Raw genomic sequence first — 130,249 nt, forward strand, 5'->3', positions numbered from 1 at the left:
CCCACTTGGATGATATTATTTCCCTTTTAGTAATGTTTCTAGTTTTATTTACCACATCGGTTTTTGGTAATTTACTAGAATTGTACTTTGCTTCTTAATCTTGTGCGTCTCCACCTCCCCCAAACTAGGTTTCAACGTTTTTTTTTGGTCGGGTTCGTACTCACCTTGCATATACCATGCATTGTCCATAATAACTAAGCTAAGCTCACGAGTACCAACGTTTCTTTTTTATCAACCAGTTTACTTTGCTCACTTTTTTCCATCTTTTTCTCGACAATACTAACTTGTTTATTATGTCCTTTGTTATATGTAGGCAACTTATTATTCTGGCCTTTTTAGTAGTCTTATTTTACCATCACTACCGTTGGTTTTCGAAACTTTCCTACCATTTCTGTTTTTGCGTTGCACCAAAAACATACATGGACCGTAGCAATCATCATTATTCTATTCTTTTAACTAATGGTTATTGCCAATATTTGCCCCGCACGCCACGAAACTAATACATGCAAATTATATGGCTGTCAGTTGTTTGGACAATATGGAAAGAACAGAATAATAGAATTTTCTAAAAAAAGAAGGACAACTTGCTTGCGCTAGGCGAAAGGGTGAAGCTTCAGTCATTTTTTGTGGTTGAAATCAAAATACGCTATTTTTATTTCGATTGTCAAATGTTGCGGCGGCGTCCTTTAGCTTGCTTAAACTCGGTATTCTAGCTTGTTTGTTCTTCTTCCTTTTTCTGTTTTGCGCCTTGTCTTCCTTTTTTTGTTTTGCGCCTTGTTGGCGTTGTACAAGATTGTTCGAACTTTGATTGTGCCTAGGCATTTTGGCACTCCTTATGCGAAGGCGTTTAGCGGTGATTTTTATATGAGAATTGCTATATCCTACGACAACTAAAACCACGAAACCCACGATACAGTGGAAAACATGGGTGGGGTCTGTTTTTTTTTTAATTAAAAAATAAATATAAATTGTTGATGGATGGAAATCATGGGGTGTGATTGTATTACTCGTGGTTTTCGTGGTTAATACTTCTTCGTGGCAACAAGTATTTCCCTTTTTATATATATACCATTTTGGCTTTTTCAAAAAAAAAAAAAGAAAAAAAAATTGCCAGTATTTGCAATTAATGTTCTATATCTTCTTTTTAAGACTCATAATTTAGCATTAACTAGAACTAGAATTTCATCTATTGAACTAGATTTTTTTTTTTGAACCTGGAACCCTTGTGCTAATAATTAAAAAAAAAGGACTGCTATATGTCCCGACAGATTTATTCGCGAAGGGATCAAGAAAATCATTTTGTCCAATTAAGGGCCCGTTTGTTACGGATTAAAATAAAAGTGATTTTGACATAAAATAATTTAGAGATTCTATTTTAGAGATTTTATGAAAAATCAGAATCTATTTTGCGTTTGTTTACCATAATAAAAATCATTTTTTTAAACAAATAATCTAGTTTGTTTGGATACAACTATATAAAAGGGATTTTTGGTTACAAAATTAGCTCAATCTTCTAAACAATATTTTCTCTCTCCTCTAAAAAAAATCTATTTTTTGAGAAACTGCTCTTAACAGCTTCTCATTTGAAGCTGTTTTTAGATTATTTTTTTTTTTAGATTCTGATTTTTTTAAAAAAGTTGTAACAAACGGATGCAAATCTCTTAAAAGTGATTATTTTTTTAAAATAAGTGATTTTTTTCTTAAAAAAGCTATAACAAACGGGCTCTAAAGCTTCTGTTGGCCGGAATAAAAGGCATTCTCGGTGTGATTTAGTTTTCAATAAAATCTGATTGTTATTTTTTATTTTATTTTTTGTCAAGTAGTCTATCTGCTAGAGAAATTCACCTTAAAGGTGAATAAGTGGGGAGTTTGGGGTTCGAACCCCAGCCCCTGCATAAATATGCATTATCCCTTACTAAATGAGTTAAGCTCATGGGACAAATCTGACTGTTATTTAATCATGATGAAGCGGTGGAAAATTATTTTTGGATAAAGCGGTCAATCATTTACAGCACAAAGATCTAACAGATGATAATGTGCCAACTCTCTCGGAAAGCTTTCGGGAACATACGATTCGCTGCATTTAGCATTATTCTTAAAAAAATAATATTTGTGACCGCTATTTAATTCGTGAGAATGAATTAAATATGATTATTTGTTATTGTGAAAGCATGAGTATATGTGAAATGTGATTTCTATATGCATTGTGATAATTTTGATTTTAACTGAAACCGGGTATAAATGCATGAGCAATGATAGGTAGACACCTTTAACACTGGAAAATTTAAGTTAACTAAATATATGGTCTGTGTGACCACATTTATTTAGTTGTGTGACCACTATTTATTTTGTTAATTAAGTGGAAAAATAGTGGTCACGCACATTTTAGTTGCGTGACCACATTTTTCAGCTTTTAAATGCTGGAAAAATAGTGGTCACGTAACGGAAAAAATGTGGTCACACAGACCATTTATATTTGGTTAACTGAAATATTCTAGAGTGGTACACATTAAGTACCTATCTTTATTCTAAATGCATCTATGATTAAAACTTGAGTTGACTTTGATGGTCATCAAACTTTAATGAGGGAAATTATATATCGACTACGTCCTCCAGTCACTATTATAAGCAAAAATCATCATTTTAGATTCATTTATTAAATAATGTATGCAGTCCATAATAAAGAAAAGAAAGAATAATGTGTTTTCAATTGAAGTTTATTCGGTGAACAAACAATTATAGACCTTTGATTGAATACAATGGATGATTGACATTTGGTGTAAACGAATTCGTTGACACCATTCGTCAACGGATCCTGACTCATAAAGGGGATATGGGATTTTGAAATGAATTTTTCATTATCCAATTATACAATTGGTAAAAGATAATTTGTTACAATTTGAAATGAACATTTTTTTAGGGATAGAGTAACAAACATTTGTGCCTAGAATTTTAATCAAAGTTCCATAAAAAATATTGCTTATAATTTACATGGGTTAGTGCGGTTAAAAAAGCGAACAATAAAGAAATTGATTTTTTATTTGAAAAAAATCTTAATGTATAGTAACTCATCTATTATCTAATTATGAAACTTAATGTCTACCAAAAATACAATCTTACCATTCTTGATTTTTTGACACGTCATCGAAATTATATCCTTTTGTGCCTTTTGCATCCACTTCCCCCTATTTTTTCTCTTATAAAAAAACAAATTAAAATAAACTCGCTCGATAAAACACACTACATTAATCTTTTTTTAAAGAACAAACAAACTTAATCTTAATCACAATCAAAACAAATTTTCGTATAATTTAACTTTTAGATATCTAAAGAGTTAAAAAATATTACAAAATATTTATTACAAGGCATTATCTTAATATTTTTTTACAGAACAAACAAACATAATCTTAATCACAATCAAAACAAATTTTCCTATAATTCAACTTTTAAATATCTAAAGAGTTAAAAAAATAACAAAATTTCCTCAATAAAAAAAAATACAAAATATTCATTACAAGGTATATATCTACTTTTCAAAAAATTACACATTTTCAAGAATGCTTCTTTTCTAAAAATAATTTGCCTTTGTTTTTTCTTTATCTTTTTTTTAGTCAAAAGAAAAATTATATTAAAAAAAAGAAATATATAAACAGACCGAGGGCATTAGACATGACTCAGGTAGAACCAACAACGGGGATACAACATAATAAATCAGACCAAGTGGATCGACCCAAATCTATCCTAACAAAAATTCATTAATCAGCAAGCGAACTCGTACACGGGCGCAAAACCAGGTTACAAAAAAAATGAAAAGTGAACCTCTGCGAAAAACAATTAATGGATTGACCGTCGGCATGTTATCAAAATCCAAGTGCCAACAACTCCCTAAACAAATCACAAAACATAAAATATCTTTCGAGCATGAAGAACTAGAGTGTAGACAAACAAGACACTTTGAAACCTGCATATCTCAACATATTTGGAAACAACAGAGAATCAAAGAAGCCATGCCACCATGTTATATTATAAAATATTATTTTTTATTGCTGTAGATTATTAATTATTATATCTTTTAGAAAGATGACTATAAAAAACACTGAAAACATGATAAATGAGTCACTAAATAATATTGTTGTACAATTCATACACGAGACTCGTAACGACATTTTATCAATAATGAAATCTTTACTACTATAAATATTTCTACATGTTTTTTTTAAAGAAGCTAAAATGAAATTTATTTAAAACGCAAAGAATCCTAGCGAGCACAAGGAATGCTAGACTAGGAGTCTTAAAGTAGCAACATACAAATAAAAAGTGTGCCGTATATATATGGAACACCCAAACAAACACTCATACATCAAATACAAACTTCTACAAACAAACCAAAAACACCATCAAATTTCGACAAACAAACCAAAAACACCATCTACCGAGGCCCGCGAAACCAATAAAAACTAAACACCAAAACCAAAAAGTCATCTCCAAAAACCAAAGTTTAAACACCCGTGCAGTAGCATAAACAAATCTTGTGCCAAACCATTGCAAAACCCCTCCAAAAGAACCATCAAACCTACCAAAAACCCGTGTAACCGCACCATACTTTTCTTCTGCAATTGAGCGCAGTTAAGCATATGTAAACACCCAAAAAAATCACCACCTAAACACATACCACTCCAAAAAAAACTACATGTTTTTAGTTTACCACTTCGTAATATTTAATAACAACTATTTCAATGATTTTATCATGGACACACTAACCTCCCTTAAGGTCTTCTTAAATAACATAAACACCCACTCTATTTTTTTAACTAAACACTAATCTTCCTTTTTTTTATCAAATTGATAAGAACTTCCCTTATAATATAACATGATTTAAACTTTGTTAATTCCTGTAACAGCCCAGGCGAGTCCCGGCTAGACACTGTACCCCCCGGCACTGTTACTCACAAGCTTAATCACTACCCCCCCCCCCTATAGTAGTGTTTTTGCCTCCCGTGGGAATCGAACCTAGTACCTAGGGATAAGTACTAGTTCAATGCATTCCCACTACCAATTGAGCTACTCAATTTGTAGCTCAATTGGTAGTGGGAATGTTGTTTTTGGATTCCCAAACTGTTGTATTTTGGTTTTCCAAATTTTATTTTCTTTCTATTTTCTACCGAAGTTGTTACTAGGTTGAGTCACGACCAGGTCGCTCTCTTTAATACGTTTCATGGCACTGCCCAAAATTGTGCAAGGCAGACTATCAACCACACCGCCTCCAGGATAAAACAAGCCCAGTTACAACTGTGCGGTTAACTACTGCACTGTAGTAAACCGTTTGAGAATTACACCTTCAATATGGTACTAAGACCACTCTTTTAATACTGAAACCAATATGGTACTATAACCACTCTAATCTAGACCACTCAAATATGGTGTTACCACCATTCTAATTCTTAACTTCTCCAAATATCAATATGGTATTTCAACCACTCAAATATGGTGCTACGACCATTCTAACAACTAACTTCTCCATGAATTGAAGAAGAATATATATTTTAAGATCATTCTTATTATACCGAAAAGGGACTATGATCTTAAAATATTATTTATTCCGAAGGGAATGAATTATCGAAGGGACTATGCTCTTAAGACCATTCTTGATTCCGAAGGGACAATATACCGAAAAGGGACTGTATGGTCTTAAAAACACTCTTAATTCCGAAGGGACAGAAAAGAGTAGAAAAAGGAGAAGGACTTGACAACACAAGTCGAAGGAGGCAAGTCAACAGAGTGCGTTTATGGCCCTGCACATCTATCCCAGTTTTAACGAACGCTCTAGGTATTCTGCCCCGAATTCCATAGGAACCGGCCTAAGTTCCACATTCGTATAGGTGAGTCTATCAAGAGTACTCATGTAGCTATATACTCCACTCACATAGAGTGTAGATCTCATTAAGAGTTTCTATTATCTCATCCTTCTGTCACTGCAGGAATCATGCTTTCTTACTTTTCTCATAGCATGTTCTATCACTCATGACTTGTTATTACCCATTGAACCTATTTCTTGGGATCTCCAGTCAGTTAGGTCGGGTTACCATCACTTGTGACCTTTGGGCATTAGTCCCATCCTATTGGATGTGTTTAGGACTTTCTTTCTAGTAATTCCTTTCGTCAAAGGATTGACTATTCTTTATCAGTACGTACATGATCAACTTTAACCGTTCCTTTTGAGAGTAGCTAGCTCTCTAATACTTTATGTGTTCGAGACTTAATAATCGTCTCTTACCATTGTGGTAACGATTCTCAATTTTGTAATAGCTGCAGACTATCACAACAAATTAACACTTCGAACAACGGTTTCACTCACTAAGGGTTCTCAACTAACAAGCATCTTATCAACTTGCTTCTTCACTAGTTTTCTCTAGTGTTCTCATCCCAGATACATTCCATAGTGGACCGAGTCAATATCATTTGTTTTAACAAATAACTCCACAATGTTGCTCAATATGCAGCCACTGGTCGCTTTAAGACTCATATGAAGGATGTTTAATTTTGTATCCTGTACCATTCATGTACAATATGATACTTCTCATTTGTATCTTGTACCATTCAAGTACAATAGGATACTTGTCACAATGTAATTCTAGAGTCATAATCTTCTTAAGGCACCTCGTGACTCTTTCAATAGCATAGCAATGCTTCTCATCCGTCTACTAGTAAACTTGAACAAAATTCTCACGACGTGGCCAACATCGAGTCTAATACATTCAATCGCATATTCTATTTGTCTAACACCATCTCAAGTGTTCTTGAAAAGTATTACACTTGAATCATAAGGTGTGCTTGCAAGTTTACAGTCAAATAATTATATTTCCTTAAGATATTCTCAACTTTGTGAGATTTATCAAAAAAGTTCTCTTTTCTGATATAGTAATCTTGAAACCAAGAATTACTTCAACTTTGTCTAAGTCTTTCATATCAATTGATAAACAATGATTTCACATAATTCATAACATGAATCTTTAAATCAAATATGAGCAATTCATCTTCATAGAGACATATGATCGTGCAAATATTATTTGTCACTTTCATTCACTTTATACTCATTCGATAACATTAGAATGTCAAATTTTTCATGTCATTCCTTAAGAGTTTATTTTAGACCTCACAAAGAATTATCCGACTTACATACCTTATTTTCTTGTCACGAATCACAAAACCTTCAGGTTGTTTAATATAGATTTTTTTTTCTAGTTCACCATAAAAAAGGCAACTTTCACATCCATTTGGAGTATTGTCGAGTTATGAACAGCGGCTAAAGGGACTAGTACTCTTATGGATATGATTCTAGTGACTGGTGAATGAGTGTTGAAGAAGTCTATATTTTTTCTCTTTGCCTAAAACCTTTGACTACAAGGAGAACCTTGTATTCATCAACCGTACCATCAGGTTTTAGTTCTTTTCCCAAAATCCCAATACAACCAATTATTTGCAACCACGAGGCAAGTCAACAAAGTGTCATGTTTTGTTAGACTCTAGAGAATCCATTTCATCGTATATTGCTTCTTGCCAAAATTCAACATCCAATGAGGATGATCTTATTTAAGGCATAATGGATCTTCTTCCAATGTATAAACCAAGTTCATATTCTTTAGCAATTCTTGCTTTCTCACCTCTTTGAGGTTCTATAACATTATGTACGATGTTCTTATAACTATTTCTGATGACTGAAATATGATCAGATATAGTGCCCCCACTAGTTCTTAATATACAAGGGGAATTTTGTTTACCCCCACTAGTGCTGCCCCCACTATTCTTTAATTTACAGGGGTACTTACTTCATAGAAATCAGCATCTTTTAATTCTATGATCAATTTAACATTTAGGTCATAAAACATATATGTTTCGTTATTTATAACATACCTAATGAATACACATTCATAGGCTCTACTAGTGAGTTTACTTCTCTTGGGTTTGAAATCTGAACTTATGTCAGGCAATCCCAAGTTCAAAAAATAAGACAAGTTGGGTTGTCTTTTCTTCAAAAATTTCTTAATTAGAATTTTTGTTCATAGGCTTGGGTACTCTATCCAACATAAATTTCAATTTTCGTTAAAGAAATTGAGCATATCAATTTTATTTTTCAAAATTCGCAGTCATCAATAAATATGATAAAATATCATTTTATCATTTCTAGGTTACGTGTCATCAAGTTCGCACATATCATAATTTATTAAGTTTAGAGATTCAAATTCTCTAAACATTGATTTATATGAACTTTTGGTTCATTAATCTTGACTGCAAAAAATAAAATTGTCTAATCATATAACTTTGGAATTAAGTCCAAGTTACTCAAGTTTTAAAATTAAACGATTGTTCACATAATAAGTTTTCATATGTCAAATAAAATCACACAACGTATAAAATATAAGGAGAATTTAATTTTGAACATACCATCAAAGACACAGTCTTTTCTCACAAGAATGCATGGTACACAAGTCTCTCTTTTAAGTCTGATTCAACTCAGTCTTATTCAATAGAAATCTGAAATTCAGATTCTTTCTTATTTTTATATGAAATATTTGAAACAAATTTTCTCATATAATTTCCATTTCATCAAAAAACCTTTTTTTTCAATTAGTTCATTATTTGATTTTTCAATGTTCACTTTTCAATTCATACATATAGAAAAAGGACTGATGAAATTGTCCTCCTATTACTCGGTACATTCCAGCCATTCAAAAGTAGCTTTGATTAGGGGCGGTCAAAAGCTATTCCACTAGGCAACCGGAGCCAAGGCACTTCGACTACTCACACACCATAACCGATTGGTTACTAATTTCATGGTGTTGATTGCATAACTATCAAAGAGAGGAACACTTAATCCTTCTATCAAATAAATAGGATTTAACTTGCATAATTTTTGCCAAAATATATGGATTTGCCGAGACAATTTTCTATCCACAGTTAACTTCACAGTTTACCATTAAAAGCGACATGTGAATTTCTTAGTGTTGTTGTAACAACAAACACTTCATTATTTCAGTCGAAAAGAAGTATTTCTATAGCTTGACTTATCCTTGTTGTATTTATGGACAACGAAACTTCAATAAGTAATTTCTTCGGTAGACATAGCAGCTGAAACGTCTTAAAATTGTTGTTTTTGGATTCCCAAACTGTTGTATTTTGGTTTTTCAAATTTTATTTTCTTTCTATTTTCTACCGAACTTGTTACTAGGTTGAGTCACGACCAGGTCGCTCTCTTTAATATGTTTCGTGGCACTGCCCAAAATTGTGCAAGGCAGACTATCAACCACGCCGCCTCCAAGATAAAACAAGTCCAGCTACAACTGTGCGGATAACTACTGCACTGCAGAAAACCGTTCGAGAATTACACCTTCAATATGGTACTAAGACCACTCTTTTAATACTAAAACCAATATGGTACTATAACCACTCTAATATGGTGTTGAGACCACTCAAATATGGTGTTACCACCATTCTAATTCTTAACTTCTCCAAATATCATATGGTATTTCAACCACTCAAATATGGTGCTACGACCATTCTAACATCTAACTTCTCCATGAATTGAAGAAGAATATATATTTTAAGATCATTCTTATTATACCAAAAAGGGACTATGATCTTAAAATATTATTTATTCCGAAGGGAATGAATTATCGAAGGGACTATGCTCTTAAGACCATTCTTGATTCCGAAGGGACAATATACCGAAAAGGGACTGTATGGTCTTAAAAACACTCTTAATTCCGAAGGGACAGAAAAGAGTAGAAAAAGGAGAAGGACTTGACAACACAAGTCGAAGGAGGGAGAAGAGAGGAAAGACACAGGAAGCATCAACTGTGAATTTCGGTGTGTAGAATGCACTGTGTGAGCTCTCTATTTATAGAAAAAATTCACAACTAATAAGTGAGAAACTTTGGGAACAAGTAATATATTACTTTGTGATTAAGTAATTCACATATTAGATCTAGTACAAAAATATCTCAATTGAGTACCAAAATATATTATATTAAGTACAAACATATATTATATTATGTACCAAAATATATTTCAGATCAAATACTAAAATATATTAGATTGCCTACCCAAATATTTTAGATTGTGTTCCAAAATATTCTAGATTGCGTTCCAAAATATTTTAGCAAAACTTGGTGACTAAGAAAACACTTTCTAATAATGATTAAATTAATTATTCAATTTATCATTTCTAAATAATAAAATATATATCAATATATATATTTTTTCTCTAGTGCTTACTTCGTTCACATAATTATGTACCCCTATTAGAGGTACACCCCCACTATATAAACACTACTAATGTGTGTGTTCCATCCGATGTGGGACTTCCACTTTTTTCAATTCACACAACACTAGTTCTACCCAACATGGGAATTTGTGTTTATAGTCTTTTTACTCAATTTCCACACATGTTCCAACAGGGAATGCATTGAACTAGTACTTATCCCCAGGTACTAGGTTCGATTCCCACGGGAGGCAAAAACACTACTAGGGGGTAGTGATTAAGCTTGTGAGTAACAGTGCCTAGCCGGGACCCACCTGGGCTGTTACAATAAAAGGCGCCTTTTATTGTAACAGCCCAGGTGGGTCCCGGCTAGGCACTGTACCCCCCGGCACTGTTACTCACAAGCTTAATCACTACCCCCCTATAGTAGTGTTTTTGCCTTCCGTGGGAATCGAACATAGTACCTGGGGTTAAGTACTACTTCAATGCATTCCCACTACCAATTGAGATACTAGCTCAATTGGTAGTGGAAATGCTTTGAAGTAGTACTTAACCCCAGGTACTATGTTCGATTCCCACAGAAGGCAAAAACACTACTATAGGGGGTAGTGATTAAGCTTGTGAGTAACAGTGCCAGAGGGTACAGTGCCTAGCCGGGACCCACCTGGGCTGTTACAATTCCATTTATTTTGAGCAATTAACTTCTTTATACAAGTATGAACTACTATGTTCGATTCCCACAGAAGGCAAAAACACTACTATAGGGGGGGTAGTGATTAAGCTTGTGAGTAACAGTGCCGGAGGGTACAGTGCCTAGCCGGGACCCACCTGGGCTGTTACAATTCCATTTATTTTGAGCAATTAACTTCTTTATACAAGTATGAACTACTATGTTCGATTCCCACAGAAGGCAAAAACACTACTATAGGGGGGGTAGTGATTAAGCTTGTGAGTAACAGTGCCGGAGGGTACAGTGCCTAGCCGGGACCCACCTGGGCTGTTACAATTCCATTTATTTTGAGCAATTAACTTCTTTATACAAGTATGAACTCATTTAATTTCCGATCATTTTTTCTTTCCATTTTTCACTTGGTGATTTTTCTCAACTTATTGTTCCTCAGTCAAGGTGGTTTAATTTTTAAACTTTAATGTAATAAAACAAATATATCAAAGATTATTTCCTTTTCATTGATCAACCACAATGTCCATCCACCAAAATTCTTCTCATTTATATATTCTCTTTTGATCTCTTCTCTAATTGCCGATGTTTGATTCTATTTGGTGGTAAAAACAAATGTTGTTATTGTTTCTCCATTGCGAGAAAAAAAACCTCAATTAGCTTAATTTTGAAAAGAGAAAAAAATACAAACATACCAAGAAAAAAATCTCATTTAACTTAATTGTGAAAAGAGAAAACAAATACAAACAAACCAAAATGACTGAAATTAAATTGTATATTTATAAAGTTATTGAAATGGATAAAATGAGGGGAGATTGATGTGTCATAAATATTAGAATTGGTGCTCGTGTTATTTAAGAAAATTTCAAGGGAATTCAAAGTAATTTTCTCTTTTATCATTAACGTCAGCTTTATCATTAGATTTTTTTTCTTATTTTCTCAATTCATATATTATTGCAATGCGCTTTAATGCATATAGCTCCCCACTTCGAATTAATCCGTGCAGAGTACGGTCCCGTGCTTAGCACCGGGTTGTTGCTAGTGTACGTAAAAAAAATGACAAAATTAATTTCCCCTAAAAAATGACAATTAATTTAGTTTAAATAATTAACTTATGTTAAACCAATAGGTATAATATTTTAAAATCAATAATATATATGAAATTTATAATTTTAACAAAATTATAATATTTTTTGGTAAAACTGATATGATGAAAATTCAAAGAAAAATTGGAATGCTTGTAAAACAAATTGAAAATTAAAAGATAAGAAAATTAGTTTTAAAAATATTAACAAATTTGAGAGTTTTAAAACTAATAAAAATTATTATATTTATTGAAATAAATTATGTTAAAATTCAATTAGACATTCTTATGCGTGTATATACCATGTATCGTATGTGTAGTGTTGTATCATTAGTTGTACGAACGTGATTTGTTGTATCTATTTATTCATTCGAAGACTTATGTTGTAAATTTTAATGTATCCGGTACTAAAGATAATGCATATGTTAAACTTTCTAGGTACGTTTAGTGTGGGCGTTACATTTTCTGCCTTAGTGCGGTGTTTATTTGATTCAGGTTGAAAGATTAGCTTTGAGCAAGTGCAGATCCGATCAATGACAATGACTTTGACGTCGTCAACGTTGCAGATCCGGAGACATGAGTATTCCGGATACTTGAATATAGTCATATTAGTCATATTTGTAGGCATAGATACTTTGCTGTTTTATGTTATTAACATGGATGATGTGAGTTTGTTCACAGATTCATCCTTTTTGTTTTTAGCGAATTTGAATTTGTATTATATCGATGTAGTTTATCAATTTGAATGAATAAATATCATTTACTTTTGTCAAAAAAAAAAATCGGTTTTTTAAAAACAGTAAACTAAGATAAAATGTTTGTTGAGATATTTATACAAGATTTCAAAACAAATTTTAACAATAAAAAATAAAATAAAATATTGAAAATAACCGTGGAAACGACACGTAACATACAAAACTTTACTTTATATATATATATATATATATAAACACACACACACTATATTATTGATGGATAGTTCCTTCAATGTAAATAAGAAAATATAGTTCCTTCAACAAAAATTCAAATATAGTTTTCTCCGTCGTTGCAAAAAAAATATTCATATCAAAAAATATATTATCATTTTCTTTTGAGGGGAAAAAAATATATTATCATGTTGATCCTCTCTATTTCATGATGAAATCGTGGTGATATTAGATTTTCAACGCTCTGTTTTATTTGATGTTTCATTTGCCTTCTTTCTTTGGTCCCACTTTGATGGTATTGTTTCCGCTAGTAGTGTTTCTAGTTTTATTTACCACATGGGTTTTTGCTAATTTACTTAGAAATGCTTACTTCTTCATTACTGGGAATCATTTTTGCATCTCTACAATGGTGGATCCAGGACTCTAGGTTAAGGGATGCGGATTTTCTTATGATCCTTTAACATAATTTCGTATAACGATTTAGATATTTATCCTTTTTCATGTTATTTTGATCATTTTTGTCTGATTGCATGTGAGTTTTCAAGCTTTAAAACTAAGATTCATATACAAACTTGAGTGCATTGTTATAGATTTGAATATTGCGAGAACACATAGAAATAAAACCATAAATTTGAAACTTAATAATACCTAAAATTATTAAGAGACCATAAGAATTAAAAGACCAAAATGAATTAAAAAAGCTGTATATGTATTCTGCGTTACAAAATAACTCAAGAAATCAGTGGACTAGGTGCAAACTAAATAACCCAGAGTGTGCAATTTCAATTGAAATAATATAACTAATGTATCGTTTAAAATCTCAGGGTGTGCAGGTGCACACCCTCCAATATAGCGCTGGACAACGGTCGGCTTCGGTCGGTTATCGGTTGAGAAATGGAAAACCGTTCATAACCACGGTGGTTATATATACATCCATCTTCGTCCGTTTTGCAAATTCGGTTTGTTCGGGTTCGGTTGTTTCGGGTTACGAGTAGTTTCGGACGGTTTTTTCGGTTACTTAAGTATCTCTGCATCTCCACAAACAAAATTGCAGGGAGAAACAAAAGTAAATAAATAAAAAAGATTGGAATGAAGGAAGATGAATGACTCCTACAATAGAAATCATGGTGTGTTGAAGTATTTGAAGTTCTCCTTTATTAACAGCTAGTGAAGTAGTTGGAGGCTTGGAGCAAAGTTCTAGCATGCAAGAGTAGATTTACACATCAAAGCATTGTGAGGTTACTAACAATTGTGAGGTATGGGATTTTGCTGCAGAAGAAAAGAAGGAAGGGGTGGGGCGAGTCTGTGAGAGAGAAAAGAAAGAGAGAGTAGGTGAGGGTGAGGTGTGGTGTCTATCCAAGAAAACTTATTATTTTATTCAACCAACTAAAAAATGATTAAAAAAACTAGTGAATGTATAAAAGTATTGAAAGATGTGACAACAAAGGTGGAGTGTGTCAGTAATATTGTGTTGATATACTATAAAAAATACAGGAAAAAAAGCACTTTCTAGTCTGCTAGACTACTTATCCTATGTGATACATCAATTCAAAACACTCTGGATCGGTCGGATATGGGTTTCTATGGTTTAATTTTACCCAACCAGAACCGTCCGAACTCACCCACACGTAGCCGTTTCTGCCAATCCGAAAAACCGAATGACCCGCACAAACCGACCCGCTTACCCGCGGTTTATTCGAAACGGGCGGTTTGGGCGGTTTACGAAAATCTTGTCCAGCCCTACTCCAATATAGCTGGCTCCGCCCTTGCGTCTTCATCTACCAAACTAGCTTTCAATGTTACTTTTTGATCAAGTAGTTTACTTTGCTCACTTTTCTTCATCTTTTTCTCAACAATAATAACTTGTTTATTATTTGCATTGTTATATGTTGGCAACTTATTATTCTGGCCTTTTTCACTAGCATTTTTACCTAGTCTTTTTACCATCACACTACCGTTGGTTTTGGAAACTTTCCTACCACTTATGTTTTTGCGTTGCACATTAAACATCCATGGACCATAGCACTCAGATTCTCCATCATTATTCTCTTCATCTAATTTATATTTCCATGACAAAAAATCTATTCGTAGATTTCTTAACCAACGTCCCTAGAACGCACTGAATGAAACACCAACAAAGAATATTGGCAAGCCTGCCTCTATCGTTTGCTGATGCGCTTATTGGTTTCTATGACGTGCAATTCAGTCAGCTCTCAAAATTGTGTGCTAAGGACTTAAGGGTGACTCCGTGAGCATAAATATTTTGTAAGAACTGTATTTTATGGGTTTAGAAAATTGTCGCAACAATCTCCATCGTGTCTTTCTCAGCACGTGAATTGACTACTAAGTTTAGTTCTTTATGGAAGGATATTGAACAATGGATATTGATCTCACTTTGGTTGTGGCTTTTATGAGTTTCAATTTTAAAATGCAGAAAAGAAACAAAAGGTATGGTCAGTTGGTGCGTTGAATTTGAAGCTAGGGATGCTACGGTTGTCCAAGTGGACGTTGGACTTCAATTTACAATCAGTGTCAAACACATGCACATGTATGAATACAAATCAACAATGGAGTAATGGAGGACGAATATTCTTTTTGAGATTGCTCGAGGTCTTGGTACACCATTAATAATTGACGATGCTACAGAGAATCGGGTTTTCGGTCACTACATTAGGGTTCTCATGGACCTTGATTTGTCAAAACACATATTTGACAAAATTTTTGGGGAGCATGATGGATGTATATTTATCTTGAAGTTCTTTAAATGGTGAGCGAGAGTGATGATAAACTTTCTCATTCTTCTCTCTCCATCTTATTTACATGGTATGATATGCCTAAAAATTACAAAGATCCTAATAAAAATAAATCCTAACAAATTATTTAGGATATAAAACAATGTTAAGATATAAAAAAGATATTATCAGATATTTTTCATAATTTGAGTCCAAGAAAGATAGTTGGACAACATCAAGAGTATGCAAGATAAAATAAAAGAATAAACCACTGCAAGCATATGACTAACAGCACAAAAGAAGCTGTTAAGATATTAAATAAGAGCATATGTAGTTTTCACACTACAGAAGTAGAAACCATGTTATATTCTCTTGATGTTGAGCTTGCTGAAATTAGCAGAAATAATTCAAAGATTGATAGAGAATCACCAATCAACAAAACTTTGGGGCATAACCAAAAGACACTAAATTAATAAGAAGAGTACATTTTATCTATAGCCAATAAGTCAGTATTAAACTCTATTAGTCAACACTTTCAAAGAAATCCAAAAGAGACATCAACAACTCTTTCTTCCTTTCTTTCCATCATGCCACCATCTGCCACCAATAACTCTTGATGTGCTAGCAGTTGGGTTGTCCGCCTATAATTCAAAAAGGAGCCAGATTATACCGAAGAGTGATACACCAAGAAAAGGAGCCAGATAATACAGGAGAGTGATACATTGAAAGACACAGTAAAAACAAAATAACAGGAAAATAATGAATGCATAATTCTCAAAAGCTCAGAGCCACAGTATGTACGTATTCTAAAGGAAATGTGTGTAGAAACAAATGTGAACTTTGAATACGATACAAAACGCTCACCATCTTCAAATTTTGAAGCAAATTGAATTAATATAAGTTTGAAGAAATAAATAACTGGTTTTTCCTTTGCTCATCTCAATAATTAATTATAGATAATAAATCTTTCTAAGTCTTTATACCAAATACAAATATTTCCAAGTCTAAATGTACTTGTCACTTTCCCATTGACATGTTTCCTCCTTTAACCTTTCAGTCTAATTAAGAGAAATTCAATTTGATTTTGGAAGTAGGCAACATTTAATCATTTAGCATAAAATATTATTGCAATCTTATACTATGAAATGACATGGATTCCAAAATAACTTGCATGAATTTGAATAAATTCAAACAAGTAAATCATTGTAAAGAAACTTACTTTCAACAAATCGAAGCCAAACTTTCAACATAATCCTTGGAAAATCACCACATCATTGCACTACCAATAGCTCCCTTTACTCGATTTGTTTTCAAATTATAAAGAATTGCTTCGTGTCCTGCATAGCTTGCGAATACCAATGTTTCACCATTCTCAGAAAGACAAAATGGGAGATAATATTTTGAGTAACCAAACCTATCTACTTGTAGATTTTGAAAACTAATTTTAAAAAATTGAGTCCAAGATTGTTCAATTCCAAATTCCATCATTTGCCATATAACGAAATGAGTTTTCTTAAGATAGTGAGAAAAACAAAGGCGATCCATCAAAGTAGCAATGGTTGGTTCAATATTTGGTGGCACTAAATTACCTGCTCCGGGAGGGGGTAGCAATCTCCTGTACTAGACCATCGACCCGTGCTAACGCACGGGTCAGACAAAAGAACAAATATAGCGCAAATATGAAAGTAAATACTTTACTTGAATCGAAAAAATAGTATAATTCAATTCATAAAATAAATTGCCACAAACGTTTTTAATGTACCATATTAAACAATTTCCATGACATCGACCCTGTTAAGGTAACATAACATATATATTTAATGGCTTAGTCTATTGAAGAAAAGAAAATCCAACGCCTGTCGACATAAAAATAGTACCGATATGCAATAACAACAATACTATAAACAAAGTGCTACACATTACGGAAAACATCTTTGTAGACCACATTTGATGTCACATCAGTATCTTGGCCGTCCTCATCACATGATCGAAAGTACCAATCAACACCAATTTCGACCTCACATACAGTGGCAAGTACCGAACCTTGACAAACCTGTAAAAAAATTCATCGCCTTTTGCATAAAAATCTTAAACATAAATATTGACTTGAATCCAAAACGATATTTAAAAATTTCAAAAATAGACAGCTACCTGAGTTGACTCAATCATACTTTCGATTGTCATTCTCTTGGTGTTGAGCAACTCAACTGATAGAGATGCAGAGTTGTTTGTTGAAATTTGTCTAACACTTTGGGTCAACTGGAGTGATGCATTTTTCATACTGATAAAAGTATACCATGTCATTAAAAGCGCATTGAAACTCAAGTAGCTAAGTTGTAGAAAAAATTCATAAGTCACTAAGTTGTAGGAAGAAAAAAAAAGTACTAACACATAAGTTTCAAGAGAAAAGATTTGTGGTTTATTATAATGAGCGAATTGGTCATGAAAACTATTCAGGCGTGGCGTATATAACCTTAAAAGCAACATGGACACCATAGGACTTAAACAAACAAAAATAGCAGCAAATCAGAACTTTCTGCTGCACCAAAAGCCCACCAAAAGTGTAAAATTAGCAGCATAGCATAGCATAACATGTTACTGCAACAAAACCAGAAAATAACTCTACAAAATAATCTAAAGGTCTGCTCGTGACTAAAGGACGAAACACCAATATGTACAAACAACTGAAAACGCACAAACCTACTCCTACCAGCATTCTTGGTTATCCGAAACAGATGACATGAAGCAATAAGCGGAAAACCTTCTGCAAACGGATCAACAACAGCCTGCAGAAACCAACCAAAGGTTAATTCATAAACCACACTACTTGTCATCCTGTCACCGAAGATCCTTCCTTTGCTAGACAATATGCCTCTTGGTTTGCTTCCCTATTCAACATCTTTCATAACCAACATCAGATCTTATAAGTTGTTAGATTATAATCTCAGTTCCCACGGACTCTCACGAAATTCAAGCAATATCAAAACAGGGATGCATGATTTGGCCATTTATTTAAACCATAAAATAATAAATTAGCACTGGATAGATTACATATAAAAGACGCCGGGTTGAAGCACATATATATAGAAAAAAATTCATGAACAACTAATTGACCATCTCAATTTGCATGGGTCTATTTAACAACACAATTGCATTGAGACATTAGTTTAGACAACAACACATCTTGGACATTAGCTTCATGGTGTTAATATACTTTTCTTTGTTACTGAAATCATGTAGATCCAATCAAGTATATCACTTTAAACTTCAAAAGGTGAGCTCAAGTGTCTGCAATCATGTAAATTAGCACTGCAATTAAGTATATCATGTAGATCCAATCAAGTATCTGCAAGATAATATCAAAGAATGTTATAATGCTGAGCTCATGCAGTATATCACAACCAATATAAATTCACACAATTTAAGGTATCACAACCAATTTCATTTTAAAATAAGTTTAGCAGAGTTAAAACACAATAAAAAAACAAAAGCATCAACATTTGTTGTACACTCTAAAATGAAGGCAATAAGGAAACATGTTGCCATTAACTCATGAAGCTTTCACACTGGACAAAATACAAAAAGCAATTAATTTTAATATGGTGAGAAAAGAGCCTTCACACTTTTCCCATGTGAATAGGCCAAAGACACCAAACCTGCATTATCAAATCACCATGATGTATTAGATCAAGTTTAAATTAATTGGTTTATTTCATACTCTAGAATTTAATCTAGAAGGACATGTTTAAAGTGAGATATTATATCACTCACGTGTAGCTGGCTTGTGCAAATGAATGAAAACAAATTTAGAATTATGCAGCACATGAAGCATCAGAAAATTTGATTAGAGGACAAAATATTGGTGTGTTTGAAAAGAAAAAATAGCCAAATTATCAAAAATAGATAGAAAGAGATAAGAATACACACCTATTATAGAATCTCCCATGTAAGTCACCAAAACTATCAAAATTTAAGAAAGAGATAAGAATAGACACATTTGACAGAAACTCTAAAATGTATAGGTTCAAATTTAAAATCTTTCATTACATTTTGTAAAACTCATCACAACATTTATAGGTAGCTTAATCAAGATTATAAGGCTGAAAGAGCACAATATTGTAAGTTATGTTACATCATAAATTGTATTTTTTAGCTTAATCAAGATTGCAATGCATAACTTTAAACCTAAACCATGGAAGATAAATGATGAAACATTTCCAAAACTCAGTTGAGTGTGGCAGAGAATCAACCATCAGGCAAATATGTGTTGAAAGTTCAATGAAGCATTATAACAAACAGGTGGGGGAGGGAAAACTGCAAAAGTAAGAGAAAAAACAAATTCAGCCAAAATTGGTCTACCTTTGTTAGTTATGTCTTCGACTTCTTGTGATTGGTTGGTTCCTGTTCTCAGGAATATTTGCCAAAGCTGAAACAAAAACCAAAACAGCAACCATAAGTAACAAAAACAAAGTAAAATGCAATGTAAAACATTATGACCAAGCACAAAAACAGGACTCATCTCATAACTATAGCTCATAACTTTTCTATACAACACTTTGATGACTAATCTAGAAAGTGGGTAGGTTAAAACTTTCACAAATGAATAGAAAAACCAATAATATTGAGTTGAAAAAGTTCCGATACATAAAGGATTGATCATATTCTACACTCACAACATTGAAATCTAATCTAATCATATTAAAATTAGGTCAAAACAATCAAAATTAAAAAAAAAACTCAACCTCTTCATCATCAGGGTTGCAGATAGTTTCATCAACTTCCCGCTTATTTTCAATTGTCGTTTATGTATCGATTCAGGCTTGCAAATAGTCTTCAGCACCTTCTTATTCGAAAGCTGCAACAACACAGAAATCAAAAATCAAAACCAAACAATCAAAACAACAACAACGATTCAATGATAGAGAGCAAACCTTTCATCGTTCTGGATTTTCTCTTGGAAGAATTATCTTCGCCGCCGGAATCGTTGTTGCGCTTCCTGTTCCCACCGAAATTCAATCAGAAAGTTTGGGAAGGTTGTCGGTGGGATCGTAAATCAATTAGAAGGTTTGAAAGAGAAAGGGTGAAGTGGTGGAGATCGGAACAGAGGAATTGGAGGAGGCGATGGATTTTTTGAGAAGTTGAGGAAATTTAATTGTTTGGGAATCTAAAATGGAATCTAAAAAGGGAGTCGAGAGAAAAAGGGAGTGATTTTGCTTGCAGTTCGTGAACCAAGAGAAAAGGAAGAAATAAATATGAAAGTAAACAGTTTTTGAGTAAAATTAAGGTGAAGTAAAATATCTTATCAGTACCTAATGGAATATCATGATAGGGGACATAATTTGCACAATATACACTCAAGTTAGAGATTATGTACACCCAGCTTTGCTTATTTTATTGAAACAATGATCCTAACGTGACAAAGATATCTAATGGATAGATATAGAAGGCTTATATAAATATCATCATCCAAATTTAGCCATAAACAGTCATTAAGAAGAGAAGATTAACTTAATCCATACCTATACTATCTAAAAGATATCAAAATAAAATCTGTTTGGATAGTTTAAGAATAGCTGATGACTTACAGTGAATAGTGATTGATGCGAGGTATATAAATTAGTGCATGAAAGGAAATAATGCAGAGTGGATGGCAACTTAAATAGGATTCTAAAGGTTTGTCTATACCTAATAGTCTTAAGCAGCTGCCATCACAATTGTAGTGAACATGTAAATATGCAAAGACAGTGATGAAGTATTTAATGGCTCCATTATGGAATAAACAGGAAAAGTGCAATTTTTGCCTGACATCTAAATTGTGAATCATATTAAAGCTCTTCAAACAAATGAAATATAACTACTAAGAGAGTGTTTGTAAAAAAAAACTACTAAGAGAGTGACTACTTAGTTTGATAGAGTGACCAAGGTATTGCATCACCAATAAAGATGTTCATACTTTCAGATTCAAAGATAACTACAAACATGTCACAATGACAATGGCACAATGACCATATGACAAATAACTTATATATTAGACACGTACTAAACACTGCTTAAATATAACAAAGAAACAATGAACATAGTCTCCACATAATACTTGCACGACAAAGATACTAACTAAACACAGGAGAAACCAACATACTCGACACAACGACGACCAAACACTCCATAGACAACATCATTAAGCGACTGTAGCACATCAGGTACTTTCCCTCTTGGTAGGGCACCTCATAAAGTAATGGTTAACTTGATAGACAAATTTCTCGTTGACACCACTACTCACCGATACATAAAATATAACCGTAAGTTCAAATTGCAAATATATTTGACTACAAAATTCCACCTGTTCTAAAAGCCTCAGAACATCATTGACTATAACCACACTATGTTCAATTACCATTCTTACTCATTACATGAAGCTAAATCATACTATAACAACTTTTGCACCCCTGATTCTAGTAAGAGACCTGCTGAACAAAAATGTAATTACCTGATTAGAAGACAAATCAAAATTGAAAGAACGTTGAACAAACGTCGGAGGTTTACAATCTCGCAAAGGAAAATTATGTACATGAAGGAACGACGATTTAAAATTGGAATAGATTCGGAGGTTTAAAATTGTAATCCCATTTTGCCACATCACTGTTAACCCTAATTTATTCGGAGGTTTAAAATTGAAGGAACGGCGGAAAAAATGTAATTACCTTCATTTCAAAACCCTCGATTTGTAATCGTACGCGCGTTCTCCCCTTTTGCTCCAACCACCAGTATTGTCGTCTTGACCTTTGTCGTCGCCGCCGATGGATGGAGGAGAAGGTTGGCGGTGGTGATGATGATAAGAGGAAGAAGAAGAAAGGCGTGTTGTTTTGCTTTGGGAAAGAGGAAACGCGTGTGTTGTGTTTTTCAGTCTTTTGCATAAGAGGAAAACTTAGGGGTAATACAGTAAAAGGCAGCATAGGTTTTAGGTTAAAATTAGGGCTAACATTAGCTTACTGGTTAACTTTTATATCTACTAGACTTTCGACCCGTGCTACCGCACGGGTCATACAAAAGAAAAATTATAGCGCAAATGTGAAAGGGATCATTTTACTTGAAACCAAAAAATAGTATAATTCAATTCATAAAATAAATCGTCAGAAACCTTTGTAATGCACCATATTAAACAATTTCCACGACATCAACCCTGTTACGGTAACATGACATAGTTTATTGAAAAAAGAAAATCCAACGTCTGTCGACATAAAAATAGTACCAAAATGCAATAAAAACATGACTACAAAACCAAGTGCTACACATTACGGAAAACTTCTTTGTAGACCACATTTGATGTCACATTAGTATCTTGACCGTCCTCGTCATTGATCAACATCTTTAAACCATCCCTCGAAGTAACCCTCGATACTGCGACGTACAATTGTCCATGTGAAAAAACAGGAGACGGTAGATAGACACCAACATTTTTCAAAGACAGACCCTGACTCTTGTTAATAGTCATTGCAAATGAGACGGACAACGGAAACTGCCTTCGTTTAAACTTGAACGGAATTCTAGTATCAGACGGTTCTAGCGATAACCTTGGAATAAACACCTTTTCACCTATATTAGACCCAGATATTATCTCTGCCTCAAGCACAAATTTACCCATCTTTGTAATAATCAATCTTGTACCGTTACATAAGCCCAAATTTTGATCTATGGTCCTCAATAACATCACAGGTACTCCTACTTTCAATCGAATCCTATGGTTTGGCAATCCGGAGGCAACAATGGTGTTGAGAAATTCAGGCGTGTGGATGTCGTCTAGTGCGTCACCGCCTAGGTTTTTATGATAAGGTGTATCATAACTCAAATAAATTTTCTCCTCACCAGGAATCAAGTCTAACACATAATCATTAACCTGATCAACAATTGTATTCTTTGGTGCCAATATTGCTCTACTTTGAAAATATTCTGATTTACCAATGTTTCCTAACAAATTTGGGTAAGTGCTTTCAACAATAGATGCAATAGGATTACCTGAACTTGGAATAAGCAAGTCGCACGGGATTTCCGACTAAAACATGCACGAATAAATTATATTGTAATAAAAAAATGTCGTGAAATAAGTCATATGATAAAAATGTATTTTAGGGATCATATGATAAAAATGTATTAGATTAGTCTTATCATCTTGACATAAACCTCATGTCAAATTTTTATCAAATTAGTCAACCTTCATCGACATGACTTAGTTAGTATATCCCGTTAAAATTTTTCATTTAAATTACAAATCATTAATTCTTATTTGACAACTTTTTATTGGAGTCCAATAGCAAACAAAACATAAGCACGGTGATAGAAAGAAATTATCTTGAAAAAAGATTGATACCATGATAAGAAAAAGCATGAACAACTTAAATTGCATTGTATTAATAAGAAAATAGTTAACAATTTAAATCCATTGCTACAAAATTTGTTACGATAGAAGCTGACATAGTGAGGAAGAATAGAAGACCAAATATATATATGTGTTACTCAAACATAAAAGAACTATCAGAAGGTATAGGGGTTCTGAAGAATTGAAACATGGTAGAGGAATAAAAAGTAGTGATGCATTAAAATTAGCAATGACAAACTCAGATCAAGTATACACCTTTTTTTAGTCTTGACTGCACATTATCTTCTTGTTATATCAAGCATTTCGTTGCGCTACACCAAGGCAGTAAGATAAAAGCATCGGCCAACATGGCACAGCACCATCATTTGTTTTAAAAACTCATGTCACCAACTCAATTAATTTAGTTTTCAAATCAAAAACAAAAATGCTCTGAAATTGCTACACAAAGCCTCTATGCAAGAAGTTTCAAACATTGTAGTTTTGTTTCATCGTAAGACACCGGCTAAAAATCATCGTATATCATATGGTGTCAAATAATATATGCATACAATCTTTGTGGGATAACCTTGGGGTTTATTATAGCATAAATTTCCATATATATATGATATATCGTTATTATGCTTTTTGTAAATGGATTTAAGATTTTTGTTTTCTTTCAAAATGATCGATCAATTAAGAATTTTGTTACCAAGGTAAACATAAAAAAAAGTTGTGGTCAACAATCAATCCTCCTGTATTTGGCATATCACTAAACAATTACATTTAGCACACATCATGTTCAGATTTTCTCTTCTTAATAGTACATGACTTTTAATTACTCTAAACAATTTTTTTTTTTGGTTACAACTCTAAACAATTACATTCAGCTCACATCATGTTCACATTTCTTTTAATAAAAGATGAATTTTAATTGGTTTTCAAATCAACTTCAACACACCGCTCCATCTAACTTTAGACACCAAAAAACATAAAGATACTAAAGCAAATCAACCTTCTTATGCAAGAAGACACACCAAGGCCACCTCCCTCCACATAATCAATGCAAGCGGCAGACATGAATCAAAAGAAACCATGCTTAAATCAAATGAGAAAAGTTGTTTCACATCAATACATATATTATAATATTTACATGAATCCAAAAATTAAAACACTACCGGCGAAACCTGCTATTGCCACTGTTAGCAAAACCAATTCCAAGCCTTACAAACAGACCATGCTTAAATCAACAAAGATGAGAAATCTTGCTTCACACTCCTACGTTATATTCTAGAATTTACATTACAACGATAGCAACACAAAACCAGCTGAACCTGCTATGGCCAATGACTGAAATATGCTACCACAATATCTTCCCAAAAAGCTATGAGCTTAGTTTACTTATGTCAACAATATGCAATTCAAACAAATTGATATCCATTTCACCAAAAAACACTATAAAATTAGTTTTACATTTAAGTGTCCAAAACTTAATTGATCACTTATAAAAATTACAATCAACAAATAGTTCCAAACTTTTACTCACAAAATAAGCATACTCTTGACAGCAGCAAATAAATTCCTTCAATTGCCATTTACTATGCGTTGATTTTCTTCCATGACATGCTACTCGCAACAACTAATCCACTAAGGTACAAAACTGACTTTGGTAAGGACTACTTGTAGTTTTGAGACTACATAACATTAATATACACATTATAAAGAGACAAAAGGAAACACAGTAGTTATGCAGGAGCACTAAAAGAAACAAAAGGAGATAAGAACCAAGAGAGCATAAGAAACCATTCCAAAGAAAACAAACCAAAGCTAACTACACTGAGGAGCCATAATAGGGATCCTATCTCATTTACTGATAACTACAAAAGGAATCAATTCTTTCAGTTTCATCATATAGACAAATCCTGCTTCTTGTTGTTTGAAATCAATCAGAAATAGAACAAAAAACACAGTATTTATGCAGGAGCACTAAAAGAAACAAAAGGAGATAAGAACCAAGAGAGCATAAGAAACCATTCCAAAGAAAACAAACCAAAGCTAACTACACTGAGGAGCCAAACTATTTTTAAAAAAACATCAGAAGACCAATACAAACATCGAGTTAAAGAAGACTATAAAAATCTATTAGCCAATTAAAACAACCATATGTAGACACTGTCATAGGGCAACAACTCCTATGAATTCTCTAGTACCCACTTGCCTGATAATAGTACGATGTGGGATGTTTTGTGCCTGCCATGCTTTTAATTTCATTTGACTCTCAAAATCTAGCTGCAAATCATCAAAAGTTTTTAGTTACATCAATCCACAATATCAAAAGTAAGCAGCAAATAATCTTTTATTTTCTTCACAAATGGCTTAGAAATCACTTCTACATGCTCAAATAATAACTCACCTTTAATTTCCTCATAATAGGGATCATATCTCATTTGCTGATAACTACAAAAGGAATCAATTTTTTCAGTTTCGTCATATAGACAATTCCTGCTTTTTATTGTTTGAAATCGATCAGAAATAGAACCAACAATATGTTATTGATGACAAAAAAATGTTGCCTGACTTTTAAAATTTACCTCTTCAAGAATAATAATAGATAGGCAGATGGAAGGTGATAAGGACTTATAGTAACCTGATATGATAAGCACTTTTCAATAAGTGCTTAACTAAATTACAATTGCATATCCAAACATAACCTAAATCAAACATAGAAATTAACGGATCCAATTAAAATAACAAAAATCAAAACACCGTCGTTCCAATGCACTAACCTTGTCCAAGAGTGAAATTGAAAGTAGTTCCCCTATCTCTGCTAGAATCAAACTTCATACCATCAAGCAACGTTCCAGTATAATGAACTACACAGAAAAAAAAATCAGTAAAAGTTTAATTCAATTCAATTCAATTAAATCAACGAAGAAAGAACATAGGTATCGCCAACATCATGAGCATCCCAACCTTCACCTTCTTTGAGAAGCTTCTTCTTCAAACCTTGCTTTCCGATTTCCTTTTTTTCACCGACCTTGAGAATTGGATTATCGCCGGCACCGGCGAAGTCGAAGTCGTCTTTCATGGAATCAACCGCAGGAATATCGAAATTTTACTGTATAAACCGCAACAAAAAAATTTAAACCGCAACAAAAAAATAATTACACATGTGTTGAAGTGTTTACCAGTTAGGCAGTGATAGGAGAGGAGAGTTTCTTCCAGCCATAGGTCAAGAATAGGAGAAAGGATTTTTGGGTTGGAAACAAAACAGGAGTAATACGTATAAAGTGTGAGCAACAAAATAGTGGTTCATTTTTTTTTCCTTCTAAAAAGTGAATTATAGAGGCGTTTTAAAAAACAGAACAATAGGTTGCCAACACAGTGTTTAAGATATAAATCAAAGAAATATCATGCAATAAACTTCAAAATCATCTTTAAGCTAAAAATCGAATCAGAAAAGTAAAGGGGGTACTGGTACCTTTCTTTCCAGACTTCACTGGAGAAACAACAACAGGAGCAGCATCAACCTACAAACAAATCAAAAGCAAACAAAAAATCAGCAAATTACAACAAACAACAACAAAACCTTAAATTAATAATAGATTGATGAAAAAAGCATGCTTTGGTAGCGGATTTCTTGCTTGATTTAGGCATAATGAACAGAAAGGAAGAATGAGAAATTGGGGGATGCGGCGGAAGCTATTCAAAACCCTGCGGCTGAGAGAGAATTAGGGTTCTGGAAATAGCAGAGAGAGAGAGTGAGGAATTGTGAGAAGAGACAAATAGTAGTAATAGGAGTAATACGATTTTTAAATTTATCTCTTAATTAAATAGGTTAGGGTAAAACAGGAATTTTAGTCATTAGGGTTTAGGTTTAATTAGGGCTAAAATAATTAATTTTTTGGTTAGGGTAAATTAGTAATTATAAGCATTAGGGCAACGGTGAAATTAGGGCAACAATGACTGCTTGGGACAACTTTTATATATAGAATATTTTTAAATTTATCTCTTAATTAAATAGGTTAGGGTAAAACAGGAATTTTAGTCATTAGGGTTTAGGTTTAATTAGGGCTAAAATAATTAATTTTTTGGTTAGGGTAAATTAGTAATTATAAGCATTAGGGCAACGGTGAAATTAGGGCAACAATGACTGCTTGGGACAACTTTTATATATAGAATAGATTAAATAGGTTAGGGTAAAACAGGAATTTTAGTCATTAGGGTTTAGGTTTAATTAGGGCTAAAATAATTAATTTTTTGGTTAGGGTAAATTAGTAATTATAAGCATTAGGGCAACGGTGAAATTAGGGCAACAATGACTGCTTGGGACAACTTTTATATATAGAATAGATCTATATCTATATATAAAAGTTGTCCCAAGCAAATTTTGAAGCCCTAATTTTTCCAAAACCCTAATGGCTACAATTTACTGTTTTAACCCTATTGTTGAAATTTTAACCTCGACCCTAAAATTTTCTCTCTCTCTCTCTGAGAACTGTATCTTCTTCATCCTCTTCCCATTTTCAAATTTTTCCTCCACAAATCCAAACACTCACTCTCTCCCTACTCACTACAAAGTGCATCACGTGAAAATTGAGATGGCATGCGGTGAATATAGACTTCGATCGGTAGCGAAAGAAAACGTGAATCTGGCGGCGGCGGAAGAGGAAAACCGAAACAGACATGGCGGCGGAAGAAAAAAGCGAAAATATCTTCATCTTAATCGATCAGACATGGCAGTGAAGTTAGGGCATACACTTATTGATTAGACACGGTGGTTCTAGACATGGCGGTGTCGTTGCTCCGATAGCAGTTCTGCCAAAAGCGGCGGCAATTTGGTAAGGAAACTCTTTTTTCTTCCTTTTCTTTCCTGATTTGTGTATGATTATTGAGTATTGTATTGTAATTCTTCAATTTATTGTATTGTAATTCTTCAATTTAGTTTATGTGATACTGCAACATAACAGTGAGAGGAGATCGCGATGGATTGCGGTGGTACAGAGAGGGAATCGCGGTGTGGAGTTAACGGAGGGAGATAGGTTCTAGCTTGGCCATCCAACAATTTCTCAGCCTCATTAACACATGGTAATCAATCTTTACATGTTTGATTCATTCTGCTTCAATCATTTGATCTTTCTTTATTATCCCTTTTCATTACTTCAGTGGATTGATTCATTCTGGAAGCTTCGATTTATCATTATTTATTTTTTCTTAAACGAAAATTGGACATTGATGAGAAAAGCTATCTGAGTATGTTGTCGAAGTATGTAGATGAGAACATAAAATTGCTGAGAAGTTATAGGATTTTATCTTCCATGCTGGACACTGTTTCTGCTACCAAAAGGTTTTGTGATGGTCCTAAGAATTATTCGTATTCATATGATAGAGTCTTAATTTTGTTTTATAAGGTTTCAATTTCTTCCACTAAGTTCAAACCATGGTGTGAATTTGAAAAACCTAAACATTTTAATATTTTATTTCTTTTTGTATTTTTTTTGTTGCTTTGTTTTTTTGGCTTATATTGTGATTTGAGTGTTTTGGTTGCAGAGTGCTCAAATTTTGAGTTTTTATAAAGAGGATAGCCTCTGTTTGTAGAATTAAGACTTTGAGATCACTCGGACGTAATACCTTTGAAAATGCTGAGGATTGATGATGATGATGATGATGATGAAACACATCTTGGTGATGGTAATCACATTCCTTTCTTCCCTGTGAGTAGAGATTCTTCAAATTCATATGCGTTGATAATGATTAATTGTTTGGTACTAATTATTTTTCATTTAGGAATTTGGAATCATGCCTCACACAACCTCTAATATGTCCTTAGTATGTTTATTGTTGTTTCTCCTTTATTATATGTGAATCTATATGATTTAGCAAAGCAATAGCACACCTAGGTTAAAGAGGGATAGCACGCCTACATTGAATGCTTAGAGAAAGCTCATTTGTATACTTTCCCAACTAACTCATTTAATTATTAGAGAAAGCTCATGCTATTTAAATGAGCAAAGCTTGACTTATGTTACTTTGGGTGAATGTGTTTCATACTAACATACATACCTTCTGTTTTGAAACAAATGATCAAGCCTTTCTCTCACGATCATTATGTCGAGTTTGGAAAACTTTGTTATGTTTGCAAAAGACCAAGATTCTCTTGATGCCCTTATCAACTTGAAAGGTTGTTTATTGTCAGATTCTGTTTTGTTTCCATATTCCTATCAAAGCTGCAGCAGTTTTCATACTTCTGTTATTATAGACTACTTTTTTGCGTAAACTTACTTTTCTATCCCGTTGTTATAACATTACCAGTTCAGATCTGTGCAAGACCGTACGAAATGATTTGATGAAACTGACACATACCACTGGAATTCGACATAGGCATTGCAAGTATATTTTAAGCATCAAATCTGATCTTTGTGTTAAATATAGTTGAAACATTATGAATTTTATGAGTTATTCATATATGTTAATAAGACTGGACATCAATAGGTTGCTTAAAGCCATCGAGAAATTTATCAGGATTAGGTTAAGACTACTGTTTCTTCTAAAAAGAGAGAGAAACAAATTGTAGCATCTGGTATCTTGGAAAATGATTTGCTGGTTGTATCGTTTTAAGGCTATATTCACTTCTTCTTTTACATGTTTGATTGAATGCATCATTGGATTTTGATTTTACTTTTACAACTTATTTCTTTTTGGGTTACAAAAAGAATTCTTTTGTTCAATGAATTCTTTTCTTTTATTTAGGTTCTGAATTCAACTTTCAGCACTACTGTTCGATAGATTGAGAAGAGATAAAATATGGACCTTGAAATTATTTTCTTTATCTGGGTAACTTTTTTTAGATATACCATGTTCTGGATTTTTCCTTTGAAAGAATTGATATGGATCTAAGCAGAGTTTATTGGATGCAGATTCTTCCTACAATGTTTTGTGTTTTATTGTTTCTCTGAAGTCAACAGGGAGAAGTAGCTTTGTAGAATTGATGCAATAACTGATACTTTTTAGCAGAAACTGTCGTAGAGATGCTGGCTGTTGAGTATCTGCATTTGAGTTTATTTTTCTTATGCTCCATCGCTAGCAGAGGCAAAGGAAAAAGAATTGGCAGATGAGTTTTACCTAAAATACTACTCCATAGTAATGTTTTGTTTGCCATAAAGTTGCTTATGCACTATGTATTTTTAACTTATACTTTGGGTGTTGGTTTTTACTTAAATGTTGCTTAAGGTGCACATGTAGTCTGTAGCTTTATTAGAACCCAACAACTTTGAGATAAAGTTTTCATTACATTTCAAGTTACATGCGATTATTTTTTATAGAAAATAATCTGCTTGCAGCCTACTGTAACACCCCGTTTTCCCAACATAAAAATTTCATTTAAAAATCAGAGTAATTTGATCACAACGGAATGTCACATACTTCATCTAAATCATAAAACGGATAATAATAGTTATCCTTCAAATTCAACATCAAGAAAATCTTAAAATTGTTGCAGCGGAAAATAGTTCAACATCTAAAAGTCTTGGCACGCAGGCCTTATTAGAAAATCTCATAAATTAGTTCATAAAAGTGACACGTAAGGAATAGAAGTAAAAGCAAGCCCCATCCCATTACGTATCAGAGCACCTAGACACCAACTGAGAGTCCAATCATGAACGCCTCTAATCTTTATTACCTGCACATTACCCACGGTCGAGGCAACATATACGCAGAAGGGGTGAGATTTCATAATCAATACATTAAGCATATAATCCAATAAAATGCATTTAACAACTTAAACATTAATAACATATCAACAATTAACAATTAGCATATTTTTCATTACATAACAAATACAATCATCAAATACCATTACTAATTTTCATCGCAAATCATAATCAACTCAACACTCAACTTGACGACACAACTCATCCTTGACCATGCAACTCTATCAACTCAACAACAACTTGACAACACAACTCATCTAGACCATGCAACTCTATCAACTCAACAACAGCTTGACAACTTAAACATCATGAACTTCTTGATATGCAAATGCATGTGGTACCAATCAACAACAAATGAGCATAATAGGCTCTTCAACGTGTGAGCACAAAGGCTGCCGGGCCTAAAGCCCCCAACTTTAATGAGCACAAAGGCTGCCGGGCCTAAAGCCCCCAACTTTAATGAGCACAAAGGCTGCCGGGCCTAAAGCCCCCAACTTTAATGAGCACAAAGGCTGCCGGGCCTAAAGCCCCCAACTTTAATGAGCACAAAGGCTGCCGGGCCTAAAGCCCCCAACTTTAATGAGTATGCAATGCACTCGACTTCCAACAACTTAGACAACGACGTGTACAACTCATACGACTCATATTCATGGACAACTTCTTAAATTCCAACAACATAGACCGACTCATGCAACCTCAAGACACTAACAGTCGACAACAGAAAACAGCAGCAACATACAACAATTAACAACGCTGGAATGTGTTAACGTTCACATAAAGAATTAATTACATCAACATAAATAGCACAAAACATCATTATAGTATTCATGTAGTAACACTTCTAATTTCAGTCACCATAACAGACTTCTGGAGCTTATGAAAGTATCCTAAACAGCTCTCTAACTTACTTCTAAGGTCATCTCAAGACTACTCGTGCGAAAGGATCGCATCGGGATAATTTTGGGCAACTAACAGCCTAACTCGCAGTGGCGAGTAACTTTGCTCGCAATGGCGAGCAAGCATGCATTCTGGGTTCCTAAGGTCCTGCTCGCAATGGCGAGCTATCTTGCTCGCAATGGCGAGTGTTTGGTTACTCGCAGTTGCGAGTTGTTTTGCTCGCAATGGCGAGCGATGGCTCCTAGCTCGTAATTGCGAGTGTTCTTGCTCGCAGTTGCGAGCGATGAATGTCAGTACGGCCAGAAACCTAAAAATCTCAACTTTTCACCTATTCTCATGTTTCTTTCATCCAATTAACATCTAACTATCATCTTAGGCAATATCTAAGGTCTGTACACTAATTTTGCATCATTCTAACATCTTTTCATGAATCAATCATCAAATTCGGTCTTAAACCTAATTCCCAATTCTCACCAATACTTAATCTAATCATGCTAAATTCATCCTATAGAATCATACTCTTAATAATATTGAAAATTAGTCTCACCCTTACCTGATAATAGCAGAAATCGATAGCCTCCCTTTGTTCTTCTCTCTTTCTGACTTTTCTCCCTTTTTCTCCAAAAACGTACGTATTCTGTTTTCTAACTTCTGTTGTCTATTTATCTCTCCTAATTACTCTTCTCACTACTAATTGCTCATTCTCACAGCACAGCCCAATTTTAATATTTTTATTTTATTTCTAATATCTTATTTTATTTAATAATAAAATAAGTCACACCAACATAACAACTTCACAACATCATATACTCCACATAATTTATTCATAAATCGTATAACTTACTCAAATCATAAATCATATAAATTACTCAAATCATAAATCATATAAGCATATATTTATAAATGTATTCTAAACTTCATCAAATTAATTAAATAGTTAAGACGGGCGTTACAACTCTCCCCAACTTATAGAATTTTCGTCCTCGAAAATTTACCTCAAGAAAACAACTCTGGATAAGACTCCATCATCTTACTCTCTAGCTCCCATGTCAGGCTTTCACCAGTCGTTCCACTCCAAACAACTCTCACTAGAGGAATCTCCTTGCCTCTCAACGTCTTCATCTTGCGATCATCAATCCTCAAGGGTAAGGTCTCTACCGTAAGGTTGTCTCTAACTTGCACATCATCACTCTGAATCACATGGGACGGGTCTGGAACATACTTCCTCAATTGCGACACATGAAACACATCATGCAAATTTGATAAATGCGGTGGTAAGCCAACTCTGTATGCCACCGTGCCAATTCTCTCTGATATCTGATAAGGACCAATAAACTTTGGAGTCAACTTCCTTGACTTCAATGCACGGCCAACCCCGGTCGTTGGAGTAACTCTCAAGAACACATGGTCTCCCTCTTGAAACTCAAGGTCTTTCTTACGCTTATCATGGTAACTCTTCTGTCGACTCTGCGACGCTTTCATCTTCTCTTGAATCATTTTCACCTCTTCAGTAGTCTGTTGAACAATTTCTGGTCCTAGAACCACACTTTCACCTGTCTCAAACCAACATAACGGAGTCCTACACCTCCGACCATACAAAGCCTCGAAAGGTGCCATCCCAATACTGGAATGATAGCTGTTGTTATAAGTGAACTCTATCAACGGAATATGACTATCCCAAGTTCCACCTTGCTCAAGCACATATACTCTCAACAAATCCTCAAGTGACTGAATCGTTCTTTCCGACTGACCATCTGTCTGAGGATGATAAGCCGAACTCAATCTCAACTTAGAACCTAAAGCCTCTTGCAAACTCTTCCAAAATCTAGAAGTAAATCGTGGGTCTCTATCTGATACAATGCTCGAAGGAACACCATGCAGCTTCACAATGTCTCGAATATAAATCTCTGCCAACTGAGCCACAGGAAAACTAATATTAATCGGAAGGAAATGTGCCGACTTCGTCAATCTGTCAACAATCACCCAAATAACGTCATTTCCCTTAGGAGTATTCGGCAAACTTGTCACAAAATCCATGGATATACTATCCCATTTCCATTCTGGTACATCTAACGGTGTCATCAACCCAGCAGGTTTCTGATGCTCTACCTTCGACTTCTGACAAATCAAGCAAGAGTACACAAATTGTGCCACATCACGTTTCAATCCTGACCACCAAAACAGCTTCTTTAAATCATGATACATCTTTGTAGCTCCCGGATGAATGCTCAAGCTACTCCTATGACTCTCTTCCAGAATCATCCTTTTTATCTCATCATTGTCTGGAATACAAATCCTACCTCGGAACCTCAACACACCTTGATCATCGACTTTAAAGTCACTATCTTCAGTTTGTTTACTAGCAACCAACAAGTCCACAAACTTAACATCAGCTTTCTGCGCATCCCTAATATCTTTTAAGAAATCATTATCAATTTTCAGCATTCCTAACTTAACGCTCCGAGACGACATTTCACAAACTAAGCTCATATCTCTAAACTGTTCAAGTAGTTCAAATTCCTTCACCATCATAGCAGACATATGTAAACTCTTCCTACTTAAGGCATCCGCAACAACATTAGCTTTACCCGGATGGTAATTCAAACTAAAGTCATAATCCTTCAACAATTCGAGCCACCGCCGCTGTCGCATATTCAATTCTTTCTGATCAAACAAATACTTCAAGCTCTTGTGATCACTAAACACCTCAAATCTCGAACCATACAAGTAATGTCTCCAAATCTTAAGGACAAATACGACTGCAGCTAACTCAAGGTCATGAGTAGGATAGTTTCGTTCATGGGTTCTCAACTGTCTTGATGCATAAGCAACAACTTTACCATCTTGCATAAGTACACCGCCTAAGCCCAATTTGGACGCATCACAATACACTGCAAAAGGTTCATCAGGTTTTGGCAAAATCAAAACTGGAGCCGTCGTCAAACGCTTCTTCAATTCATTAAAACTGTTCTCACAATGAACATCCCACACAAAGGCTTTACCTTTACACGTCAACTGTGTTAACGGAAGTGCCAACTTAGAAAATCCTTCTATAAATCTTCGATAGTATCCTGCCAAACCCAAAAAGCTTCTAATCTCTGTAACTGACCTAGAAGTCTCCCATTGTGATACTGCTTCAACTTTAGATGGATCAACTGCAATACCACTACTAGAAATAACATGGCCCAGAAAACTTACCTCGTTCAACCAGAATTCACACTTAGACAATTTAGCATACAACTTCTTCTCTTTCAGCACTTGCAAAACGATTTTCAAATGTTCCGCATGTTCTTCTTCTGTCTTAGAGTAAATCAAAATATCATCGATAAACACAACCACAAAGCGATCCAAAAATGCATGGAAAATGCGATTCATATACTCCATAAACACGCCAGGCGCATTACTAACGCCAAAAGGCATCACCTTATATTCATAATGTCCATATCGCGTCCTAGAAGCCGTCTTCTGCATATCTTCATCCTTTACTTTAATCTGGTGATAACCCGACCTCAAATCAATTTTGCTGAACCCACGTGCACCCACTAACTGGTCCATTAAATCATCAATTCTAGGAAGTGGATACCTATTCTTTATCGTTACTTTATTCAGCTGTCGATAATCAATACACAACCTCATACTTCCATCTTTCTTCTTAACCAACAATATCGGCGCTCCCCAAGGTGAAACACTCGGTCTTATAAACTTCTTATCTAGCAAATCTTCCAACTGTTTCTTCAACTCAGCCAACTCAGAAGCTGACATACGGTAAGGTGTCATAGACACAGACTTCGTTCCCGGAACAAGATCAATAGAAAATTCAACTTCTCTCTCCGGTGGTACATCAGGAATCTCATCAGGGAAAACTTCAGGAAAATCACACACCACTTGTAACTTATCAATCACTGCTTGAATCTCCAAAGATAAGGAGGCCATCAAAGAAAACATTAAGATTCCATCGCGTTCTAACTGCTTCAGCTGCTTGGTAGATAAAAATTCTGCTCCACTCTCTTCTTCAGCAGAAGAGAAATGCACCGACTTACTAAAACAATTAATATGAACATGGTTGTACTCCAACCAGTTCATACTAAGGGTTACACAACAAACAACAAACAGGACCACTAGGACAATACAAAATTGTCACACAACACTATTAGGCTCGACACGACTTTACTAATTGGCCGGACGGACCGACCTGCTCTGATACCAATTGTAACACCCCGTTTTCCCAACATAAAAATTTCATTTAAAAATCAGAGTAATTTGATCACAACGGAATGTCACATACTTCATCTAAATCATAAAACGGATAATAATAGTTATCCTTCAAATTCAACATCAAGAAAATCTTAAAATTGTTGCAGCGGAAAATAGTTCAACATCTAAAAGTCTTGGCACGCAGGCCTTATTAGAAAATCTCATAAATTAGTTCATAAAAGAGACACGTAAGGAATAGAAGTAAAAGCAAGCCCCATCCCGTTACGTATCAGAGCACCTAGACACCAACTGAGAGTCCAATCATGAACGCCTCTAATCTTTATTACCTGCACATTACCCACGGTCGAGGCAACATATACGCAGAAGGGGTGAGATTTCATAATCAATACATTAAGCATATAATCCAATAAAATGCATTTAACAACTTAAACATTAATAACATATCAACAATTAACAATTAGCATATTTTTCATTACATAACAAATACAATCATCAAATACCATTACTAATTTTCATCGCAAATCATAATCAACTCAACACTCAACTTGACGACACAACTCATCCTTGACCATGCAACTCTATCAACTCAACAACAACTTGACAACACAACTCATCTAGACCATGCAACTCTATCAACTCAACAACAGCTTGACAACTTAAACATCATGAACTTCTTGATATGCAAATGCATGTGGTACCAATCAACAACAAATGAGCATAATAGGCTCCTCAACGTGTGAGCACAAAGGCTGCCGGGCCTAAAGCCCCCAACTTTAATGAGCACAAAGGCTGCCGGGCCTAAAGCCCCCAACTTTAATGAGCACAAAGGCTGCCGGGCCTAAAGCCCCCAACTTTAATGAGCACAAAGGCTGCCGGGCCTAAAGCCCCCAACTTTAATGAGTATGCAATGCACTCGACTTCCAACAACTTAGACAACGACGTGTACAACTCATACGACTCATATTCATGGACAACTTCTTAAATTCCAACAACATAGACCGACTCATGCAACCTCAAGACACTAACAGTCGACAACAGAAAACAGCAGCAACATACAACAATTAACAACGCTGGAATGTGTTAACGTTCACATAAAGAATTAATTACATCAACATAAATAGCACAAAACATCATTATAGTATTCATGTAGTAACACTTCTAATTTCAGTCACCATAACAGACTTCTGGAGCTTATGAAAGTATCCTAAACAGCTCTCTAACTTACTTCTAAGGTCATCTCAAGACTACTCGTGCGAAAGGATCGCATCGGGATAATTTTGGGCAACTAACAGCCTAACTCGCAGTGGCGAGTAACTTTGCTCGCAATGGCGAGCAAGCATGCATTCTGGGTTCCTAAGGTCCTGCTCGCAATGGCGAGCTATCTTGCTCGCAATGGCGAGTGTTTGGTTACTCGCAGTTGCGAGTTGTTTTGCTCGCAATGGCGAGCGATGGCTCCTAGCTCGCAATTGCGAGTGTTCTTGCTCGCAGTTGCGAGCGATGAATGTCAGTACGGCCAGAAACCTAAAAATCTCAACTTTTCACCTATTCTCATGTTTCTTTCATCCAATTAACATCTAACTATCATCTTAGGCAATATCTAAGGTCTGTACACTAATTTTGCATCATTCTAACATCTTTTCATGAATCAATCATCAAATTCGGTCTTAAACCTAATTCCCAATTCTCACCAATACTTAATCTAATCATGCTAAATTCATCCTATAGAATCATACTCTTAATAATATTGAAAATTAGTCTCACCCTTACCTGATAATAGCAGAAATCGATAGCCTCCCTTTGTTCTTCTCTCTTTCTGACTTTTCTCCCTTTTTCTCCAAAAACGTACGTATTCTGTTTTCTAACTTCTGTTGTCTATTTATCTCTCCTAATTACTCTTCTCACTACTAATTGCTCATTCTCACAGCACAGCCCAATTTTAATATTTTTATTTTATTTCTAATATCTTATTTTATTTAATAATAAAATAAGTCACACCAACATAACAACTTCACAACATCATATACTCCACATAATTTATTCATAAATCGTATAACTTACTCAAATCATAAATCATATAAATTACTCAAATCATAAATCATATAAGCATATATTTATAAATGTATTCTAAACTTCATCAAATTAATTAAATAGTTAAGACGGGCGTTACACCTACCACATACAACTCTTTAGAAAATAATTTGTTGTTATTAGAGATTAAGAGTTAAGGTAAAAATAAGATGGTTCCTCTTAATAATTAATTTGATTCCCACTGATCAAAAAGGATGGTTTTATAATATCTATAAATTTGATATCCAGTGACATGTAAGTACCTAAAATCATAGTACTATTATAATTGCTTTGATTTTTTAAAGAAATTTTGCCTCCTATTATAATATAACCTTGGGAGTGAATTTTTCTATACGGAACCAGTGAGTGGCTAAATAACAAGAATTGTGCAATTATGATATAACCTTGCTCATCCATTATTTTTTATGATGGTTGTTTAATTATATTATTTTGCTAATATTCGACAACTTTCTAAAAAGTTTTGATTAAGAATTTGTTTTTCTTTATTACAGCTTCTCTTATTCTTTTAGTGCTTCTTCGTTTTTACCTTTTCTATTTCAGAGGAAATAGAAACCTAATAGTCTCATTTTGCTTTATTTCAGGCTGCATAAGTCAATGACAACATGTTTCAGCCCCATCTGTTAAAGAGGTCTCTGTTCAGCCCCAATTTGAATATATCCTTGCATTAACGAGTGTACATCAGGTAATATACACGTTGGTGATATTCACTGTGATTTCAACATGAAAATGGTGTATGTGCACAAGTACGTTAAATGAATATTCCTCATTATTTTAAGACAGAAAACACAAATGTTTGGGTTTAACTCTAAAATCTAATATTCAAGGGTGTGGCTGTTATTAGTTATTACTGAGTATGACATTTTTTTGGTTGAGAAATGTGTATTTAACCACTCAATGTACGATTCTTGAATTATGGATGAGATTGTTCATTGAATTTGTCTAATTTTTCCATTCTTTTCATCCTTAAGTACTAATCTCTACTGCACGTATTATTTTGATATCAAATACGTTGAGGTAGCTACTGGGTTTTTGTTTTGGAATGCTGATGAATTTCACACTTTTCTGTTTCGGCTGCAGGTATCTTTGAGTTTTTTGGGTGTTGGCTGGCTTTCATGTTGTTTTATGCATGTTGTGCACTACAGGTTTTCCGGCAGTCTGTGCAGCTACCATTTTGATTTGCATGGTTGTAGTTCATGTTCTCTTCATCAATTATTGATGAGGCTGCTTTATGGTCCTGCTGCATATTTGTTTGGCATTGGTTTTTTAGTTGACAATATGGTGTTGTTTTTAGGTGTTAGCATGTTTTGGTTTTTGAATTCAAATGATGTTGGATGTGATTTTGTAGTTTTCTGGTAGTTATCATGTGAGTCTGTATTTTTTGTACCTATCAACTATATATGGGTTTGTAACTTTTGCCAATTCTAGGCTCACTGATTTGACAGTGCACAACATTTTTGCAGTCTATTCTTTTTTGTTTGTAAAATAAACTTATTCAAGTTGCTTCAAGTTGAGCCCTAAAGCTTATAGTCAATAAAAGTCCACTTGGCCTAGATTACTCACTCAAAATATAAAATAAAATCTTCATCAGTTAGGATTTGAGATTTCAAACTTGATTTTGAATTATTCGCCCACTTAGACAAGCAGGTGATTTGAAATGCATTTAGTATCACATTGCTTCTCTCATGTCTACTCTAAGTTAGTTCTGCCATTCCGTGACAGATTTTTTTCTTGATGAAAACATGTACACCTTAGACCAATTAATATATATATATATATATATTAGTATTTGGTCAATTAATTGGCAACTTTATCATCTTACCAGTTTGACAGATACGTTGGGTTTATCCTTTATATTCCAAGTATGTATTAATTAGCAGCTTTCTAATCTAAAGCATGTTAAGACCTACACTCATGTAATCCCTTATATTCCAAGTATGTACTAACTTTCAGACTCATATACGCTCATTTCAAACAATACATACTGATAGGGAAAAGCTTATTTATACTAAACAAATTAACTTACATATGTACAACATGAGTTCTTTTAACATACCTTATACCTTATGATATATCACACCTATATTTTTTAATAAAAAGTGCAAGTAATGTTTTGAACTACATATGGCCCGTGCGGCAGCACGGGTGAAAAGTCTAGTATAGATAGATTTTTCAGTACCAAGATCAAGCGAGATAGTCACAAATTTCTCAACACTAACATCCTTCGGATAAAAGGAAATCCAGTTAACAGTGCCACTCAAATGCACTCCTTGGTTGACATAACTACAACCAAGGTTATAAGGAGTAAAACTTGCAATTTTTCTCCAAATATTATCACCAAAACGGAAAACTTTCACCTCACTAGAACACAAAACCACCGCATTATAAGTTCTAGATGAAACGCAAAACTGCGCTTGGATGGTCTGCAAGGTCCGTGACAAGTTCCTAATTTTTTGGATATTATCCTTGTGGCTGGGTTCCAGATACGGAACCAGAAGATTGTTTCATCCTGATTATGATTACTTGTATCAAAATAACCAAGCAAACAAAGCAATCCATTGCATGAACCAACAACTCTGCTCCAATCCCTATACTCCAATCTGTAGTAAGAGTTGCTGGTGGTGGTTACTGACGAGTTCTCCATTAAATGACTCAAAGGAAATGTCACTGGCATTGCAACATGTTTGATGTTTATTTTCTATCAAAATTGATCCAAATTACTGCTGCGATGAGTTCATAAGGGAGGTATATGCACGACATTAGAGTGTGGACAGAGTTGGGCGAGTTGAGTTAAGGGGATTCCCCCAAACGTTGTGGAAGGTGAAGACTGATAAACCCTAATACGACAGTATAGGGACAAAAACTAATTTTTGTAGTGTTTGTTTAAGATTTTTTTTAAAAATCCATTTGGTTTTAAAAAATCATTTTTAGCCTCAAAATGAAAAGTTATTTCAAATAGTTTTTCCAAAATCTATTTTTTTTCTAAATACAAGGAACTCAAGTGTGTAAGAGCTTCAAATATTAAAAAAATAATTTTTATTTTAGTAAACAAACATAAATAGTTTATCCTTAAAAAAACATAAATAGTTTTAGATTTTTTAAAAAAATCTAAAAAAAAATTTCTAGATTCTTTTAACCCAAAATATATTTTTTAAAGCTGAAACAAATGCACCCTAAATATAGTGTACACATCTTTGCTAACACACACATAAGCATATTGGATTCAAAATGATTTAAATTTAAAAATAAAAATCATGACAAACATAGCATATTAATGTTTGAAGTCTTTTAGCCAAGAAATGTTGACTTTCAATGTTACTTTTTGATGTTGCTTTTAGCCCTTGCGTCTTCATCTACCAAACTAGCTTTCAATGTTACTTTTTGATGTTGCTTTTAGCCCTTGCATCTTCATCTACCAAACTAGCTTTCAATGTTACTTTTTGATCAAGTAGTTTACTTTGCTCACTTTTCTTCATCTTTTTCTCAACAATAATTACTTGTTTATTATGTCCTTTGTTATATATAATGTAGGCAACTTATTATTCTGGCCTTTTTACTAGTCTTCTTTTACCATCACTACCGTCATTATTCTCTTCTTCTAGTTTATATTTCCATGACAAAAATTCTATTCGTAGATTTCTTAATCAACGTCCCTAGAACGCACTGAATGAAACACCAACAAAGAATATTGGCAAGCCTCTATCGTTGATGATGCGCTTGTTGGTTTCTATGATGTGCAATTGAGTCAACTCTCAAAATTGTGTGTTAAGGACTTAAGGGTGATTCTGTGAGCATAAATATTTCGTAAGAAGTGTTATGGGTTTAGAAATTTGTCGCAACAATCTCCATGGTTGTGTCTTTTTCAGCACGTGACTTGACTACTAAGTTGAGTTCTTTATGGAAGGATATTGAACGATGGATATTGATCTCACTTGGTTGTGGCTTTTATGAGTTTCAATTTTAAAATGCAGAAAATAAACAAAAGGTATGGTGTGCGTTGAATTTGAAGCTAGGGATGCTAAGGTTGTCCAAGTGGACGTTGGACTTCAATTTACAAACACAGTGTCGAACACATGCACATGTATGGATACATATCATGGATCTTCCACCGGAGTAATGGAGGACAAAGACTCTTTTTGAGATTGCTAGGGGTCTTGGTTCACCATTAATAATTGACGATGCTATAGAGAATCGGGTTTTCGGTCACTACACTAGGATTCTCGTGGACCTTGATTTGTCGAAACACATATTTGACGAAATTTTTGGGGAGCATGATGGATGTATTTTATGTTGAAGTTCTTTGAATGGTGAGCGAGAGTGATGATAAATTTTCTCCTTCTTCTCTTTCCATCTTCTTATTTACATGGTATGATATGCCTAAAAATTATAAAGATCCTAATAAAATAAATCCTAACAAATTATTTATCATATAAAACAATGTTAAGATATAAAAAAGATATTATCAGATATTTTTCATAATTTGAGTCCGAAAAGGAGAGTTGGACAACATCAAAAGTATGCAAGATAAACCACTTCAATCATATGACTAACAGCACAAAAGAAACTGTTCATATATTAAATAAGAGCCTATATACTTTTCACACTGCAGAAGTAGAAACCATGTTATATTCTGTTGATGCTGAGCTTGCTGAAATTAGCATAAATAATTCAAAGATTGATAGAGAATTACCAATCAACAAAACTTTGGGGGAATAACCAAAAGACACTGAATTAATAAGAAGAGTACATTTTATCCGTCATAGCCAATAAGTCGATATTAAACACTATTGGTAAACACTTTCAAAGAAATCCAAAACAAAACATCAACAGGTCCATAACTATCTTATATGAAAAGAGTTCTAAAACTATTTCTTCCTTTCTTCCCATCATGGCCACAATCTGCCACCAATAACTCTTGATGCGCTTGCAGTTGGGTTGTCGGCCTATAATTCAAAAAGGAGCCAGATTATACCGAAGAGTGATTCATTGAAATACAGAGTAAAAACAAAATCACAGGAAAGTAATGAATGCATAATTCGCAAGAGCTCGGAGCCACAGTATGTACTCATTCTAATGCTCTGTTCACCCAAATGTGACAAAGGAAATGTGTGTAGAAACAAATGTGAACTTCAATACGATACAAAACGCTCACCATCTGCAAATTTTGAAGCAAATTGAATTAATATAAGTTTGAAGACATAAAATAACTCTGGTTTTTCCTTTTCTCATCTTAGTAATGATTTATAGATAATAAATATTTCTACGTCTTCTACCAAAAACAAATATTTCCAAGTCTAAATGTACTTGCCATTGAAATGTTTCCTCCTTTAATCTTTCAGTCTAATAAAGAGAAATTGAATTTCATTTTGGAAGTAGACAACATATAAATTATATAATCATTTAGCATAAACTATTATTACAATCTTATATACTATGAAATGACATGGATTCCAAAATAACATGCATGAATTTGAATAAATTCAAACAAGTAAATCATTGTAAAGAAACTTACTTTCAACAAATCCAAGCCAAACTTTCAACATAATCCTTGGATAAAGACCACATTATTCCGTTACCAATAGCTCCCTTTACACTATTTGTTTTCCAATTATAAAGAATTGCTTTGGGTGCTACATAGCTTGCGAATATCAATGTTTAACCATTCTCAGAAAGACAGAATGGGAAGAGATCATATTTCGAGTAAGGAAATGTATCTACTTGTAGATTTTGAAAACTAATTTTAAGGAATTGAGTCCAAGATTGTTCAACTCCAAATTCCATCATTTGCCATATAACAAAATGAGTTTCCTTGAAATGGTGAGAAAAACAAAGGCGGTCCATCAAAACAGCAATATGTGGTTCAGTATATGGTGGCACTAAATTAACAGCACCAGGAGGGGGCGGCAGTTTCCTGCATGTCTCAGTAGCAAGATCAAGCGAGATAATCGCAAATTTCTCAACAGTAACATCCTTGGGATAGATGGAAATCCAGTTAACAGTGTCATTCAAATACACTCCTTGTTGGTTTGCAACACTATAGCCAAGGGTATCAACAAGGTTAAAAGGAGTAAAACATGCAATTTTTCTCCAAATATTATCACCAAAACGGAAAACTTTCACCTGACCAGAACACAAAACCACCGCATTATAAGTTCTAGTTGAATTATCATACCCAAATGCAAACCTGAGCTTGGATGGACTGCAAGGTTGGTGACAAGTTCCCAATTCTTTGGATATTATCCTTGTAGCTGGATTCCAGATATGGAACCAGAAGATTGTTTCATCCTGATTCCTTAGATAAGAATAACCAAGGAAACAAAGCAATCCATTGCATGAACCAACAACTCGGCTATGGTCCCTGTACTCCAATCGGTAGTAAGAGTTGCTTGCGATGGTTACCGACGGGTTCTCCAATAAATGACTCAAAGGAAAGGTAACGGCATTGTAACCTCCTTTATATTTGATTACTACTATATATGTGTTTCTTTCTTGAAGGTTGTTGAAGGTGTAGTTTGACGAATGCGTTATCAGATATAAGGGTTTTCCATGACTTGCACACGCACCTTAGTCGCATCAGAGATTGCACAGGAAGGAATGAAAGGACTTCTGCGATGAGTTCATCAGGGAGGTATACGCTCGACATTAGAGTGTTGATGGAGTTGGGGGATTTGGGTTGAGGGGGATTCATCCAAACTTTGCTGGAGTTGAAGAGTGCTAAACCTAATACGGCAGTATAGGGACAAAAAAGAAATTTTGAGATTAAATATAGTGTATATATCTTTGGTAACAATTAAATCCATGTAAAATCTAATATATAATTTATTTATATTTTGAGAGGAAAATCTAATATATAATATACTTTAGGAAAAAAAGAATTAATTTTGTTTTGGATAGACAAGAGTTTGTTTTTTTAAAATAGGATGAAAAAAGTTTAACTTATAAATACAGTTTGTTTTACACACTTGAATTCATTGATATCTTTCACGTCATTTAATAAATATCATTTTTTTTATAAGCAAGGAGAGAGGACAGGCATCAGAAGACAACATCGACATCCCAACTAGGTTGGCACCCCGAGCTACCTTCATCCTATGCCGCCAAACTCGAAAAATTTATTAAAAAAAGGGGGAAAATATATTTACAAAAGGTGGGGGGACTATACCAAAACCCACAAAAAAAAACAGCAGAAAACAGAAAAAGCAACAGAGAAACAAATAAACAGCCCAAAAATAGATTAAGGGAATCTATAATTAGGTAACCCACATTTGTCCCTATAAAAATCAATCTTCACCTCATCTAGAAGATTGTTAAGCCAAATCTCATCAACAATGGAGTGACCCAAAGCAGCCAACTTATCTGCACAACTGTTTCCTTCACGGTTGAGTGTCACCTCGTGCACAAGATTTGGAAGGCTGCTTTGATAAAACATGTTGTACCTTAAGTTTTTGCTTCTGATTTCGTGTAAGAACAGGCATGAAACCATCAGCTGCTTCAGCTGCTGATCTTGCATCATAATCCCGGACTCTTTCCCACAAATCTAAACCATGTTGGATATTCTTGCTAGGATAAACCTTTTGTCTTTGCAAAATAACCACATTCTGATCCTTTGCCGAGGGCATACCTCCATTAACCACACTTGAAGCTTCGGTAACCATAGGAGTTTTCAGTGCTTGTGAACCAGCAAGTACATCATCTGTACCCTCCAGCGATCCATCAGAATTCTCAATTGTAACAATTGGAGGATCAATGAGAGAAATATTGTGATGGTCTTGGAAATCAGCCGACACCTCATGCATGTCATCATGCTCAGCAGGGGGTGGTCTTGAAACACTCCCACGAGCACCCTTGGGACTCTCCACCAGCTCCCGTGGGCTCACATGATCATGTTCCACACCATCCTGAAGCAGATCAGAAACCTCAACAACCATGGGAATCGCCAACACCTCCCTTGATGTCTGAGTTGTTTGTTCTACTCTGTCAGACTGTATGTCCTCACGCCCAAGAGGGTATGAGCGTGTTACACGCTCAATAAAACTGTTAGGACTCTCCACCAGCTCCCTCGGGCTCTCATGATTGTGTTTCACACTATCCAGAAGCGAGTTAGTAACAGCAGTCACCGTGGGGTTCTCCAACACCTCCCGCGATGTTGGATGAGACCTCACCGCTTCTACAGGTTGCACTTCTTCGTGCTCTACAGGGGAAACAACCTTCTCCAACACAGGCCTAGGTATATCTAACTCATCAGTCGATGTACGATCAATACGATCGAAAACATTATGAAGCGGAAAGCTGAACGAGTTTGATGGTAAGTCTGAAATTGAAATTGTTGGTAATGAAACTGGAATTGATTGAGTGATACTGTTGACAGGGGTCGGAACTGAAGTAGCACGTGTTGTCTGAGAAGCTGGGACCGTAGTCCTGGTAGTGGTGGTAACTTTGGAGTTGATAGGAATCCATGACTCAGTACTTCCCAAGGCCGATGTAGAAGCACCCCCACCAAAATGTTGTCGTGATTTAGGGGGCACACCAACATTTTCTTTGGCCGGTTGTTTCCCATGATCCACTTTCTCTTTGGCGGCTTGCGGATTTAACCATCGACAAGTCGTGATGTTATGACCAATGGAATAACAATGATGGCAAAACAAAGGCCTCCATTCATATTGTATCTCCACCATGAACGCAAACCCATCACGTTCAACAAGAACCTCATCATATGCTTTCTTCGATAAATCAATGTCCACTAAAATGCGAGCATAATGACCAAACATACGATTTCTAGTTGGCCCATCGATATCTGTAGGTGTTCCAACTGCGCTTGCAATTTCGTTCAAGGTTCTCTCCCGCCAATACTCTTGCGGTAACTCCCCCAAACGAATCCAAAGCGAAACATGTGTTTGTTTTTGCACCAAAAGCTTGAAGTCTTTGGTCCATTGGGAGAATCTTAACAAACCAGGCTTGAGGTTTACCGTGCCTGCTGCCCAAATTTTCTTTAAATCTTCCATCGATTCGAAATGAAAATCATAAAATCCCTTACCAAGAGGCACCATTTTCCAGCCTGCCGTTGTCTTCCAAATCTTCCCAATTTTAGCACTGAGATCACGCGCAGAGAAAGGTTTATCCCCTTTGTTAAGAGTCAAACACGCCCTTAACACCTTCCTACAATCTTCTACTCCCTTCTGGTATTTTGATGCTTAACGCATCCCCTTTAATGCACGGAGAAGGGAATGGTCTGTTGTCAATTTCCTTTGTCCCCGCAAGGGCAGCTGCGAAGGACAATTGTTGTGCTGAATCAGAAGGTACTGTTTTCGTTATTGGTACTGAAGCATGTGGTACCATAGCTGCAGATTGCACCGTAGCTGAAAATGGTGCAGCTTCCGACACACACGGCCATTGGCACGCATAAGCCATGTTTGTGTTTCGATCCACCATACCAGTTCTAGTATTGATACACACGTGGTTCAACCTTTGTAATGCTCAGAGGCATTAACGCGGTTGCGCGACACCAATTTAAGAACCAGACACAGTGAATGAAGGAAAAATGCGCGCTCAAACAAACCAGAATAAATCAAAGTAGGTGCAGGAACAATGCTCAAATAAACCTCAATCAGAGAAGTAGACCGAATTTAATACTCCCTCCGTTCCTTTTTAAGTGTCGTTTTAGAAAATTTCCACGAAAATAGCAACAAGAATTTTTGCACGTTTTCTTCCTATTATACCCTCAATTTAATCCACCAATATATCTCTATTTTTTGGCACACACTTTATCTTTCCAATAAATTTAATATGTTATATTTTTCTCGTAACAAACATTTTTTTTTTAAGATCGTAACAAACATTTGTTACTTACTATCTTTTTCTCCAACAATTTTTTTTTCACACTCTTTCTCATAACAAACAATTGTCAATTTTCTAAATATTGTGCACGTCTCTTTAATTAATTTAAGTCAATATAAAAATTACTCCATCTTTTGTTTTAAAAAGAAAAACTTTGTTTAAAAAAACAAACTTTAGTTTTCCAAATATATAGCATTAATTAGTTTTATTAAAAAAGATAAGAGCAACCAAACAAAGAAAAAGATTTGAGTAATTGACAAAGGGTATAATTGACAAATCATACCCTTAAAATACCAAAACGACAGTTAATTAGGAACAAAAAAATCACCCTAAAACGACACTTAAAAAGGAACGGAGGGAGTAGCTAGCAATATTAATAATTAAAAGCACAACATCAAAAAAGCTAACCGTAGAAAGGTTGTCCACCGATTACCCTTCCCACCAAACAGCCCTCAATTGATAGAATTGGAAATCAATTGATTGCAACAAGTAGAAACGTGATCAGACCCTTGATGCAAATCAATGAAGAAAATCAATACAAGGCTGCGCTCATGAGAGGGTCAATCATAAAACTCACACACCACCTAAAGAGTCCATATGAGTCCCGTTAAAAAAAATCTCATTTAATAAATATCATAAGTCATATATTTAATAAGGGTTTTTCTATCATAAGTCATATATTTATAAATGATTGTATTCTTTTTGGAAAGATAAATGATTATTTTTTTTGACAAAGGAAAGATAAATGATTGAATCTTATTATTCATTTCTTATTATTTTTTTAAAAAAAATTAAAAAATTGAATCTTATTTTTAATTTTTTATAAATTAGAAATTCATCTCTTATTAGTCCTTATTTATTAATTTTGTTAGGTCTGGAGCTATAACCTAATATTTTCCCGCTCATTTGCTGTATTAGGTTAGCAGTAATTTAACTAACAAATTCCATCTAAAATGCAGCGCACCAATTAACCTAACAAACTCCCTTTAAAATGCAGCAATCCATAATATTTCTCTTCACTGATGAGTTTTTCATTCCTATCCAGTTGTGTCATCGTTTGTATATATCTATTGTTTCTGTAGACTTTTTTTTTTGACAAGTTGTTGTACACTTATCCCTTACTCTTTAATCTTATTAGGTTTGCAACAACTAAACCTAGAAAATTCTCTCCAGATGATCCGCATTAATTGCTAAGTGCTAACCCTAATTATGTATTTTCTTCCAACACTTCTTCAATTTGAAATTCAAAAAATTTTGTTAGGAACCATGAACTGCATTAGATTACATCTATTGCTATACCCCTTGGAAAATACACAGCTCTTCAACCAAGCACACATCTTCAAAATAATTAAGTACATTGTATAAGATCTCTTCTCTATTATTAAATTCTATGATATATTTAAATATGATATGTATTTGGTTGGAAAAATATATTATTACTTTTAGTGAATATCAAAGTGTAATTATTCTTTTTAGAGTTGTACGTGTAATTTTTCATGTTAAGTAGAAATTTAAAACAATTATTACAAGTCAATTTTTGATGTTTAACTGTAAAAGTAATAAATAAAATTGACCCGTGAAACAATATAATACTACTATTGTATTCTTTTTATCTTTTTTTTATAATTTTTTTAAAAAAAATGAGAAGATAATGCCCCAATAATATATTGTGATAAAGAAACATAACAGTCTTTAATTGATTAGTTTTTCAAAACTAAATTGTAAAATTTGATAAGATTCAAGTGTCATTGAAGGACATAGTAAGACAAATTTGATTATAATATTGTATCTCTATTAATCTAATTTGCATTTATTGATCAACCAATGATCTTACGGGTTAAAGATTATATTTGCGTTTATTGATCGATCCATGATCTTAAATGTTAAAGATTATTCATTGGTCTCTATTATAGTCGACTAGACCCGTGCGTCGCACTAGTCAAAAGTCTAGTAAAGCTTAATCTGTCTCGCTAAACTTAACATAATTTTAACCTAATTTTTCCCGCCACACTTTTGCATTTAATGTTTATCTAAAGTCAAATTATTTTCCTAATTTTATGCTATTTTTTAAGAATGGAATTACCCCGCCCTTTCTCTTATTAATAAAGCTTAACCTGTCTCGCTATACTTAACCTAATTTTAACCTAATTTTTCCCTCCACACTTTTACAGTACCAATGTCTATGATAATTAATATTATGAATTTAATTAGAACAATTATGACATTCAACTAAACTATTTTGTTACATGTTACTGTCAAATATTAGATTCGATATGACCCGTGCGATAGCTTTGGTCGATGGTCTAGTTTATGAAAAAAGAAAAACAAAATATCGGAGAACACGTATATAGTAGAAGAAAAAGGATAAAAATAAATAATAATTTCATCGTATTATCCTTCAAAAAAGTTCATCGTATTATATAAGTCTAAAAAATAAAAAATATTCTACCAAAAATAAAATAAAAATATATTATGTTTTTCTTTGGAAAGAAATTTATATCATTTCATTACTTAAAATATGTTCAATAAAATTTGGTATTTTTACCCAAATCTGAAAACTTGTTGAGGATGTGGTTGCTTAACTAATCTATGGGCTGCCTTATTTGTTTGTCTCTTCACAAACTCAACACTAGAGTTTACATAATATTGTTCAAAGATAGTTTTACAATTATGGACAATCATCCCAAATTTTGTAACATCTTGATGTGTAGATGAAAAACTATCCACCACTATTTTTGCATCATGCTCAAAATCGATTGGTCCTGAGTGTAATTGATGAACTCATTATAAAGCTGATAACAACCCAAGAGCAGACTGAAGTAAACCATTCAGTTTTTGTCAAAACAAAAGTGTTTGTATCATTCCTTATACAAACTCTTATTCTCACTCTATTGCACTTAAATCTTCCTTCAGCTGGTTTGATCCAATCCAAATTTTCTTCCTGTCGCGATCGTGCACAAAATGTCTTGCAAATCCTAAGTGCATCTTATCAAATATGAAGCATAACTTTTACTCTCTCTACAACATAATCTTGAGCATCAATTATTTCATTCCACACTCTGTTGTTTCTTTATTTTCAGATACTCCACATCACTCAGCAAAATAAAGTCGTTTATTTGATCTAATTTCTATTTCAAGAGAGAAAAGTAATAGAATTTCACACAAAAAAAATTAATTTCACCTACGATTTGCGTTGTTTCCGTATTACAAATCAAGTGGTTTTTTTATTTGTAAACTACGTCCACACTCTATTGTTTCTCTGTTGTTTCTATTTAATGCGAAAATCATAGGTGAAATTATATTTTTAACCACCTGTTTTATTTGATTTTTCCTTACCTTCTTTCTTGGTCCCACTTGGATGATATTATTTCACTTTTAGTAGTGTTTTTAGTTTTATTTGCCACATGGGTTTTTGGTAATTTACTAGAATTGTACTTGCTTCTTCGTTGCTGGGAATCTTGTGCGTCTCCACCTCCACCAAACTAGGTTTCAACGTTTCTTTTTGATCAAGCAGTTTACTTTGCTCACTTTTCTTCATCTTTTTCTCAACAATAATAACTTGTTGTTTATTATGTCCTTTGTTATATGTAGGCAACTTATTATTCTGGCCTTTTTAGTAGTCTTCTTTTACCATCACTACCGTTGGTTTTGGAAACTTTCCTACCATTTCTGTTTTTGCGTTGCACTTAAAACATACATGGACCGTAGCACTCAGATTCTCCGTCATTATTCTCTTCTTTTAACTAATGGTTTTTTTTTTTTGACAAATCTTCTTTTAACTAACTAATGGTTATTGCCAGTATTTGCCCCGCAAGCCACCAAACTAATACATGCAAATTATATGGCTGTTAGTTGTTTGGACAATATGGAAAGAACGAAATAATAGAATTTTCTAAAGAAAGAAGGACAACTTGCTTGCGCTAGGCGAAAGGGTGAAGCTTCAGTCATTTTGGTTGTTGAAATCGAAATACGCTATTTTTTATTTCGATTATCAAATGTGGCGGCAGAGTCCTTTAGCTTGCTTAAACTCAGTATTCTAGCTTGTTTGTTCTTCTTCCTTTTTTTGTTTTGCGCCTTGTTGGCGTTGTACAGGATTGTGTGGACTTTGATTGTGCCTAGGCGTTTTGGCACTCCTTGTGCTAAGTAGGGGTGTTCATGGTTTGGCGATCCTGGGGCAAAGGGAGATCTTTTCCTTTACGTAGCTCTTTGACATAGGTTTAATCTTGCATCTCCAACATTGCAAATATTGGCTTGTGTTTAACTGCAGCATTGAGCATTAAATAGGTAGAGTTCCACCTTGTCTCAATATCTATGTTGATAAAACCCTTAAACTGAACCTTTTGTGGATCAATACATGCCTTGAATCTTTGTAACCTTGAAGGGGAAGCTTGAACGTACCTCACTGCACCACGAATCCTCACAATTTCACGCTTAATATCCTTAAGACCTTCCTTCACAATCAGATTTAACACATGAGTGCAACAACGAGTATGAAAATACTTTCCTCCCATAAGTAAACCATCAGGCATAAGGGCATTTTTGAGGTGCGATATTCCAACATCATTAGATGATACATATTTATCGACTGTCATAGTGAGCACCTTATTTAACCCCCAAGAAGACAAACAAGGCCACACTGTCTGAGCCATTATAATCCAAAAGTAGTTTGGATTATATAATCCGGACGAGGGTTATTTTTGGAAAAAACAGGGCATGTTAGAAACAAGCAGGGTGGGAAAAGTAATAGTCTTAAAAAGATCATACTCAAGTCAATAACATAGCCTACTAGGCTTGAAAGGTCAATCTATTGAAAAATGCTCTTCTCTCATAAAAAATTGTTCGCTCCCAACCAAACTTCTGAAAATACCCCTGCGTGACTTAAGTCACGCTGAAAACGCACACTGAACTCCAGCATGAGTTAACTCACGCTGGTTTTCTTTCTAACTTTCTCTATGAAAAAACACCCAAATTTCAATTTTTTTTTTAGCAAAATCAGAACAATCAATCATCGATGTACTAAATAGATGAAATGATTCAACTGTTATTGTGTGGGAATATGGCAATAATAACTCTCTCGTAGTTTAATTATGACATAGACCAGTTTATCTTTGAATCTTTGATATTGTTTATTCATTATATTTGTGGTGCCTCAAATTTGAGTTTTTGCTTGTTTTTGAAACAGTTGATGAGCAAGTGAAGTGTGAGAAGTGGATTGGGGGAGATAATAGGCAAGCAGAGGAGTTTGTATCAAAATGATGGTTGAATAGATTTGTAGGTCGGCCGAAAAAAAGTAATAGTTGGCCATTCCCATTTAATGAGAACAATAGACTTGATTGAGCTTTTTTGCTAAAAAAAAATTTGAAATCTGCGTGTTTTTCATATAGAAAGTTAGAGTGAAAAACCAGCATGATTTAATTCACGTTGCGTGACTTAAGTCACGCTGCCTTTAACATCTGTGTAACTTAAGTCATGCAGGGGTATTTTCAGAAGTTTGGTTGGGAGCGAACAATTTTTGATGCGAGAAGAGCATTTTTCCAACCTATTTAGTTTGACATGCAAAAAGATATGAATTTTGGGCCTTATATCTCACATAGTGGACTTGGAGTGTTGATCGAATTACTTTAGACTATTACTTTTTCCACCTCATGAGCTTCTCGCGCGTCCTATTTTTGTCCCCAAAATACTCTTTGTTCAGATTCTATAAACTGAACGGTATTTTGGATTCTGAAATCCAAACACTGCTTATATATAAATCAAAATCATAAACTTCCTCATTTAAACAATTTTCAGTAGTTGCCGTAAAACTTCTCTCTCCCACCCAAAAATCCAAAAAATCTCTCATTGGGTGAATCTTGGAAGTTTTTTTCCCTCAAAATAATCACATTTCAAACTTTATCAAACATTAAACACAATGTAAGGTCTCATTCCCTCGATTTGTCATTGTTGGGTTCGTTTTTTTCCTTAATCACTTATACTGTTCAGGTTGTATAATCCGAACAAACGATATTTTCGAAAAAAAAATAGGACGCGTGATAAAGCCATAGGATGGTTAAAGTAATGGACATTACTTTAACATTATAAATCTAGACAATGAACTCCTTGCACATGGAGAGTTGATCCAAGTACTTTAACTTCAAATTGGGCTCATGAAGTATTCTCTACACATAAAATTTGATGATGATGATGATGATGATGATGATGAGGAGGAGGAGGAGGAGGAGGAGGAGGAGGAGGAGGAGGAGGTTTTCTTCCTTTTATATAAATCACCCAAACACTGATTGAAGCGTGAAGATAATGACGTTAAAAAAACGCTACAGGGAAGACAACTTATTAGTTTTTATTTTCAGTCAATTTTTAGTTTTCTGTTTAGTCTTAGACAAATATCATTTGATCACTTACTATTTTCTACTCTTGAGAATGCATATTGATTTGCATGAATTTCATAATCTTTCCATTTCAAAAATTTAAAGTTGTTTTTGTCTCAAAAAATTGTTCTTACCACCAAAATAGAGGTTAACTTACTCCTAAACTTCAAAATCATAATAATGTGGAACATGCTCTCCAAGCTCTCATACCATCATCTCTTATATGGAATAGTAATATTTATACATCATGTGAGTATGTGGAAAAAATTGTCCAAAAATTATCATAATATAGTAATAGAAATATTATTTCTCTTTATCTATAGCATCTCTTCCCAACAAATTATCTTTAAAAAAAAATCGAACACCAATCATAAAAAAAAAAAAAAAAAACACAAATTAAACTAAAGTAATCAACAGTCAAGATCTCAACACACCTCTTCCAATCCAACGACTCACATTTCATATAATATCACCTTGTCCCTTTCGCTTTCATCCCACCATTAACACTTCACCATAAACAACAACAACAACATCAAGCTTATCTCTCAAAAAAACCTCACGTAGTATATAAAATCCATAAACCACACAAACAAAACAAAACATTCAAATATTTAATTTAATCTTTCCTTTTTCTTCTTATCTTTTCAATGTCCGCTTTAGATTATCTCTCACCTTCAACACACGCTACAATCTTTCTTCACTCTCATCACTTTCGAAACGCACGTCGTTTCGTTATTCCCAATTCACCTTCAATTAGGGTTTTAAAAGATTCAATTCTTCTCAACAATTTCGGAAAATTCGAATTATGGAAAGGATTCAACTCTAAATTGAGCAATTTCGATGGACTTAGAACTGCTGCTAGCGGTGGTGGTCAGGAGAGTGATTCTGGGGAGAAGAGTGAAGAGGGGAAAGGGGTTGAAGTTGAAGTTAAACCGGGTTCAGGTGGTTCGAACCGGAGGAAGGAGAAGCAAGGGAAAGGTGGATGGTGGAGGTGGAAATGGCAACCGATGTTGAAAGCTCAAGAAGTTGGGGTTTTGTTACTTCAATTAGGGATTGTGATTTTTGTTATGAGGTTGCTTAGACCTGGGATTCCGTTACCGGGTTCCGAATCGCGAGCTTCAACGGTTTTTGTGAGTGTTCCTTATAGTGATTTTTTGAGTAAGATTAATGGGGATCAGGTTTTGAAGGTGGAGGTTGATGGTGTTCATATTATGTTTAAGTTGAAGACTGATTTGGAGGGTGGTGAGGTTGCTGGTACTGGTAGTAGTGGTAAGTTGCAGCAGGAATCGGAGGCTTTGGTTAAGAGTGTGGCACCGACGAAGAGGATTGTTTATACAACGACTAGGCCTAGTGATATTAGAACTCCTTATGAAAAGATGTTGGAGAATGAAGTGGAGTTTGGATCACCCGATAGACGTTCTGGCGGATTTTTTAACTCGGCTTTGGTAAGAAACTTGTGATTTCGTGGTTTGTTACGCTTAATATATTAGAATTCAGCTCTACAGATGAGGGCCGCCACTTGTTACTTATAATCACTATAACGAGCGGCTTAACGGATTTAGGATAGACTCTGATACTAGTAATATTAGAATTTAACTCTACATAGTCAGTCCGTAAGATGAAAAATGATCGTCACTTATTACTTATAATCACTATAATGAGCGGCTTAGCTTACTTAGGACAGACTCTACTAATACTAGTAATATATTATTAGTAGTAATATTAAAATTTATCCCCACAAAAGTCGGTCTGTTAAATGAGGGATGTACAATACTTATAATCATTGTTAAGGCCGTATCATGATCTAATGTGGGGCTCTCAACAATTATGTTATGATGTTGCTCACCTGCACTATTATTGTGCTGGAAAGTGAAGCTCAAATGATTAGTTATTATACCTCGACGTTTGAATCTACTTATGGTTGATGTTGGTAGGAGGCTGGTCATTTGAGGTTTAATGTGCATATTCCGATATATTTAGTTGTTTAGATGCGGCAAACCTTTGGAGACCCAAAAAGAGAAATAAGTGTTATGGTTATTTCATTGTTTCTCCGCTTACTATCTTTCATCAAATTACTTAAAATCATGTGACTGCTCAATGGTTATGGACTAACCAATATCTCCGTAAGTCTCTCTTACTTTCTGAAGGGCCATTATAAACTTGGATGTACCTCCACTGTGTGCCAAATCTTATGATACCATTTAATAAAGATAATTTTGATAAAACATAACCAACCCCCTCCATGTGTTAGAAATCCTATTTTTCTCCATCTATTGTCTTCAATGCTGTCTATGTTTGACTATGATAAGGATGGCAGATTCTTGGTTTCTTGCTTTCTTTATTTGGATGTGAATTGTGAAAAATGCAGTTCTGACAGTACCTTATTTCTTCTGATTATTGTCAGTGTAAATTATCAAGCTGGACAAATTATAATTTACATGTTTAAGTTTAGTCAGATACAGTAGATTCTGCACCATGAGAATTTGAAATAATAATTTCATATATGAATTGAATGCTTCAAGGTGATTAATAGAAGTTAATGTATATATCGGCTTCATGAAGTAACCCTTCTTAGAGTATAAAAAACCTTCAAAAAATTTGCTAGTCTATTTGCTTTTGTGTATTTTGCTAAAATGTATCAGTTGTGTAAGATATCTGCTGACCTATTCCAGTTCATTATAAATTTCCTTTGTTTGTTGCATTAACAGTATATCCTGTGACAAGCTAATTATATTTCTCATTTTCACAGATAGCCATGTTTTATGTTGCTTTATTGGCGGGGCTTCTCCATCGATTCCCTGTAAGCTTTTCTCAGGTGAGTTTGATTTCTTCCCCTCTGGCCTACCCAACTTATGTTTCCTAAACCTTTGAAATGAAGTTTTCTGAGTAATCACATGCTATGGCAGAATACTCCTGGTCAGTTTAGGAGCCGCAAATCAGGAATGTCGGCTGGTACAAAATCATCCGAAAAAGGTGAAACAATCACTTTTGCTGATGTTGCTGGTGTTGACGAGGCTAAAGAAGAGCTAGAAGAGATTGTGGTAAGCTGGACTCTCTTCTGCTCATTTTCAGCAAAATCTATAGGGTGGAAATGAGGCTTTCTATTCTATAATAATATTCTATTTTCATTCAGATTTTTCTTGGTGATATAGGGAAATAATTTTGGTTGTGATGATGCTCACTTGCCAGGAATTTCTTCGAAATCCGGATAAATATGTACGACTTGGAGCTCGTCCTCCTCGAGGTGTTCTCTTGGTGAGTCATTGTCGGGAATATATGTTTGTTAGGGGAAGGGATCAAGTATAGGAAATGTCTCTTCTGGATTTTATTTTTTATGTTAAATCTAACTAAATTTTCTGCTGTATGATATTTACCATATTTTCTATTATGTACATAAGTATTACCTTGCAAAATAGTAGTACACAATTGTGTTTCTTTGAATTCATCGTTCCAGGAATAAGTCTTTGATTAATTTCCACTTGCACCTCTCCTGCATGTTCGCGCTTGTACTTCATATGTAGACTATTTATGCCTAAGTTATATTACATTCATATTGTTATTGTCTTAGTTCGACACATAGGGAGTAAATATCTTTTGGTTTAACTTGCATTATAGGTAGGTCTTCCGGGAACAGGCAAGACTTTACTAGCAAAGGCTGTGGCTGGAGAAGCTGACGTGCCATTTATAAGCTGTTCTGCTAGTGAGTTTGTTGAGTTGTATGTTGGTATGGGTGCTTCCCGGGTGAGAGATCTCTTTGCAAGGGCAAAGAAAGAAGCACCATCCATAATATTTATTGATGAGGTAAGAATATAGATTCTTTTATTGCGTAAGATGTTTAATTTGACATTTACTATTTAATATTCAACCAAATTAATTTTTTTTTTTTTTGGCATGCAGATAGATGCCGTGGCTAAAAGCCGTGATGGTAAATTTCGTATTGTAAGCAATGATGAACGAGAACAGACCTTGAACCAGTTGCTTACTGTTAGTATTCCTCTTTTGTGATTTATTTCTTGTGATTGTTAAGGAAAGGGAATTATGCCACAATGAGGCTAATATGTCAAAACTGAATTGCAGGAGATGGATGGGTTTGACAGCAATTCAGCAGTGATTGTTCTTGGGGCAACTAATCGTGCTGATGTCTTAGATCCTGCGCTTCGCCGACCAGGAAGATTCGATCGAGTAGTTATGGTCTGGATTCAAGTTTTAATGCATTACCTACCTCATTTGGTTTTTATAGTATATTAAGAAAAACTCAACGTTTTATATATATATATATATCTTTTAAAAAATGCCGTGTTTTCTCCTTAGGTGGAAACACCGGATAGGATCGGAAGAGAATCCATCCTGAAAGTTCATGTTTCTAAGAAAGAACTTCCTCTTGCTAAGGATGTTTACATTGGTGACATTGCTTCTATGACTACCGGATTCACAGGGTAATTGTGCTATTTCCCCCATATTGTTTTTCCCCTTTTAAATACATTGAGAAGATTTGAAGTTTGATCTGACATAGTACACATCATTGAAGGGCGGATCTTGCAAACCTAGTAAATGAGGCTGCTTTATTGGCGGGAAGAAAGAACAAAGTTGTTGTGGAGAAAATTGATTTCATTGAAGCTGTGGAAAGGTCAATAGCTGTAAGTAAATTTTGTCTTGGATACTATTGATTTCATCCACAATCTCTTTTGGTGGATGCACACTCGTAATTTTTGCCTTTAGTTTGGTCAGATTTTTCTGTCAAATCACAATGTTAAATTGGTAAATTTAGTTGTAAATGGGACTCTACTTTATCAGTTGTGGATAAAATAACTAAATTAATTGTTTCAGGGCATAGAAAAGAAGACTGCCAAGTTGCAAGGAAGTGAGAAGGGTGTAGTTGCACGACATGAAGCTGGTCATGCTGTAGTAGGCACTGCAGTTGCAAATCTTCTATCTGGACAGCCACGTGTTCAGGTAGATCATGGAAGATGCTCCATTCTTTATTTCTTGGCTATTTGATTATGCTGTTGGCAATAAAGATATGCTGATGTTTATGCTTGATTCTGAAAATATAAAACAAGTTACAAATCAAAGCATCCTTTTAAATGTGATTATTAGATTAGCATTTTATAGGTGTGCCTACTGCCATTCCTAATTTTCCTACTACTGCCCTACTTATTTATACTTCCTTTTCATAAAATACCTTTCATTGAATAGTAGAATTCCTCCTTGTCAAATTAGTAACTAATAATTCTTATATTAATTATACAGATTTGTGTTAATTTGAAAATTATTAATTGTTTTTAATCTCCTCCTAATTATTCTCAATTTTGTGATATTTCTTCATCTTTTCAGTTTTCTTTTCTTTACAATAATAATACACACTAAAATCATCTTAATGATACAAACTGAACAAATAAAATATGGATGGGGGTGAAATTCATTTTTCAATTTATAATGAGTTTACCCTCCAAATAATCTCTTTTAGGGATGTTTCAGTGCCTTACTAAGTTACTATCTTGCGTCTGTTACCAGAAACTAAGCATATTGCCTAGGTCAGGAGGGGCCTTGGGCTTTGCTTATATTCCTCCAACAAATGAGGACAGATACTTGCTTTTCATTGATGAATTGCGCGGCCGCCTGGTGACTCTTCTTGGAGGACGTGCAGCAGAAGAAGTTGTATATTGTGGTCGAGTTTCAACAGGTGCAATTGATGACATACGTCGAGCTACTGACATGGCATACAAAGCCATTGCTGAATATGGTCTTAGTCAGACAATAGGCCCTGTGTCAATTTCCACTCTTTCTAATGGCGGATCTGATGAGTCCGGGGGATCAGTTCCTTGGGGAAGGGATCAGGTTCACTATTTCATTAACTTATTTATTCTCTTCTATTCAAAATTCTCTATATGCTTATTTTAATACTATGAAAATAACAGGGACAACTTGTTGATCTTGTTCAAAAAGAAGTGAAAGCATTGCTTCAGTCTGCACTGGAAGTAGCACTTTCCATTGTTCGAGCTAATCCTACTGTTGTAGAGGGTCTTGGTGCTCAATTGGAAGGTAACAGTACTTTCTGTATTATATACAGCACCGGTGTTTAGTGTTTTTGCTTTCTTGTTTTCATCATTTTGTATACTTGAATTGCATTTCTTTTGGTGATTTTTCCTGTCGTTATCTTTCCTTTCATCAGGGATTCTTGATAGCATGGCTAAATCCAAATTTTTGGCAGTTCAGTCTCTATCCTTCCCCATAAATATTTGCATTAAATTGCCGGGTGGAATAAGTTGTCATTTTGTTAATTTGAAAATACGATAATTTCTAGGTGCATTCATGCTTGCTGTTTCTAAGTTCATGACTGATGACGTGAAGATGTCGATGTTGTATAATTCCATCAACTCTATATAGGCATTATTCATTAATTAATGATGTCAAACCAATGTTTTACCTAAGCCATGGTGTTGTACGTTGTAAGTTCTAATAGTGGTTTATTGCTTGTATTCTTCAGAAGAAGAGAAAGTAGAGGGTGAAGAGTTACAGAAGTGGTTAAGATTGGTGGTTGCACCAACAGAACTTGCAATTTTTATGGAAGGCAAGCAACAAATCCTTCTCCCATTGCAGACCGGTTCCTGAAACTGCTAAAGAGTTCTCGATCATGTGTTTCTGGTGTGAAGTGGAACTTGAGGTATGATTTTTGACACGGTTCAACCAAAGCTGGTGAAAATATATCTCAAAATAGCATGCCTTACAACATTGTATATTCCTGTAAGGTGAACTTTGGCATCGTTTTTAGCACATGCCAACTTGTTATTTGTATTTACTCACCATTCACTCAACCGAAGCCACAGGCAAAATAGAAAAATGAATGAATACATAACATTAGTGCCTCTCTTCAATCCAACTACATGAGTAATGGTAATTTAATTTGTATAGACTATTATTTCAGTCATGTCACAAAATGTAATTAATATGTAGTTGTATACATTAATGATTCTGTGAAATATATGGTCCTGCTTCATGTTACACCAAAATATGTTATTGAAATTGCAAGTAACATGGTTGGTTGAGTCTGTTTTCAAATTCTCCCCATCAAATCAAGCTTATCTATCAAACTACAGTTACATTGGGATTTGCTGTTATCCTAGTAAATTTTCTGATTGGATAATCATACCCAATGGTAGCAAGCATGTTAGAACAGAGAGAGATTTTATTTTTGGCCTCTTTTGGGTGGAAAGTAAATGAGAATGGAATAATGGACCCCACATTTTATTGAGTCAGCATCATCATCTTATCACTTTGGCTAGAGTGGATAGTTTCTAGTCCTTTATCCACGTGTGATTTATTGTGTGAATGATTGGGATGAATTAGTATATTGTATTTGTTGCTGATATTTTAACATACAGTTCTCTATGAAGCAACTTTTTGTAATTTTAAATTGAAGAAAAAGCAATATCATGCTAACTTGCAATGTGGGTCTGGTGAACCAGTGTCCTATGTGGCTGAGTTTTCTTTGTTCTTTTGGTAAGTTACAATGTCACAATCATGTCCTTGTCAGTCGATATTATCTCATCCTTATGCTCAAAACTTTAATCAAATTAAGCTGGATGTGGAGAAATATAGGTGGGACAGCCGACTGGTCGTGGCGGTGTTGAGGGCAATCTAATGATTAAAAACTCTGGCCACAGTATCATTCAGGAAAGGGGTAAACCTACTATATAAAGCCTTGACTAGTATGTGCATAGCATTTACAAGAGATTGTTAAAAAAGTTTCGAAACTTTTATTTTATTTTATTTTGTTATTAATTAACCTGAATCGAGAATCAAAAGAGATCATATGTTATCATTACAAAGAGCTTAGTTCTGAAAATCATCAAATGCCCATCCTGTATAGTTTCCAAATTAAATTCCAAGCATTGAGATCAAACTAGATTGAGTGTATTTTGTATTATATCTAATACAGCGTGGCTTATGTGTTTCACACAACTCTAAATTTTACCAAGTTATTTTGATGAGTTGGTGGAAAAAATAAATCTTACCAAAAATGTAAAAGTCAAAAAATATGAACAAAAATAGAGACCTAAGGGTGAAGAAGAATAACACGTGATGAGATGATGCAAGAAATAACCTTAAAAATAAGGTTTTATGTAACTTCCAAATTTATCTTTGTCCTGACTAACTGATGGAGCTTTGCAAAAATGGCTCAAGATGGAAAGAGGAATTTGGATTCTTTACACCAACTTAAGTACTATAGTTTTAACTCGGTTCAGGGAAGTACAAGCGAATTCAGTTCACATTTTTCCAATCAATTGAGTTTTTAGATTGTATGTGATCTCTGTTTAACTACATTTATGTATACTCAGTTCATGTTTCAACTTGTACTTTAGAAGTTTTTAGATTTTATTTTACCTAAATTATTTTTGCTCAAACTCAACTTAAGTACGTTTAAACAAATACAGTTTAAGCATGTTTCTGCAAACTCAATTCATATGTTACCTGTAAAGAGATTTTAGTTCAAGTACATTTACGTAAACTTGGTTTAAAATAAGTTTATGTAAACACATCTGATGTACGTTTATGTAAGCTTTCAACAATTAATTTGGAGTTAAATATAATTTTGTCAAATTGAGCTCTTTAAAACCTGAAAGGGAGTTTAAAGAGACACACACTCCCTATGAACACCTATATGAATAAAGAGGTTGAGGGAACTCAGAGGACAACTTGCTCATTCCGTAAGCATCTGATTCAGCAAAGCAGACCTCCCTTTTTAGTCTCATCATACTGCCGAGTAAGCATCTCTCATGTATCTATGCGAGAACACCACTCACATTGCAGTAACTCAGGTTTAAGCTTGAAATTCTTCAATTGATAGGTTAAACAATAGACGATATTGTAAATCTCCGAGTTAATGATTCTCTCTGACCTTGCATCTAGTGCGCTTCCCCTCACTTAAAATTTTATATTAAAAGAAATAGGTTTAAATATATTTTTCCCCCCCAAACATGATTTTAGTTGCCCCATTTCTATATTTTGAATTTTACTCCCCAATTTCACAACTTTCAAAATTTTCCCTAAAATCAAATTTAAGATTTTATTTTTTATGACATGCTATTTTTATTAATGAAGTCTAATTACATTTGGTGATGTAACATTGCTGATTTGAATTGCAACTTTGTTTTTCTTCCGATTTCGTTGAGATCAAAGTTTGGAAATGCAGAAGCATATAGCATAGCAATAGTGGTCTCACAAAGTTTGGAATTGTAGTATTACAATTTAGCTCTGCGCATATACTAGTACCCCTTAATGATGTTACATGGTTTAATTAAAACTTTCAAGCAAATTAGATATAATCAAGGCCGTTTTTGAAGATGCTGAGCGCACAAACAAATCACAGATGGCTCTATAAAGGTATGGCTACAACGATCCAAGGATGCAGTTTATGTGCTCAATGATATTCTTGATCAATGCTCCATTCAATTCACCTGACTTAGGAGCTCGTCCTCTTTCAACCCATATAACATTGTGTTTCACATATTGTGTTTCTAAGAGAGGGTGGTACTGTTAGAGAAAGGTCAGTTAAAGTCGCTGATGGAGCATCTATTAATCGATGGATGCCATGATCTCAAGTATTTACATGAGAAACTTTCGAAAGGTCTACAATCCCTTCAAAGTTCAAACTATGAAAAATTTTCAATTTAGAGGATTGAGATCATTGCTTGCTGGAAGGTATTGGCACGTCACTTCACTTGAGTTTCTGAAAATTTGCGGTTGCTCAATATTAAAGGAACAATGTGAGGGATCAGGGGAGAGGATTGGTACAAGATAGCACATATTCTAGAATTATATATTTATGGGAATGAATAAGTAGACATGTTTGGAGAGCAATGATTTAATTTAACTTGTCTGTACTTATTTACATTCTTTCTATTATCTTTTACTGTGTTACATGACATAATACTATGTGAGTGTTTAATCTGATCGAAACGATCCGCTGTAGGAAATCATGATTTTTGATGAAATCAATTATGTCTGATTTATTGGTTGAATTATCGTTTTTGCATCTCCACTTCCATTATCGCTGTAAGGAATTGACATGGTATCTTTAATTCCCAAAAAATATTTTCATATAGATTGCTTGATTTCATACATTCACAAAAATATGCAGGTGATGGTCCCTTTAAGGTATAAAACTTTTATGGAGGAGTTGGTATTTCAGTTCAATTAGGGGAAGTTGACTGCTGAACTTTAAGAGTGAAGTTTGTTGCTGAACTTTATAAATTAGCTTTTACTGACAGATCTTTGTTGATTATAGTTGCTTGCAAGGTAAGATTACTTCAGCTATTATCAAAATGTTGACACTTTTATACTTGTTCGTCTTCTAGTTTTACATGTGTACTCACAATAATTGATAGATTTTGTTTTTCCATAAAATTGTTTGCATAGATCATAGATGTCTACCTTTGTCCTAGTGATACATTTCAAAAGTCCTTGATTCTGTTTTAAACTGGAAAGGTTTCTGCTAAAACCTTTTCTTCCATTGTATAAAATGCCACGAGAATCTTTTTTATTGAGTATCAATTGGAGGATGGACATGTACTTGGTATGTATCTAATGACCAGAACTGCATCATAATTGATATGGCTATTACGGCAAATATGATAGTATACTACTACTCAAAACTGAAATGGATAGAAGAAGAGAGAAGAAAAGAATAGTTCATTATCAGAAGCCAATGGGAGAAAGGAACAAAACGGATCGATACCTCATAAACTTTTTTTTAATGTATCAAATAATCTATTTATAGAGACAATAATTCGCAATTGATCCGTGAGAAACTTGGGAACAAGGATAACACGGATCATATCAAGCAACAAAAACGGTTTAGCAAAACTTGGGAAGCAAGTTGGAGCGCTTTCAGATAATGTTAAAAAAATAATTAATTGTTATTAATATTTTTGGGTAACAAAAAATTATAAATTATATATATATATATATATATATATATATATATATATATATATTCGTGAATGCTTATTTCGTTTACAACAAAAACCTTGGAATATCTATTTTGTGATATAAATTTTGTGAGTGCTCACTTCATTCATCACAAAATCGAATCGACACTCTAAAGCACACCCTTAAAAGTTTCTATACTCTTATACAAACACTATCGATGTCTGTGATCTATCCAATGTGGGATATTTTTCAATTCACACAACACTAACATTTTTTGATGTGGGAATTGGTGTTTAGTTTTCTAACTTTCAATTGCCACACTTTGTGTTCTAACAAATTGTTTTGACAGATGCATAGAGATCTAGCATGCGAAGCAGTTCGGAAGTCCTTGGTTTTGTTGAAAAAACGGAAAGGAGCCTAGTAAACCTTTCATACCATTGCTGGAACTCATGCTAATGAGTAATGATATCGGGTATCAATGTGGAGGATGAACGTTTACCAAGTATGGATCTAGTGGCCAGATCACAATTGGTTAGCATGTTTTTTTTTTTTCTTTTTCTTTTTTTTGAGAAGGTTTGTTTCAAGAACAATTATAATGTTATGCAATCATCCATTAATCATTAATCCTAACGTTTCTTCATTTTCTAATTACTGTGCTCTTACAATTTCAGGCACAACTATCTTGGATGCTGTTAACTGTTAAGGAAGCTGGTGGACATGATACTGAAGTTATATATGAGCAGTGCCCATCAAAAGAATTCATAGAGTGTAATGAATTTTCTTTTGCCATTGTTGCTATTGGTGAAGCCCCCTATGCTGAGTGTGGAGGTGACAATAAAGAACTTGTAATCCCATTTAATGGAGATGGAATTGTAGACATAGTTTCTGATAAAATCCCAACACTTGTGATTCTGGTATCAGGAAGACCTTTGGTCTTGGAACAAAGTATGTTGGAAAAGACAGAAGCTCTTGTTGCAGCATGGTTGCCCAGATTAGAAGAGTTCATCAGCTTAATCAACCTGTTGAGGGAGAGAATTCATGTGATGGCCCTTTATTCCCTCTTGATTATGGGCTAGCTTATAATAAGGAGAATTCACATGAATAAGTATTCAGTTAGCAAATATTTGCTTAAGGAGATTGTGGACAATCGATGCATGTATGGTTTGTTGATCTTTTAGAATTTTTATATCCATGATGACATTTGCTTTCATGAAATTTGGTCAATTGACAAAGTTGGTGATGATGTCCTCTGATTCGATCTTCTCTCTGAAAAAATGAAAGTCTATCTCAATATGCGTTGTCCTCTCATGAAAATTTGGATTTGAGAAAATATGTAATGCGGCTTGATCATCACATATTAATATCATTGGGCTTGCTTCTTTAAATTTGGACAAATTGAGCTCTTTACAACCTGAAAGGGGGTTTACAGAGATACACACTCCCTATGAAAACCTATATAAATAAAGATGTTGAGGGAACTCAGAGGACAACTTGCGCATTCCACCAAAAACACACTCTGATTCCGTAAAATGGACCTCAGTCTTAAGTCTCATCATACCGACGAGTAAGCATCTCTCATGTATCTCTGCGAGAACACCACTCACATTGCAGTAACTCGGGTTTAAATTTGAAATTCTTCAATTGATAGGTTAAACAATAGACTATATTGTATATCTCTCAGTTAATGATTCTTTGACCTTGCATGCTTCCCCTCATTTAAATTTTTATATTAAAAGAAATAGGTTTAAATATATTTTTGCCTGCCTATTTCAGCTGAAACATGATTTTAGTCACTCCATTTCTAAATTCTGAATTCTACTCCCCAATTTCACAACTTTCAAATTTTTCCCTACAATCAAATTTAAAGTTTTATTTTTTTATGACATGTCATTTTTATTAATGAAGTCTAATTACATTTAGTGATGTAACATTGCTAATTTGAATCAGAAATTTGTTGCAACTTTTACCGTGTTTTTCTTCCAATTTCATTGAGATCAAAGTTTGGAAATGCAACAGCATATAGCATAGCCATAGTGGATTCACAAAGTTTGGAAATGTAGCATTGCAATTTAGCTCTGCACATTATTAAACTATTGCAATTTGGCGCATGAAGTTTCCAAGACAATATATATACTAGTACCCCTGTATGATGTTACTTACGATTTAGCTATAATGTATTAATTAAAACTTTCAAGCAAATATAGATATAATATCAAGGCCGTTCTTGAAGATGTCTATCATAAACAAAGCACAGACAGTTCTATAAAGGCATGACTACAACAACTCAAGGATGCAGTTTATGTGCTCAATGATATTCTTGATCAATGTTCCATTCAATTCACTCGACTTAGGGGCTCGTCCTCTTTCAGCCTATAGAACATTGTGTATCACAATGACATTGGCAACATTTTGAAAGAGATTAGAAGGAGATTCGATCAAATTTCTGAAAGTAAGAACAAGTTTTTTCTAGGAGAGGGTGGTATTGTTAGAGAAAGGCTAGTTAAAGTCGCTGATGCCATGATCTTGAGTTTACAGGAGAAATTTTCGAAAGGTCTACAATCCCTTCAAAGCTCAAATTATGAAATTTTTTTCAATTTAGAGGATTGAGATCCTTGCTTGCAGGAAGGTATTGGCATGTCACTTCACTTGAGTTTCTGAAAATTTGTGGCTGCTCAATATTAGAGGGACAATGTGAGGGAACAGGGGGAGGATTGGCACAAGATAGCACACATTCTAGAATTATATATTTATGGGAAATGAATAAGTAAACATGTTTGAAGAGCAATGATTTAATTTAACTTGTTTGTACTTATTTACATTCTCTGTTATATCTTTTACCGTGTTACATGACATAATACTATGTTAGTGTTTCATCTGATTGAAACGATCCACTGTAGGAAACCGTGATTTTTTATGAAATCAATTATGTCAAATTTATGGGTTGAATTATCGTTATTGCATCTCCACTTTCATTATTGCTGTAAGGAATTGACATGATATATATCTTAAATTCCCATAATATTTTCACATAGATTGCTTGATTTCATGCATTCACGAAAATATGCAGGTGATGGTCCCATTAAGGTAAAGAACTTTTATGGAAGAGTTGGTATTTCAGTTCAATTCGGGCAAGTTGACTGCTGAACTTTATTACCTTTTACTGACAGATCTTTGCTTGCTTGCAGGATAAGAATACTTCAGCTATTATCGAAATGTTGACATTTTGTTACTTGTTCATTATCTGGTTTTACATGTGTACTCTCTATAATTGATAGATTTTGTTTTTCCATCTAATTGTTTGTATAATAGATCTTAGATATCTAGTGATACATTCCAAATGTCCTTGATTCTGTTCTAATATGGAAATTCTGCGTTCTGGTAAACCTTTTCTTCCATTGTATAATACGCATCACAATTGAGTATCAATTGGAGGATGGACATGTACTTAGTATGTATCTAGTGACCAGAACCGCATCACAATTGCTAAGCTGTAGTTAGTTATCTTTATGCTGCTTTGGTTAGGTTTATGCAAATCTCGTACAAGCACGAAAAGCATGTAGGTACAACAAATCAAAAATTAAAGATAACAATCAAAGCAATATCAAGATCGACTTTGTCAATTATTTTAAATTGTTACTTTAATGTATCTTGAGTTCTGATTACTTTAGATTTTCCATTGTTTAGGTTTACACATTAGCTTTTTCACCTTATTGGCGGGATACATTGTTGCTGGAAATTTTATATGACTTCAGGCACTACTATTTTGGTTGCCGTTAAGGAAGCCATGGAACATGAAACACAAGTTATTTACTAGCAGTAGGCATCATCAGATATCATAGAATGCAATTAGTTTTCTGTTGCAATTCTGAATTTCTGATTGTTAGGTCTTATAAGACCCCAATTTTTTTTTTATCCCCAATGGGGTGCATAATAGGTACTAAGTCTTCAAAATGTGGGACCCCCATGGTCTTAATATAATAAAAGCAATGTAGGACCATTTAATTTAATTTGTAACAAGCTTTTTTAAATAATTTTTAAGTGTATGCATCTTCATTCTTCAATCAAATATGGGTAATAATATAAAAATAATAACATAACAAGTTTGACTAACGAAAACGACTTGGGGTGTGTTTGGTAAAATTAAGCTATAAGCTAACTTATAGCTGATAAGCTGAAAAACTAGCTTATAGCTGATGGCTGATAGCTGAAAGCTTGTAGCTGAAAAGTTTGCTAATTTAAATTAAAGTGTTTGGTAAAATTAGCTTTTGAAGTTACTAATAAATATAAAATGACCTCAAAGTACATATATGTTTAATATATTATAAATTTAATTTATAAAACTTTTAACTTTTTTTTTACCCATAAATATTTTAACTAAGAATTTATCTTAATAATTTTAATTTATTTCAAAATATTTTTATGGAAAATTATTTCTTTTTTATTTATATTGGTAAATATGTTCAAAGAAAAAAAATATTGATAAATATTTATATATTTTTTTTTGATGGAATAAATAAATCTTTAGATATGAATTTAATAGAAAAGTCTATAAAAAAAAAAAAATCAAATCTAGAACAACATTGCAACCAACAGGAACAAAACAAAAAAAATCAAATAGAAACCAAAGTAAGGCAAAGTGGCAAACCGTAAAAAAAATTAAGCACTACGTGGGAAGTTTCTTTCTTTTACGTGGGTAGTTTTTTTTAATAAAAAATAATATTAAAGGTTAAAAATGGAATAAAATGTGAAAAGCTAAAAGCTATAAGCTCAAAAGCTACTTGTATTAGCTTCTTAAAAAACGCTATAAGCTAGTGAGAAAAACTTTTTACCAAACACATCTCATTCTATTAAAACAAGCTTATAAGCTACTCAAACAAGCTATAAGCTAGCTTTTTTATGTTACCAAACACAACCTTGGTAAAACTTGGGAGCAAGTTTGAGTGCATTAATTAATTTAGCAATTTTGGGTAATAAAAAAAAAATTATTTAGCTTAAGCCAAAAGCACTCGAGAATTTTGGGTAATAAAAAAAAAATTATTTAGCTTAAGCCAAAAGCATTTGAGAAAATCAACAATGTAATAGATATTCTCACCGCATTCATCACATAATAGATATTCCCAATACTTATCTTTAAAATCTCACTCCTTATATATAAACAATATAAGTGTGTGTGATTTATCTGATGTGGGGTATTTTTACAATTCACACAACACTAACAATTTTTTTTTTTTTATTTATTTATTTATTTTTTTTTTTTTATGGTCACACAACACTAACACTAGTTTTACTTCTATCCTATATGTGGGACGTGGTGGTTAGTCTTCCAACTTTCAATTGCCACACTTGTGTTCTAACATATTTTGGTTTGACAGATATATAGAGGTCTAGCACGTGAAGCAGTTCGAAAGTCCATGGTTTTGTTGAAAACGGAAAGGATCCTAGTAAACCTTTCATAACATTGAATAAGAACGCCAAGAGAATCCTTGTTGCTGGAACTCATGCTAATGATATCGCCACTAGATCCATACTCCCTCCGTTTTAAAATGAGTGTCGCTTTAGCCAATTGCACACATATTAAGGAATGGAATAAAGTAGTCAAATGTCATAGCAATTTTACCAAATTATCCTAATCAAACTATTGGTTTGTTTTTCATTAAAGAAAAAATAATACTTTGGAAGTAGTGTAACATAGTATTAATTGAAGGTACAATTGAAAAGAAAAAGTTATTATTGCATTGAAAACCGAAATTGATATTCATTTTGAAACAATTTTTTTTGGCTAAAACGACACTCATTTTGAAACGGAGGGAGTATGGATCTAGTGGCCAGATCATAATTGGTTAGTTTTTTTTTGTTTTTTTTTTTTGAGAAGCTTTGTTTCATTTATAATGTTATTCAATCATCAATTATTCATAATCTTCACGCTGCAAAACCTATCCGTACAACCAATCAAAAACTGGATATAACATCCAAACAATTTTCATCAAGGCTTTGATGACTTTTTTGATTGTTATGTTTGAAGAGCAATGATTTAATTTAACATTCTTTCTATTGTGTTTCGTGTTTTACACTAACAATATATTTTACTGTGTTACATGACATAATACAATTATAGTGTTTCTTCTTATTGAAACGATCCAATGTAGGAAATCATGATTTTTTATGAAATCAATTATGTCAAATTTATAGGTTGAATTATCGTTATTGCATCTCCACTTCCATTATTGCTGTAAGGAATTGACATGGTATATATCTTAAATTCCCATAATATTTTCACATAGATTGCTTGATTTCATACATTCACAAAAATATGCAGGTGATGGTCCCTTTTAGCTATTGAAATTTTATGGAAGAGTTGGTACTTCAGCTATTATCGATATGTTGACCGTTTTTTACTTGTTCATTATCTGGTTTTACTATAATTGGTAGATTTTGTTTTTCCATCATATTGTTTGCATTGATCTTAGATATCTATCTTGCAATACATTTCAAATGTCCTTGATTCTGTTTTAAAATCTAAAGGGTTCTGGTAAACCTTTTCTTTCGTTGTATAATACGCGATGAGAATCCTTGTTATTGAGTATCAATTGGAGGATGGACATGTACTTGGCATGTATCTAGTGATCAGAACCACATCACAATTGCTAAACTGTAGTTTGTTATATCTTTATGCAAATCTCACGAGAGCACGCAAAGCATGTAGGTACAACAAATCAAAAACTAGAGATAACAATCAAAGCAATACCAAAATGCGCTTTCTTAGTTATTTTTAATTGTTATTTTAATGTGTCTTGAGTTCAAATGATTTTCCATTGTTTAGGTTTACACATTAACAAGGAGAGTTCAAATGATTGGGGGCAACCAAAGGCTTCCTTGTAAGGAGTTTGTCAATAATTATTTTTACTTGGCATCAATTTTTAATCCTATCATCTGTACATGTATGATACAATTGAATGAACTTGTATGCATTCAGGGCCATTTATGAGAATGGATTTAATTACATATGTAAATTAGATTGTCTTACTCCCTGTCCCATGTCTTGTATAGTATATTTTGAAAGTTTTGAATTTCATTTTTCTCTTCTTGACAGCCTAAGTAACACTGACACTTCATATGGAAGACGTGTCTAGTATCTGATATGTGGTAGTGTCATGTCCAGTAGTTGTATCTGTTTTATAACTGACAAGCCTTGATGATTTATATTTTTAACAGAACTTGTGTTAATATCTATAGTAAAACCACTTTTTCCCACAAAGATTCCCTACTATTTCTTTTACCAGGTAAAAGCCACCATATAGTACAAATATATCCTAAGCACCGAAGTGCTTCACTCCAAGCATTCATCTTGATTTAAATTAAATACTAATATATCCTAAGCACCAAAGTGCTTCACGCCTGCCTTTCCCTTTGTTAATATTAACTTTTCACCTTGAACCACATTTTGAGGTGGTGGACCCAAAAAAAGTCACTAACTTACAGTAATTAAATACTTACATGCAGCCGAAAGTTTCTTATTTTTTTTATTGTATAATATAAGTGCGTGCCCTGGAACTAAGTTCATAAATTAAGGTGGTTCCTTTTCACCATTTGGACATCAACTCTGCAGCAACAGCAACTGAAAACAAGCATCATAGTGAATATAGCAAGAACTAAGTCAGTTACATGGATTCCGTGTATATGAATCCTGCTGAAACGGTTGAAGCTCGCATCAAACACCTTCTTTCTCTTATGACTTTGAAAGAGAAGATTGGTCAGATGACCCAAATTGAACGTTCTGTTACTACTCCTTCTGCCATTAAAGATTTCACCATTGGTACTCTATTATACTATCTACATTTGTGCTTCTGCTTTCTTATACTACTTTCATTTCTTGGTACGGTAACTCGTCTCTCATTTTTCTCCTTGTATTTTGCAACTAAGGGAGTGTGTACTGTGCTCCACCAAATAGTGCAACTGCTAAGAAGGAAGTGTCATCTGATTGGGCTGATATGGTGGACGGGTTTCAGAAGCTGGCGCTTGAATCACGGTTAGGCATACCAATAATTTATTGTACTGATGCTATTCACGGTAACAATAACGTCTATGGTACTACTATATTTCCTCACAACGTTGGCCTCGGAGCAACTAGGTTTGTGTTGTTTCTCTTCTTATCATTTTTATTTTAACCTTTAATTTGCATCTTTCCAATTTTAGCTATGGACAAAGGCATGTTTGTATTGACTTATAGGAACTTATCTAAATTTATTGACTTAAAATGCATAATCACCTGTGAGGGGTCATGTGCATTTTTTTTTTCAAAAATTCAAGCTTTGATTTTTCATTATTGGTGTGTGTGCTTGTAGAGATGCAGATTTAGTTCAAAGAATTGCAGCTGCAACATCACTTGAACTTAGAGCAAGTGGAACTCACTATACTTTAGCTCCTAGTGTATCTGTAAGGCATCTTAACCAACTTTTGAATTTGTTATTGAAATCGCTATACTTTAAATTTCTTTCTATTGCTATTAGATGAACTTCTAGATGTAAAACTCACTTGCATATGTGAATGAATAGGTCTGCAAAGATCCTAGATGGGGAAGATGCTATGAGAGTTACAGCGAAGACACCGAAATTGTCCAAAACATGACTTCTTATGTTTCAGGTTTGCAAGGCCAACCTCCAGAAAATCATCCAAGGGGCTACCCATTTGTGGCTGGGAGGTAGGCAGGCAGGGAGGAGGATATTATTTTCTTTAACCGTTTTAAAAAAATCAATACTTAGTATCCATGCATACATCTTTGTCGAAATCACTTTCATACTTCTAATTAGTACGTCAGGAACAAGGCTATTGCCTGTGCCAGACATTTTGTTGGAGATGGAGGCACAGAAAAAGGAGTAAATGAGGGGAATACTATATTATCATATCAAGACTTGGAGAGGATCCACATGGCCCCTTATGTGGATTGCATAGCACAAGGTGTTTCAACCATTATGGTCTCATATTCCAGCTGGAATGGAGTCAAACTCCATGGTCATCGCTTTCTGATTAATGATATTTTGAAAGAAAAGCTAGGCTTCAAGGTAGATTTTTTTTTTCTCTCGTTCTGGAAATTGATCTTTTATCGATGGCTAAAAGAATCAAATTGATTTCTTAGTTGTGTTCATTTATTGTTTAAAAGTACACTATCAAATAATTCCAGTATGATGAAGCTGTTAAAATCTAATAGAACTAGATCAGGAAAAAGAAGAAAAGAAAGTAAGAACGCTGTTTTAATGTAACTAAGAACATAGTTGAAGCTGTTTTGCATTTCTTTGTTTTCTGAATTAAATAAAGCATTTTGTTAAGATCAATTTTCCACTGTAGGGCTTTGTGATTTCTGACTGGGAGGGAATTGATGAATTATGTCAACCTTATGGTTCAGATTATCGTTATTGCATATCTACTTCCATTAATGCTGGAATTGACGTGGTACAGATCTTCAATCCCCATGATATTTTAACATATCTGCTTGATTCATTTTAAATTTATATATTCGTGAATATATGCAGGTGATGGTTCCTTTAAGATATGAAAAGTTCATGGAAGAGTTGACGTCTTTAGTTCAATCAGGAGAAGTACCAATCGCCAGGATTGATGATGCCGTTGAGCGGATTTTAAGAGTGAAGTTTATTGCTGAACTTTTCGAATTTCCTTTAACTGACAGATCTTTGCTGGATATTGTTGGTTGCAAGGTAAGTGAAGTTTAGCTGGTTGAGACTAGAATGCTTAAATATCTAGAAGATTATAAATTTAGATTGAAATTTAAAGATAAAACAGTTTAGTTCCCTGTTAAGATTTACTATGCACTATATAAAATCGTTCGATAATTACACCCTCAAATATAGTTATTACGACCTCTCAAATATGATACATATACTACTCAAAACCGAAAGGGATATAAGAAGAGAGAAGAAAAGAACAACTCATTAACACAAGCCAAAGGGAGAAGGGAAGAAAAATGATCCATGCCTCAGAAAAATGATCTATTTATAGAGAGAATAGTTCACAACTGATCCATGAGACACTTGGGGAACAAGGATAACGCGAACGAAAACGACTTATTAAAACTTGGGGAGGTTTAGATAATGTTAAAGAAAATTAATTAATTAATTTAACAAGTTTGGGTGATAAAAAATATATATTATATAATTCAACCTCAATCAGCGCATAAGATATACATTCCGTTCACAAAAAACCCTTAATTAAAAGTACCTATACTGTCGTGATTACGAACTCCATTCATCACAAAATAAATCAGTACTCCAAATGGCTCAATCTTGGGAGTCCCTCTCCTTCTATATAAATACTATCAATGTATGTGATCTATCCAATGTGGGGTATTTTTACAATTCACACAACACTAACACTAGTTCTATCCAATATGTGGGACTTGGTGTTTAGTTTTCCAATTTTCAATTGCCACACTTGTGTTCTAACAAATTGTTTTGACAGATACATAGAGATCTAGCACGTGAAGCAGTTCGAAAGTCATTGGTTCTGTTGAAAAACGGAAAGGATCCTAGTAAACCTTTTCTTCCATTGGACAGGCATGCCAAGAGAATCCTTGTTGCTGGAACTCATGCTAATGATATCGGGTATCAATGTGGAGGATGGACGTTTACTAAGTATGGATCTAGTGGCCAGATCACAATTGGTTAGGTTTTTTTTATTTTTTTTGAGAAATTTTGTGTCATTAATTACTCATTAATCTTGATGCTGCTTTGAATCTTTATATGCACTCAATTTCAGGCACAACTATCTTGGATGCTGTTAAGGAAGCTGTGGGACATGAAACTGAAGTTATATATGAGAAGTGCCCAACAACAGAATTCATAGAGCGTAATGAATTTTCTTTTGCCATTGTTGCTATTGGTGAAGCCCCCTATGCTGAGTGTGGAGGTGACAATACAGAACTTGTAATCCCATTTAATGGAGATGAAATTGTAGACATAATTGCTGATAAAATCCCAACACACTTGTGATTCTGATATCTGGAAGACCTTTGGTCTTGGAACAAAGTTTGTTGGAAAAGGTAGAAGCTCTTGTAGCAGCATGGTTGCCCGGCAGTGAAGGAAATGGAATCACAGATGTTATCTTTGGGGATCATGACTTCAAGGGTAAACTACCAATGAATTGGTTTAGAAGAGTTGAACAGCTTGATCAGCCTGATAAGGGAGGGAATTCATGTGATGACCCCTTATTCCCTCTTGGTTATGGGCTAGCTTATAATAAGGAGAATTCACACGAATAAGTATTTAGTTACCAAATATTTACTTAAGGATTCAATGTAAGGAGAATGTGAACAATCGATGCATGTATGTGAGCAATCCAGCTTATAACCATGTATGGTACATTTGCTTTCATTAAATTTGGTCAATTGTTAAAGTTGGTGATGATGTCGTCTGAAGTCGATCTTCTCCTCGAAAAATGGAAGTCTATCTCAAAATGTTTTATCATCTCATGAAAAATTAGATTTGAGGAAATATGTAACGCGGCTTGATTATCACATATTAATATCACTGGTCTTGCTTCTTTAAATTGAATCTCTTTGGCTAAGTGTTTCAACTAAAGAGGAGTGCTATGGACACTCTCTTTCTAACACTCTCTCTAACACTCATTTTTTTATTGGGTGAAATCCATGTGGGTACCATACTTTGAAAATGAATCCCACATAAAGTGGTGAGACTCACATGGGTTTCACTCAATTCAAGAGTGAGTGTTAGAGAAAGTGCTAGAAAGAGAATGTTCCTAGCACTTCTCTTCAACTAAACGAGCTCACATGCTACTAATGCTATGAGCTTATATTATAACTCAACGTTGAATCTTTTAATTACATTTTGTTTCTTACTCTCCCAAGATATCAAGTTTGTTCCAAAAAATACACAATACCTAGAAGTGGATTGTGCATCAATAGATGGGTCTACCGAATCAGCACATTGGCCCCCTAAATATTGTGATTGTGCGATTTCAACCCCCACTATTTTTCAAGCGATTTTGACCCCTTATATTACCCCTTTGTGATTTGATAGTCATTTCCATTTTCCTTCAAATTGTGACATAATTTATTGATATGAAACTCAAATCTCATAGTTAGGGTTACTTTTTTAAAAAATTAAAAAGAAAAAACACCAAAAGTCAATCCGTACAATTGCGAGCGATTAAAATCCCTAATTTAACATTTTGTTTGGAGTTTTTAATCACTAATTTTAAAGAAAAACCACACTAATTATGAAAATTGAGTGTCACATCAATAAATAATGTAACCTTAGCTTAAATTTGATGAAAAATTGAGATGAAACTACCAAATCACAATAGAAAAATATAAGGGTTAACATCTCTACAAAATAAGCACAAAGTCAAAACCATACAATCACCATACTAGAAAGATTTTAGTGTAATTAAACCCAGATAAAAACATTTTTTTTTAAGTAACCTAGTAGTGGCTCGAGCTCACACATTTAATGTGGAGAATTGATGTGTGCGAAGTTTGAACCTCAATCCCTACATATCATATGTAATATCCCTGCCCACAGCTAAACCCACGGGGATCATTTTTTATTTCGATAGAAAGATAAATATATTTTCTTAGTAAAAAGAAAAGAAAATTTGACTGTAAATTTCATAATTGTTCTAAAGCCAGACACAAAAACTGGAAATTTATCTACATAGTTCTCCCTAAAATACAAAACCCTTTGAAAAACTTTGATATTCACCAAATTTCTTTGTAGTGAGTGAAAAACTTTGATATTCACCAAATTTCTTTGTATTGAGTGAGCATAATATTCTTCTCAGAACTCAAAACCCCTTCATAGATAAGATGCCGTGGAAGCAGCTGCATATTAAAAACGATATGCATGTATTAATACAATATAAATTAGTCAAGAAACTTATATAAATATCACTTACCAGTTTGTGATTAGGTTGAATATGAGATTCATTGACAACTATCTCCCATGAATTTTTCTTCACATTCAAGAAGGGAGGGAATTCTACTGGCTCACGATAATTGTCATGCATTACCAATTTCGATTTTTCAGCTTCAACATCTTCCACTGGTTCAGTCTTACCCGTCGCAACACTGCTGCTTGATGCATCGTAGTCTAACTTCCTGGAATGAGACATCTTAAGTTGGCACAAAAGAAAACACTTTGCAATGCAAACTAAAATGCAACATATGGATGTAACCATAACTATTTATAACATGAATTCGGGCCAAATTTTGGTTTCGTATTACTCATGACCCGGTAAAAAAAAGGCCCAACTCATAATTCTAAAACATATAGATTCGGTTATTTTATATTCTCACCCCTTTTGTTCAAACAATATATCTATTATACTAACATATGCTTATGCATGATTTCAAATTTCATTGAAAGATAGATACATTTTCTACAAACTTTCTCATTTTCATTTTCCAAATACGTACCGACTGCAAAATTAAAATGTCACCATTCTATCACACGTACAACAAAATTAAAATCGAATTCATAAATAATGAACAACTAATATTTATGTTTTACTCATACCCGTTTCTTTCTCACCAACATCATTTTATTTTATAAAATTGTTCATATCTTATTAATCATTTGTATTATAACTTATTTAAATGAACATTATATATGTATTTAATATTTTATTTTTAGTAATCTCTATTATTTGTAGAATTTTAAATGCAATAAATATAATTTTATACTGTAAATTTTCGACTGCCAAATTCGTCCCCGACCAACCAGTACCCGTGCGGATGCACGGGTATGTTACTAGTGTACATCAAATTTCAAGCAACACAATCCAATCAACAATGGCAACTGAGAAACCCCATGTCTATCACGAAAGACAAAGATTACAGTTCTGTCTCATACACACTCTCAACTCTCTCTTTCAGGTTCCTCTTCATACCCTTTTCAATTTATCTGTTAATGTTCACAATTCAATCATTGATTCTTCAATTCAACGGTGACCCATCAGTTAAATTCCATTTATATGATGTTTTTGATGTTAAAGTTCGAATCTTTTTTAGTAATTTGATTGAATTATGCATCTTTCTGATGCTGGGTCTGTTTGATTTCTCTTCAATCAGCAAAAATATCTTTTGATACCAAATTTTTAATATTTTTCAGTAATTTGATTGAATTATGTCTCTTTCTGATATTGGGTCTGTTTGAATTCTATTGATTCAGCAAAAAGATGCTTTTACTCGAGCAAATTTGAATGCAATTTCTGAAAAACTAGCACTTGATGAATCCTTCAACAATGAATCATCATGGACACCATTATCTATCCTTTTCAAGCCTCATCATAATGCATTGACTGGAAACTATGACATAAATGTTTTAACAGCTGCTTTGGAAGAGAAAGGAAAGAATGTAGTTTGGCACGATCGACGAAAGGGAGGATCTTCAGTTGATCTTGATGCATCAGAAGATGTTTTGATGGGGGTTGTGATCAATATTGCAGTGAAAAGGTTTGCTGGGATTTGGAAAAGTAGACATTGGATTGCTTTGAGGAAGATTGATGGTGTTTGGTATAACTTGGATAGTGACCTATCTGCCCCGAAAAGTTTTCGTGATACTGATGAAGTAAGAGAGTTCTTGGATTCCAGCATAGTTCGTGGTGGTGAGGTTTTGCTTGTCATGAATCAGAAACAGTCTTGAAGTTTTTCGGTAAATGTTTGTAGACTTAACTCTCTATTTTCTCAATATTTGGGTCAAATTTTATGGTTGTGTCATGTATAGTACAAGATAGAGAGCATTTCAATGGAGAATGTTATTGAATGCTAATGAATTCTCAATGTATGTGATGTTGTTTAGTGTATAACAGTTAAATGGTTGCTTCTGAAAGATTTTCTTGTTAGTAGTTTGTGTTGTCTGTAGTGAACTTATAAAATGCATGCTTCATTGTGTGTATTGGATTTGTAACGCATCTTTGAACCATTGGCTACTTTGTATCATGAGATTTGATTCTGAATGGAGTTAGAAGTGGGAGTATATAACGGTTAAGGTCGAGATTCTAAATTGCGTTTGCTTATGTTGTGGCTTCGCCGCACTTGAAATTTCAGACAAATACAGAGATAGAGGCCTCTAAAGCCGTTATATTACAGCCGCAATTGCAGGACTAGCAAAACCTATACAGTAGTTTTACGTTGAGTTATAGGGACTATTCTCACAGACCAAAATTCTGATTGATTTTCTGAGTCTTCGAAATGGACTTGTAAGCTTTTGTTTCTTTAACTGTTCAAGTTGCAAATTTGCTACCTGTACAGTTGTTAACAACAGAAAGAGTTGCGTTAGGAAGATACTATCACGAAATCTGATTGTAAAATTCATTGTACTCTGTCTGTGAATCAAAGATGTATCTTACATTTTAGGGTTAATATGTCTTTACCCTCCTGTAATATAGGCGAGTTCCGGTTTTCCCCCCTGTAAAAAAGATTCTTTCGATTCCAACCCTGTAATATAAAGATTCCGTCGAAAACCCCCCTGAGCACATTTGAGACCCCCCCAGCAGATGACGTGGCATGACGTGGCGCGCTGAGTCACCTATTCTGCTGACGTGGCGCGCTGACTGTATAATTAATTTTATTTTTTTATTTTTTTTATAGGGACACGTGGCATTTGTCATTTTTTTAATAAATTTTTTTTTAAAAAAAAAAAAATCTAAAAAACGAAAATAATTCAGAAAAAATAAAAAAAATTACGAAATTTTTTTTAAAAATTGGAAAAATTAATAAAAATGAAAAAAAATCTGGAAAATTTTAAAAATAAAATATGGGAAATTTTAAAAAAATAATAATTTAAATTCTGGAAAAATAAATAAAAATTGAAAATAATGAAAAAATTTGGAAAAAAATTAATAAAAACGAAAACAAAAATCTGGAAAATTTTAAAATAATAATAATTTTTCTAAAAAAATTCTGAAAAAATAAATAAAAATTGAAATAATGGAAAAAATAAACAAAAATGGATTTTTTTTAGAAATTTAGAAGATATTTAAAAATACTGGAATTTAATTTTCAAAATAAAAAAGTTTAGATTTTTTTCGAAATAAAAAAACTGGAAAGTATTTAAAATTTTAAAAATCTGGATATATATTTTCTAAAACCCAATTACAATATGAAAATTAAATTTTGAAAATATATAATCTGAAGAAAAAAATTGATTTTAGTTTAATTAAAAATTTAGGAAAAAAATCTGAGAAGCTTGAATTACATAGGAATATTTTTGTAAAAAGAATTATTAATGCGTGTTAAATTTTAAAAAGTGTCTGTTTACACTCAGGTTCACCGAGCTCGAAAGAGCTTTATGCTTGCTGCTTGAGCAGGGAGTTGTTGGCACTTGGGTTTGTTATTGTGTTGGCAGTCAATCCATTCGCTAAAATTAAATCCTAATTGTTTTTGACAAATGTTCACTATTCATATTTTTTTTGTAATCTGGTTTCGTCCCCGCACGCGGGTTTGCTATGTTATGCTCATGATTAGTGAATTTTTGTTAGGATATTTTAGGACTGTTTCGCTTGGTCTGATTTATAATGATGTATGCCCGTTTTGGGTTTTACCTGGGTTAGGTTTTATGTCCCCCCAGTCTCTGTATCTCTCTCTTTTTCTTTTAATGTATTTTTCTTTTTACTTAAAAAAAATTTAAAAAGTGTCTTATTTAAGAGACATTAAAATTTAAAAAGTGTCTTTTAATGTATTCCAGTATTTTTAAATATCTTCTAAATTTCAAAAAAAATCCAAACTTTTTTATAATTTTTAAAATTTCGAAAAAAATCTATTTTTTCATTTTATTAATTTTTTAAATTTTTTTGGAATTTTTTTCATTATTTTCAATTTTTATTAATTTTCCAGAATTTTTTTAAAAAAATAATTTTTTTTAAAAATTTTCCAGATTTTATTTTTTATTTTTAAAATTTTTACAGGGGGTAAAGACATAAAAAAATTACAAATGCCACGTGTACCCTATAAAAAAATAAAAAATAAAATTAATTATACAGTCAGCAAGCCACGTCAGCAGACAAGGGTGACTCAGCGAGCCACGTCACGCCACGTCATCAGCTGGGGGGTCTCAAATGTGCTCAGGGGGGTTTTCGACGGAATCTTTATATTACAGGGTTGGAATCGAAAGAATCTTTTTTACAGGGGGGAAAACCGGAACTCGCCTATATTACAGGGGGTAAAGACATATTAACCCTACATTTTATATTAGGGTGATGATCTCCTTCTTGAGTGTAGTTTCCACATTGTAAGAATCCCTTCATTTGAAAGTCATTTAAACTGCAGAGATTAGAGTAGATGAGTGAAGATCCTGATAAAGGTTTTCTGATATCATAGTTTTGAGGGTGTGGAACCAACTGTGTGGTATTTTTTCACTATAGGGACATGCTTCATATATAGAACAAATGGTGCTCAAAAAAAAAGTCTCTTATTTGCGATAAAAGCGATTTGCGATACGATAAATAAACACGCTCTGCTAGGGCTTTGGAGAACATGGAGTTTTGTGGAGTTCAACCGCCTAAGCCACCTGATGAGAACAACAGGACCGTTTCCTTCCGTGATAAACTCACCGGAGAGAGGAACCTTCATCCAAGAATGGAGAAGATGAACCTGATTGAAAAGAATCTCTTTAAGATCCAGTTGGAGGGAGGAGATCGCTTGAAACCTAAGTGCTTTCTGGATGAGAGTATCCTAGAGGAGTTACGACGACCGATACAGCAAGCGATTATAGTAAAATTGTTAGGGAAAAAAATTGGTTACTTTGTGATGATGGAAAAATTGCAAACAATATGGAAACCTACCGGAGGTATGGAGATAATAGATATTGGCAATGGATTCTTCATGGTGAAGTTTGATGTGAAGGAAGATTTGGAAAAAGCTATGGGTGGAAGTCCTTGGATGATCTTTGACCACTATCTTGCGATTCATCCATGGACACCTGACTTCGATCCCTTTGAAGTAAGTATTGATCGAACCTGTGTTTGGATCCGTATACCCGGACTAGGCATGGAGTATTATGATGAGAATGTGCTTATGGCCTTAGGTGCAGCAATCGGTCGTCCGATTAAGGTTGACATTCGTACGATTGAAGCGTCTCGAGGAAAGTTCACACGCATATGTGTTGAGATTGATTTGAACCTTCCTGTTGTTGGGAAAATTTGGTTTCGAAACAAATGGTTTCATGTTGAATATGAGGGATTGCACTTGCTTTGCAATAAGTGTGGATATTATGGTCATGTCTCACGTAATTGCATACATACGACACATGGTAATGTTGAAACTGCGGCAACATTACCAGAATCTGAAACGACGGCAAGGCAAAAACAGAAGCAAGATCGCAAAGAAAAATTGAATCTTACTGGTAGTGCAGCTTCAAGCGCTATTGGTGGAGATAATCAAGGAAACAATATCAGTGAAAGTGAGATGATAACACAGGAAAATTATGGAGAGTGGTTGGTTGTTTCTAAACCAAAAAAGAAGGCTAATTCCAAGCCTAATTTAGGAAAGGCTATTAATGCTAATCACGTGACTGGATCTGATCCAAAAGGTCAATATGTTATGCAAAATAAATATGAATTATTAAATCTTAATGAGGAGAAAGAAAGGGATAAAGTGATGGCTAAATTTGTTATGGGTGCAAGTTCCATATCTCATGATAAAAATAATAAGCGAAGCATGGATAGGAAAAAAAGGCCACGGCAAGATATTATATCAAAGAAGAACACACCGGAAGCACTTGTGTCTACTCGTACAATTTCTGTGGGACCAAACAGTAAAAAGTATCCAGGACAATTTCTTCTTGTGCAGGACCACCAAACTAAGTCAGGGAAGATGATCCCAATAGCTAAGCCGGATGTTCGAAGCCAAAACACGTCCAAAGTCTACGAGCTTCCTCGTGGAATCAAAACTACCATGCCAACTATTGCTGTTAGCCCAAACAGGCTCCAATTTTTTGAAGATACCAAGCCACCGGACCCTTTAAATAACAATACATTTAAGACAGACAATAACATGAATATACGTCATGATGGAGATGGGCGAGAAACAAATGGTGATGAGGATGATTTTGATGAAATGGTGGATGAAACACCATTATCTTGATGGGTAAGTGTATTTCTTTCTCTTATCAATGTTTATGATGATGAGTTTCAAAGATTTTTCTGTCTTATCTTGGAATGTTAGAGGTTTTGCAAATCGCAAAAGTCATACTCATATGCATGAGATTTTAGGACGCTTTAAACCGGACTTTATTTTTCTTAGTGAGACTCATACTCGCTTTGAGAAATCAAAGAGTTTCTGGGATAGAGAAGGTTATGAAAGTGTTGAAATTGTCGAAGTAGATGGCCAAGCTGGAGGTTTGTGGGCCCTGCGGAATCTCACTTCTCCTTTCTCTTTCTCTGTGGTGGAATGTTTTTGTCAATGTATTACAATTAAGGTGACTCGTAACAATGTGTCATGGATTTTCTCTGGTGTTTATGCTAGTCCCATTATTTCAATTAGAGAAGGACTTTGGAACTATCTTCGCGAACTACGTGCTCGTGTGTCCCTTCCCTGGATGCTACTGGGGGATTTTAATGATATTTTGCTCCCATCAGAACAACGTGGGGGAATCTTTTCTCAGACAAGAGCTTCTAAATTTTCTCAAGTCATGTCAGACTGTGATCTCCTTGACTTGGAGTTTTTTGGAAGTAAGTTCACTTGGCAGGCTAATTGTAGAGGAGGTCGGTTAGTCTCAAGGAGGTTAGATAGGGGTATTAGTGATATGAATTGGAGACTTCAATTTCCCGAGGCGACTATTGAACATCTAGTTCGTCGTCATTCTGATCACAACCCTATTTTATTACGTTGTTGTAATGTTGTTTCAACTAGAGATGGCAGGCCATTTCGTTTTCAAGCAGCTTGGTGTACCCATGCGGATTATTCTACCATTGTTAAGAATGCTTGGAAGAAGGATCAAGGTAACATTTCAATTGCTCTTAGGAATGTCAAGGATGAATCTTTGGTTTTTAATAAAGAAACTTTCGGAAATATCTTTCAGAAGAAAAGGGAATATGAGGCTAGACTTCATGGAATACAACGTTCTTTGGAACACGTGGACTCGGCCTCCCTTCTTATTCTGCAACGTAAACTTCTTCAAGAATATGAGAATATTTTGTTTCAAGAAGAGACACTTTGGTACCAGAAGTCGAGAGAAAAGTGGGTTCGTCTTGGGAGTCGGAATACTTCCTTCTTTCATGCTCAAGCAATTATCCGCAGAAAGAGAAACAAAGTTCACGGTCTTACTCTTCCCTCTGGTGAGTGGTGCACTGATACTGACATCCTCAGACAAGAAGCCCTTTGTTTTTTCAAAGGTCTTTTTTGTACAAAAGACGTCTTGATCCGACCTTCGAGGATGATGAGTTCTACTCCTCTCAATTGCAACCAAAAAATAAGGCTTACAACCACCATCACTAAACATGAGGTTTACCATGCTCTCATGGGTATGAAGTCTTACAAAGCTCCAGGTCCAGATGGTTTCCAACCTATTTTCTTCAAGATGTTTTGGGAGGATATTGGAGATGACATCTGGTTGTTTGTGAGGAGTGCTTTTGAACAAGGTTATATGGATCCTCAAGTAACAGAATCTCTTATGGTTTTGATACCTAAAGTTGATAATCCTCGTACCTTTAAAGAGTTTAGACCTATCAGTCTGTGTAATGTGACGTGTAAGTTAGTTTCCAAAGTGCTTGTGAATCGCTTGAGACCCATGCTTAATGATATTGTGAGTCCTTTGCAGAGTAGCTTCATCCCGGGAAGAGGAACAATAGATAATGCTATTATTCTTCAGGAATTTATCTATCACATGCAAAAGTCCAAAAGAAAAAAAGGGGACGTGATTTATAAACTTGATCTTGAGAAAGCCTATGATAGAGTTGACTGGGATTTTCTTCAAGATACTTTGTACTACTTTGACTTTCCTCCTCTTATTATTTCCCTTATTATGAGTAGCATATCTGCAACCTCAGTTTCTCTACTTTGGAATGGAAGTAGGACAGAGCCATTTAAGCCTTTACGTGGTCTCCGGCAAGGAGACCCGCTCTCCCCCTATCTTTTTGTTCTTTGCATGGAAAGATTGGGCGACATGATTACTCAAGCAGTTCAAGATGGAAATTGGCAACCCTTACATCTTACCAAGGATGGTCCCAAGATCTCTCACCTCTTCTTTGCAGATGACGTTCTGTTGTTCGCAAAAGCTAAACCATCACAAGCTCACTTTATTGCGAACCTTTTGAAAAGTTTTTGCTCTTTTTCAGGTCTTAGAATTAGTCTGGAAAAATCCAGGGCATATGCTTCGAAAGGTGTGTGTAGAGGTACTAAGGAGTCTCTCGAGTCCATTACTGAAATCAAGTTTACAGACAGATTAGAGAAATACTTGGGATTCAAACTTCGTTATGGACGAACCAAGAAGGATGACTTTCTTGAAACTTATGATAGAGTGGCAACTAAGTTGGCTTCTTGGAAAGGAAAACTTCTAAACAAACCAGGTAGAGTCACCATGGTTAATGCAGTTATTACTTCACTTCCCTCTTACAACATGCAAATTCAGTGGTTCCCGCAATATGTTTGTGATAGATTGGATAGAACAGCGAGGAACTTTATTTGGAAAGGATCAAATGATAAGGGTATGCACATGGTTAGCTGGAAGAAGATGGCTCAACCTAGGAAAATGGGTGGACTAGGAATTCGTACCGCACATTTTCAAAATGTGGCACTCCTTGGTAAGCTTGTTTGGAGCTTATTGCAGTCAGAAAATAAATTATGGGTTTCTTTGTTGACTGATAAATATTTGAAAGAAGGAGCTTTGTTTTTGGATATAGCAACTAATGGGTCACCAACTTGGCAAGCAATTTTAAAAGCGTTGCTTCTCTTGAAGGACGGTTTCACCTTCAAAATAGGAGATGGGGACACAAATATTTGGTTTCGACCTTGGATTTTGAAGCAACCTTTATGTGAAGTGGTCCAAGATATTGCTCCAGGTGATATTTGTTTGAAGATCAGAGACATGTGGGATGGCGAGGTTTGTAATGTTGCAAGTTTACATACCTTGTTGCCTCCTAATATTATTAAATCCATCCAACATATAGTTCCATGTTTTGTTGATTCCTTGGAAGATACTTGGGTTTGGAGTGCTAGTCTGAATGGTCAATATACCGCAAAAAATGGCTATACTTGGCTCTTATCTCAACATATAAGAATTTCTCTCCTCATTTAAATCAAACCATAAAATAGTCAGAATTACTTCATAAATTACGAGATTAAAATATCTATTTATATATATCGAAGAAGAGAATTTATTGGGTCTTAAAAATAGCAAATTTTATATATAACATAAACATCCTTTCAAAAAAAAAATGAATATATTACATACATATTGTTATGGTTTTCGAGTTGGTGTAAAAAATATTATTTCTACTTTATATATTGTTATCGTGATGATTCTTCATAAAGATTGAAATATATGTTTCATTTTAGACGTGTGTTTTGTCCTAGGACATCCAAAAATAGAAAATCGCGACACCGAACGAAGTTGACAAAGACAATGATGAACAAAACAATTTTTTTATTTTGAAGGAACAAAACAAATTTTTAGAATGTTGATTATCTCAAGAATTATTATCATCATCATCATCATCATCAATGATCAGTCTCACTAACCGTCAACCCCATTTCCACCAACGCTAAGGGTCTGTTTGGAAGAATAAAGAAAGTGAAAGGAAAGATAGTATGAGGAAAGATTGTTGAAGGAATGAAAGAGGGTAGAAAGTAAATGGAAAGTGAGATGATTATTTAAGTGTTTGGTATGAAAGAAAGTGGAAAGAAAGTCGAAGGAAAGATAGGTATATGCTTATTAAAATGACATAAATATCCTTACATTAAAATTGATGCTATATTATATAAAGTCACATATATTAATAAAAAAAACAATAAATAAACGGTACTATTTGCACATATATATGTATGTATTAGTAGTAAAAGTTGAATGCCATAAACCAATATTACAGGTGAGAAAAAAAAGCACACGCCGTTGAATTTTTTTTATTTAAATAATGGCAATATTGTAATTTTACAATTTTGGAACCCATGCCCTAGCTTTTCTCCGCTGCTTTGGATGGAAAGTTTCAAAACGTGGGGCCCACTAAAATGATACTTTCTTTCCACACTTACAAAACAACCAAACCATGGAAGCACATTTTTCCATAAACTTTCTTTCCTTTATTCTTTCTTTCCTTATTGTTTTATGGTTCCAAACATTGCATAAAGTCTATAACATTTTCACGACCGCCCCTTCTCAATATTAGTCCCCTTTCCATCATCAGGGAGTTCTATGTCGTTTGCACCACCACCACCTTTTCCGTTGCCAGAAATAGGTTTGACATATCCAGCACCACCCCATGTTCTACCACCGCCAACCTTTCCACCACCGCCACCTTTTCCACCACCATTCCACCATTCACTACCCCAGGCTTGGCCTTTCCACCAAAAATAACTGTTGTATCCCATTCCTTTTATGCCTCCTAATCCACAACCAAACCAACCATTCCCCAACTCCCCGTCGTTGGCTTTCCAAGTTGCACCTTTGTTTGACCAATATGTATAGCAATCTACTCCAATGTCCGGTTTTGATTTTTTTGTTTCCTCAACTGCAAATAAACATTTTTTAATTAGATATAAACAAAAGAAGAAAAATTTGTGCATAAATAGCTACTATTTAAATATATACTTTTTTTCACAACTTCATAAGACTCGGTTTTTACAACAAAGATAAGAAGAAGTGCATAAAAGCACAAGTTAAATTGATTGGTTTTCATACTTGCAATAAGTAAGAGTATCTTGTGAAATATGTATACAATATAAGTCTGTATTTATAATGATCATTTGACATGATAAATGTAAGAAGAATAAAAATGTAAGAAGAATAAAAAAACATTTCCATATGAAATAATAAAATAAAGAAAAGTTTTTCTATCATGGGCAAATTTACACATGTTAATAAGTTTTTTTTACATTAAATATATAAATTGTTAATAATTGATTGTTATTTTTTAATAAAAAAATGTTAATTTTAGTTCATTTAACAAGTGCAATATTGCACATGTTAGATAAACCCAATATAAAATAATATATTTTACAACATAAAATATAAAATTTGACTAGCTGATTGTGAGGGAAATGATTCATCAATGCCTATTGAGTCATTTAAGGGTTACATTTGGACATATTTTCAGCCAACATAATTTTTTTTTAACTATGACAACTAACAAGTGACTAAGATCTTTGTTAATATCAAAGTCACAACTCAATATATTAAACAAAGAAAAAAAGATATTCTGTATTGCACAACAAAAAATTATAAAATAATCTTTGTTAATATCAAAGTCACAACTCAATATATTAAACAAAGAAAAAAAAGATATTCTGTTTTGCACAACAAAAAATTATAAAATATTATGTTTGGCTAGTTTTTTTTTTTTTTAAAAAGTAATTATGTTTGGCTAGATGATTGTGAGGATAATGGGTCATCTACATTTATTGAACCATTCAACAGTTAATTTTGGGCATATTTATCAATCACGGCAAGCATATTTTCATAACTACAACAACTAGCAAGTGACTAAGATATTTTTTTATCAAAGCAAGTGACTATGATGTTTGAACGTTCCCTTAATTAAAATCATTTTTTTATAGAAAAATGATAATCAATGTCAACAACAAATTCGAAGGAGACTGAGAAATTCCATTCCTATCCTCTTTTTCATCTAAAAAAATGCATCGCACCAATTTCATTCATATCCACTTGCCTTTTTTTTGACAATATTTTGTACACTTATTTAATACTAAAAAATGCATTGCACCAATTTCATGCCTTTTTTTTGACAATATTTTGTACACTTTTTTTTTGAAGGAAATATTTTATACAATTATTTAATATTAAAAAATGCATCGCACCAATTTCATTCTTATCATGTTGCCTTTTTTTTGACAATACTTTCTACACTTATTTAATACGTTTAAAACAGAATACCCTAATTTCCATGCAAACTCGGCTACCCTAATTTCCATGTAAACTTGGCTATATATACCAAGCCCTAAACCGTGCTTCACCCTAATGTAACGTCTAACGTCGTATATGAGGAAGTATTTTGCAATGTGTGATGAAACTACATGCCAATGTACTAAAAATTTCATATTTCTTTTACCAAATTATTGATAGGATTTCCGAATTTTCTTTTATAATATTTTCAGATTTCATACATTTTATAAAGTGTTCTATTTTGTCTACTATGAATTATCATGTGTTATTTTTTCCACTGTTATCAATTAAATATTGCATTTTATTATTCGTATGTCAATCCCTTTACAATAAACATGTGCGGAGCACGGGTCAAATATCTAGTTTGGTTGTAACTATTTAAACACAATGTTTAGGCGGGAAAACACTTACATGTATTTGATATTTGATATATAAAAAAGTTGAAAGAGAAGATAATAAAATAATATATATTTTTCACATAATTGAGATCGATATGTATTTTAATGTGTGTGCTTAAAGTAATGTATTTTAATAAAGGGAGATGATCCTAACTCACGTAATGGTGTATAAATCTTGTGAAACTGTTTGTCGCCGTGAGCATACCTCAAATGGTAAGGACAATGCATAATATATGCAAGATCAGGTTCAAATTCCGGACACCATACAAAAAAAATCTTGTGAAACTGTTTTCTTTTCGTTTTCTTTGTTTTTTTTTTAACAAAATCTTGTGAAACTTGATAATCAACTAGTAGCACTAATGCCAATGATGGCATGGATATCCAGAGTATATGTGGTGGACGTGTTTTTCTCCTAAATTCTAACACCTCAACAATTAGATCGAGAAAAAAGGCAACTAATTTGCTTGTTAGTTTGCTACCAAGTCTTCTCTCTCATTCACTCCCTCAACTTTCTCACTGCTCCAAAACAACAATCTTTCTCCCGCATGTAAACCCTACCTTTTCAATCTATATGCCAATGGCTTCCCGCTTCCTCTCCTCCCGTCACCTCCCAAAGGCTCTTGCTGCTCTCGCGGTCTTTCCCACTGCTTACCTCTGTGTCAAGAACAAGAATAACACCTACGCCATCACACGCCCTCTCAACGCGCCCAAGAACGATCACCCCCAATTCAGTACCATATCTTCAATTTTCCTGTTATGTTGATTTGATTGATTGATTCATACTTAACATTTTCTTTATTCTGTTGCTTTTAGGTGTGTTTTTGCCTTGGCATATGTTATATAGACTATATCAGACAAAGGAACGTCATTTTGTCCAGCAACTATTGGACCACATTGATATGAGAGAGACGGAGGATAATCTGCTTCTCCGTCTGCATTTGTTACAACTCGATAGGGAAGATGTGAAGATCTATGTGGATCACAAAACTCTTACCATTAAAGAAGCTAATGGTGGCAGTATCTCTCTTACCATTAAAGATGCTAATGGTGGTCGTATCTTTGGCATATTTCGTGATAGAAGTCGATTCACTTGCACACTTGAGTTAACTGAGCAATATTGCAAATATCCGATTACAGCTAAGATGGAAAAGGGTATGCTCGAGGTTGTTGTGCCAAAAATGAATAATGAAGAGGGTATGCTCAAGGTTGTTCTGCACGAAGGTGAGACGATTGATGTCAAGGTTGAATAGAACATTATGGTATTTGATGCATTTTGTTTTTACTCTTTTTAGTGCAAATGGATCATCTAGGTTTTGATGGTGACCGACTCGTACGTCTTGCTTAATTTGTTAAACAAGCATTGAGACTGTAACTTCTCATTGTGATAATATTACTTGAAAAGTAATGAATTGAACTTTTGGTTAATCCAATATTGTATGTATTCCCTTACAACCTGATTTCATTTCATGTGATGAAGTGCGGGACTAGCTATCTAGTAATGTGACATGTAGATGATGCTATTCCAATTATGATCATATTATAGGTTATACGAAGTTGAACTCTCTCCAGTAATAAGCTAAGGTTCTATGCCTTTACATCCGACACTGCCTTTTATTCGTCTGATGGACTGAACCATCCAAAACACGTGGTTAAGTCTTTATTTTGTTTTTGAAAGAAGTCTTTATTTTGTTATTTTAACAGATCGTACACATACATACACACCAGAGAAGAAGTAAAGGATAAAGAATACTTTGTGCTAAGGATTTATTTTTTCCCGATCCTAGAAGTTCAACGTAATTGAGACATAAAAAAAAGAAGTTCAGTAGTGTGGTTTGAGTGAAGATTGTTCAATTGAGATATATATTGTGGTTTGAGTGAATATTCCTTGTTACTGCTAACCTAATACAGCAAATGAGCGGGAAAATATTAAGTTATATTGCTGCATACCTAACAAAATTAATAAATAGGATTATTTTATTTTATTTTTTTTGAAAAATATTATATTTTGTTGATATTTTTTATATATGTGATGAATTAAACACCAAATTAATATCTACAATAAATGCGATTGAATCACTAAGCTTTTAAAAATGAGTTTTAGAACTTCTTCAATCACAAGTATGTAGCATATTAGCATATTACATAATGAGTGCTGCTACATAGCCCGAAAGATTCAACGCACGAAATTGCACGACATGTTCAATCAGATGCTATTTACTTTATTAATGATTTGCTTCTAGCTTGTTTTATGCATATATATGCTTTTGAGTGTTTTTGTATGTAGTGTATATTAAAAACATACTGTTACCAAAGAAATACATAGATAATCCACCGTTTTAGTTATAAGGCACATGCAGAAGTGATGTGGATAAACACCACCGCATAAGAAAGTGATTTATAAGATTTCTCATAAGAAAAATCTAGGAGAGGTAACATTTATCATCTTGGTTCAAAGCAAAGTTAAGAAAAAAAAGCTAGATGATAACTTTAAAGTCATTCGTGCATATTTGACGACAAATATTGTCTTGCGTTTCATCATTCGTGCATATTTCTTTGGTAACAGTATGTTTTTAATATACACTACATACAAAAACACTCAAAAGCAAATATATGCATAAAACAAGCTAGAAGCAAGTCATTAATAAAGTAAATAGCCTCTGATTGAACATGTCGTGCAATTTCGTGCGTTGAATGTTGGAACTTGTGTTGGGGGTGTGCTGTAATAACTTGATCAAGAAGATGATGAAGATGAATACGATGAAGTGTGCACATAAATTCCAAATATTGTTGTATATATTGATTGTTGGGAAGAGGCTGCTGCACTTGAAGCCTGAAAAGTTTAATAGTTATGCATGTAAACTCAAAGCGTATGGGGTTGCCATACTAACCTTTAGGTTTGATTCGCCCCCACCAATAACTGTATATTGGATGCAATAAGGAATGACCGACGAATCCCCTTCAGGATACTATGAGTTCTTTGACGTGTATTGCACAACCACACCAAAGCATATCTCCTAACAATATTTTACAGATTTATGGTTCCAGCAATTCACTCATGCATTAGAGAATTGATGGAAGATTTAGAGTAAGAGAATGATGAAGAATTATGTTGTTAATGTAACAAAATTCTGTCCAAAATTGTGTGTTGTAGTGTGTTTCTTGTGTGTCCAACTAATGCCCAAATGCCAAACATTTATAGTGCATTATATGACTCTTCACATGAGAGAAGACACCCCTTTGACTTGAATCAATGCTATGATTCATTAAGCACCCATTTGCCAAAGGTTATGATCATATACACTTGAATCAATGATATGGTTCATTAAGCACTCTTTTGCCAAATGTTATAACCATATACACTTGAATCAATTTCATGGTTCATTATCTATAGTAGAAACTCTTTAATTTAATACTCGGTAAATTAATAAACTCTCTAAAATAATAAATTTGTCCGGTCCCGACTTGGGCCAATGTAAAAAATTGAAAAACTCGATAAAATAATAAGATAATAATTTTTCGGGAGATCGCTTTATAATTTTCGGTCCCAAGAAAATCATAAATTAATAATTCAAAGAAACTGAAAAAAATATATTAAGAATACATTGAACACATTTGTTCCTCTTGTTTACATTTACTTTACTTTAAAAGTCATTATTGATTTCCAATGCATATGAACACAGTAGTTACTAATTTACGTTGAGTCCCAAGGTTCGCTGCAACGTAATTCTAAGAGACATAGAATAATTTGCCTTTTTGTTTGGTATGTACAGTATAATTACTTAAAAACTCTTTAAATTAATAATTATTAATTTATCGATAAATTAATAACTCTCTAAATTAATAAATTTCTCCGGTCCTGACATTATTAATTTATAGAGTTTTAACTGTATCAATAAATAATAATGTTCCAATGTATATGAATGATTCCCATGAAGAGTTACAACTTTTGGTTCTAAAGTGATTCCATTATTTTGGAAATCACCAACATTGAATCTTTCGGGCTATGTAGCAGCACTCTTTCCTTACATAATCATATATCACAAATTGATTTGCAGAAATTTAAAGAGTAAGGGGAAAGAAAAACACTGAGATTTATTGTGGTTCCTATTTTTCGTCCATGCTAAGGGTACATCCACTCTTCGTAGAGGAAAATGCCTCCTTTACGGACTTCTGCTGTGATGTTAAAAATGTTTTACAAAAGTGTGATTACAAAGATTCCTTCGATTCCCAATCTTTTATGCTAAGCAATCACATAACGAATCTAGTCTTCAAACACTCTTGAAATTGGATTATCCACAAGGTCTTCGAATCTCAAGCTTGAATGCAATCCTTCGATCTTTTACTATTAGGAATCTTATTTGCTATGCCTCCGCTTCGATCCCCTTGAACCTTGAAAGTTTGAGAAACAACCCCCACAATTACATTTTGAGGTGTAAAATACATGCTTTCCCTTTAGATCCTTGATGCTCCACCAAGATCGTTGAGAGAAACTAATCTTACAATTATCTTATAGCACCCTGACAATCTATATCTCAAATCCCATTAGAGTTCTTAGAGAAAGTGTTTAATTTGAAGAAGTTCTAGAAAGAGAGAGGTTGGAGACTTTAGAGTTTGTTTGCAAATTGATTCTATGAGTGAGAAAATCAGTGTGTGAAGGTATATATAGGTGCAAGTGAAATGAGCAAGTTTGCCTCAAAATAACACTGAAAATAGAATCATGTAAAGGGTGAATCAATTCAATTAGTATAAAACTGAAAATTTGAAGCCTATGAAGATTGACACAAAGGTCAAAAATATTGAATTGAATCAGAACAATTTTAGATGAAGGATGAATTGATTCAAAGCATTATAAGTAGAGATCTGAATTAAATCTGGGTTTCCAGATAAAGGTTGACACGATTCAAAAAACATTGACACGATTTAATAACTAGAGGTCAAAGGTCCAAGACATTAAATGAATCGAATAAAATACTCAATTAATTGATTCAAAGCTTATAAAGCAAATACATGATGAAGTCAAAGTTTCGATTCAAATGTTCTAAGGTACAAATTTGACACAAAATTAAGGACAAGGACAAACTTGTGGAAGTATTTGAAACTGAGATTTGCTATAGTTGTGCTTTAATATAGCTAAGCCATTACTCATACACAAATTTTAACAACTCAACCAAGGACATCATCAAAACTAAAACAAGGATAAAATAAGGAGCAACTACATAAATGTAAGAAGAATAAAAAAAGTATTACCACAAAAATATATTGTATGCTAAAATTATATTTTATATCGTACAAAATATAATATATATAAAATATAAATGTTGATTAGCTGATTGCGAAGGTAATGAGTCATCAACACCTTTCGAGTTATTTAAGGGTTACATTTGTGCATATTTTCAAACAGTGCAACAAAGTTTACCGAACTATGACAACTAACAAGTGACTAAGACCTTTGTTAATTTGTTAAATGACAATCACAATTTTCAAAATATTATATAAGAAAAAATATATATTATATATTGTTTAACAAGAAATATATAAAATATAATGTTTGGCTAGTTTATTGCGAGGATTATGGATCATCAACACCTCTTAAACTATTTAAGAGTTACATTTGGACATAACCTCATACTATTTAAGAGTTACATTTGGACATATTCATCATCTGAGGCAATCAAGTTTTCATAACTACGCCAACTAGCAAGTGACTAAGATGTTTGAAAATTTCGTTAATCAAAATCATAATTCTCATTTATTTTTATTTTTTTTTAGAAAAATGACAATCATAGTCAAGAAAAAACTGTTCTTTGTAGCCACGACCAATGGGGAGACAGACTTTGGCGAAGTTTAGGTGATTTGGGTGGAGCCTTTTTTTGGAGGTGAGACTTGAGAGGTTTGAGGAGGAAGTTGCAGAGAATGGTAAATGTGTTGCATTATTAGATGTAATAGTTAGTTACAATAATTAGTTAAGTTAGACCAATTAGTTTTTTATTTTTTTTAAGGACCAATTAGTTGTTCTTATTGGCTATACGATCCTTGTTTTTTTTTTTGAAGAAGCTAAAATGAAATTATAACACAATTGGCCCTCCTAGCACAAGGAGTACTAAGGAAATTATACGATCCTTGTTATATACTCCATTTGGTGACATTTATAAGCAAAACACAATTTTTTAGGTTTATTGAATAACTAATGTATTTAGAGTCTATCAATATGACTAGATACATTAATTATTCTACGAATCTAAAAAGTTGTTTTTTGCTTATAAATGTGACCGGAGGAAGTATATGTGTATTCGTAATCAACAACTATCTCATTGATAAATATATTTTTGTTTTATTAGCACTTTTGACCCCCTAACATTTTCAATCTTGTGATTTTGGCTCTCTATTAGAAAAGAAGCAATCTTAAAAATGTGTAATTTTTTTGAAGGAGAAAATATGTAATTTTTTAAAAAGTAAGTATATGCCTTGTAATATCTTGTAACTTTCTTGAAGTTATGTTTTTTTTTAAGAATGAAGTAATGTTTGTTTTTCTTTTTTTTTTTTGTGATTATCAATCAGATATAATTGAATGTAAAATCATTTTTATAAAAAATAATTTAGTATGTTTAGATACATCAAGATAAAAGGAATTTTTTGTTACAAAATCACATCAATCTTTTGAGAGTTATTTTCTCTCTCAGCCAAATAAGATCTTTTGTTACAAAAGACACAAAAAGGTAAATATATGTTGATGTGTCAAAATGTTAATATGGAACAAAATTAATTATGTTTTTACTGGTCATTAACTTTTATAATTAGAGAAAGATAATAGATTGAAAATTGGTTTTAACTCTAGATATTTAGAAGTTGAATTATAGTAGAAAAATTTGTTTTGATTGTGATTAAGATTAAATTTATTTGTTCTTTAAAAAAAAATTAAATTAGTGTCTTTTTTTTTTGAGGGAATTAAATTAGTGTCTTTTATTGAGTGGGTTTGTTTCAATTTGTTTATAAGAAAGAAAAAATATAGGGAAGTTGAAGCAAAAGACACAAAATAATATAATTTTGATGACGTGTCAAGTTTTTAACTCTTTATATATTTAGAAGTTGAATTATTGGAAAATTTGTTTTGATTGAGATTAATATTAAATTTGTTTGTTCTTTAAAAAAGATTAAATTAGTATAGTTTATTGAGGGAGTTTGTTTTAATTTGTTATAGGGAGGTTTAAAATAAAGGAAAATGCTAACAAGTGCCCTAAGGGCATTGTTTAAGCATCTAAAAGTAGCAATTTTTGCATTGGAAATTGTACAGTTATGACTTTTAAAAGTGTTTGACTTGTATTTTCAAGACATAGTTTCTTTTTTTAGGTTCCTTAAACAATGCCCTTAGGGCACTTGTTAGCAAGACCCTAAAATAAAAGACAAAAGGATATAATTTTGAAAATGTGTCAAAAAATTAAGAAGGGATAACATTGTATTTTAGTAGACATTATTCCCTCCGTTTCAAAATACATGTCCAATTTTTGCAATGTGCATTATTCACTTGACTTACTTTGATCATACTTTTTAACTAATGTATAAATACAAAATATTAGCATGTAAGATGTTGTTTGATTTGTCTCGACAAATATTTTCAAAATATTAAATTTTTATAATTTTTTACTTTAGATAATTAAAGATATTAACGGACATAATTGTGCATTGGGATATGTGAAGTGGTTGACTTGGACATGTATTTTGAAAATACATGTCCAAGTCAACCACTTCACACATGCCAATGCACAATTTTGACCTTTAATATCTTTAATTATCTAAAGTAAAAAATTATAAAAATTTAATATTTTAAAAATATTTGTCGAGATAAATCAAACAACATCTTACATGCTAATATTTATATTTATACATTAGTTAAAAAGTATGGTCAAAGTAAGTCAAGTGAATAGTGCACATTGCAAAAATTGGACATGTATTTTGAAACGGATGGAGTAACTTTTATAATTAATAACATTGTATTTTTAGTAGACATTAACTTTTATAATAGTTCACCAAAAAAAAAAACTTTTATAATTAATAATAATTAATAAATAATTAAAGAATAGATTTGTACGTCTCGGGACATATAGCATAGCTGTATGTACTTTTCTATGCGCGCAACAAGTATTTCTCCTCTTATTAGGGTTTAGCAGTCTTCAACTCTAGCAAATATTTGATGAATCTCCAAAACCCCTAGTCGCAGAACTCCATCGAGTCATGTCACGAGTATTCCTCCCTGATGAACTCATCTCAGAAATCCTATCATTCCTTTCTGTAAAATCTCTAATGCGACTAAGCTGCGTGTGCAAGTCGTGGAAAACCCTTATATCTGATAAAGCATTCGTCAAACTACACCTTCAGCGACCCTCAAGAAAGAAACACACAGCAGTAATAAAAAATGAAGGAGGTTACAATGCCGTAACTTTTCCTTTGAGTCATTTATTGGAGAACCCATCAAAAACTATCGCCAGCAACTCTTATTACCGATTGGAGTACAGGGATTGTAGTCGAGTTGTCGGTTCATGCAATGGATTGCTTTGTTTGCTTGGTTATTCTTACGCAAGTAATCATAATCAGGATGAAACAATCTTCTGGTTCTATATCTGGAACCCTGCTACAAGGATAATATCCAAAAAATTGGGAACTTGTCACCAACCTTGCAATCCATTCAAGCTCAGGTTTGCATTTGGGTATGATAATTCAACTAAAACTTATAATGCGGTTGTTTTTGTTAAACTCAGAGAAACTAAGAGAAATGAGGGATGTTAAACTCAGAGAGACTAAGAGAAATGAGGGTCAAAACTGTGTCCCTCTTCATTCTGATTTCTCATATAAATACAATGCAATTACAAGCTTTCAAGTTGACTTTCAACCCACTAAATTAGCTAAACTGACATATATACATTTACAACTAATTATGCTAATTGATAGAATGATTATTTGACTATTTACAAATAAATGTGCAATCTTATAAAATCTGATTTGTCATTAATTCCATTGACATCCCCCCTCAAATTGATGCTGGTAAATCTACAAGCATCAATTTGCCAAGTAGAAAATTGTGCCGCTGACGTGTCAAACTTTTAGTGAAAATGTCTGCTGTTTGAACAGATGTTGAGACATGTGGTAGATTGATGATTCTTCGATCATAGGCTTCTCGAATAGAGTGACAATCAACCTCGATGTGTTTCGTCCGTTCATGGTAAACTGGATTTGCTGCAATCTGAATGGCACTAGTGTTGTCAGCATGCAGCGGAGTCGGTTGTTCTTGAGAGAATCCAAGTTCAGTTAGAAGTCCACGCAACCATATTATTTCAGAACAAGCAGCAGACATTGCGCGGTATTCTGCTTCAGTGGATGATTTTGAGACTGAATCTTGTTTCTTACATTTCCATGAAATAGGAGCATTTCCTAGGAACATGCACCAGCCAGTAGTAGATTTTCTTGTGTCTGGACAGCCTGCCCAATCGGCATCACTATATGCTTGGAGTTTGATTGATGAACCAACAGGAAAAAATAAACCACGCTTTAGGGTGCCAAGGAGGTATCTAATGATTCGTTGTACTGCTGAAAGATGAAAATGTCGTGGAGCTTGCATGAACTTACTAACTGTGTGTACAGCAAAAGAAATATCTGGGCGAGTGATAGTTACATAGATGAGACTTCCCACCAGTTTGCGATATTGAGTGGGATCATCAAGGTGGTCACCTTCATCTCTTCTATATTTAACATTAACTTCCATGGGAGTGTCAACAGGGGTTGCATTTGTGAGTCCAGCTAGCTGGACCAAGTCTTGAATATACTTTTGTTGATTTAGAAAAACACCTTCATGATGATAATGCACCTCTAAACCCAAGAAATAAGTGAGACGGCCCAACTCTTTCATATGAAAAGTTGAATGCAACAGGTTTTTGATCCTAGAAATAGCATCTTGATCAGAACCAGTCACAACGATGTCATCCACGTAAACAAGAAGCACCACCATGCCTTTAGGAGTTCTTTGTAGGAAAAGAGATGGATCATACTGACTTTGACAAAATTCAAAACCAATTAGTGTCGATCGAAACTTTTCAAACCATACTCTTGGTGCCTGTTTCAATCCATACAAAGATCGTTTTAGTTTACAAACAGTATTAGGTGAAGGTGTAGGCATACCATTAGGAAGTTTGATGTAAACTTCCTCCTGAAGGTCACCGTGAAGGAATGCGTTTTTGACATCCATTTGATGTAACGACCAAGCTTGTGACGCAGCAATAGCAAGAATGGTGCGCACGGTTGTCATCTTGGCAACCGGAGCAAACGTCTCATCATAGTCTAGTCCATATTCTTGCTTATTTCCAAGCACAACTAAACGAGCCTTGTAACGATCTATAGATCCATCCGAGCGCAGCTTTATAGAGAACACAAACTTGCTGCCTAAAGGTTTAACAGATGAGGGACATGGCACTATATCCCATCTTTGATTTTCTTCTAAGGCAAGAAGTTCAGATTCTATAGCTTTCTGCCAACAATCATTCTCCATGGCCTGTTTATAAGAGGAAGGAATAGGAATAGAAGATAATGTTGCTGTCATGCAATTGATATACCTTTCTGGGGGATTGCTTTGGCGTGAGCTGCGTCGTAGAGGAGCTGGTTCTGGTCCTTCTACTGGACCAGCAACCAAGGAATTATCTTGAGGGGGCCCATGAGTGGCAGTACTACGTCTTTTGTAGGTCAAGAGAGGTTTAGATGATTGTTGATCTGAATGAGAGTTAGAAAACATTGGTAAAACAGAAACTGGAGAAGAGACAAGGTCATGATGTGATGCAAAAAAATATTTATTTTCTTGGAATATGACATTTCTAGACACCCGAATCCTACGAAGGTTAGGATCATAACATAGAAAACCCTTTTGATGAGGAGAATATCCAAGAAAAGCACATTCAACAGATTGTGCAGTAAGCTTGGTGCGTTCTTGTGGAGGAAGATGGACATAACACACACAACCGAAGACACGTAGAGTGGAGTAATTTGGTGGGTGACCATATAACCGAGTGAAAGGGGATTCATTACCTATTGATGGAGATGGCATTCTGTTTATAAGATGGACAGCAGTGGAAAGAGCTTCACACCAAAATCGTGAAGGCACATGAGACTCTAACAAAAGGGTGCGAACAACATCAAGCAAATGACGGTTTTTTCTTTCCGCTACCCCATTTTGTTGTGGAGTTGAGGGGCATGACCTTTGAGATATAATGCCATTAGATTGCAAAAATTCTTGAAATGAGTGGGACATGTATTCCCCCCCATTGTCAGAGCGAAATATTTTGATTTTTGATGAAAATTGGGTCTGAACATAAGCATGAAAAAATTTGAAAGTGGAAAAGACTTCGTCTTTTGATCGCAGAAAATAGACCCATGTGAAACGACTATAATCATCAATGAAAGTTACAAAATATTTGTAATGAGCATGAGATATAACAGGTGCCACGCCCCAAACATCACTATGGATTATATCAAAAGGTTGTGTTACATTAGACTGATGTGTTGGAAATGGCAAAATTTTACTTTTACCAAGCTTACAAGGAATGCAATCAAAATGAACAGAATTAAGTGATGGGGTGTGTTTATTTCCAAGAAAATTTGATTTTAGCAACTCATGAAGTACATTTGCGTTTGGATGTCCAAGACGCTTATGCCACACTTGGTAATCAACAATAGCAGAATTACAAGAAAGTAAAGGTAAAGAAAGACTTTGAGGTAATGAAAACTGGATTGGGAAAAGACGTCCAACTTTAGGCCCCTTCGCGATTATCTTCCCTGATTGTTGATCCTGCACAAGACAACCAGATTGTGAGAATTGTAATTGACAATCATTCTCAACTAATTGACCAACCGAAATGAGATTACTAGTGAGACCAGGAGAGACAAAAACATTTGTTAGAGATGAAAAAATATCACTGGTGGCTGTGATAGGTAATTGATTTCCATCAGCAGTATGTATCTTTAGATTTCCAAAATATTTTTTTATATTAGTAAGAAATTGGGCATTGCTGGTCATGTGGTTGGAAGCCCCCGAATCAAAGTACCATGAGGAAGAGGATTTACCTGATATTCCTAGAGCAGAGAAGGCAGAAATGATCATTTGTTGAACCATTTCAGGGGTCACTGATGAAGCAGTAGGAGCATTTTGCTGAACCGGTGCTGGATTGACCGAGTTGCTAGGAATAGATGAATCAACCGAGGTTGTAAAGGCTGTGACATTTCTCCTTGGTGGCCTTATTGGGCATTCCTTAAGAATATGTCCGTCTTTTTTGCAGTAGTTGCAGACTTTGTCTGGACAGTTTGAAGCATAATGTCCCAATTTCTTGCAACAGAAACATTGAACAGCACTCATGTCATGACTTCTTGTCTTTCCTCGTGCCACATAAGCCACTGGAACAGTAGACAATTTTTGATCTTCAATGATGGACTGTGTCAGTAGACGTTGTTCTTCACGTAACAGATCATTGAAACATGCATCCAATGATGGTACAGGGTTTCTATGCATGAGATTGGACCGAATACCTTCAAATTCAGATCTCAATTTCATAAGAAATTGATCTCGCTTGGTAGTTTCATGAACAGATTGTACGGAACTTAAACCTTCAGAAGTCAAGTCTGCATAAACTATCTCAGTGTATTCAGCCCAAAGATTCATGAATTGAGAGTAAAATTCAGAGATGGAGAGACTATCCTGTTTAAATAAGGCTATGTCGTGTTCAAGCTGGAACCTTCGAGCGGCGTTGTTCTGATTGTAGACTTTCTTCAAGTAATTCCACATTGTGGCTGCTGTTTTGTAAGGTCGGAGATTCAGGACAATGTTTGGATCAACAGAACCTAGGACCCAGGACATGACTTGAGCATCTTTGACTACCCATTTGCCATGTGCAACCTTATCTTTCTCTTTGTCAGGAACTGGAGTGCTGCCATCAACATGACCCCACAAATCTTTTCCTGTGACAAATATCTCGAAATGGAATGCCCAAGTTGAGTAGTTTTTGCCATTAAGGCGAACCACCAAGATTTCATGCTTTTCGGTAGACATGTGACTATGGAAATAGGTATTGAACAAGAACGAGAGGTTAATCTGGACTGGGAAACAAATAACCGAGACACAGAAGTGAAAGAAAAGAAAAACAGACTAGGTTCTTGGATTGTAACCTAGGCTGATACCATGTTAAACTCAGAGAAACTAAGAGAAATGAGGGATGTTAAACTCAGAGAGACTAAGAGAAATGAGGGTCAAAACTGTGTCCCTCTTCATTCTGATTTCTCATATAAATACAATGCAATTACAAGCTTTCAAGTTGACTTTCAACCCACTAAATTAGCTAAACTGACATATATACATTTACAACTAATTATGCTAATTGATAGAATGATTATTTGACTATTTACAAATAAATGTGCAATCTTATAAAATCTGATTTGTCATTAATTCCATTGACAGTTTTGTGTTCTAGTGAGGTGAAAGTTTTCCGTTTTGGTGATAATATTTGGAGAAAAATTGCAAGTTTTACTCCTTTTAACCTTGTTGATACCCTTGGCTATAGTGTTGCAAACCAACAAGGAGTGCATTTGAGTGGCACTGTTAACTGGATTTCTATTTATCCGAAGGATGTTACCGTCGAGAAATTTGTGATTATCTCACTTGATCTTGCTACTGAGACATACAGGAAACTGCCGCCCCCTCCTGGTGCTGTTAGTTTAAGTCCACCATATACTGTACCACATATTTCTGTTTTGATGGACCGCCTTTGTTTTTCTCACCATCTAAAGGAAACTCATTTTGTTATATGGCAAATGATGGAATTTGGAGTTGAACAATCTTGGACTCAATTCCTTAAAATTAGTTTTCAAAATCTACAAGTAGATAAGTTTGGTCACTCAAAATCTCATTTGTTGCCATTGTGTCTCTCTGAGAATGGTGATACATTGATATTGGCAAGCTGTTGTGCCGCTCCCCTAGCAATTCTCTATAATTTGAAAAATAACAGAGTAAAAGAAGCTACTGGTAATGGAATAATGTCGGGTTTTCCAAGGATTATGTTGAAAGTTTGGCTTGGATTTGTTGAAAGTAAGTTTCTTTAGAATGATTTACTTGTTCGAATTTATCTGAATTCATTTATGTTATTTTGAAATCCATGTCTTTCATAGTAAAAGATTGCAATAATTTTTTATGATGGCTCATGTTATTATATTGCTAAATGATTACCTATTGCCTACTCCTAAGTGTTCGGCAATAGATTGAATAAAATCGTTTTGTTATTATATTATTGTAACTGGAAGATGATTCTTCCAAGTTCCAAAGGCAAATTCAATTTCTCTTAGTAATAGATTTATTATCAATGGGAAGTGACAGGAAAATTTAGACTTGGCAAGATTGTTTTTGGTATAAAGACTTAGAAAGATTTATTATCAGTAAATCATTATTCATTACTGAGATGAGAAAAGGAAAAACAGAGTTATTTTATTTCTTCAAAACATATATTGATTGCATTTGCTTCAAAATTTGCAGATGGTGAGCATTTTTGTATTGCATAAGTTCAAATTTGTTAAATGTATACGACTTCTCCTTCCTCTAAATGATAAGGTTCAGTGAACTTCTCACAACGTCGCGGGCATGCCGTCCACGTCGCCGCAATCCGAACACTTCACCGGACCATTCAATCGGTAGGAGCGACGGGCGGTGTGTACAAAGGGCAGGGACGTAGTCAACGCGAGCTGCTGACTCGCACTTCTCCATGAATCAACCGACGCCATAATATTTTATCATATATCATATCTCTATTCATTGTAAGTAGTTTGTGCTGTCTGTAATGAACTTATGAAATGCATGCTTCATTGTGTGTCTTGGAATTATAAGTCTACGATCCAACTGCAAGCACATCAAGAGTTATTGGTGGTAGATGGTGGCATGAAAGGAAGAAATAGTTTTAGAACTCATTTTATATAAGATAGTTATGAACCTATTGATGTCTCTTTTAGATTTCTTTGAAAGTGTTGACTAATAGTGTTTAATATTCACTCATTGGTTATGATGGATAAAATGTACTCTTCTTATTAATTCAGTGTCTTTTGGTTATTCCCCAAAGTTTTGTTGATTTTTTTTTTGAATCGGCAAAATATTATTAACCAAGAAGCCCGTGCAAGGTGCACTAATAAGCTTGGGTGGAAAAAAAATAAATACAAGGGGAAATCGGTTGCCACAATGATATAGCTCGAACAAAAACCCCTTAAAAACCACCCCAAAAACAAAGCTTCGGACATTGAAGTTGAAAATATACTTTTATAGCGAAGCACACAACCACTTCAAGTCCTAAGACAGCCCAAAAAACAGAAAAAAAAACCAGCTGCTAAAAACACCCTGACTTCCAACACCAGCAAGCACAAAACAGTCCCAACAGACCCAAAAGAATCGCATGGCCATCAGAAAATCCAGAAAAAAACTGCTCCATAAAAAACCATCAGCAAAACAAGCAATAGCAGCTGCGCAGCACCAGGCTTCTGCTGAACCGCAACCACAACAGACTAAAAAGCAGCCTCCAGCAAAATACCAAGGAACAGAAACAGCCCGCCCCTACAGCAACAGAAATGCACACGCGAAAAAAACAGCAGCTCCACACTAAAAAACCGGCTTATCTACTCAAACAATCCCGAGGGTTCCAACACCACTCGTAATACATACAAGCCGGAATATTAAATCTTCCAAGCAAGACAAAACCTTCACCTCCTCCACCATTTCATCCCACCTTGCAATGTCATTATTAAAAATGCACCCATTCCTCTTACTCCACATCACCCAAATTGCTACCTCCCATATCATTCGCAATCCCTTTCGCATTTTCTTATTACAAGGCCCTCCACTCCAACATTCCCAATGAATGAACAAATTTGGAGGCATTACAAAAGACAAATCTAACCAAGTCATCAAATTAATCCAAACATTTCTAGCCATGTCACAATGAAGAAAAAGGTGGTTAGTAGTTTCCGGAGCATCCACACACCACAAACAATTAATCCCAATATCGGGAGGTAAGCTATTCCTACTACCCAAATTAAAACGGGTCGGAATCCGATCAAGTAACGACTTCCAAACAAAAGCCATCACTTTAGAGGGTGCCCCGGTTTTCCAAATTTGGCGGAACACCCTTCTTTCCCCTACCAGCCGAATCCCCTCCCGCAAACCTCTTCCTTCCAACTTCGCATACAAAGATTTCACCGAAAAGCTGCCCTCATCTTCCAACTTCCACTTCCACCTATCCTCCCCAACCCTCCACACAAAGCCTTCCAAGATACCCTCTAGCTCCAAGAGAAGATCATTCTCCCACACAAACAATTGACACCTCCAACTATAATTCCACCTTCCCCCATTTATATCGGGCATCCACAAATCTTTAACCGTTGCCTCTTGGTTAGTTGTGATGGTATAGAGCCGATGAAATTTTACCATGAAAGACTCTTCACCCCTCCATGCAACCCTCCAAAAACTCGTCGACTCCCCATTACCTACACTTCTAACCACTTCCTCATTAAACCAATCCACCTCCTCACCCTTGGCAAGAGAGACTAAATCCTTCCACCATTTAGATGAATTAGAAGGCCACCTTTCAACCCCGGGAACCAACACTTCCCCCACCTTATGACCATATCTATCCACTAAGACCTCCCTCCAAAGAGCATTATCATCTTGTAATAACCTCCATCTCCACTTTTCTAATAAACTCAAATTTGCCAAAACTACATCCCGCACTCCAAGACCACCGTAATCCTTAGGATGACACACCGTGTTCCAACTCACCCAATTTATTTTCCGCCCTCCCTCCGTACCACCTGTTATACCCTAATTTTGGACCTAAAAATATTTTTTCAAGATGTTTTCTATCTCTGATATGTGTCTTTGGACTTTTGAAAAATTGCCTATTTGTTACTGTTTACTCTGATATTTCACTCTGCTGTATTTGCATATTTCTACTGTCTATGTTTGAAAATATTTTCAATTGTGACTTTGTCTATGTTTTCTTGCATTTCAAGTCATCCAAAAATATCTTTCTTGCATTCCAAGTCATTTGAATTTGTCTCTGATCAATTGCATATTTCTCTGCATTTTATTTCAATACTATTTGCAAAATTCATGAAAGAAGGGTATTTTAGTCATTTCATGCATTCAAACTCATTTTAGTCCTTGAAAATTGTTTGAGTCTTTTCAATTGGTTTGTATAAGTCCCTGTTTCAATTCCTTGTTAAAATCCATTTCAAAGATCACATTTAAAGTCATTTTGAGTCAGCTTAGCCCCTAGGGGCATTTTAGTCATTTCCAGTGTTAAAACTCTTTTAATCTCTAAAAATTGTCTCTGAGTCTTTTAATTTGCTTGTATAAACTCTTGCTTTAATTCCTTGTTAAAAAACCATTTTAAAATTGCATTTGAGTCGTCTTGAGTCAGTTTAGTCCCTAGGGGCATTTTGGTCATTTCACATAAAATTTTGGCAGAGAGAGGTTACTTTAAAGTACCTCATTTAGTAGTTGGTTCATTTTAGTCCGTTTTGTTATTTTTAATCGTTTCGCTTTACGTTATTTTTCCATTTACATTTTTTAATGCAATTTTAGTTAATTTTTATGTTTTAGTCCTTAGAGTCTTGTTATTTGCCTTTTGGTCCATTTTTAGTCCAACTAACTTTTCAGGTGCCACATGTAACACCCCGTTCTCCCAACAACGTAATATTAATAAATAAAATCAGAGTAATCACACAACGGAGTGTCACACTGCTAATCAAAATTTCATAATAGAAAATTGTCTATTTATTTAAAATCAACGTTTAGAATATCTTAATAAACTGCAGCGGAATAATTCTTTAAAATATAAATTCAACCAAATTCAACATCAATAAAAATCTTGGCACAAAGGCCACAACATAATTCAACTTTATTCTAATAGCAAGTCTTTTCCAAAATATGTGATACATAAAAGAAATGAGAAGACACTCGCGACGATCCCCATCCTAATATGTATCAGAGCCCTAGACACTTGAGCCAATCAACCTACAAACCATCATTACCTGCACATTACCCACGGTCGAGGCAACATATACGCAGAAGGGGTGAGAAACTTATCCAATAATAATAATATATAATTCATCAAATTAATGAAAATAACAATATATCACAACATGCATCATTAATAATGTATATAAAGAATACATATAACAACAACATAATCATTTTCAGCAACAAGGTACAACAACAACAACAACAACATTATCCACAACGACACCGATAACTCGACAATTCGGCAACGACAACAACCCGACAATGTTACAACGACAACAACAACCCAACAATGCTACGACAACAACAACTAATGCATCATGCAGGTGGTACCAATCTACGCGCGTTGAATGCTAAGCATTCCAGGGCATAAGCCCCCAACAGATTGGATGGTTAAAGCATCCCAGGGCATAAGCCCCCAACAGGTGAATGATAAACATTCCAGGGCATAAGCCCCCAACGGGTTGAATGATGAACATTCCAGGGCATAAGCCCCCAACAGATGTGAGTATGCAAATGGACTCAACTTGTGTATATCAACATACAACTTCAACAACGACTACAACAACAACTTATGTGCCTAAACTATTATGACACACTCCCCAACTTCGACATCAGATGATACAACAACGTCAACGACAAAAAGGAATCAATATAGCATATTAGAATGCATTTTATTCAAGAGTTCACATCATTCTACTTCCATATATAATTTTTACCTCATAAACAATCCGTAATAAATCAAGGGAACATATTAAAATGATCAGAATAGACATTTGGTGCACTAAACAAAATTCAGAAAATGGTAGTACAGAACAGGGACGCTTTCTGGACGCTTTTTGGACGCTTTCGCGTCCTCTGCAAAAGGGGGTAGGACGCTTTCGCGAGCAACGCACGCTTTCGCGTCCAAAATGTCGTAACTCAGGTGAGGGACGCTTTCTGGACGCTTTTGGGACGCTTTAGCGTCCACAGCAAATGGGTAGGACGCTTTCGCGTCAAAAGGACGCTTTCGCGTCCTCCACAAAAATTTCTGGGCAGCTACAAGGTGTGGACGCTTTCTGGACGCTAATGCGACGCTTTCGCGTCCTGCTTCAGATTTCAGAAAAATGCTGCGATTTCAACATAGTTTCACCCCAAAAATCCTAGCTTTGATCCCTTAATCACCCAAATTGGTTTACAAACATGTTTACAGGTTTAGTATACATCATAGGGGTAAAACAACCTATATTCATACAATTAAACAACATGTTTTATTATAAATTATCATCTAACATAACCTCTCAAACCCTAAACTCAAGAACAACAATTTCATCAATTTTCAAATTATATATCATGATTATTGAAAGGAATCCCACCCTTACCTTAATTCAGCAACACCAAACGACAAGCTACCGCAATCGATTCCTTCCTAGCTCTCTCTTTGCCTCTTCTAGGTTTTCTCTCCAAAAGCAGTTTTCTTCTAATGTTTTCACGTGAAAATGTTTCTCTCCCTTTTTCTTTCTTTTTTACTTCAAAAATATCTCTCTTTTCTTTTCTCACCCAACTCCCTTAATTTCTATTAATTTCCACTTAATTCCCATTAACCAAAAATAAATACTATTTCTATAATATTTCTATTTCTCATATTATTTCTATCAAATAATAACAACATTCATTTAAATAAAACACAACTCCATAAATCATATAATAAAATAGCATCACAACATATATCACATAAAAATCATATAAAAATGGGGCGTTACAACTCTCCCCAACTTAGAGAATTTCGTCCTCGAAATATTAGCTCAAGCTAACAACTCAGGATATGACTCCTGCATCTTACTCTCCAACTCCCAAGTAAGACTTTCACCAGCTGCTCCTCCCCAAACAACTCTCACTAGAGGTATCTCCTTGCCTCTCAACGTCTTCATCTTGCGATCATCAATCCTCAAAGGTAAAGTTTCTACCGTAAGATTGTCTCTAACTTGCACATCATCTCTAGGAATAACATGTGAAGGATCCACTACATACTTCCGAAGTTGCGACACATGGAACACATCATGCAAGTTCGAAAGATGTGGTGGCAAACCAACTCTATAAGCCACCGTGCCAATTCTCTCAGATATTTGATAAGGACCAATAAACTTCGGAGTCAACTTCTTGGACTTCAATGCACGACCCACACCGGTCATAGGAGTGACTCTCAAGAACACATGGTCACCCTCTTGAAACTCAAGGTCCTTCCTACGCTTGTCATGATAGCTCTTTTGTCGACTCTGCGATGCTTTCATATGCTCTCTTATCATCTTGACCTTCTCCGTAGTCTGCTGAACTATTTCAGGTCCCAACACGATACTTTCACCCGACTCAAACCAACACAAATGAGTCCTACACCTTCGACCATATAAAGCTTCGAAAGGTGCCATACCAATACTTGAATGGTAGCTATTGTTGTACGTGAACTATATCAATGGTAGGTGACTGTCCCAAGCTCCACCTTGCTCAAGTACACACACCCTCAACAAGTCTTCTAATGATTGAATCGTTCTTTCTGACTGACCATCCGTTTGCGGATGATACGTTGAACTCAACTTCAACTGAGAGCCCAAAGCTTCTTGCAAGCTTTTCCAAAATCTCGAAGTGAACCTCGGATTCTATCCGACACAATACTCGACGGGACACCATGCAACTTCACAATATTATGAATATAAATCTCCGCCAACTGAGCTACTGAATAAGTAATATTAATCGGAATAAAGTGTGCCGACTTCGTCAATCTATCGACAACAACCCAAATGGCATCATGCCCTCTTGAGTGTTTGGTAAACTCGTCACAAAGTCCATGGAGATGTTATCCCATTTCCACTCCGGCAAATCTAAAGGCGTCAACAAACCAGCAGGCTTCTGATGTTCAACTTTCGATTTCTGACAAGTCAAACACGCATAAACAAATTGTGCGACATCACGCTTCAACCCAGACCACCAAAACAGTTTCTTCAAGTCGTGGTACATCTTTGTAGCTCCCGGATGGATACTCAAGTTGCTTCTGTGACTTTCTTCTAAAATCAACTTTTTCAATTCATTATTATCAGGAATACAAATCCTGCCTCGGAATCTCAACACTCCTTGATCATCAACCTGAAAATCACCATCTGCATTCTGATTACTAGCAGCCATCAAGTCTACAAATTTCACATCAGCTTCCTGGGCTTCTTTGATACTCTTCAAGAAATCGTTATTAATCTTCAACATACCCAACTGCACACTCTGAGGTGCCAATTCACAAACAAGACTCAAGTCTCTAAACTGCTCTAGCAATTCAAATTCTTTCACCATCATAGCCGACATGTGCAATGTTTTCTACTCAAGGCATCTGCAACCACATTGGCTTTACCCGGATGATAATTCAAACCAAAATCATAATCCTTCAACAACTCTAGCCACCTTCTCTGCCTCATATTCAACTCCTTGTGATCAAATAAATATTTCAGACTTTTATGATCACTAAACACTTCAAATCTGGAACCGTACAAATAGTGTCTCCAAATTTTCAACACAAAAACCACAGCAGCCAACTCTAAATCATGCGTAGGGTAATTCTTCTCATGAATTCTCAACTGTCTGGAAGCATAAGCCACTACCTTACCATCTTGCATAAGCACACCACCTAAGCCCAACTTAGACGCATCACAATATACAACAAAAGGTTTATCTGGCTCTGGCAAAATTAAAATTGGAGCCGTCGTCAATCTTCGCTTCAACTCATTGAAATTACTCTCACACTGAGCATCCCACACAAAAGCTTTACCTTTATAGGTCAACTGAGTCAATGGAAGTGCCAACTTCGAAAATCCTTCGATAAATCTACGGTAATAACCAGCCAAGCCAAGGAAACTTCTGATCTCCGTAACTGACTTAGGAGTCTCCCATTGCGATACCGCTTCAACTTTCGACGGGTCAACTGCAATACCACTTCCAGAAATAATATGGCCAAGGAAACTTACTTCACTTAACCAGAACTCGCACTTTGACAGTTTTGCATACAGCTTCTTTTCTTTCAGCACCTGTAAAACAATCTTCAAATGTTCTGCGTGTTCTTCTTCATTCTTAGAATAAATCAAGATATCATCAATAAATACAACCACAAATTTATCTAGAAAAGCATGAAAAATTCTGTTCATATACTCCATGAACACACCAGGCGCATTAGTAACACCGAAAGGCATCACTTTATATTCATAGTGCCCATACCGTGTCCTAAAGGCCGTCTTTTGCATATCTTCATCCTTCACCTTAATCTGATGGTAACCTGACCTCAAATCAATTTTACTCAACACACGTGCACCCACTAATTGATCCATCAAGTCATCAATCCTCGGAAGTGGATACCTATTCTTTATCGTCACTTTATTAAGCTGACGGTAATCTATGCACAATCTCATGCTACCATCCTTCTTCTTCACCAACAATACCGGCGCCCCCAAGGTGAGACACTCGGTCTTACAAACTTCTTATCAAGCAATTCTTCCAACTGTTTCTTCAACTCTGCTAACACGGAGGCTGACATACGGTAAGGAGCCATCGACACAGGCTTCGTACCCGGTACAAGATCAATCGAAAATTCAACCTCCCTCTCTGGTGGTACATCTGGAATCTCATCAGGAAAAACTTCAGGAAATTCATTCACAACGGGCAATCTATCAATTACCGACTGATTTTCCACAGACAAATACGCCATCAAAGAAAACATCAAGTTTCCATCATGTTCTAACTGCTTCAGCTGCTTGGTAGATAAAAATTCTGCTCCACTCTCTTCCTCAGCAGAAGAAAAGTACATCGTCTTTTTAAAACAATTAATATGAACATGGTTGTACTCCAACCAGTTCATACTAGGGATTGCACAACAAACAACAAACAACAATCAGGACAACAAGGACAATACAAAATTGTCACACAACACTACTAGGCTCGACACGACTCTACTAATTGGCCGGACGGACCGACCTGCTCTGATACCAATTGTAACACCCCGTTCTCCCAACAACGTAATATTAATAAATAAAATCAGAGTAATCACACAACGGAGTGTCACACTGCTAATCAAAATTTCATAATAGAAAATTGTCTATTTATTTAAAATCAACGTTTAGAATATCTTAATAAACTGCAGCGGAATAATTCTTTAAAATATAAATTCAACCAAATTCAACATCAATAAAAATCTTGGCACAAAGGCCACAACATAATTCAACTTTATTCTAATAGCAAGTCTTTTCCAAAATATGTGATACATAAAAGAAATGAGAAGACACTCGCGACGATCCCCATCCTAATATGTATCAGAGCCCTAGACACTTGAGCCAATCAACCTACAAACCATCATTACCTGCACATTACCCACGGTCGAGGCAACATATACGCAGAAGGGGTGAGAAACTTATCCAATAATAATAATATATAATTCATCAAATTAATGAAAATAACAATATATCACAACATGCATCATTAATAATGTATATAAAGAATACATATAACAACAACATAATCATTTTCAGCAACAAGGTACAACAACAACAACAACAACATTATCCACAACGACACCGATAACTCGACAATTCGGCAACGACAACAACCCGACAATGTTACAACGACAACAACAACCCAACAATGCTACGACAACAACAACTAATGCATCATGCAGGTGGTACCAATCTACGCGCGTTGAATGCTAAGCATTCCAGGGCATAAGCCCCCAACAGATTGGATGGTTAAAGCATCCCAGGGCATAAGCCCCCAACAGGTGAATGATAAACATTCCAGGGCATAAGCCCCCAACGGGTTGAATGATGAACATTCCAGGGCATAAGCCCCCAACAGATGTGAGTATGCAAATGGACTCAACTTGTGTATATCAACATACAACTTCAACAACGACTACAACAACAACTTATGTGCCTAAACTATTATGACACACTCCCCAACTTCGACATCAGATGATACAACAACGTCAACGACAAAAAGGAATCAATATAGCATATTAGAATGCATTTTATTCAAGAGTTCACATCATTCTACTTCCATATATAATTTTTACCTCATAAACAATCCGTAATAAATCAAGGGAACATATTAAAATGATCAGAATAGACATTTGGTGCACTAAACAAAATTCAGAAAATGGTAGTACAGAACAGGGACGCTTTCTGGACGCTTTTTGGACGCTTTCGCGTCCTCTGCAAAAGGGGGTAGGACGCTTTCGCGAGCAACGCACGCTTTCGCGTCCAAAATGTCGTAACTCAGGTGAGGGACGCTTTCTGGACGCTTTTGGGACGCTTTAGCGTCCACAGCAAATGGGTAGGACGCTTTCGCGTCAAAAGGACTCTTTCGCGTCCTCCACAAAAATTTCTGGGCAGCTACAAGGTGTGGACGCTTTCTGGACGCTAATGCGACGCTTTCGCGTCCTGCTTCAGATTTCAGAAAAATGCTGCGATTTCAACATAGTTTCACCCCAAAAATCCTAGCTTTGATCCCTTAATCACCCAAATTGGTTTACAAACATGTTTACAGGTTTAGTATACATCATAGGGGTAAAACAACCTATATTCATACAATTAAACAACATGTTTTATTATAAATTATCATCTAACATAACCTCTCAAACCCTAAACTCAAGAACAACAATTTCATCAATTTTCAAATTATATATCATGATTATTGAAAGGAATCCCACCCTTACCTTAATTCAGCAACACCAAACGACAAGCTACCGCAATCGATTCCTTCCTAGCTCTCTCTTTGCCTCTTCTAGGTTTTCTCTCCAAAAGCAGTTTTCTTCTAATGTTTTCACGTGAAAATGTTTCTCTCCCTTTTTCTTTCTTTTTACTTCAAAAATATCTCTCTTTTCTTTTCTCACCCAACTCCCTTAATTTCTATTAATTTCCACTTAATTCCCATTAACCAAAAATAAATACTATTTCTATAATATTTCTATTTCTCATATTATTTCTATCAAATAATAACAACATTCATTTAAATAAAACACAACTCCATAAATCATATAATAAAATAGCATCACAACATATATCACATAAAAATCATATAAAAATGGGGCGTTACACCACATGTCTTTATCCCATTGGTCCAAAAATTCACACATCACCTATATAAGGGGTCCCATGGGTCAAGGTCAACACACTAATCATTTTCACACTTCCCAAAAATTTCACAAAAAAAATCAGAAAAAAGAGAGAGAGAAAATTTCTTTCTCTCTCTTCTAACCAACTCTCTCCACCGTAACCAATTCTCTCAACCAACCTAACCGACCTAAACCACCACTCAAACCACCTTCAACCACCGCAACTAACTAAAAACCACCATTTTTTTTCGTTCTGTTCATACAACAACGCTGTTTCTATCTCTGCGATTTCGTCAACAACTCAGACTCATACGCCACAAATTCGAACCAATACGTAACTGCAACATCACAAAGATTCAAAGGACACAAACGAAGGAAACAACGTGAAGAAGAAAATTGGTCCAGATCCATAATCAAGCACCTAGCAGCAACAAGCGCGAGTCTAAACTCGACAAAATTTCCAGATCCAAACGCAAGTTCGAAATCCAACAACAACAGAAGCAGTAACGAATTTCAGCAAGGGATCGGAGCAGTACGTGTTCATATCGAAGCTATCTGAAACAGATCGAAGCTATTTGAAACAGAATTATTCTTTCTCCGTTCGTAACTGAGGTAACATCCGATCCATTTACTGTTGCTACGAATCTGAGACTAGTTTCCAAATCGATTTAAAAGAAAAAGCAATTTGAAAGATGTAAAAAATGATTTCAGTTTTAAAATCGTTCCCGATCTAGGTTTTAAAAGGCGATTTGAAGCAAGAACTAGACTCAGATTCGTAAGGGATCTCGTGTTTGTTGATTGTTTCCTATATGAACTTGTTATGCTGTCTGTGTTATCGTCATCTTGAATGGAATTTGAATGTGTTGCTCTTTGGTGTTGATTGCTGCTAAGTCGTTTATTATGTGTTTGGTTATGTCGGATTTGGTTTTACGATTAAGAGGATAAGAAGAAGGGATATTGATTGAAAGATGGGAGGTTTAGTTGGAGTCTGTGTGGATGTTGGTGTTGTTATGGTTTTAACGTGTTTGAAAACAAAGAAGAGAAAAGAGTCGAAGGAAGGTACCATGGTTGGGAGAAAGAGAAAGCAGCCGCTGCTGCTGAGTTTAGAAGATTTGGGTTGTGAGCTTCCTGTGTGTTTTTTAGCTTATATACCCTTACCCAATCGTATGTGTGTGCGCCTAGTGGACCTATGGTGCGCCTCTCTTGCCAGCCGTTAGATCTTTGATCTAACGGCTACTATTAATCCCTCCTTGAACCGGTTCAACCCGTTTCTTAACCCTACCCGGTCCATTCCCTTTGTTTTAAGCCCAATGACTGTCTTGTGCCATGCCTGTATACGTTTTGCTATGTACACCCCTCCTCCCCTGCGTGTTTGTGATGATTCCTTGTTGTCTGCACCCCTATGTGTTCAAAAACTTTGCAAAAAAATTCCAAATAAATTTCTATTAATTTTCTTGTGTTTTTTGATGAATCTTGATGTTGTTTGCATGTTGAATATTGATTAGAGGTGTAGGAAAAATATTGTTGTGTTCTTGTTAATTCAATACTTTGATTCTTGTTAAAATTTTGTTAAAAACTCTTAAGTGTTGGTGCACTTTTTCTTGTAGTAATTTTGGCACTTGAAACCTATCATTTAAGATGTGGTTTCATGCCAAAATCCACCTCAAGAGTATGTGTAACCTTTCCTTACTTGTAGCTTACTTTTTGTTAACATTTTTTGTGAAATTGTGATGTGATTTTGAGCTTGGATTTTGGCACATAATTGTAGTCTTGAACTTGTAATTTTTGGAGTGATTTTGTCCTTTATTTTTGGTGTATACTTGCTGTTTTGTTTGTGTGAATTTTGTGGATCCTTTATGTTGTGAATAATGTGAAAGTCTCTTGCAAAAATAAAAGTGCATAAAAAGCTTGAAAATCTTGTAATTTTGGCATAGTTAAATCCCTAGATTCTCATGTTGGTCCTCTTGAAATAAGTCATCTAAAATTCCTCCAATATTATGAGAACCTAGGCTTTGATTTTTGTTTTAGCTTTACATTGAATTCCAAGCTCTTTTTAGCACTTTTTGTCAAGCTTGTTGGTTTACTTTCCTTGCAAGTTACAATAGCCTTACTATGCATTTTGGTACTAGTTTCTATTTCATTTGTGCTACTAACCCCTTTTGTTTCATGTCTCATTTCCATAGCATCTCACATCATATTTTCATCTCTTATTTCTTGCATTTTAAATTCTTGCACTTTAATTTTTGCCAAGACCTAGAATGTAAAGCCTAGGGACTTTGTAAATTTCTTTATGCTTTTGATTTCTTACAAGACCATAGCATGTAAACTAGGGCATATGTAAAGGACAATGGACCCTAATGATGTACACCGACACAGGCACCGACACATGCACACACATCACATAGATACTTTAGATGTATGTTTAGGGTATGCATGCTTTAGATGTATGTTTAGGGTTTTGAATGCTTTAGATGTATGTTTAGGATTTGAAACTTAGAAAAAATCTTTTTTCCAAAAAACATGAACAACATCACTCAAATCTTTTTCCTAATAAACTTTGGGATCAAAATCCCATTGAACTTTCATTTTCTTTTCTTAAATAAAAATCTCAACTAATTTTAATCATACTTAGACTTCTTTTGCAAAAATGACTAATTCAACCTCACATTTTCACAATCTCATGCCCTTGAGGCCTCTCTCTCTTATTCTTAAAAATTCCCATTTTCAAACTTAAAATCAATCAACAAAAACAAAAACATTTTTGGAAGAGAACTACGGTGGATTTGATCCCTTAAAAGGGTACGTAGGCAAGGAATCAAAATTCCTTCAATTCAAATAAAATAAAAATTCAAACATTCTCTTCTCCCTCCAATTCTTCACTTAGTAAACTCTTAGGTGGAAATATCATTTTTTAAATAACATTTAAAAATAAAGCGCGCGTGTAGAAAATAAAGACGGTTCCTATAGGATACTATAGTCGTTATGGGTGCCTAACACCTTCCCGTAGCGAAAACAACTCCCGGACCTCGATTCTCAAGGGTTTTGCTTATTTTTCCCTTCCCAAGAAAAAATGAGATATCAACGGTTAAAAAGGTTCAAACTTAATTAATGTTTGACACCCGAAAAACCAAGATAAAACACCACCCCAAAGGAACTCCCTTTGAATTCTAACTATTTTCTTTGCCACACACACCGGCACTTTGAAAAAAGATAGATAAAAAATAGGTAAGGCATTCAAAACGGAATTGAGAAGCACAATCCTCCCCCCAAGGCTAAGATACCTATTACCCCAAGAGTTCAACTTCTTGGAGAATTGATCAAGTAAAGGCTCCCAAGTTATTGCTCTACCCGGATTTCCACCCACCGGCAAACCCAAGTACTTGAAAGGAAAAGAGCCTTGCCCACAATTCAAAAAATTACAAGCCGTCACCATGAACTCCGGCGATACATTTATCCCCATCAAACAACTTTTATAAAAATTAACTTTCAACCCTGAAGCCATCTCAAAACCTCTAAGCAACGCCTTCAAAGTCCACAAATTTCCAACCGTTGCTTTCCCCACACAAAGAGTATCATCAGCATATTGGAGGTGAGAATACACCTTTCCTTCTTCCTTCAACTTGAATCCCTCAAACAAATTCAACCGGACCGCGTTCCTCATTAAACCACTAAAGCCCTCCGCCACTAAAAGGAAAAGAAAAGGTGCTAAGGGATCACCTTGCTTTAACCCTCTATGGATATTAATCTCTTCCGTAGGGCTACCATTAACGAGAATGGACATACTACCACCACACACACAAGCCTTCATCCAAGCTCTCCACTTTGGACCCATTCCAACCCTCTCCATCATATACATCAAGAATCCCCAATCCACCGAATCATACGCCTTCTCGAAATCCACCTTAAGAATCAAACATTCGAAATTTGACTTCTTAGCGAAATCCACAATTTCATTAATCACCAAGACCCCATCCCCCAAATTTCTCCCCTTCAAAAAAGCCAATTGATTTTGGGAAATAATAGGATCCATGACTCTTGCCAACCTTCTAGCAAGGACCTTTGCCAAGAGTTTGTATAAACAACCTAAGAGAGAAATAGGACGATAGTCTTTCAATTCCAATGGCGAGTTAATTTTTGGAATCAACGCAACAAAGTAAGCCAACATAGGCTTCGGGAGATTCTCATTACCATGAAATTGGTCAAACATAATTCTCACCTCATTCTTAATCAAATACCAAAACTTCTTGATAAAAGCAAAATTAAAACCATCCGGCCCCGGGCTCTTATCTCCATCACACTCCTCTAAAACCCCTTCAATCTCCTCCATCGAGAACGGCGCCACCAACAACCCATTCTCCTCATCTCCCAAGTGTTCGAAAACAACACCATCAAGCTTAGGACGCTCCCACTCCGGAGCCGCCACATGATTAGAGAAAAAATCCACCACCACTCTCCTCACCTCCGTCGGGGATTGAACCCAAGCATCACCTACTTTAAGGGCCTTAATAGCATTCCCACTATGTCTCAACTTCACACACCTATGGAAATACTTAGTGTTAGCATCTCCATTTTTCATCCATCTAGCTCTAGCCCTTTGAACCATATTAACATCCTTTGCCTTTAAAAGTGTCCATAAATCTCGGAACAAAGTCTTGCGACCTTGAACCTCCTCTCCACTCAAACCCACCTCATCTCCTCTAATATCCAATATGGTAATGTCTTCCACCATCTTGGCTATTCTAGCCTCCATATCCCCATACACACCTTTATGCCACTCCTTGATCTTGACTTTCAACCCTTTAAGTTTCTCCTTAAGAACAAAGCTCATCCAACCATTACTAGGGAGCGCTCCCCACGTGTCCTCTACCACCCCTTTAAAATCCACATTCTCCAACCAAAAATTATTGAACCGAAACGGCCTCGGGCCCCAATCCCAACCTCCTTCCTTTAAAATGAGAGGACAATGATCCGAAACATCTCTTGGAAGGACCTAAAGAGATGTCTCCCCCCAAAGAGCCCCCCATTCTTCGGAAACAAGAACCCTATCTATCCGGCTCATAGATATCCCATTAGGATGGTACCACGTAAAACGTCTACCTAACACATTTAAGTCTTCCAACTCCACTTCCCGCACAAAACTATTAAAAAGCATAATTTCTTCCCTTTGGCTAGAAGTCAACTCCTCATTAACGCCCCATCTTTCATCACTCCCTCCCACCGCATTAAAATCTCCTAAAACACACCACACACCCTCCCCCAAACTCCTTCTCAACTCAATAATCTTGTCCCAAAGTCTCCTTTTAGACACAACGTCACACTTGGAATACACATTAACGACAAAGCACCTTTGTTTCAACATGCCCCAATCCAAACACACTCCCACATAACCTTCACCAACGAACGAGAAATTAAAAAGTACATAGAGATTTATTCCAAAGAGAGAGAATACCTCCACTATTACCTTCGGATGGTAGAAAAGCCCAATCACAATCTTCCCCTCCCCAAATACCGTAACAAAAACTATTTGAAATCTCCTCCATTTTAGTTTCTTGTATCGCCATGAATTCTACCTTGTGATGACTCACAAGCTCTTTAATTTTCTTTCTCTTGATAGCTCCCCCAAGACCTCTCACATTGAAAGTTGTAATAATCATTGATCCACTCCACTCCTCTCCCTAATTACCTTATTCTTAACATCCACAACCTCCATCACCTCCAACCTCTCGGTGTTAACACCTTTCTCCGTAGAAAAAGAAAAACCAAGCCCATTTTGAATCCCAAACAAAGAGACCGCTTCCATTTTCTTCAAAGGATCCCCACTATTTTCCGGAATAGGAGTTTCCAGGATTTGAGTACCTTGTTCATCAAGAATCAAGCGTAAACCCGAAGGTGGGGATTTGAGTTTTGTTGATTGTTAATTCTCTATCAAACTTTGAATTATTTCTGCTAATTTCAGCAAGCTCAACATCAAGAGAATATAACATGGTTTCTATTTCTGTAGTGTGAAAACTACATCTGCTCTCATTTAATATCTTAACAGCTTCATTTGTGCTGTTAGTCATATGCTTGCAGTGGTTTATTTAATTTTACAATTTACTCTTTTATTTTATCCTGCATACTCTCATGTTGTCTAACTCTCTTTTTTGGTCTCTGTTAGAAATTATGAGAAATATATGATAATAACTTTTCCATGTCTTACACTGTTTTAGGATATCCTAAATGATTTGTTAAGATTTTTGTAATTATTAGGCATATCATACCATGTAAATAAGAATATAATCTCTTATGCTTGTTTGTATACATTTTTTGAATCAATCCTATATTAAACAAATTCTGTTGTATAATAAGACACAAGAAGGAACAATTGTTTAACAAGATGGACATGATAGTTTTTGCTTGTTTGACTAGGTTCCTGATTTTCATTTTGTTGTATTATCTATAGCTGATACAATTTGGCATACAAGCAATAGGTTAAGTGAATTCAGGTTTATGTATGTCAAACTTGTATTTTATTTACCTATGTTGGAAATTTTGCCTTAACTTTGGTCCGCACCTTGACACCTTAATAGGAGAAAGTTTATGGGTGCCTTAATTTCTATGTGAGGGTTGTGTATAATCACCTTAATCACAAAGAGTTTTGTGGTTTGGTCAATCTTCACGATACAAGTTGGTTTTGTAGAGTTAAGTTAGACTTAATCTCGAATTCTAAGAACCTGTTATATGGTCCGCAGGTGAGATGATTTTGCCTTGACCCTGTGGTTCTTGTTCATCATTTGCATTGCATTTGCAATTTTTGAAGTAAACGAGAACGGGTTATATCATCAGTCTGATCTTAGTGGTGTAAATCAAAACCATTTATACGCCTACAAATATATCATCTGTGTTTGTCTTGTTTCTTTTCCAACGTAAGATTGCTATATGTTTAATATTGTTTGGACCCATTTTCTTAAGCTCATTGTTCCTTTCGTGTCCAAGGTGTTTTCTGCTAGTTTTACTTTTCCCTTTTCTAAATACAACAACATCCAAGCTTTATCGAATTAAGTGGGGTCGACTACATGGATCAAACGACGCCATAATATTTTATCATATATCATGTCTCTATTCATTGTAAGTAGTTTGTGCTGTCTGTAGTGAACTTATGAAATGCATGCTTCATTGTGTGTCTTGGATTTGTAACGCACTTTGAACCAAAGGCTACTTTGTACCCTGAAATTTTATTCTAAATGGAGATAGAAGTGATAGTATATTAAGGTCAAGATCAAGGTCAAGGTTCTAAATTTCGGTTGTGGAGGTTGTGATTACTCCATGCTTGCAATTATACAAATATGGCTGATAAGGTTGTGGAGACCTCCAATGATTTTACTTTGTTGACGCAATTGCAGTTGCAGACTTCGATTTAAAACCATGGTTAAGGTCAAGAGCACATGTTATTTTCAGCAAGTTTTGTCGAGACTTATCCCACAAACCAAGATTTCTTGATTGATTTTCTGAATTTCGGAAGTGGTCTTGTAAATTTTTCTTTCTTCAACTATTGTAATTGCAAGATTTACTACCTATAAGTTACACATGTGGCATCCTACTCGCGTAAGTGGGGTGTCATGTATGCATTGATTTGGTCAAAATCAAAGAGAAATACCGCTTTTGCAAAAGAGACATAACATATGGACCATATTTATCATTTTTTTAAATAAGAGACCAAAATTCCAAGATTTGAAAAGTTAAGAGGGTTAAAATTGCTTAAAAACCTATATTAAGAAATTTTCATTCAAACTTCATCGACTTATCTCTCATTTCATATTGCAATTAAGCTTGTTCAATCTGTTGATTCTTTTCACCATTCTTTCTACCACCTCAAAACTAAACTTTCTTATCAAAGGTTCAACCATTCATAGTTTTTCTGATTTTATTGTTCAAGAACCTGTCGGATTATGATGGCTATCTTCCATTCAAACTTGAAACTAGGGCCTTTGATACAATGGATGTCAACCACAATGAGAGCCACTTTGTCTTTTTGTCTATTTTAAAACAACACGAGATTGCAAGTTTATGGTTTTTACTACAATTGCACATTGATATATGATATTGCCAATGCTATATAAGATTGTACATGGGTGGTTAATGAGTTCTCTCATTAAGCTGGATCACTTTGCTATACAATCTATATAATTGCACACCTTGCTATACAATCTATATAATTGCACATTGGTGTATGACTTTTCCAAAAGAAATTTTTTTGTCTAGTATATATATCTTTCATAAATACTTTTTCGTTTTAACCTTATTTTCTCTTCTTGAAAACATTGGCTCTAATAGTTTTAGCAAGAACAAAAACTCCCTCTTTATCACCGATACACAAACCTAAGCATGTTATGCTCAGCTCATTCGAGAAAGAGGCATCAACATTACACTTAACTCTACCTCAATGTGGTCGCTGCCACGAAATAGGGATCATAACCGAATGTCGTCGCTGTTCATAGCCACGCACAGCTGAAGTGGTGGGATGCATACTTGAGTTGTTCAATATGAAATTGCTGCGATGTGCTTCCACGTGAGGAATGTTACCATAATCCAATCCTTCACGAGGTGAATAGCCCTATCCACAACATGTGCAACTATTTTCGACACGCCTTGTCAGAGCTTTAGATTACTATGTTTCCACAAGCTTCACAAAAGGGCAGCAAATTGTTGGCTCTCTTCACGTGAAAGAACCTGAAGTAGAGTAAATATAGAATCGACAACACTGTTAGAATGAGTACAGGCACATTGCACTTTATCCCAAAGCCCGACCCTAAGCCAAACCTACAAAGCAAAAGAGAAATCAAAGAAAACATGATGCACAACATGTGCAACTATTTTCGACACGCCTTGTCAGAGCTTTAGATTTCTATGTTTCCACAAGCTTCACAAAAGGGCAGCAAATTGTTGGCTCTCTTCACGTGAAAGAACCTGAACTAGAGTAAATATAGAATCGACAACACTGTTAGAATGAGTACAGGCACATTGCACTTTATCCCAAAGCCCGACCCTAAGCCAAACCTGCAAAGCAAAAGAGCAATCAAAGAAAACATGATGCAGATCTTCGTGAGGTCCCTCATAAATGACACGGTTAAGAGGGCAATGAACTCCTTTATCCCGTAAACGAACACAGGTGGGAAAGAATCCACAACACATACGCCAAACTAAGTTTTTAACCTTCAAAGGGACTTTTAACTGCCAAATCCATGACCAATACCAGCACTCCAGAGGTGAGAAGTGTCAATCAATTCCTCCACACAAAGCCGATACATACTTTTGACAAAATGTACTGTTTACTTTCTAAAATAAATATCGCTCTAAGTTTTTTCATGCATATAAATCAAGATTATTAAAATTTTATAAAGTTATTGATTGTTAATTTTTGTCAAAAAGGAAAGTTATTAGTTATTTTCATTCATTGTATATCAATGCATGATGTAATATGATTACTGTTTTATAAATAATGATTACTTGAAAGTGCTATAAATAATAAATTTATGTTTTGCCAAGACTAATTTTTGAGTTTACTAGACCATCGACCCGTGCTCCGCACGGGTCCTACCGATTAAAATATGTACGAATAAGTTATATCATAATAATAAAAAAAATGAAATATTCACATGATAAAAATGTATTACATTAATCATATCATCTTGACATTAATATAGTTTGAAAACCGTACATTTTACATTAGTTATCATACATTACGAAATACTATAAAAACGACATTTGAAGTGACATTAGTATTTTCACATTCATCATTGGTTATCATCAACCCATCTTCTTTTTTTTTTTTTACGTATTCAACCCATCTCTTAAAGTAACTCTTGTTAATAGTCATTACAAATAAAACAAACAAAAATTGACTCATTTGAAACTTGATCCAAGCCTTACACCAATTCCATATTAAGTTTATGCTTGTGTGGCAAGAGTTTATAATTTCCCATCATTAAATCCTACCATGACATTCTCTAGCTTATATGTTCCTCCTTCTTCAACCATTCCTTGAATCGTTGGCACCAGGAACTTACGAACAGTGGCATGGATCCGTCCTCGCTAAACAAAAAATAACATGTCATCAAATATAAACAATAATATATGTTATCATAGTGGCAACTTGAAAAAAGGATCATTTATTTATACAATCGATTTATATAATATACCTTCTCATCAACCAATATCATGTTCATGAAGATAATATCGTCTGGATTTTCCTTATCACGGATCAGCCATATATGTGCCACACGGACAATCAACTTCAAATCCTTCCTTCCACCTGTCACAGCTGCAATGGGGGTGAAAATGTTTGCCATATTAGCAAGTGCAAGAAAGAGTGATATTTGCTTAAATTTGCTTAAAGTCGAGAATGGATGTATTAGCACAACTAATTGGTATTTAAATAGGTAATTGACAATTCTCTTCGTTAGTTTCAAATGTGAATGATCATAGTCTTACATTGGCAATAATTACTAATCAAAAGTCTTTAATTGCCATTAATGACGTTTTCAAGCCATTAACCACGTTCTTAATTGCCATTAACACTACGTCATAATTACTATTCAAAATCGAATCAACCTTGATACGTGTTAATTTTTGAAATAAGTACGTGATAATTGCTTTTAATAGGTAGTAATTGGTAGAGTGATTAGTGCATAATGCATAAAAACAATTAAAAGTAATTCCTATATGAAAATATGCGACTTAAAAGTTTTTAATTGTCATTAACGACGTTTTCAAGCCATTAACCATGTTCTTAATTGCCATTAACACTACGTCATAATTGCTATTCAAAATCGAATCAACCTTGATACGTGTTAATTTTTGAAATAAGTACGTAGTTAATTCCCTTGATGCGTGTTAATTCCCTTGCTCTTAATTGTCATTAGTAATAATTACAATTCAAAATCGAACCAACCTTGATACATGTTAATTTTTGTAATAAGTATGTAGTTAATTGCTTTTAATAGGTAGTAATTGGTAGAGTGATTAGTGCATAATGCATAAAAGCAATTAAAAGTAATTCCTATATTAAAATATGCGACTTAAAAGTTTTTAATTGTCATTAACGACGTTTTCAAGTCATTAACCACGTTCTTAATTGCCATTAACACTACGTCATAATTGATATTCAAAATGGAATCAACCTTGATACGTGTTAATTTTTGAAATAAGTACGTAGTTAATTCCCTTGATACGTGTTAATTCCCTTGCTCTTAATTGCCATTAACAGTACGTAATAATTACTATTCAAAATCGAACCAACCTTGATAAAATCCATGACCAATACCAGCACTCCAGAGGTGAGAAGTGTCAATCAATTCCTCCACACAAAGCCGATACATACTTTTGACAAAATGTACTGTTTACTTTCTAAAATAAATATCGCTCTAAGTTTTTTCATGCATATAAATCAAGATTATTAAAATTTTATAAAGTTATTGATTGTTAATTTTTGTCAAAAAGGAAAGTTATTAGTTATTTTCATTCATTGTATATCAATGCATGATGTAATATGATTACTGTTTTATAAATAATGATTACTTGAAAGTGCTATAAATAATAAATTTATGTTTTGCCAAGACTAATTTTTGAGTTTATAAGAGATATTTCTAGTTGGTCGAAAAAAAGAAAAATATTTATAGCTTATGAACATATACTTAAATAGATTTTTTTACGGAAATAAACGATATTCATTCAATTAAATTGATAGAGTGCATACAAAAAGGATGAATCTGTAAACAAACTCATAGCATCCATCTTAATAAAATAAAATGACAAAGTACAAAAGCTTACACATATGGCTATATTCAAGTCTCCGGATCTGCAACGTTGGCGACGCCAAAGTCATTGATTGGATCTGCAATGGATCGAAACTGATCTGACAATCTGAACTGAACAAATACCTGAACGAAATATGAAAGACAGACAACGTCGCACAAAGACAACAAACAAAGCAACTTCGCACTAAGACGACGAAATAACAAAAGGAAAAATGAAATAAATATGAAAATGTTTTTGGATTTCCAAATTCCTTTTTTGATAAAGAATATCTACCGAAGTTGTTACTAGGTTGAGTCACGACCAGGTCGCTCTCTTTAAGACATTTTGTTTTGTGGCACTGCCCAAAGTTATGCAAGGCAGACTATCAACCACACCGCGTCCAGGATAAAACAAGCCCGACTACAACTGTGCGGTTAACTACAGCACAATAGAAAACCGTTCAAGATTTACACCTTCAAATATGTTACTAAGACCACTCTTTAGTACTGAAACCACTTCAACATGGTATTGTTACCACTTTGTTTTGGTGCTGATACCACTCAAATATGGTGTTACCACCATTCTAACTTTAATTTCTCCAAACTATCAATATGGTACTACGACCACTCAAATATGGTGATACCACCATTTTAACTTTTTAATTTCTCCTCAAATAGAAAAATATTGAAAGAATATTTTAATACTTTTAAGATCATTCTTAATTTCGACAAGACATGATTGTTCTAAAAGGGACAATGATCTTAAAAGTACTTTTTATTCTAAAGGGACATACATTATCGAAGTGACTATGTTGTTAAAACCTTTCTTAATTCTAAAGGGACATTATACGGAATAGGGGCTAAGGTCTTAAGAACACTCTTATATCCGAAGGGACATAAAAAGGAGACAAGGAGAAGAATAGCTCGTCAACACAAGCTGGAGGGAGAAGAAAGAAAGAGTTATCGACAACTCAATAGAAACTCTTTGGTGTAATTTTTGAACTGAGTGGAGTCTTCTATTTATATAGAGATTTTGTAATTGTCTTAGCAAAAATTGCGACAACAGTTACTTTAATGGATAAGATCAAAAGGGAACTTATCCATTAATCAGTTCAACAACATTTGTGGATAAGATCAAAGAGAAACAAATTCATTGGATTGAAATGAAGGAAAGATAAGAAATTCAATTGAATTCTTATTCTTATTCTTATCACAATCACCATAAGCTAAATTTATGGAAAATGATATTCACGATTAAAAATAATAATTACTATTATTTTTATCATTGTTAAGTATTTAAAATTAAATACCGCAATTTAAACACTACTAATGTGTGCTCTATTTTATGTGGGACCCTCACACTGTATTTTTTCAATTCACACAACATTAAAAAAGTATAATTACTTGATGTTTAATCTTCCAATTTTTCTTCCAATATCACACCATTGTTCCAATAGAAAATCACTTATTTAAAAAAAAGGATAGGAGAAAAACGAGTTAGAGGGATGATTTTGGGTCAAAAATTGACCCTAAATCGCCCCTCTTTGGCGGATAAATAAGGAGAGGAAACTAGAGTTTTGATGACAGCTCACAACTCACATGAGAGAAGGAAAGAGAGAAAGGTTTTTTAGAAATAAAAATATATACTCAAATAGATTATTTGATAACAATTTTTTTTTCACTAACTTGTAACGATTAAATAACCGGCCCCTAGATCCCGGGAGCATAGTTCAGTT

The 130,249-nt window shown here is 34.5% G+C and overlaps 7 protein-coding genes, 3 long non-coding RNA genes and 5 pseudogenes across 16 annotated transcripts; 7 read left to right on the forward strand and 8 right to left on the reverse strand.

Annotated features, from left to right (window-relative positions):
• Nucleotides 1–16,900: 16,900 nt before the first annotated feature.
• On the reverse strand, nt 16,901–41,609 carry LOC146923126 (F-box/kelch-repeat protein At3g06240-like; annotated as a pseudogene).
• On the reverse strand, nt 17,349–20,843 carry LOC146923127 (uncharacterized). Its single transcript, XR_015010888.1, has 5 exons — nt 20,611–20,843; nt 20,422–20,534; nt 20,039–20,105; nt 17,831–19,025; nt 17,349–17,732 (listed from the first exon to the last, which is right to left on the reverse strand). It is a non-coding gene; the product is annotated as an uncharacterized LOC146923127 (long non-coding RNA).
• Nucleotides 25,254–27,996, reverse strand: LOC146923128 (70 kDa peptidyl-prolyl isomerase-like). 4 transcript variants are annotated; one of them, XM_085715847.1, is made up of 5 exons: nt 27,009–27,996; nt 26,816–26,902; nt 26,621–26,676; nt 26,443–26,486; nt 25,254–26,318 (listed from the first exon to the last, which is right to left on the reverse strand). In XM_085715847.1, exons 1-4 carry the CDS (start codon nt 27,115–27,117, stop codon nt 26,466–26,468), a joined length of 273 nt encoding a protein of 90 aa, XP_085571973.1. In that variant the 5' UTR covers nt 27,118–27,996; the 3' UTR covers nt 25,254–26,318; nt 26,443–26,465. The 4 variants fall into 4 exon arrangements, 2 of the variants coding, with proteins under 2 accessions (XP_085571973.1, XP_085571972.1); XM_085715846.1 differs by having other exon boundaries at nt 27,003–27,996; XR_015012726.1 differs by lacking the exon at nt 26,621–26,676.
• Nucleotides 29,792–40,402, forward strand: LOC146923129 (uncharacterized). Of its 2 annotated transcripts, XR_015012728.1 has the most exons (3): nt 29,792–31,169; nt 39,520–39,620; nt 40,016–40,402. It is a non-coding gene; the product is annotated as an uncharacterized LOC146923129 (long non-coding RNA). The 2 variants fall into 2 exon arrangements; XR_015012727.1 differs by lacking the exon at nt 29,792–31,169 and having other exon boundaries at nt 39,032–39,620.
• Nucleotides 41,610–44,449: 2,840 nt separating the features above from the next.
• LOC146923130 (F-box/kelch-repeat protein At3g23880-like) lies at nt 44,450–45,578 on the reverse strand (annotated as a pseudogene).
• A 730-nt stretch (nt 45,579–46,308) lies between these two features.
• On the reverse strand, nt 46,309–47,937 carry LOC146923131 (uncharacterized). The gene has a single exon (XM_085711660.1). It carries the CDS (start codon nt 47,935–47,937, stop codon nt 46,309–46,311), a length of 1,629 nt encoding a protein of 542 aa, XP_085567786.1.
• A 5,049-nt stretch (nt 47,938–52,986) lies between these two features.
• Nucleotides 52,987–53,418, reverse strand: LOC146923132 (zinc finger BED domain-containing protein RICESLEEPER 2-like). Its single transcript, XM_085711661.1, has one exon. The coding sequence runs from the start codon at nt 53,416–53,418 to the stop codon at nt 52,987–52,989; it is 432 nt and encodes a 143-aa protein (XP_085567787.1).
• A 2,312-nt stretch (nt 53,419–55,730) lies between these two features.
• On the forward strand, nt 55,731–62,144 carry LOC146923133 (ATP-dependent zinc metalloprotease FTSH 9, chloroplastic-like). The gene is made up of 13 exons (XM_085715852.1): nt 55,731–56,579; nt 57,884–57,949; nt 58,041–58,175; nt 58,324–58,389; nt 58,750–58,935; nt 59,032–59,118; nt 59,212–59,325; nt 59,446–59,570; nt 59,663–59,771; nt 59,962–60,087; nt 60,649–60,972; nt 61,053–61,176; nt 61,622–62,144. The coding sequence occupies exons 1-13, from the start codon at nt 55,782–55,784 to the stop codon at nt 61,744–61,746; spliced, it is 2,385 nt and encodes a 794-aa protein (XP_085571978.1). The 5' UTR covers nt 55,731–55,781; the 3' UTR covers nt 61,747–62,144.
• Nucleotides 62,145–62,712: 568 nt separating this feature from the next.
• LOC146923134 (uncharacterized) lies at nt 62,713–67,309 on the forward strand (annotated as a pseudogene). Its single transcript, XR_015012729.1, has 4 exons — nt 62,713–62,815; nt 65,276–65,433; nt 66,416–66,597; nt 66,738–67,309. The product of XR_015012729.1 is annotated as an uncharacterized LOC146923134 (transcript).
• Nucleotides 67,310–71,978: 4,669 nt separating this feature from the next.
• Nucleotides 71,979–77,622, forward strand: LOC146923135 (uncharacterized; annotated as a pseudogene). Its single transcript, XR_015012730.1, has 10 exons — nt 71,979–72,941; nt 73,673–73,879; nt 73,987–74,194; nt 74,409–74,499; nt 74,619–74,764; nt 74,882–75,125; nt 75,409–75,513; nt 75,594–75,776; nt 76,537–76,738; nt 76,834–77,622. The product of XR_015012730.1 is annotated as an uncharacterized LOC146923135 (transcript).
• Nucleotides 77,623–78,682: 1,060 nt separating this feature from the next.
• Nucleotides 78,683–81,017, forward strand: JOSL (JOSEPHIN-like protein). Its single transcript, XM_085715854.1, has 3 exons — nt 78,683–78,820; nt 79,849–79,969; nt 80,265–81,017. Exons 2-3 carry the CDS (start codon nt 79,886–79,888, stop codon nt 80,736–80,738), a joined length of 558 nt encoding a protein of 185 aa, XP_085571980.1. The 5' UTR covers nt 78,683–78,820; nt 79,849–79,885; the 3' UTR covers nt 80,739–81,017.
• Nucleotides 81,018–81,073: 56 nt separating this feature from the next.
• On the reverse strand, nt 81,074–83,484 carry LOC146923137 (uncharacterized). The gene is made up of 2 exons (XR_015012731.1): nt 83,272–83,484; nt 81,074–81,439 (listed from the first exon to the last, which is right to left on the reverse strand). It is a non-coding gene; the product is annotated as an uncharacterized LOC146923137 (long non-coding RNA).
• Nucleotides 83,485–88,656: 5,172 nt separating this feature from the next.
• Nucleotides 88,657–89,991, reverse strand: LOC146923138 (uncharacterized). Its single transcript, XM_085715856.1, has 3 exons — nt 89,838–89,991; nt 89,378–89,757; nt 88,657–88,800 (listed from the first exon to the last, which is right to left on the reverse strand). Exons 1-2 carry the CDS (start codon nt 89,923–89,925, stop codon nt 89,390–89,392), a joined length of 456 nt encoding a protein of 151 aa, XP_085571982.1. The 5' UTR covers nt 89,926–89,991; the 3' UTR covers nt 88,657–88,800; nt 89,378–89,389.
• Nucleotides 89,992–91,882: 1,891 nt separating this feature from the next.
• LOC146923139 (uncharacterized) lies at nt 91,883–92,998 on the forward strand. Its single transcript, XM_085715848.1, has 2 exons — nt 91,883–92,277; nt 92,360–92,998. Exons 1-2 carry the CDS (start codon nt 91,920–91,922, stop codon nt 92,794–92,796), a joined length of 795 nt encoding a protein of 264 aa, XP_085571974.1. The 5' UTR covers nt 91,883–91,919; the 3' UTR covers nt 92,797–92,998.
• Nucleotides 92,999–99,775: 6,777 nt separating this feature from the next.
• On the forward strand, nt 99,776–105,654 carry LOC146923140 (F-box/kelch-repeat protein At3g23880-like; annotated as a pseudogene).
• The last annotated feature ends 24,595 nt before the right edge of the window (nt 105,655–130,249 follow it).

Source organism: Medicago sativa, chromosome 5, assembly GCF_051527215.1.
Source record: "Medicago sativa cultivar Bolivia chromosome 5, Bolivia_mono, whole genome shotgun sequence".
Classification (NCBI taxonomy): Eukaryota; Viridiplantae; Streptophyta; class Magnoliopsida; order Fabales; family Fabaceae; genus Medicago; species Medicago sativa.

Excerpts from the sequence above, each read along its gene's own strand:
- LOC146923128 (XM_085715846.1), bottom strand. The coding sequence starts at position 27,117 with ATGAAAGACGACTTCGACTTCGCCGGTGCCGGCGATAATCCAATTCTC. Across the intron at positions 26,903-27,002 it reads GCTTCTCAAAGAAGGTGAAG|TTCATTATACTGGAACGTTG; the intron begins GTTGGGATGCTC and ends TTTTCTGTGTAG. Across the intron at positions 26,487-26,620 it reads CTATTATTATTCTTGAAGAG|TTATCAGCAAATGAGATATG; the intron begins GTAAATTTTAAA and ends TTCCTTTTGTAG.
- LOC146923131 (XM_085711660.1), bottom strand. The coding sequence starts at position 47,937 with ATGGAAGATTTAAAGAAAATTTGGGCAGCAGGCACGGTAAACCTCAAG.
- LOC146923132 (XM_085711661.1), bottom strand. The coding sequence starts at position 53,418 with ATGGCTCAGACAGTGTGGCCTTGTTTGTCTTCTTGGGGGTTAAATAAG.
- LOC146923133 (XM_085715852.1), top strand. The coding sequence starts at position 55,782 with ATGTCCGCTTTAGATTATCTCTCACCTTCAACACACGCTACAATCTTT. Across the intron at positions 58,390-58,749 it reads CTCCTCGAGGTGTTCTCTTG|GTAGGTCTTCCGGGAACAGG; the intron begins GTGAGTCATTGT and ends CTTGCATTATAG. Across the intron at positions 59,326-59,445 it reads GATTCGATCGAGTAGTTATG|GTGGAAACACCGGATAGGAT; the intron begins GTCTGGATTCAA and ends TTTTCTCCTTAG.
- JOSL (XM_085715854.1), top strand. The coding sequence starts at position 79,886 with ATGGCAACTGAGAAACCCCATGTCTATCACGAAAGACAAAGATTACAG. Across the intron at positions 79,970-80,264 it reads CTCTCAACTCTCTCTTTCAG|CAAAAAGATGCTTTTACTCG; the intron begins GTTCCTCTTCAT and ends CTATTGATTCAG.
- LOC146923138 (XM_085715856.1), bottom strand. The coding sequence starts at position 89,925 with ATGAAAACCAATCAATTTAACTTGTGCTTTTATGCACTTCTTCTTATC. Across the intron at positions 89,758-89,837 it reads TTATGAAGTTGTGAAAAAAA|TTGAGGAAACAAAAAAATCA; the intron begins GTATATATTTAA and ends GTTTATTTGCAG.
- LOC146923139 (XM_085715848.1), top strand. The coding sequence starts at position 91,920 with ATGGATATCCAGAGTATATGTGGTGGACGTGTTTTTCTCCTAAATTCT. Across the intron at positions 92,278-92,359 it reads GAACGATCACCCCCAATTCA|GTGTGTTTTTGCCTTGGCAT; the intron begins GTACCATATCTT and ends TGTTGCTTTTAG.